Source organism: Diadema setosum, chromosome 17 (genome assembly GCF_964275005.1).
Source record: "Diadema setosum chromosome 17, eeDiaSeto1, whole genome shotgun sequence".
Lineage (NCBI taxonomy): Eukaryota > Metazoa > Echinodermata > Echinoidea > Diadematoida > Diadematidae > Diadema > Diadema setosum.
In genome coordinates, this window is record NC_092701.1 from 1,920,506 (window position 1) to 2,064,684 (window position 144,179).

Below are 144,179 nucleotides of genomic sequence, written 5' to 3' on the forward strand. Positions count from 1 at the left end.
ATGTGACTAAAAGTCTTCGTAATTATCTTTCCTTTAATGCAATATTGTTGATACTTGTCACGTAATAAAGTGCAAGTTTGCATCGCTTTCATCCTTTATTTTTGTGCGTTTCTTTCTCTATTTCAAGTCTCACACGATTAAGAAGAAAAAATGAGCAAAGGAAGAAGTTTTGAAAAAGAAAAGAAAAAGAAGAAAATATTGATGCAAGTATAACAAAACGGCATCGCGGTATCAAAGCTGCGTTAGCTTAACTTTGCGGTGCTGAAAATGTGACTTCCAGTGTCCGAAATTATGTTTTCTTTCATCATACAATGACATAATTGTTGTTATTCATCATGTAACAAAAGTGAAGGTTTGCATCTTTTCACTGTTTCCTTTCGTCTCATTTTTTTTCTTCTGTTCTTAAAAAATCACGCTATTTAGAAGAATGTGGAAAGAAAACGAAGATGATGAAGAAGAAAAAAATAGTGCAACTGTCGTAACGAAGCAGCATCCATGCTCTATCAGCTCTGCATTTAGTTTAACTAAACGTCTCTGTGAAGTGACTTAAGTGTCCGAAATTCTTTTCTTTCATGACATGATTGTTGATATTTATCACGTGACTAAGAAAAGATTAAAAGAAGAAAGTATTAGTGGAACAAACTGAGCGCAGAGTCAGCGTCCTCGCACTAAATGTGACTTCAAAAAATCTCCGAAATTATCTATTCTTTTATGACAATATTGTGGATACTTATCACTTAATGAAGTGAGAGTTTGCATTGCTTTCATACTTTCTTTTGCGCTATATTAAGTTCTTTTTTTTATTTCAAGGATTACACTGATTTGAAGAAAAATGGAATAAGAAGAAAATATCGGTGCAACAAGATAACAGAAGCCCGGCATCCCGCCATCTGAAAGCTGCGTTTTATAAAAGCTTTCTTGCGTCGCTGAGAATGTGACTTATCTAGAGTTCATTTTATTTTATCATTCAAGAATCGCGAAATTTAAGAGAAAAGAAAAAAAGAGAAAATAACTTAAAAGAAGAAAGGATGAGTGGAACAAACTGATCGCAGTCCGTGACATCACACTATATCAACGCTTTATGTCACTAAAATGTGGCATTTATAGATTCCGAACGAAATCATATATGATTTCGTTTATAATTGTTAGTACTTATCAAGTAATAAAGTGAAGGTTTGCATCACATTTTATTCTTTCGTCTATTTTTCCATCATATTATAATATACTTCAAAGATCACGCAATTTAGGAGAACATGCATACGTCTTCGTCTTATTTCATGTCTCCCTCTTTTGCTGTATTTCCCCTCCAATGAATGATGAAAATAAAAATTATGTACATGTCTCCCTCACAACAAAAAAAAAAACATGTGCTAGCAACCTTCGTAAAGTTGAATCTAACTGCTGATTGCTAGCAAAGAATAGCCACCGTGGGGAAATACGACAACAAATAGAAGCGAAAGATAAGCATGCATTCTCTTCGGATCGAAGACGCTTGACATCCTCCCACCCCCACCCCCCCCCCCCCCTTTTGCAGAAATTTCCACAGAACCAGGTGCCAGACGCAGGTGCCAGACGAAAGAATGCGCGCACTAGAATTCTGTTAATAAACAGAGTGTAAATAGCCTGGAAAGAATTAAAGGAATCATTACAAGGATCATGATTCTATTAATTTAGTCTTTCTTTTGGCCTACAGTAGAAGCATCGAACAGTCGATCATAATCCGGGATAATAGTGTATACTTGATTATTTTAGATGTTCCTGAACTATAGAAAGGGATTGATTAATCACTCGATTTATTGAATCACAGAAAGACAGTAATTATGAAAGGACACGTCTCGATTGCAGACAGAAATTCACTACGAGTATGTGATATGCAGCCACTACCCGATTAGACAGTAAAATCACAATTTCAGGCTCATTAAGACTGCGTATTACTTTTCAAAGCTTGAAAGAATTTCACCTGTGAACTGTGACGGTCCACTATATACGGAGATGATTTGGCTATCAACATTCGTTTGTTTCTCGTTTTGTTATGTCTTGTCTGTTTGTTTGCTTGCTCGCTTTTGTTTGGTTTTGTTTTTGCTCGTACAAGACATGACGATTTCTTCGTATCGAATGTAAACTGTTACTGCAATCAAGCCATAAAGCGCAGCTGCGGCGCATTCGATTCATTGAACTTGAAGTAGCCCCAAACAAGGCAAGAGCACATGGCACGTGTTTCGCACATCGGAACATCGACACACAGCGAGACATTTAGCAATCATCGTTATGGCAGACAATCTGATTTCAATCATGGGAAAAGAAACTGGAATACTTGGGAAAATGATGATGTTTAAAATCAAATCAAATTAAAAAAAAAGCCTATATATAAAAACGCATGGCTTATTCTGAGTTCTAAGATTCAACATAGGTTTATAGATTGTTATAAAAGTTGATGCCTATTTAGGTGGTCAAAACTTACGTTTGAAATGAGAAAGTGGGAGCATTATTTTGTAGACATTAAAATGTAAACATCCGACATTTGTTTTAGCATTGTAAATAGCCGAAAGTTACCGTTATTCATTTCTGATTGTAAAAGCAATCATCCAACATTTACAAGTATTTTAGCACCTTACAGAGCCGAATTTATACCGTTAATCATTTTCAAATGTAAAAGCAAACAACCGACATTCATTTTAGCATCTTACAGAGCAGAATGTTATCCCTATTCAGTTCCAAACGTGAAAGAAAACATCCGTTATTTATTTTAGCGTCTAACTTAGCCGATTGATACCGTTAATCATTTCCAAATGTAAAAGCAACAATCTGTTATTTATCTAAGCATGTACGGAGCAGAATATTTCCGATATATTCATTTCCAAATTTAAAAGCAAACATCCGACATTATTTTATTTCATCATCGTATGGAGCCGAATGTTACTGTTGCCCGCATCCGAAAGTGAAATGAATCATCTGACAATTATTTCAGCATCCTACAGAGCCAAATGTTACTGCTATTCACTTCCAAACGTAAAAGCAGTCATCTGACATTTATTTGGGCATCTTCCGGATCCGAATGTTATTGCTATTTACTTTCGAAAGTAAAAGCAAACATCCGACATTTATTCAATCATCATACGGAGTTAAATATTATTGCTATTCATTTCCGAACGTCAAAGGGATCATTCGACATTTATTTTAGCATCTTCCGGAGCTGAATGTTATTTCTATTTACTTTCGAACATGAGAGCAAACATCATACATGTGTTTTATTATCGTACGGAGTTGAATATTATTGTTATTCATTTCTGAACGACAAAGAGGTCATCCGACATTGATTTTAGCATCTTACGGAGCCGATTGTTTGATAGCGCTGTTCATTTCCAAAAGTAAAGGCAAATAACCGAAAAAAAAAAGGAGGTTGAAACGTATGAAATAAAAAAAAAAATACGAATTTTAGAGCTGCTGAGTACAATACTAGTTTGTGCTTCCAAACATTGGCAGCTTTGCTTGCTGGATCACTCGCACATGGCTCGATCTGCGATCTGCAGCTCCGGGGATTGCGCGCGTACACGTGTAGTAACAGTGGCATGCAACTCACAGTGATCGGAGAGAAGCGCCCGTAAATTTTCTGCACCGGAATCTCGGTGAACGTGGTGCGCTCACTTGTGCACCTGCGTATGCTGGCAAGCAAAGTGGAATCGGTAATAGGTCGACCGCGTGCGATGCGAGTACATCGCACACGATCGACGATCTTGCCGCTAAAAGCGAGCGCCGAGCAAGTAACTGTCGAGCATGCGTTCGAAGGAAACTGCAAAAGATTTATTTTTTTAAAAAATGGGAAACATGAAAAAACGGGGAAGGAAGATAACAAAAACTCTGAAGATTACGCGTGGTAGTCCAGATTTACGCGTGGCGCAAAATTGGTCGCCACAATTCACGCGTGGCGCAAAATTGGCTGCCACAATTCACGCGTGGCGCGCCCGCCACGCGTAAAACGCCTGGCGAGGACGTTGCCCTGAACATCCTAATAAACCAACATTCAAAACCCTAATAATCCTTGCCTGAACCGACAAACCTCTTGTTCACGGTAGCAATGTTCCCATATACCTTACTCTAACTCATATTACCCTAACCCTAATAATCCCAAACCTAATACCCTAATAACCCTTACCTGAATACCCTAATAATCCAACAGAAAACATTTATAATCCTTGCCGTTAAAACACCAATAACCCCAACAAAGTCAAAACCATACAAATTTGACCCTGAAAAATCATAAAACCCAGCACTGAAAAGCTTAATAACCCTTTCTCTGAAAACCATGATAACCCCCAAAAATTCGAAATCCTAATAACCCTTCCCTTACAAACAAAACAAAAAAAAAAGTTGCACGGTATGCCATTGACATACCATTCATTTACCCCTCAGTATCTACCATTTGAAATATTCTGGTTTTGAATGCTATATCATTCAGTCTATTATTCATTTACATTTCAGTAGTTAACCCTTCACCCTTCATTTAACATTCACCCTTCGGTCATTCACCATTCAAGGGCTTTTACACTTGCAAATTTTTGCTTAGTCCCGTACCAACGATGGGGCTAAGGGGCCTTAGCCCCACCGTTGGTACCGGACTTTCCTTAGCCCACTTTCTGTTTACACTTGTTTTGCCAAAGTGGGATATCCCCGCCAATAATCCCGTACTATCTGGCCCTGCAATTGCGGTGCCAAGCAAGCAGGTGTAAACAGAACGAAAAAATAATCCGGGGCTAAGCGACGGAGATGAAGTCCGACCCCCACTGACCAATCAGAAACGAGGTAATCAAGTGCTGCTGTGCGTGCGTGTACTTGTACAGTGCACAGCGTAATCATGAATATTCATGTGGTTCGGAAAGTAAAGGACTAAGAAATACGAGTGTAAAAAGGTCTGTTTTCTCCTTAGCCCAGAACAAGAGCTTAGTACGGGATTTATTGGCAAGTGTAAAAAGTTGAAAAATTGGTACGGGACTAACGATAGTCCTGGGTCAGAGAAAGTACGGGGTTAAGAAACACAAGTGTAAAAAGTATTTCAGATTACCATTGAAACTAATTTAGATAATTGGAACATTTAATGTGCATACCATTCATTTACCGCTCATTTGACATTCAGAACTACCATTGAAACTAATTTAAATAATTGGAACATCTAATATGCATACCATTCATTTACCCTTCATTCACCCTTCACAACTACCACTGAAACTAATTTAAATGATTCAAACATCTAATTTGCATAAAATTGACCATTTACAAAATACCACTCAGTGTACCATTTCATTTACCCGTCAACTACCTTTCAGAAATACCATTCAAACTGATTTTCCCTATCATTCATTTACCATTCAGCATTCAGAACTACCATTCAAGGTCTACCATGCCATTGAACTTAACATTCAGCAGACCTTTGATTTACCCTTCAGCATTCACCATTGGTCCACCCCTTAATTTATCCCTTGAGCTTACCATTCAACATTTTCACCTTTCACTCATACATCATTTTCCTACCATTGTCTTACTATTCAGATACCATTGACTTACCATTCAGCGTCTTTGAAGGGTATCCCAATGGTATACCACTGGATTACCACTCACCCTCTATCATGCATCGCACTCTTATATACAAGAGAATAGTAATATTAGTTTTGTACATGGTTACTAACGATATTCATTACACTCTTATTACTAAATACATGTATCCACAAGTGCTGCTTAATCAGTTTATGTAGACACAATTCCTAACAATTAATGTTAAAGTTCAGTTCCAGCATAAATATGAAAAATCACGTTTTCATCAATTTTTTAGTTTTCAAAATTTGGATTTTTAACTCATTTGAATATTCATGATTGTTACCATTCATTTACCTTTCATCTGCCATCGGTCTCGTGTTCACTTATACAGGGGCATATCATATAACTGATAAATGTACACATGATACAGTCAAACCTCCCTTATCGGCCACCTGTCTATTAATAGTGGCCACCTGCCTCTCGCGGCCACTGACAAATCCCCCCGAGAGGAAAGTCCTGTTAAAGACCCTGTGTATATATAGCGGCCACCTGTCTAACGTGGCCATGCAGCGGCCACGAAATGTTTTCCACTGTGGATTTTAACCTGTCTATAACGGCCACAGACCCGATGGAGCCGATAATTGAGCGTGTTTTGCTGCTTTGTAGCCTGGCTAGTCACCCTAACAAAAAAAATCCTGTGGTACTCCCTGTGGTACTTGTCGGTACCACACAATGTACCACACACAATGTTACCACAGGAACTGTGTGGTACTGTACCACAGGCTTGCAGGATACTCCCTGTAGTACTTGTCGGTACCACACAATGTGCCACACAAATGTTACCACGGGTACTGTGTGGTACTGTATAACAGGCTCGTGTGGTACTCCCTGTGGTACTTGTCAGTATCAAACAATGTACCACACAAATATATGTTACCACAGGAAGTGTGTGGTACAAACCTGTGGTATTTTGGGACGTACCTAACAATACCACAGGAGAGTACCTAACGTACCACAGGACAGTACCACAGTTCCAGTACCACAAGACAGTACCAAGGGAATTGTCCTGTGGTGTTTTGGACATCACCACAGGACAACGTACCACATAACAGGTAGGGCAGTACCACCCAGCATTACCACAGGACACTACCACACACCATTACCACAGGGCAGTACCATACAGCATTACCACAGGACAGTACCACAGGACAGTACAACAGGAATTGTCCTGTGGTATTTTGGGACGTACCACAATACCACAGCAGAGTACCACAGGACATTACCACAGGAACTATCCTGTGGTATTTTGGGACATTACCACAGGAAAGTACCACACAGCAGTATCATTGGTATAGGAACGTCTGTCATCACGGTAAAAACAGCCAAGATTTCCTCAAGTCAGATTTCACACTTCAAACTAGAGGATGATGAAACCTTATAGGCCTAGAGTGCTGTATTTACATCGATCCCCTCATCGGAAGCAGTAGATGTAGTAAATGTCTTGGAAGCGACCAGATGGTTGAAGTTGTGGATACCCTGACTGGGCATTCTCAAGAGCTGGCACTCCGAAGCAATCTATCAATAACACACATAGAACTCACAGTGTATAGGGATGGAAAGTCACCATCACTATCCCATATGAGTATTATTTATCAGACAAGATCAAAAGATTATTCCAGAAACAGGGCATCACCACTACCTTCAAGCCCCAGAACACCTTATAAAGGCAGAAATTAGTACATGTCAAGGACCAGGTCGCAAAAGAAAAGCAGAGGAACGTTGTCTATGGCATTCGATGTTCCCAGGACTGCAGTGAATTCTGGGGTGACTCAACAATCACCGAGAGCTTGCATGAACCAAAACCAAAGGCCCAGCAGCTCAGAGAGCATCCCAGATTCTGCAGTATACACACACATTATCTCAAGCAAATGCTCTTTCATCACCACGGTGATCTTCCTGGATAGAGAATAAAAATGGTTTGAAAGGGGTGTTAATGAAGCCATATGGGAACAAGTGGACCTAACCCTAACCCTAACCCTAACTCGCACGCAACAAGAGAGTTCTCCACTTCAATTTATCACACACATGGACTGGGCCATTCACAAGATTCCAAGCCATCTTTCTTTAGGGGTCATTCCATCATCTGGAGCATTATTCGCCCGGAGAAGCCAATTGATAATTGGCGAAACGTCGTAACAGTAGGTTTGTTTTCCATTTTTTTTTTTTAATTCAACTTATTATTGATCTTGTACTTCAACTGGATGAATGAAAAGAATTTACATCAATCTATTATGGGGGTAGGAGTGAAATTTTGAGAATTTGACCTTGACCTTTGACCTTGAGCATGTGCAACAAAAAGTTGATAAGGCACGACTTTGTCTCCTCATACATAAGTATATGCCAAGTTCCAACGCTGTCTACAAAATTGACGGAAGGACAGACGACCCAGCGACATCTGAGAAAACTGAGGGACATAGATTAAACATGCTACTATGGCAACACATTGACAATGAAGGAAGATGAAGTTTGCATACCTGCATACAGCATATTACAGTGGTCACATGTACCAAATTTTAAGTCAAAAGCTCAGGAAACCAAGGGAATTAGATCCACATATTTTTGTATGATTTGTGTAAAAACTCCTGCTGCATGGCAACAGATTTAATAACATTCACGAAAAAAAAAAGAAAAAAAAAGATGTCTTGCACAACTACCAGGGTAGGTCCTACACATTGATTGATGGCAACGGTTGAAGTCCAACTGCATTGCTTTTTTTAAACCTAGTATTTTGATTTAAATTTTGTGTGATTCTTGTGTAAATTTGCCGTTGCCATGGCAATGTTAAACTCGATACAGCGATACTGAAGAAAAAGGTGCCTCGCATGTCCAATAATAACAGTAGTCACTCATGCCAAATTTTGGGTCAATGGCTCAAAAAATGAGGGAGAGGTTTTATCCACACGATTTTGCAACAGACCACCGACTGACTGCCCTATCACCCAGCCACCCAAGCACAGAGTGATTCCTACACATACTTAGTATGCACTCCATACACCATAGAGCCTATGTGTGGGGGTATGATAACACATCACTATCGCACTTTCATGACCAGGATGATCATTTTGAAAGTTTCACGGCACATTTCGTGTTTCCCACAAATGTTGTAAACAATGCAGCAAACACTTTTTGCACATTCCAAGCAGTATGATTTTATTCCAAAAATATGACACCTAATAGTAACTAACATGCAAGACAAATCCAAGCAAGATAAAAGCTTATACATCAACAGAAACCCATACATTCAGCTTCCCAAAATAAACTGGCAGAGTTATCTGTTAAAATGATCAAAGAGTCACTTGTTGAAACATAAGTCAAAAGCTTAATTGTTTTAAAAATACAATAATCAAACATCACAGAGTGGCAATTCCTCTTGTATTACAGTATTACAGGCAGCTGATTTACATATGATGACAAAGTGACAGAGGAGAGCTCTGCGATTTGTATTTTGCAATTTGCACAATGTAGTTTGAATATTTTGCTGATTAGAGACTACACAGCTTGCCACTTCAATACAAAAAAAAAAAAAATGATGTAGTACATGTACTGTACCAAAAAGACCACAGAAACACAGCTGCATTGGGTAGCAAGTGATGAATAGTACAGTTTTCTAATTACCTTTATTTCACAAATTCATGTTATGTTATACTCATGGTGTAATTTCTTCAATTCACAAGTATATACAACAGCCATATCACATTCCAGATGAAACTCAAAGAAGCACATACTACAAAATCAAACACACACCCATACATACACACACACACACACACACACAGAGACACACATACCTACTAATACAGTAAATCTTCATCTGAATAACATTGAGAATACTTCTTCTTCACAGTGACTGCTCAATGAAACTAAATTTTACAGCCTGACAGAAAATACTAACATTTTTGAGAAATGCAATGTATACTGAAGAATTAAAATCACACATTATTCTCAACCAACAGCCTCAATGAGTCTGTCAAAATCCTGCCATTGGTTAAATTCAAATTCAAAACTTTTGTTGACAGTTTTACTAACAGCCTCATATTACATTTAATAGAGAAAGTGCAGAAACACTTAATTCTAGCATTACATATGCGAGAATTTAAAAAAAAAGTAAAAACAAAACAAAAACAAAAACAAAAAGAGAACTAGGTTTAATTCCACCCTAATCATGATAAGCATCCATCACCATATGTTAGACCTGAAGAGATAACATGGCACAAGATTAACCCACTGGTCTATTATGTCAACTGTAAAAGTGAAAAAAAAATACAAACTGACATACATACAAGCACAAGCATAAGGAAAAGCCTATGGCTTGTAGAACCAAACAGGGAGAGTTTGTGCATGATGTATTGTCTACCTGCTTCAGTGAACACATTGATTTTCTGGCATTAGACATTCCTGATATTGGGGTAAATCTGAAAGATACGTACATAATGTAATCAGTAATTGCCTTTTTGCAATAGGGCCAGCTAAATTGTACATTGATGGAAATTATTCTACACAGAGGATTTGTTAAAAAGTGTTGGCCGAGGAGTTCTGCAAATAGTCAGTCTGAAAGACAGATGGTATTCACTTGAAAAGTAATGTCATTGAACACACATCGCAGTGAACAGTTACAGCATCTGCTTATTTTCTGATCCCAAGACTGGTGCATGATCCCTGGAGTTCATCTTCTTGTTACATGGTAGCAAACTTCATCAGTGTGCCAAACCTCAGGAAAACCAGTGAAAAACATCTTTTAATACAACGTGTGCCAAACCTCAGGAAAACCAGTGAAAAACATCTTTTAATACAACAAAAATTGGGCTGAGACTCTCACTGGAGCACTCCCCGACATTCAGCGGCAAACTTTACATCCTAAACATTGGGGGGGGGGGGGGGGGTGCCACTTTTGATGGCTTACCTCATGCCAAAATATCAAATCAAAAGGCTGTCAAACTGGTGCAGCTGTGAAGTATTACTTTTTCCTTCTTTACTGCAATTTCAGGGAGAGAACCAATACGGGCATTGTTACTCTCCAGGTAGGCGTTTCATTTAGACACAATTCCATCAACAAGACATCCAAATTCCTGTGGACTGTGGATCGAAGAAGAAAGTGTGATTTCATGCATACTAAATTTAACTAAATGGTAATACTGGAATGGCTGCCAAATTCAATTCTTATCAAATGCACAAGTACTGCAGAGTGGATTAAAATTCACCTACAATGAGAAAGAATTGGTTCATCTCATTACTACATGCACAATGTCTATGCATACTTATTTACACTTCTGCTTCAACTCTGCATGACACAAATGCTTCAGTTGCAATATCTATACAAAGTTAATTATGAATCCCTTAACAACTGTGCATAGCAAGACTGGGCAGATGGGAAGAACACATGTTTAAAGCATACATCTGTATTTCATATTGTCCTACATACATTGACTTGATGACACTGACTACTACTAATAAGATTACAGAAAGTTATCAAGGTCAAATTTGATATTGTGAATCCTTATACATGATGCTGGATGAAAAGACTAGCAGAAATGAGAAATAACTATCGTGTCAGATAAAACTAGACAGTGTATGTCACAATTCTGACAAGCAAACATCACCCTCCTTCAAATTGCAGCACTATTATTTCCATCAGTAAAATCTTGAACAATTAGCTGAAGGGTGATAATTTCTAAGGTTTTAAGAAACTTCCTTAACTATTGTGACTCTTGTTGTTAAAGGGCAGGCAGTCCTTATAAGAAAAAGCAAGTAAATATCGATGGGGCTAAATACTTTCACCATGCAGTATTGCACTGTGAAAGTTACCAGGACAATGAAACACAAAAAGTACCTACACTATGAGGTATCTCTCTCATATTGGTGCCATATTGTATCATCCTGTTATCATCATGATGCAATTTCTGCAACTCACAAGAATGGATCTGTACATCAGGCCATAAGAACACCTTCAGCTGTACATGTATCTCTAACTGCTGTAATGATGTGAACAGTATAACAATCTACAAATTAATCATTTAACCTTGGAGACAAAAAGGGAAAACTGCTAACATGCACACACTTGAGAAAACTTACATATACATGATTTTGAGGAATTAAGCTCCCATGTCCAAAACCTTGACTACATATGAATTGTCCGCAACCTTGTTACATAAAGTCATGAAAAATAGACTCAACTGTACTATCCCTTTAACCTAAATGAGAACACAAGATGAACTCGGGACATCTGCAAGAAAAGAGTAAAATCCACATCACATCTTTTTGTAATTTTCAAGTAGACGGCATGAACGACATTTCCATTCACTTACTAAGCATACAAGTACAGTGTATAAAACTTTGCATCTCTGAAGTTGATGAAAATTTTAAATGTCATCCAGTTAAGCCCCTGTCACACTTTTCCAGATAGGCCCACCGTACCAAAAAAAAAAAAAAAATGAGCGATATTTTGCTCATCCGCTGTTCAAATCGTCAATCCGGTGGACAAAGTGCAAAATTTCCGTTTCAGAGGAGCATACGTGCACGGTATAGGGGCCGAACCAAACGAAGAAACAATGAACATGGGGCGACTGTGTACAGGACAGTAAAACGTGCGCAAACGAATGAGAAACGAATATGAACTGCTTGCCCACAGGACAAAATGCACGAGGAACAAATAGGCGACGCATGAGACGTACATCGCACATCAGAGATTTATTGACGGGACGGCTATCGGGCTATACATGTATTACATCATCTTGGAGCGTCCACCACTCGGCCAGTTCTGCTTCCACTACCTGTACACTTCACTTCACATCTCATATCAGCTCCCGTCAATATGCCCAGGGATTGAAGGCCAAGACTTAGCCTCCTTCTCAATATGTTGGCTACTTGTTGCTGGACCTTTGACACCTTTGACTCTTCATTTTGGTCCTAAATATCACTTAATACAAGTTACATGCAGATTTACCAAAAAGTTTCTGACTTTACACAAAATCACTTTCATTCATGCCCGATATTAATTACAAATTTAACCTTCTCAATTTTTGTTTGATTATTTTTTTCATATGTTCTTAGCCGGATGACGTTGATTTTCTCAAGGAAAGGCATATAATTATTCTTCATTGAACTCATCCAGTGTATTTGAAGATCCTGAAGTCATAAAACACTATTTTGACTGCATTCAGAATATCAATGTCAGCAATACATTTTTTCAAATTTGGACATTGACTAAAGGTTTGAAGCAGTCTCTATTTTCTCTCAAACAGTTTCTGTAATACATCAAATCAAATGCATCACAGTCACATGAAAAAATATGGCTCATTTAGATTCCCTAATGCTATTCGAACCTAAACATCATGGGTTTTGATTTTGATGTCTTCTACTCATTGTCTCATTTTCAGCTCATAACTTTTAACCTGTGAATATCCAACAGTTCATCTCAGTCGATGCCCAGTCATATCGAATATACTTCATTGCCCCATGATAGCGAATCTGATTAAGGCTGCCATTTTTGCTGGTAAAACCTACAACTAGTGTATTAATTGTGCATGCTTCCATAGATTTTGTTCAGATCTCTGCAGTTCCTCAGTATTTACAACAATCTTACAACAGCCATGATAGTAAACTGATTGAAAATCTTGCTTTTCCAAAAGACTTGTTGTCCTGTCACAGAGGGGTGAGAAGTCCCCCCCCCCCCCCCAGAAGATGATGGTCTTTCCGACATTGCATATGATGCATTTTGCTTTCTTTTTGATGTGCCTCTCACCTTTGAACCTGAAACACAACATTTGCACAGCAAATCAGGGAAACTTAGCAAAGTAGTTCGAATCTGTTTCGCCTTTGCATCTATGACAATTGGTCATTGTTCACGGGCAAACCAAATTGCCCGTGTCTCTCACGACCAATTTGCCACTTCTTGGATCGCATCTGTCGCTTGCTTTCCCTCCTCCAGGCGGAATATACTTTTGGAGGGCCATGTTGGCATTTTGCAGCAACGGACTTTACAGGAGGCCTTGCGGATCGAAACGCGAGGAAAACGACAAAGTACATTAAAGATACAGGAGAAAACGTCCAACTCGGATCACGCTATCCGTTTTTTGGCCGCTCTGACGAACATCACCAGAAGACAAATGTCCATCCAAAGGATAAAGAGGACATGAAACACATTTTAACGGATATCCACGGATGCCAAAAATCAATCTTCTGTTCCCATGCGTTTGCCTTATCCAGCAAAGTGTGAGAGGGGCATTAGCTGTGTGTACTATGTGTCTGTGTTATCAACTGGGTATACTACAGATGTGAGTCTATTAGTTTTGATGACTGTTTTCATGATTCAGCACTGTGTAATATGTTATACACACGTTTTTCAGTTTAAGAATCATAATTAATCAATGCTAGGCTCTTTTAAAGGGTTCTTCACATTTGCATCATTTAAGGGGGTTTCACACCGGGCTTTGCGTAGGGTTACGTAGTGTTACGTAGTGTTGCGTAGTGACTACGCAATACTACGCCACTATACGCTGTAAGAACACAACTCTACGTAAGAGTACGCCGAGGGACGTAACATAAGTACGCGGGATGTACGGAAAAAATTAAACATGTTTAATTTTTTTGCGTACCCTCCGCGTAGAGCTCTGATACGCAGGTTTTACGCAAGTCTACGCAACACTACGCAACTGCGCGCCATCTATACGCAACAGTACGCCACCGGGCCCCTTTCACACCAGAGCAATTTTGGCGCTCGCGTATGACATGGCGTAGTGTTGCGTACTGTTACGTAGACATTTGCGTAGACTTGCGTTGGTCTGGCGTACATTTTCGTAGACTTGCGTAGACATGGCATACACTTGCGTAGCGTTGCTTACAGTTGCGTAGCCTTTTATTATAGGTGCAGATTTGGCATTCAAATGCCTGACCCATGCTGGAAAACTGCTTGATATCATTCATGGGATCCCATTGAACTCTGAATTGGTGAATGTATAGCCTACTTACCTGTGCTCTTCGAGAGTTGTACTCAACTATTTTTCTGTAGGCCTAATAATTGTAAAATGCCGAAAAGGAAGAACAAAAGGTGTGGTAGGAACAAGAATTCTCTTGCTTGTTATACTAGTACATGCCTCTAGTGATCAAGATGCAGACAATTCGCCAGCACTAGTAGACCTAAACGCATTTTCTTCAACCCGTCTGGCTCGTGAAAGTCTATACTTATAGACTCGCTGCTGGTGGGTCATGTCACAAAGTGACAGAGGCTTCATTAGCCTAGTCCTCAGCGCAAGAGCGTCACATACGACCTCCCACAAGGAAGTAGTCAAGTGGCTGCATGGTCATCATGGGGCAGAGGGTCTGCTGCAGGGAAGTTCAGCTTGATGGCTTAATGGCTGTCTTGAAAGGGCTCTGGTTGAACACGGGACGATCGTTAACGGCCCGTTAACGATCGTCCCGTCACTGTACAGGCATGCTAACCTGGAAATATTAAACTGCACGTTACTTGAATATGAGACCATTCTGAAGCAAATACTTTTCACACAACAATAGATATATAATGTACTCTTGAATGAATCCCACAAGGATTATATTTTGAACAATCATCCCCCAGCATTCCCACTGATTCCCACTGATCAGTTACTAGCCATCCCTTTTAATCGAGAAGAAACCTTTGAAGTTATAAAACAAATTTCAAGTCTTTGCAGGTTTTTTGATGACAACATGTTTATAAGCAAATCGAGATACATATTGTAGGGTCTTGTAGTTATTGTCAGTGGCCAGAAACCTTAAAGTTACGGCAGGTTTCAGGTTCCAAAGATTCCAGAAGTTGGCATTTTGTTTTGTAATTCTCAGTGCAATTAGTGTCAGGAGTTAATTGAATACTTGTGGCGCCATCCGCATAAAATTGATCATTTTAATGAAGAAAAATCTTCGGCATGCAGTTCTTTCATCAGTTGTTCATATTGCCGATGTAATTGTCAACGCCGGATCCAAGGTTTGACCCACACTCTCCTTCTCATTGTTGCAACATCTCGTTTCTTCTCTTTTTCCGTTCTTGAAAACGTTCGCATTCTGCGATGCCAATCTGTAGGGCGTCCAAAATGCTGAGGAATTAAAAATAGTAGCAAAGGATTTAACCTCCCCCTTAATATTTTGCTACGTGTTCGAACAGCAGGCAAGAGTGAACTAAAAAGCAGAAGGCTAAATGTGCTGAAGTAGCTCAGTAGTTTCATTAATTTGTTAATAAATCGGCGGTACGCAACTTTACGCAACTGCAAGCAACTCTACGCGGTCTGTACGCCCGATCTACGTATATGTACGCAACTGTACGCCCGCTATATGCAAAATACGCTACGCGGATACGTGCTTCCTACGCAAACATACGTAACTCTACGCCTGGACTACGCCGAGACTACGCCACTCCTACGCGTAGCATCATTATTATTTTTCATGGGTACACAGGTAATTTCGGCGTAGATGCTACGCAACTATACGCAACTGTACACTAAGCCCGGTGTGAAACCCCCTTTAGAGGAAATTCTACATAATTTTTCATAATTCTTCTTATAACCAAAGAGAACAGAAAAAACACTTTGTTACAACGACTACTAATCTGAGCTCTATTAAGGAGTAGGTTTGTCACCATCTGTTATGAGTATGATCAGTTTGCTTTACCTCTCAATCATAGAGAGGCATATGGCAATAAAATACATGTAATGGAAAATTTGTTGTTGATAACAAAAATAAGTCATCTTTGCTTGTGTTCCTCAGGTGTACAGGAAGTATCTCAATGCCTTGATGGTGGCCAAATGTTGGCAATTGGCAATAACAATCCCAATGCCAATTCATCCCTGTTATGATTTACATGTCCACAGTAATTACAATGATAATGATTTTTTATAATTCTTTTCAAAGCATTTTTTTTTTATTTTGCACAATAATTCAGAAAGAAATCAAAATAATCCACAAACTCAGCCCATGATGACTGATTTTTATTTGTGGACTGGTAATGCAGCAATGCAGTAGTACTGGTCCCAAGCTACACTTGTACAAATGCATGCACAACCTAGATACACTAGTACCACCACCACAGCAGCTGCAAGGCATCAGCGTTACCTTGTTTGTTTGTTTTTTTTTAAAGAAAAAATAAATATCTATAAACAAATTAAATGAAAAGTTTTTTCCTCTCTCTGCATCAGAAGTCATCTTCTTTATTCGTATTTGTATCAGTAATATAATTTTATTTTTTTTCATAAAGCGGTAAGAATTATTTTCACCCATTTTGGGAAATAGAGGTTGCGGCACTACAAAATAAGAACAACGATGATAATAATAATGATAGTGAGGATTCACCAAAATGGTTATTTTTTAGTTGGTTCCCAAGAGTACCAAATACTCTATCAAATACCCTTTTGAATCGGTTACTAAAAAAAAAAGTCAAAGAAATTGTACAGATTTGGTAAACTCCCACTGAAGTACATTAATTCACACAATCAGAATAAATACCTGCATGGATAAATAGTTACTGTTTCATACTTACATAGACAGAGAGACATATATACAAACACTGAAATGACATGATAAGAAATGAAGTTAACTGGCTATTTACAAACACTTCACACAATTCCTCATAGTGATAACACACAAGATAGAACATCAACAGTACCACTCATGTATTCAGTTAATATCAAAGCACTTCGTCTCAATTGTGCATCTTTCAGTAAATATTGTTGGACTTAGAATGCGTAGTACAAATGAGTGTAAAGTTTCTGTGATACATACAACATATTTCCTTGCGTTGAGCAGCTCTTGTGCGAGTGAGCCTTTAGCGTAACAGTCCATTAGCTTTTCAGTAGTCACATTTGGATATCACATCTTTCATTCAAATCTGTTTTAAGTACTAACACCAGGAGAGTGGTGAAGCCTTGATGTCAAATGCAACCTTTGCTCACATCAATGTGGTATTGCTGGAAACTGTTTACCACAACCACACACCATCCCATTCACACCTCAGATGTCACCAGTCTTTCTATGTCACAGTTACTACAATTATGTATGCAGTACGAGGTGTTTCATGCTCCTACAGTGTAGTTTCTCATTCATTTCTGAATGCTGAAACAAAGTGATACTCATTACAATGTCATTAATCATCCTAAGATATTTGCCATCAACGTCATCATAAAATTAGTCAAGGCTGACAATGTTAAAGAGTGTCCTTTCCATTAATGTCATCCTAAGAAGATTAGTAAAGGTTGACAGTGTGAGGGCGCCCTCTCCCTCTATCAATGTCATCCTAAGAACATTGGGAAAGGCCAACAGTGTGAGGCGTCCTCTCCATCATTGTCATCCTCAGAGAACTTGTCAAGGTTGACAGTGTGAGGGCGTCCCTTCCATCAATGTCATCCTAAAAAGATTGGTCTAGGCTGACAGTGTGAGGGCCTCCTCTACACCAATGTCTGTGACTTTCTCTCGTCCTTTGAAATCACTTATAACACTTGTTGTGGCCAACACTGCTCATCTCTTCTTGGCCAAATCTACACAAGTAAGAGCCATGGGGCTGATAAAAATGTGGAGGAAAAAATCTCAAGACGGCAATGATGAAGTTAGTCTTACAAATAATGATAAAACACAAATGCTAACGATGGATTTGTATAATTAAAGCCAATAAATCAATCAAAAATTGATTGCAGAATGGCTTTGGAAGGACATAAATCCGTCCTACTTTGCGGCACGAAGACAAATATAACCAGTCCTGTGCACAGTTTGCGCTTGTGATGAAAGGACTTGAAAAGAACTTCTTCTCAGACAGATTCTCCAATGGGTGCATTCATCAGTCCTCTTGCTGGTATTTGGTTAGGATTCATGCCATTTGCAAGATGCATGTGTAAACCATTGGCTGCAGGGTCAGGTGGTCTGCGAGGCATCATAGCCACTCCATTGGGCAGGTGACCATTGGGAATATGTCCATTGACCATAGGGGAACTGGGAGTGCTCAGTGTGCGTGGGGAGCCTGGAATCTCACTTTTTGGTCCTGAGTTCAATGGGAAATGTTAGAAAAAAATTATTATACAGTGCTAACATAGAAGACATACAGTACTGTTATTTTATACTGTTCCAACATTTAGATCACCAAAGTCTTTATGAATTGCCAACTCTGAAATATACTAAAACTAGAAATGTCGCTATGGCGACTGATGCCTCCGCCATAATGCATGATTCTCCCAATAGTTGTATAGTACAATGTCTTCACAATGTGTGATGACAGTTTCACATAACTAGCAAAATAATGAAATGACAGGTTTGTCAGAAATATCTTGAATTTTCACTTTCCTTGAACTGGGTTTGCTATAATTGTCTAAGAGTGCAGGTACACATATATTGGGGAATTGAGGATTTTTACTTGACTTCTGACCAACCCTTTTATAAGTTTATGCATTGAGTAATTTTCAAGGTATGAAGATAGAGTGTAATTACAGTACAAAATATATATATATTTTTTTTTATTTAAACTGGCCTTTGACCCCTAACCTTTGACCTTCTGGCAGGAAATTTCCCAGAGAATCTCCAATAGGTAATACATGTATATATTAAGTTTTAAAACTAATAATGCAAGCATTGCATATACTAGTATATGAGGGAAATAGTAAAATTTTGAGGAGTTGACCTTGACCTTTGACCCCTGACTATTGACCCATGACCCCTAAATGCCCTAGATAATCCCTGCCAGTCAGTACATGCATATGTACCAAGTTCCATGAACATTGAACCATTATCGAGAAAAGTGAAAATGTAACATTTTCACCTAACCTTTGACCTTTGACCTTTTGACATGAAACTCTCTCTGGAGAATCTTTACGCAGGAGTACATGTTTACTCTAAGTTTCAAGAAAATAAATTTGGGCATTGCATAGATATATCCAACTCGTCCAACTCGTCAACTTATCCAACTCGTCAATGTTACGCATATCACCTTCCACATACCCGAACAATTTTCGCGAAAAAAACCATTATGTTCACTGGGCCCAAGTATTGGAATGAACTCCCTACGGAACTTATAAGTTGTACCACTGTAACCTCATTCAAACAAAAATTGAAGCAATATCTTCTTAGCAGCTACACTGTATGGCATGCATAGTGTATAGTCCCAGTTGCTCTGTATTTTACCCCTTGTCTATCCCTTATTAGTAGTCCGGCAGGATCCTAACCATGAACACTATTTTTGATCAGTCTGCCTGTTGCGCTCTTCATGCACCTATTGTTCCACTCAATTATCGAAATTCTCGCGTGTGGCAGCTGTCGGTTACCATGGTCACACGGCCTGCTTGGTTTTAGGACCCATGCTGGAATGTTACTCCCGAGCTTTATTGCCCTAGTACACGGTATCATTTACATTAACGATAAATCTCATCATTATTCCACCTTCTACTTATCTATGCCATATTGTTACGCCATTTTCCATACTTCACACCCCTTGAATCTCTGCAATCCCAGTTGTTGTTCTACCAATGTCCTTACTTGTAGTAGGTTATATTGCTACAACGTGTGACCTTTCTGTATTTTATTTAGTGACACTTATTCAATTGGATTTTTTGTTTGTTTTGTCTTAATCGGTTCCCCCAGTTATAGTTGGTCTTAAAAAACATCTGCATTTTAAACTTCCCCTAATATGATTTATCACGGGACCTGCGGCTGTACAAGCTAATGCGTAAAAACGCAGGCCCCATCATATTTTTCGCATCACGACCACAGTTCAATCTGCATGTATACAGACCTTGTGTTTGTACCAAATCAAACTTTTGTACATTCCGATGAAGTCTCATCTAAATTATGTTTTGTATAATTTTCATATGTATATACTTTATTGTGATATATGTGAGAAATATGAAAATAAATTGAAATTGAAATTGAATATAGGGGAAATAACATTTTTAGCATTTGACCTTGACCTTTTGACCTTTGACCTCATACCAATGTCACTAAAATCTACTCAACTAATTGCCCCATCATACATCATCCTTGGACCAAGTTTGGTGAAAGCTGCTTCATCCAGTTTTGAGTGATCACATAAACAGATAAATTTAAGGATTTGACATTGATCTTTGACCTTTGACCTCTGTCCGATTTCACTAAAAAACTAATCAAGTAATTGTCCCATCATACATCATCCTCGGACAAAGTTTGGTGAAATTTGCTCGATCCAGTCGCAATTTGGTATAGCCTGGTTTTCAGACCCTTTGCCAACTGGATTCCGTGGCGACGAAGTCGCCATTCGGGCAAAGGCCTTTGCCGAAGGAAAAATCCTTGGCAGGACAATGCCACCTTAAACTATACTAGTTTTCGACGGTGAGGGGGTTAATATCGTAAATAGCGAAATAGTACGGGCAGAGGGTCTGGAAGGAGGGCTCAGCCACGGCTCGGCCAAGGCCGAGCCTCGCACTGTAAACAGGGTCATAGTTAATTTTACACAAAAAAAAAATACCAGACATTCTAATTAAAAGGCTAATAAACTATGCAAATATGCTACTTCCTATGGATTTTTTATTCTTTTGTTTAATTTGTGCCAGTACGGTTGTCTAGTGATCCCTTAATTGTGAAATATGTGAAAGGAAGTTGTTTGATATTCATTTGTAAGAAAACTGATTGTATAAGACCATATTTAGTTATACATATAAAACTCGGGTATCCCTGTATTTGTTAATTATTGTCTTTATTTCTTATGTTTTCTACTGTTTTATGTTTTTTTTATTCCGAACAATCAATTTCAACTTCAGATCAGATTTTAACCCTAACAAGGCCGGGCTTTTTGGGCTGTTTTGTGGCCGGGAGAGGGTTGAATCAACCCCCGAGATCTCCGCTGTCGATCGCGCAAACACCATGAAAATTGGCACATACGTTACCTGTAGCGTAACCTACCATACTACATGTATAAAACAAGAAATTGAAATTTTCATTGTATTAATCAATTATGCTTATGCATAAAATCATACATCTTGCTCTAAATCACAAAATAAAGTTCCCAGAATCCTCATTTTTGTTGTTAACATTCTTTGTAGCATTCTGAACAATGTATTTGAAAAAAAAAAAATCTGGTTTTCAGAATGTCATACTTAAAAATACATTATCATCTGAATTTCTTTACTATATCCATATACTTTTGGGGGGAGGGGAATGGAATTCTCCTGGACCCACAGTAATAATCTCTGAGCTTTTAACCCTAACTAGGCCGGGGGGGGGCCTCTGAGGCCCCCCCCTCGACGTTTCGCGCGATGTATCGCTATCGCGAGAAGCTATCGCCGCGACGTTTCATGACTTTTTTCTTTCGAGTCTCCCGCATCTTTTGACACCAAATTTGCGATGCCCGGGTGTGCGGTTCCGAAGTTGCGCATAAATATGCACGTGCATGTCAGACCAAAAATTGCTCAAAAAAGTGAATTTGTGTACAATTTCAATGCAAACTGTGTTTACAGGCAAATTTCATAAAAGCATGATTATTTTGGGGTTTTATGGATTAAAATCTATTAATAACGCATTTTCTTGTTCGGAACAATGTCACGGACAAATTTCATCGAAAAAACAATGAAAAACATAAAGTCGAAAAAACAAAGAAATACATAAGAAATTCAAAAAACAATAAAATACTTAGGAAATTTTTTCTGATTGCGCAATTTTCTTCTCTTACATTTGCTAAGGACACTAAAAAGAATATTTACACAAAAAATGTGCCTGTTTTGAGCTTTATTTAGTGATTTATACCAAATTGTCTGATTTCATGCATCATTATGCATAAATTAGCATAATTTAGTGTAAATGATAATTTTTGAAAAAATTAACTTCATGGTACTTTAGATTACATCATAGGCAATGCGTGTGCCAATTTTCGTCGCGATCGCGCGGTCGACGGCCGAGATCTGGAGGGGGGGCCTGGGAGGCCCCCCCCCGGCTCTATCATCTACCTGAATAGCCCGGCCTAGTTAGGGTTAATGGCCGATTCGAATTAAAGCCCGAGAGAGCCATGAAAATTTTAATTCATACTGATGTTTACAAAGCATTCCATGTGTACCTTATGTCTACCTACCTGTATGAGTGTGAATGAACCAGAGACAAGCTGTCAGGAGGACTCCCATAGTGAAAGCTGCAAAGGCAATGGCAGCAGCAGATCCTGCTCCAAGACCTGAGACTGGTGGGGGAAGCAATACTTGTAAATGTAATATCAAGTAAATCAAAAATACTAAAAATAAATTTCAAAAACTTGAGTCAAGAAACATTTTGGATAACTAGAAATTTCCATTGCCGCGAAATGGGATTGTATCCCCCGGCACTAGAGAGGGCACACAAACCATCTACCAACAGTGTGACCTCTGACACTTGGGGCAGCATATCCAAAATCTATAGGCTTGTAGATTACATCATGATAAATCTCCACACCAAATTTGAACAAAATCCGTTCATCATTGTGACATCTAGAGCACACACAAACTATTCACAAAAATATGGCATTTTACCCTTTAAAAGATGGAACACTGGGGGCAGCATCACCCAAAGTTATAGGTGTGGAGATATCACTAATATGAACCTCCATACAAAATTTCAAATAAATCCGTCAAGGTTTGTAGCTGCTAGAGTGCACACAAGAATGTGACGTGGCGGCGGTGTATCCAAAGTATCCTCCGGCATACATGCCGGGGATACAAGAAGATGGAAGTATAAAGAACATTTGAGAAGAAACCTGACTGCTAAGTAATATTTTCATGACTCCTACAGTCAAGGAAAATACCAAAGCTTCAAGGTCAATTTCCTCTGATTTTTAGATATAATAGTAAAGCAGAGATAAGCCTTTTTTTTCCAAAATATGGTTGCATTTCAGAGTGTACAAGGCCAACATTGGGATGTCAAAGTTTGCTTTCTTTTTTTTTCTCTTGATAACACTCACCTGTCCGAGCATAGTCCCCTCTGTCACAGTCAGGGTCTTCTATCGCTACTGAAAATAAGCACAATCACAATCTTACTTCATAAATGGACTGCTTTTTTGCTACCAGTACAATGTAACCTATCAGGTCAATATTATGGAGATGTGCATATGTCTTTTTATGTGCATTCAAGTTTGCTGTTACCATTTATACTATCTGCTCCAATCTATGAATAAAGGCATTTCCATTGTTAAATAAATCCCCCTAAAAAAAAAAAAAAAGAAAAGAAACACCAACTTTTTGCTTTTTGGACACTGTACCGCTGGGTGTTTTTTTTTTTTTTTTTTTGTACTTCTTTGGCCTGGTACCCTATACTACATTGAAGCTGGCTGGTTAAGGAGCGTATGAGAAAGATGAGTGCAGAGGTCAACAACTAAACATTTTTTCTTGCCGATTTTGCCTCCTACAGGTTGAGAAGCAATTGATCAGACTACTGACTTTAATGGGTGAACCAAACACAAATATATTCTACCTTGCTTCAACTTCCCAATTTTTTTTTAAAAGTCAGGTTTTAAATGGTCTGCTCTCTTATGCCAGACGTTGTGACAATTGATTTTGCTGGATCACATGGCTCACCACATCACAATGCTTATAGGGCAAGCTGCCCCCCCCCCCCCCCAACGGAAGAAAGCAGTAACTGCATAGCTGCTGAGCTGAGATAAATGCGATTTTGTGTTTTTTGCATATTCTTTAAAAACACAGAAACATTCAAAAATAATTTTGTGGTATGATTATGCACCATACCTAGTTGTCTAACAATACCTAGGAAAAAATTATGTTTCCGTTATTTTTTAAATGTTATTTAGGAAAATGTAGTTACTGCGGTGACTCACCCTTGATTCTGGGTAGTTTCCCCACGGAAAAAAGCAGTAACTGCAGACGGCCAGGAGTCTGCTGTTTTCCCCATGGAAAAAAGCAGTAACTGCACATTTCACATGACCATAGGAGGAGAATTGTTACCACCACCAGCTTATAAAGTTCTTCTACTTTCTGGTTAGTCTAGATCAGATCTAGGACCTAACGTTAGACCTAGACTAGGTCTTGTTGATTGAATGGCATTCTGTGTAACAATAAGGTAACTGAAGTTGAACTTTGAAGTTCCCGGCCTGGCCCATAACACATGACCCTGGACTAACGTTAGACAATAAAGTATCAAGTCTCTTCGTCTTAGATCCTAGTCGAACTCTGACGTTACACTTAAGCTAGACTACAGATCTATGCCCAATGTTAGTGCTAGACCTAGATCTAACGTTAGATTAGGCCTAGAAAATACTGACATTTTGTCTATAAATACAGTTAACACTAGCCTACTCTGTAACGTTAGATCTGGTAGTGTACGCGGTAGACCTAACTTTAGGGCCTACATCTAACGCTAGACTACCGTTAGTGCTCATCTCCCTTCAATATATTTTCAGCTCACCTAGATTTTCTGGTTCTGGCCAAAGCCATGGCTACCATGACTTTTCCTCTGCAATTCATGATAGATTTGCAGGCATGCCCGGATCGCAGAAACTGTTTGACTGCATGGTTAGCACTGGCATGATCACTAGCTCAGACTGTACCAGACCTGCAAACATGTACTGTGCAAGTGATGACTGTGATGTGATGCAGTGTACGTGTTAGCTAGACTAGTAGCTAGTACTGTATGCTGCAGAATTTATGCGCATGCAGCTAGCTGCACGCGTATTCTGCACTCTGGGCGCGCTGAGTCTGCCAGGTTTGCTAGTCTCCGGAAAGAAACTTTTTCTACAACTTGTCATATGATTCCCTGCGGGCAGAGTCAAGTTACTGGTGAAACAATCTTTTTATATCTACTCCCCTAAATTATGGAAGAAACTGCTGTTTATATTGTTTTTAAAAAAATTGTAGAAAAAAATAAACGGTATTAGGGAAAAAATATACAGGAAGGAATATACAGAGTCTGAATGATTAGACTAAATTGTTAGTTACTGCATTCTTCCGTGGGTTTTGTTAGTTACTGCTTTCTTCCGTGGGGAAACTTGCAAAGTTGAATCAACTGGATGCAGTTACTGCTTTTTGCAAAACTGAAAAATTGAATTTTTGGTCACTTTCATTTTTTTTTTTCTGCAAAACTGACCTATTAACATTGAAGACCATTTGATAAACTATTCATTTTTGCAAAAAAGTAAACATTCATAAAAATGTCAGTTACTGCTTTTTTCCATGGGGGGGGGGGGGGGGGGCAGCAAGACTGGGATGTGTTACTTTGATACATAAGTTGCAAACTGGATAATTTGATACATAGATAATTTGGCAAAACAGCATAAGTCCACATAGATCATTGCCAAATCATTTCGATGAAAATGGAGCTATTGCTAAACATTACATTATGCATTTTTCTTTCCATTAGTCAGTTTGCAAGTTGAAATTTTGACAGATGAAAAAGAATGCCATAATATATCCAAAAAGCTAATGAGGTAATCACCAAGGGATGTCTCACTTGCATATTGCAATTTGTGATTAGTGTTTTTCAATTAAAGTTCTTTGACCTTTTGGCATTTGATCTTGTATTAAAGACTTCACCAATATTCGAACTTAACCAGCATCTTTAGGTGATGTACCTGTAGTGTGAGTTGTTTGGTCATAACTCAAAAGCCATGGAGAGCTATTGAGAGCACACCACAATGGATAGAGCTGATCAGGGAAAGTTAATTGACATTTTGACCTTTGACCTTGTCGGACTTCATCAAATGTTCAAACTTAACCAACATCTTTAGGAGATGTACCAGAAATGTGAATGTGGTCATAGCTCAAACCTTTGAAAAGTTATTGAGGGTACACCATAACATTGTGAGTATAGTGCTTATCAGGGAAAGTTCATTGACCTTTTGACCTTTGACTTTGCTGGACTTCACCTACATTCACACTTAACCAGCATCTTAAGGTTTAATTTGGGTGTGAGTTTGGTGGCCATAGCTGCAAAGCTGTGGAAAGTTATAGAGGGTACATCAAATTGTCGACACCAGTGATGACAGAAAAGAGACGCCCATGAGTGTTTCCACTACACAGACTAGACAAAGACCATAATATGAAGGTTGGGTCAGAGAATGACATGATGTATTGTTTTGCAAAATTAAAGCTCGCTGACTTCTACCTGAAATCATGTCATTCCATCACAAGTGATTCAGACACAGAAGTGTTGAAAAGAATGGCTAACATAAGTATGGCAACATGACATTATGTGGTATAATAACGTTTACCTATTGTAAATCTGATATCCACCCATACTGTTGACTGCCATCTTGCTAAATTGCTAATGGTACAATCTTCAACTCTGTCACTTCCCCTTTACATAGTTTTCACTGGTCTCCATGTAATACTTTACCTGCATTGTCAATATCTTGGTTAGCTGCAGGGACTGAGACTGTACTGTCCTGTAGAGGGCCCACTTCTACTGTCTTACTTGGTCCTGTTGTAGGAGGCTGGCCCACTCTGACTCCAGGGTTCCCTGAACAAGCTTGCTGCTGATCTTCCAAGTATGAACACTATTTAGAAAGAATAAAACAATGCTGTGTATTGAGGGAGAAAGATTTGGGGTGACACCATGTGTATGTAGTCCTTAACCAGACCGTTGTTTGGCAGAAGAAGAGAATAGAAAGAGAAGAATTGAAGAGGGAAGCGACATATGGGGGCTGTAAGGAGGGCAAAAAGTGAAGAGTGGGGAACAGCACTAGTGGAGACGGTAGAGAAAGGAACAGAGAGAGTGGTAAGGAAGAATAGAGTGAGAATCAAATAATATGTTTGGACATCGTTAGGAGGAGAAAGGTGAAATGGAAGGGAAGAGGAAGAGGGAAAAGTTGAAGGTTGGAAAATCATGGAGATAGGAGAGACAAGTGAAGATTTATGAAACCAAGAGAAGAACGAAGTCGGCGAACAATGTGGACTATGGAATGCGGAATCAATGGAGAGAGGATGAATAATCTCACGAGGAAAGGTAAGTCGAAGAGAGATGAGACTATGTTGAGAGAAGGGGGGGGGGGAGAGAAAACAAAGAGAAGAAGAAGAAAAAAAATAGAAATGTCACTACGGCGACTGGTATGCCTCCGCCATAATGCATGGTTCTCCTAATAGGTCTATAGTACAATGTCTTGACAGTGTGTGATGACAGTTTCACACAATTGGCAAAATATTAAAATGACAGGTTTGCCACAAATGTGCTCCATGTTCACTTTCCTAGAACTACGTTTAATTGGATGAATGACTAAAACATCAGAGTGCAGGTATTTGGGGAACTGATGATTTTTACTTGACTTTTGACCCTTTTATAAGTTTATGCATTGAGTAATTTTCAAGGTATTGAGAAAAAGTATGATTTCAGTATCAAATGGTAAAATAGTATTATCTAAACCTGGCCTTTGACCTTTGACCTCACATTTCCAAAGAGAATCACCGTTAGGTAGAACATGCATAAATATGTAAGTTTCGTGATGATACCTTGAGTTACTTTCGAGATATGGAGGAAAAAGTGCAATTTAGCACTTTCACTTGACCTTTGACCTTTTGGCAAGAAACTTCCCACAGAATATATATTGGTAATACATGCATACATCAAGTTAAAAAAAAAAAAATCCTTCAGGCATTGCATAAATATAAGGAAAGTAGTGATATTTTGAGGAGTTGACCTTGACCTTTGATCCCCTGACCTTTGATCCATGACCCCCAACTTCCCTAGATAATCACTGCCCTTCAGTACATGCATATATACTAAGTTCCATGAAGATACCTTGAACAATTTGCGAGATATGGAGAAAAACAAGAAATTTCAACCTTTTTTTTCACAAAATAACCTGTGACCTTTGACCTTTGACCCTGTGACCCTAAAATCCAAAAAAGTATTATCCCCCCAGGATATACCCTCATACCAAGTTTGATGTAAAACCACCACACGGTTCTTGAGATATCGACAAAAACAAAAAGGGACGGACGTACGTACGGACGGACGGACGAACGACCCAAAAACATAATGCCTCCGGCCACTTCATTGGCGGAGGCATAAAAAAAAATGTAATTCAAGAAAGTAAAGGAGAGGGTGCTTGGGTGGAACCTACAAATGTTGAAATAAATGCTGCAGAGGAGAGAAAAAAAAAATGTGGAGAGGAAAATTAATGACAGTTAAATCCTGAAAGGGTTCCTGTGGGAGAAATGCAAAATGAGAGATAAAAATATGGTTAAAGTGTAGTCCTGAGGGGAGAAGGCAAGAGAAATAACCTGTGAAGAAAACTGTAAATTAATAGTGGTCCTGAAAAGGACCGTTGGGTTGTATGGAAGCAAGAAATAAAATAAAAGAAGAAGAAGAAAGGAGAGAAGAGAACAGAAAAGAAAAGATAAATAGCGTAGAAAACAGATAATAGGGAGTTTTCGCTACACGATGGGAAGACCGAGAATACGCGGAAGCAATCAGCTGTGACAGTCCCCGTACTCAGACTCCCGTCCCCATATCTATGCAGTTTCGCTTTCCTGTACAAAACGGAGGCGTGGGGACAAATCGCTGATTGGCTGGCTGGCTGGCTGGCTCACTCGCTGCCCAGCATCGGGACCGAACGCTACTTTGGCTGAATACCGTACTCAATTTCCCCAGGTCAGGACGTTTCTCGGATTTGATCATGCGCAGAAGCAAATTTTGCACACGACACGCTAAAATCCCAGCCGCGTCATGCTTGCAAAAACTCCCTAATAGTGTTGGAGAGAGAGGAAAGAGAATGTAAAAACTGAGTAAAAAGGTGCTAGTGAAGGAGAGTAAGAGATATCTAGTTATAAGAATAACTAGGAGAACCAAGGAACTTGATGTTTCGGGCAGGTTGTCTGTCCTTCGTCAGAAGTGAAGCGTGACCTGAGAAGAGGCGGGCTATATAATATATGGAGAATGCAGACCTACATTGTAGATGGAAGTAGTCGGTTGAGGTAAGCTGTGCATCGGCTATTGGCGTGCGAGGTGGAGTGTTGCAGTTGTTGATGCGTTCTATTGTTCTCGGAGTGTGTTGATGGTAAAGTACATCTGTGAGGGCTAACTTGGCTGTAAGTACGTAGTAATCTCTTTATTTTGCATTTCTCCTACAGGAACCTTTTCAGGATTTAACTGTCATTAGTTTTCCTCTTCACATTTTTTTTTCTCTCTCCTCTGCAGCATTTATTGTTAGGTTCCACTCAAGCCCCCTCTCCTTTACTTTCTTGAATTTCATTCTTTTTCTCCTTTTTTTTTTTTACATTCCCATTGGATTTCCCTAGTTGGAGTTATAGCTACAAATTACAATTTTACCTAGGGTAGAGTGACATCACATTTCACTCCACCATTTCATGTCAATGATAATGCCTATACTTTACCATCACTGCATCACATTTCTTGTCGAAGCTAAATGTATACCTGGATGGGTTTTTACCTACAGTTTGGGCTAAGGCTCCAGCAAAGAGCAATCTCCAACTAACACCATTTCACATTTTAAGAACAACATTCCAATACAGCACTCATGCAATGATTTGGAACCACTTTGCAGGTACAATGCTTAACCCGTTGAGGACGAGTCCCGAGTACACTTGGGCAAGCATCTATGGGAAATGCGTGTTGTAGCAAAATCAAAACGTCCTCAACAGGTTAATATGCAACAGAATCAAATGTAATGTTACTTTCGCCCCTTAATCTGAACCACAAACCACTTTATAAGGACATATTTTGCCTACAATCCGCCGTCTTAATTTGCAATGTCCATGCGTGCCATTACTAAGCCACGCCCATTTTCATACCAACATGTCACCCTAAAACAGACACAATTACGTGATTTTGTGTACATTTCCCGCGGAAAAAAAGTGCTCTGTCATGAACTCATAAAAACCTGACTATTTTTACTATTCATCATTCACTTTGATTCATCAATTTGTAAGCTCATTATGGTAGAAAAGTAGTCCATGACAATTACCACTGGAAAAAAAACCACATAAAAAACAAGGAAATACATAGCAAATTCCAAAAACAATAAAATACAAAATGACTTTTGGAAGTTTTTATGATGTAGAGGTTCTACAATATTATTGTCGAATATGTTAAAACAGATATACACACCAAAAAATAGACTCTCAATGTTTTTAATTAGTTTTTGACAGACTAAAATAAGATGTTGAGTTTAATTTGCATAATCAATTAATCAAAACAAGAAATTGATAATTTAAAAAAAAAAAAAAAAACTTTTAGGATTTTAATAGGGTTAAGAGGAAGCACAACTCCTACTTAAGAAATGGTCATCTCCTGACACTTACTATAGAGGGACCACAGTATCTACCCTGCACACTCATGAATCACATGGTCCATTTACAATTTTGTAGAACCAAAACAGTCATGACAAATAAAACTGATGTAATCAGAGCATGGTATAATGGGTCACATAAATTGCAGTATACTGCAGAAGATGGTTATGAGAGAAAAAGAAACTTACAACTGGGATGCCTTTTTCATCATCGGTAGCACTGTACTCATTTGCACACAAACTCAGCTTACAGCTGACCATAGTAGGCATGCTGAAAGTTTCCTGTGTCCAAAAAACCTCAAAGCTGAAACGCTTTACATTCCCCTCTGCATGAGGGTCCAAGCTGACATAGTTTGGGTTGATTTCATGGAAGATCAGAGTTTTGTCAATTGGACAACTGATGGATGGAAGAGACAGACAAGATAAAACAAAGAAAAACAAAGTACAGTTGTAAGACTCACATTTCAATAATTGATTGCTTTCAAAACTGTTATTATGGACATATATTGACATCAATGAAAGTTTGGACTTAATGTTTGGACTTAATATTTGGACTTATTTGGACTCATTTGGACCCATTTAGTCTCTACTGACAGCTGAAGAAACCATTAACAGTGCATTAGCGCAATATACCGTATTAAAAACAAGAAATATTCACAACTAAAATTTTCTAAAATTGGAGCTGACTGCATTTTTCACAACATGAAACATTCATGATTTGCCACTGGCATTCAATGCATAGTGTACACAAGAACTTTCGCCTGCATTTTAATTTCACAAATCTTGGCTCCTCATGAAAATAACTAATATAAATTAACTGTGACTGAAACAAGGTGATGACAACTGGTATCATGGTCACTAATTAAAGAAGTAATCATGCAACATCTAAAGGCAATCTAGGTATTTGATTGGTCTATTTCTCATCACATGACATGCAGTTAAGAGTACCATTGCATGCTATTGAGAGCCATGCAATTTTGCTTTTACAGCAAAAATAGGTACCACAAGGCAGAGAAAACCAATTTACATTGACTTTGTTATCAACTTGCAGTTTTTTTTTTTCAATTGCACGCCTCTGATGTCACAATTTCACAACAAATTTATGTAGCATGTACTAAACAGTTACAGGTGCGCATGCAGTCACTGCACTCACTTTACTATCAACAACTACAAGTGATTGCTTTCACATACTAAGTATGAACAAAACAAAAATGGTTGCCATTTTTGTTCTTCACTTTTACATTTTTGTGTTTCCTTTTTATTTTGGGCCACTACATTTCTTTGGGGAACCAAAATTTCAGATTTAAAAATGAACTTGTTCGGATCAGGCCAACACAGTGAGTTTCAAGCCCTGCTTTATCGTACACCTATAACAAAATCTGAACACTCGCAACATCAATCAATGGATTGTGAGAAATACCTCATTGAGATGTACATATGTGCATTGTTACATCACAATCATTAACTTGCAGATCGTGCGCTCTTTCTTCTTTGTTGCGCATGTGGAGCAGTTTAAACACTAACTTCAAGAACTTTGGTTGCAAGCGGAGACAAACTTTGCAAAGACTTTTTGAAGATGAATTTTAAGATCTTATGCAAGTGTAACTGCAGCTACTGATTCATATCCATCCGTCTTTGTATCTATACATATAATGCGGACATCAATCTGATCAGTAGATGTTAGATCTCAATATAAATGACACTTCCTCATCAATGCATACCTGAAGTCAATGAGATGTCGTAGAATGACCCCTGCCACCTGAATCCAACACTGATTGATAACCACATCATATCGCTGCTGACCCCCACTCACCCCAACCTGAAAGTACAGTCTTGAGTGGTCTTCTAGTGGGGCAGGAAAATCTACAACCTTTTTCTGGTAGACTGGTGTCTCAAACATATCAAGATGTAGAGTAACATGTGTGTCTGTTGGGTCCAGTTGGTTTCTTGATCCGTGATTATATGGTAGAGTACATTCAACAGCCCAGGCTGCAAAGGGGTCTGAAGTATCTGCTTCATCGTCTGATGGTATCATCCCTGAGCCGTTTTCTGGTTCCATCCCACTTTCACTTTCCCTAACACCTGGAGAGCCACTGAAAAAAAGGACCTGTGTTGAAAGAAATTCAGTGAACAGATGAGGATGTCTGACAAACTGAACCAAAATTCTTCATAATAATAATCATACAAAAGATTCATAGTCACCAATATGAAAGTTTATCAAACACAATTTGTTGGTTTACAGTAAGTTTTGAAGGACTTCGTATTAGAAGCATTGTAGGTATGGATAGATAATCTATTCTGCAGTTTTGTGTTGAATTGAATGTGAACACACTCGGGGAATTTACCTCCTACTTCCTCTCTCTCTTTCTCTTGTCCTCTTCCTACTTTGATAATACACTCCCTATTTCTTTCTTCTTATTTGTCTCTACATTTATGTATTAACATGCAAACATATTGTATCTATGGTATGATGAGATGTATTATATCTCAAAGTTTTTGGGAACTTAAATAACCACAGGTCTCACTTCACCATTACATCAAATGAATATGTGTGTCCATACTGGATGATCCAATGAATTTTTTTTTTTTTTTTTTTTTTTTTTTCAAAACTTGTTCTCACCCTATTGTGATAAATCATCTTATTTTGTCTCTGCTCTGCAGTAGTTCCACACTCATCTAACTGTGTGTGCAACATAAATCCAAGATCCTGGTAGTCTACAGACGTGCAGGCACGGTCCTCTAAAGTTATATCCTCTGGACTTAGATTGTAGTGTTCTGCAACATTGGTAGGAACCAGTGCCCGAATCCCTTGATCAAGGCATTCCACAAGGACATGTGGTCCATCAATAGGAGCATAGACAGGCTGGTCCTCGTCCTGTAATGGTTGCTGCCTTGAGATGTCTGGGATGAGAAAATTATCAAAGAGAAGAGGGTCATTTCAACACAAAACCTGAATCAGCATAAAAAACTCTCACAGAAAATCAGCTTGCATTGAACATTCCCGATACAGGCTAAAACCTTGAAATGGGTTAATGCAAAATTAAAACAGGAAGAAACAAAATACCAATCAAAAGCCACAAAAGATAAGACATGCATAAATTAGTATGCCATACCTTTAAGTTTAGATGTTGCACATTTTAGTGGACTTTTGCCTTCTGTCCCATAAAATTTGCCGTTCTTTCTTTTTACTTCCCCCTTGCTGTGACATTTCAAAAACAAACATTAATTTCTTTCCCCCTGAAATGTCATAATTGCTTAGAATGATTGATAATATCATTACAGATATCTCAAAATAATCAGGAAGTGTCAGGCAAAGTATTTCTTCCCATTTTAGATAAAGAGTTCTCTAGACACATCCAAAAGTTGTTTGAGAAAGATGACAGTCGAAATTGTCACAGGTAAATACAACTTTTGGATGTGTCTAGAGAACACTTCAGCTATATTTATCAACCATCCTTTTGAACTTATTTTGCTATTTCCTCCCTTATTCAGCAGTGTACCTATAATTTACTTGATGACATTTTTCAGTCATGTCTTAGGCGTGACAGATTTAATTTCACGAGCGTTCGGCCGCATGGGGAACGCTCGCGTTCCTCCTTTTGTTAGGGGACGCCCCTATTCCTCCTGCGTGCAGAATGGGGGGCTTAATCCCTCTGTTCATCAGCCTAATGAGGGCGTTCCTTGGACGCAACAGAACTGACTTGCTCACAAGTCGCATTCATGGCGTTCCTTTCCGCTTTATAGTAGAGCGGCTAAGACCCAAAATACACCCAAATCGTTCACTTTTTGAAGAAAGCGTGAAACTTTGCGTATCGTATCTATGATACTTAAGGATCATTAAAAAAAAATGGATCCAAAAAAATAGCGCCCTCTGGCGGCCGCCATTTTGAATTCCAATATGGCCGCCAAAATTTTAACACCTGTGTACAAAATAGCTTATAACTTTCTTGTAAAACATGTTTTTAACATGTATGAGGTATGAATTTAAAGAAAATTAAATTCTTAGCATAATGGAACCAATTTAGATTTTTTTTAAACTTACATTTCTATTGATAATGGGAGGAAAACCTATTCGTTTTACATTTTTTCTCAAAATTGCAGATTTACCATGAGATGCAACATTCTGTAAAATGATCATTATTCAACTAAATGTCATCAAATAAATCAAAAAAATATCTTGAAGTATGCTGAATAGATTGTGAAAAGTTGGTGATTATTACATTTTTTATCAAAAAGTTATAACCCTTGAAAGAGAGTAATAACAATTTCTTCAGAATCACAAAAGTGAATAAGACATGCGCCCTCTGTTGTGGAGACATGGGCAGCTGCTTCATTCTGGTTGGTGAAAAGTTTTGTTCATCTATTGACATCTCTTGGCAGTCTACTCAGGTAAGTCTCTGCTAAGTTTAGCATTAATTCATGTAGAAAATGATATTTTGATGCTGTAGTTGATATGAAACAATGTTTTTTTATCAGGATAAATGCTTGTATTTGCAATAGTTTCCATGTTGAATAGGTGTACTGTTCACCAGTCCCATCCAGTCAAAATTGTGTCGGGTGACAGTAGTGGTGTTTGCACGTAGATTTATATACAAATATAGATCTATGATCATTCAGAAGAGTGTTTAACAGTCAAATGAAGTTGTATGCATGCAGTCTCCACTGGTAATTTCGAAGAGAATTAAAATGTTGAGACATCATAGATTTTTGTGATCATTCAATTAGATCTAGGCCCTAGCCTAGGTAGTCTAGCCTAGCCTCGAGTTCGTGATCTAACATAAGGCCGAAGCCAGGATAGGGTCCGGGAATAAAATTATATCATAGATTTCACTGAAATTGTGAATTCAATAAAGGATTCACTAGAATACAACTATTATTGTCTCCTTTATAGAACAAATGTGGTGTAATCAAAAGCATGTAGATCTATACTTAGTCTAGACCTACATCAGGACCATAATGTAGACCTGGACTGAAAAAGCAATGGAGTTAATACATAAAAGAATTTAAGATCAATGCACAGTGTATTTGAATGTCATTCTTTTGGTTTATAAATATAAAAAAAGTAGAAAATGAACATACTCTAATCCATTTAGGACAGGAATGGTGTTGCAGCAAAAGCAATTGCTATTCCTCCTCAAGTTGGCAACACTAGAAATTTCAATTCTCTTTCTAGAATACAGGGTAGACTATACCTAGTTCTTGAGTGTCTGGACAGGTTGGGTATCCGAACAGACAGTTTTAGTATTTTAATTTCAACAAGATGGCATTGATTGTTTTATGAATTTGTTGAGAATTATTGCTAGTATTATTCAAAATCAGATATATTCATGATATTTTCTATTATCGGATGCATCATTTTGGCAAAAATTGAAAATAAAAATTAGACAATTTATTTTCGTTAAGCCTCTGGACACCCAACCCCCATACTATTAATGCAATGATACCCAATTTGGTCTCCATTTCAGAAAAGCTTAAAAAGTTTGTGAACATTTTTTTTTCTCTCTTTCTGTTCATCAGATAGTGAAGAAGACATACACCCTCTCTTCCGAAGACATGCACCCTCTCTTCCGAAGACATGCACTCTCTCTTCCGAAGACATGGACTTCTGGTTGGACAAAATTAGGTAAGTTTAGCATTCATTCATCATAATGGTATCTTAAAGAAGATGCATAAGAGAAACTGAGAACAGTTGGGTATGATATATTTTCTTGAAATTGGGGGGGGGGGGGGGAAGGGGGTTGATGAATCTAATATTGCATTGCATAAAGATATTTTTGTATTCTTTGTAGTAATTGTGACAGGGCTTGTGTGAAATACAGCCTGTCATGATACACCCCAAGATGGCCACCGTGTTTCACAATACGATTTTATTGCATTTGGCTAAAACCTTTATTGAGAAGTTTTAACACTTTTTTTTTCTATATTCTTACAACTCTTTCCCCATGATTATTGCTTATCACTTTATCACATTTCTTGAGCGTCCGGACAGGTTGGGTATCCGAGCAGACGATTTTAGAATTTCAATTTCAACAAGATGGCATTGATTATTTTATGAATCTCTTGAGAATTATTGCTTATGTTATTCCAAAATTATATTCATGATATTTTCTATCATCTAATGCAGAATTTTAGCAAAATTGAAAATAAAAAAATAGACAGTTTACTTTTGTTAAGCCTTTGAACACCCAACCCCATCATATTTTAATTTAAAATTCAATACAATAATATCTAATTTTGGTCTCCATTGTATGTAGAAAAGCATGAAAAAAAGTTGAAAACAATTTTTTTTTTCTCTTTCTGTTCATCAGATAGTGAAGAAGACAAGCACCCTCTCTTCTGAAGACATGCACCCTCTCTTCCGAAGACATGGACTTCTGGTTGGACAAAATTAGGTAAGTTTAGCATTCATTCATTATAATTGTATCTTAACGAAGATGCGTAAGAGAAACTGAAAACAGTGGGGTATGATATGTTTGCTGGACATTTAAAAGATTTTTTTTTTAAGGGGGGGAGGGGACTGATGAATCTAATATTGCATTCCATAAAGATATTTTCGTATTCTTTTTTCTATATTTTGAAATACAGCCTGTCATGATACACCCCAAGATGGCCACCGTGTTTTACACTATGATTATATCGCATTTGCAGGGCTGTCAACATTGCGGGAGACATTTGAAGATTCAGGCAATATTTTAGCTGCTAAGGTAGTACTAAAGCAAATAAATACAGAATAGAATAAATAGAATAAAGCCCAGAACTTTCCAAACAGCTGCATTAGCTGATACAAATGCCTTTATTCTTTAGAAATAAGCCATCCAAAAAGCTGCAGCAGCTGAAATAAATGCCTTTGTTATTTAAAAATAAGTTATTTCAAAATAAAACATAAAGATCCCTGTCAATACACCCAGTATTAAAGAGAATTATTTTGACACTCAAACGAATACTTTTAAAGCAATAGATATCATTGTCCAACGAACAAGATATTTGATTCAGCTGTTGGAAGTATGCTTCATCTTTTTCATTCAAATCATTGTGTAAAATTTTGTTTTAGCTGCCTGTTTCACCCTGCCAAGTAAAATTTGAAATGTCTCACGCAGTGTTGGCAGCACTGCATTTGGCTAAAACTTTCATCGAGAAGTTTTCAACACTTTTCGCTATATTCTTACAAGACTTTAGTCTTTCACCATGATTATTGCTTATCGATTTATCATATGCCATTTCTTCTTTTTTCCAGGATCAAGAGGAAGATAAGGGTTGAGAATAGCAACAATTAGCAAGTGTGCCGATGTGCAGATGCTACCCACAGTCCAGCAGCACTTGTGTGATACATGATGTCGAAGCTGTTCAGACTAGTAAAGCCTGGCGAACTGGCTGAAGTAAAGCGGCCTCCATTGGACTGGACCCTCTGCATTCTCTGTCAAGAGAAATCGTCAGAATATCTTACCCAGCCTTGGAAGGGTAGAGGGCGAGGGAATCGTGAAGCTAAAGAGACAAGTTATCAGTCATTCGCGACAAATCTGTTAAAATTTAAAGAACTAGGCAAAGTTCCTTTGAATGTTGTTCCTGAACAATTAGATGATGGGTCTGGCATTGAAGAGACATTACAAACGAACAAAGCAATGTGGCATAAGACTTGCCGGAATATGTTCAGCGACTTGAGATTGGATCGGCAAATAGAAATGCGTGAACTAGAACCAGACAGCGGCAACAGCTGCAGCAGCAGAGTTAAAGTGAGACGGACTAGTGTTCAAGGCGACCATTGCACTGGACAGGATCAAGCTCTTTGTTTTTTCTGTGATAAAGAAGCTGGAACTGCAGGATTGCATGATGTTACGACAACTGGGATGGACCAGACAGTTCGAAAGTATGCCACAGAGCTTCAAGATACAAGACTCCTGGCTAAATTGGCCCCAGGTGATATGATAGCACTGGATGCAAAGTATCACAAGACTTGCCTGTCGGATCTATACAACAGGTGCGTTGATTTATGAGAAATTGGTGTGAGGGGCGACCTGTGCTGATGTTTCATTGCCCAATGAAATATAGGTAAAGGATTATGGAGAGTTTTAAATGTTGATCACTGCCTAGATTGACAAAAAGTAGACACTGCCCATAAATCATGCGCCATGTTTTTATATCTCTATGGTTGTAGTATTTTGGTGGGATGAATCATGATTTCAAATTAACTTTCAAACAGTTAAATATAATAATACAAAGTTTACGATCATAGGAAAAGTGCATATCAGTTTGTTTTTGTTTTGTTTTGTTTTTGTTTTTGTTTTTTGTTTTTAGCACAGACCAAAATGTTCAAATCTACATAACAAAATGAGACTGCACTCACCATATTTGCAAATAACTAATGGTCAAATAGCAACTTTCTAGAAAATTAGTAAAAAGTTTTCCTCAAATCTTTTGTTTCATACCAGGCTTTATATCGTTTGATGCTGATACATGAGTTATCGTATCAAAGATCTGTGTGGTGGTGATATAAAATATGATATCAATTTTTTTTTTCAAAGGAACATATAAAAGTTTGTACCCTCCCAGCACAAAATTGCAAAATTCCTTTGGTTGCTTAGGCATCGATAAATAAAAACATGTAAAATTGTGTGTTCGCTTTTGTATGTTTGTTTTATATATTTATGAATTAATTCAAAAGAATATTTGAATTCTGAACAGATATTTTAAGAATGTTTTAGACTTCAAACTTTACATTAATTTGTGTTTCACATTCTCTCTATAGGTATAAACGGGTGAAAAATACAAGACTTCAAAGCTCTTCTGACAGTCACGACTCGTCCCATAAAAGTATCGCACTTGCGGAGCTGATCTCTTACATTGATGAAAGGAGGATGGTTGGGCCTAGTGTTCCTGTCTTCCGTCTTGCCGACCTTGTCTCTGTGTACACAGAGCGCCTGGTGGAACTGAGTCCGGACAATACAGAGATAACGGTCAATTCAACCCGCCTGAAAGAGCGTCTCCTATTGCATTGTCCATATCTGAAAGCTGTGAGGCAAGGAAGAGATGTTCTCCTGACATACGACACTGCGATCGGAGATGCCATCCAAATGACATGCTTTGATGATGATGATTCTGAAGCACTACAACTGGCAAAGGCAGCTTTAATTATCAGGAAACAACTTTTCTCCCATGGCAGAAAATTCAATGGATCCTTGATAAATGATTCAGCTGAAAAGACAGTCCCTACCAGACTGCTGGCACTGGTCAATATGATCCTTGATGGTCCGAGTATCAAGTCGCAGACCCGAAAAGATGGTTCGTCGACACGAGCAGCTCGAACCATTAGTGAACTCATAATATTCAATAGCATACAGGGCAATCGTGTGACGAAAGATGCAGTTCGACATAACGCTGACAGAGAGGTCCCTGTACCGACTTACATAGGCCTGAAAGTTCATGCGCAGACACGAAATCGTGAGTTGATTGACAGCCTCCACAAGCATGGATTGTCAATATCATATGATCGGGTTCTCAAAATATCATCATCTATCGCTAATGGCATCATCAATCGCTTTGAGGAGGATGGAGTAGTCTGCCCGCCTCAGTTGAAAGATCTTTTCACGACAGGACAGGTTGACAACATTGATCATAATCCCAGCACAACGACAGCAGTTGGCTCTTTTCATGGAACTGCCCATTCCTTATGTCAGCACCCCACTGAGAACAATCAAGGAACAGATGCTGACCCGATAGGTCTCGTTGACATGGAAACAGACAAGCGAATCCATCCTCTTCCTCTCGCATACACAAACATCTTGCCTGCACCATCCATGCCGAAGGAATACAAAGCACCAGTGACGTACGGACCAATGCGACCAGATAGAGACAAGTTTGATGAAGACCGCAGAAATGAGAACAAATGGCTTGAAAAGCAGTTATCTTTGATGGAAGAAGGAGACCTTTCGGTTGGTGATTTTGTGTCTTGGGCTGCATACCATGCAAATATGCAGATGCAACATACCTGTAAGCTGCCGACTACAATTGCACTGATGCCATTATTTCGTGAAGTATCACACTCATTTGCAACAATAATGCATTGCATGTATACCAACCAACAAGCAACACACTTGTTAAACCCAGGACAAACACCAGTATTGACGATGGACCAACCTTTGTATGCCCTTGGGAAACAGATCCAGTGGCGATTCCCAGAGCGCTATGGTGAAGACAAGTATGTGATGATGTTAGGCCCTCTTCATATCGAAATGGCTGTCTTGAAAATGCTTGGTGATTTGCTTGATGGGACTGGTTGGAGTAATGCTATCGCCCAAGCAGGAGTTGCTACACAAGGGACAGCGGATAGTTTCATTCATGCATCACATGTAGCAAGGACAAGGAGAGCCCATCAAATTACTGCTTCTTCACTGTACATTCTCCAAAGGCAAGCTTTCAGGAAGGAAAAAGAATCAGCCATCCATGAGGATCCTGTCTCCGAGGAGAGCTTCACAGAATGGTGTGAGCAGCGATGCAAGTTCCACCCTATGTTTCGATTTTGGAGCACAGTGCTTGATCTGGAACTGACTTTGTTGGCATTTGTGCGATCGATTCGGACATCAAATTTTGAGCTGTACGTGCAGACATTGTCTCAACTAGCTCCATGGTTCTTTGCGCTAGACCATATCCACTATGCCCGTTGGATCCCTGTACACATAAAGGACATGACAAGACTTGCCGAGCAGTGCCCAGATGTACATGAACTCTTCATGCGTGGTGCATTCACATCAAACAAAACTGGGAATCCATACTCTGCAATTGGTTTGGATCACGCGCATGAGCAGGTGAATGCTCAAGTGAAGGGTAACGGAGGAGCCATCGGTCTGACAGAAGATCCAGGTGCCCTACGACGATGGATGGTGGCAGGGCCGCATCTAGCCATGGCCATTGAAGAGTATGAGAGCAGTGCTGACAAGTCACCTGCGGATACTAATCCAAAGCATCATGAACAGAGTCCATCTGTGCAAAAATCCTTTGCTGATGATGTGCGCTCCCTCGTTGCTGTGATGGATGAGTTGGGGAATCTGTTCATGGATCGTACAAAGGAATTGGTAACAATAGATTCACAAGAAGTCATGCCGCAGAAAGTTGTGGAGGGTATGGAGCAAGTTCACACCCTGGGAGAGAGAAAGTATCAAACCTTCATCGAAGAACGCCTCTTGAAAAACGAAACACCCATCAGTGCACCCATCAAACGAAATTCACTTCCGCTTTTCCGCAATCGAAAGCAAGTGGGTCCATCCAAGGAAAAGCAGACAATAATGGATCTGAAGAGCGACTGCGCATTGTTCTCACGACTATACATTGCCAGTCAGACAAGAGAGGGTGACATCAAAGAGTTCTTCAAGCATGAAAACCAAAAATATCCCCCATCACTTTCTTCGTCTGGAACACTTAGACAAGGAACCAAATCAGATCTGGTTAGATTGCTTGAGACTCTCATCAATACTCCATCAGCTGTCACAAACACTCCATCTACAGATGTGACAATCCTTGATGGTGCGGCGCTTGTGCATCTGATTCCAGTAAAGGAATCAAAAACCTTCGCTGAATATGCACAGGAAGCATTCATCCCGCACATCTTGTTCGAGCTTGGAAAGGTCAAGCGCGTTGATCTCGTTTGGGACGTGTATCTCAAGAACAGTTTAAAGCTTTCAACAAGAGCAAACAGAGGTACAGGGACAAGGAAGAGGGTGTCTGGTAATGTGAAGCTTCCAGGGAACTGGAAAAACTTCTTGCGGAATGATGACAACAAGGATGAACTCTTCCAATTCTTAGGACAGCAATGTGTTTCCAAGGACACAGGTGACAAGGTCATCATTTCCACCCTACTGGACTCTGTTGTCACTTCTAGAGAGGATTACACCACAGATGGACTTCAACCCTGCTCGCATGAAGAAGCAGATACGCGGATCCTTCTTCATGTCAAAGATGTTATGAACTGCGGGTTCAAGAGAGCAATGATACGAACTGTTGATACTGATGTTGTTGTGCTCGCTCTTGCCCATTTCCAGGACTTGCCAGACATCGAGCAACTCTGGATAGCTTTTGGAACTGGCAAGGATTTCAGGTACATTCCAATCCATGAAATTGCCCGTGCAATATCCCCAGAGATGGCCAAAGGATTGCTTTTCTTTCACGCATTCACTGGATGTGATGTAACATCCTACTTCGCCAACCACGGGAAGAAATCTGCATGGAAGACTTGGCTTGCATGGCCAAATATCACCAACACGTTTGTTGCACTGTCACGGTCGTGTACAGCACAACTACCAGATGAAGTTGTTTTAGAACTTGAACGATTCGTTGTCCTGATGTACTGCCGGACCAGTGATGAGACTCGTGTCAATGAAGCGAAAATGGAACTTTTCGCAAAAATGAAAAGAAACATCGAGAACATCCCTCCCACGAGAGCTGTCTTAGAACAACACATCAAGCGATCATCTTACCAGTCAGGCCATGTGTGGGGACAATCACTTGAAATACAACCTCAAATTCCTGATGTCACTGAATGGGGGTGGGAGTCGGCCGAATCTGATGGTTTTGTTCCGAAGTGGTCCACCTTGCCCATCGCCGAAGCAGCTTGTCTTGAATTAATTTCATGTAACTGCATCAAATCTTGCAAGGGGAACTGCACGTGCTTCAAGACAAAGCTGGAATGTACTGCACTTTGCAAATGTGGAGGGGTATGTTATAAGTAGGAGATCAGAACAGATAAAATGTGGACAGGGCATCCTCATCTCCTATTTTTCATCTATACCACAAAAATCTAAACAAACATCTCATCAACAGTGCAGTTGTTCGCTGATTATTGGATCCTCTGCCAGAAACTCCAAGAGGATAGCCAACATCCTTACCTGGGAGTCAAACTGTCCAACACTCTTATTTTGGGAAAGTCAAGGCATAGTGGTTGCACTAGCGCCGACTACATGGTGGCCATCTGAGAATCCTCTGATTTTGACACAACCAACATTTTTCAAATCACCAAAATGGATATATATGTGTGAACTGTGTGCTTGTCTTCGTGCAAATATCAAGTATTCACAGGTTTGCAAAAACGACTATATTGTTGCTATATGGTGAAATGAGCTCATTTGAAATATGTTCAAAAGTATCAAGAACATAGGCATATCGTATATTGTCACCTATTGTGTAATAGCATGGCGGCCATCTTGAAATCTAATACCCCAGATGCAAGTTCTGACACTGGCAATGTGTTTGTAGACATCGAAAACACTTGAACTCCTAGGTGCAATAGAAGTGGAAATATGGACAGAGGGTGTTTTGATTTTGGCAGCCATATTGGAATTCAAAATGGCGGCCCCAGAGGGTGTTATTTCTTAATTTCAATTTTGCAGACTTCTGATGTAGATTTTGATAATAAGCAATAATTTTCTAGACAAAAAAAAAACAAAACAGGTATAGTCGTTTAGATTTAACTCCAAGGTGAAATAGCAAAAAAAAAAAAAGGGGACAAAACGAGCGCAAAAGTAATTTTATTTTGTCGGCCATCTTGGAATTCAATATGGCGGACCTCTGACATAGATTTTAATACTGCCATCATGTTCCTAGACACTGAAAACATGGGAAAAGACGTTTGAATCTCAGTCCTAGGTGCAATAGAACAGGAGATATGGCCAAAAGTATTATGATTTTGGTGGCCATATTGGAATTCAAAATGGCGGCCCCCAGAGGGCGCTATTTTTTGGATCCATTTTTTTCTACAATCCTCATGTATCATAGATACCATGTGCAAAATTTCATGCTTTCTTCAAAAAGTGAACGATTCTGGTGCTTAGCCGCTCTACTATTAGGAACGCAAGGATTATCCCAACCACGTGCCTTCCGCGCACGGCTTCACCTATGAAAAGAACAATTTGCGCCGGCGAGTGCACAATTTACGGTGGACGCCAGAATTCCACATCGTTCTTGCCAGTTAAAAATAAATCGCGTGGCAAAAAACAGGGTGAGAGAAATCGCGCACTTCAGACAGTTTACAAACGATTGCGACTCCACATGCATTTTTAATCGTCAAGTACAGTCGCCTACGCTACGGAGTAACATTGCACCAGTTCGCAAAATTCTCTCGACTCGCAGTTTCCAAGCGTCATGAACAGGGCTGGTATTCCAAAAGTTTTGCCAAAGTTTTGCGATTATTCACAAGCAATAATTCACAAGCGAGAAGTTGCATTCTGGTTTACTTTTCGATGACATTAGTCAAGGCTCGACACTTACGGTGGCCCGGTGGCTCGGGGCCACCAAAAACGCACGTCGGGCCACTAAAAAAGTCGGATGTTTGCCTTTACTTTCGAAAATGAACAGCGGTAACAATCGGCTCCGTAAGATGCTAGAATAAATGTCATATGTTTGCTCTTAATTTTGGAAATGAATAACGGTAATATTCGACTCCGTATGATACTAAAATAAATGTCGGGTCGGATGTTTGCTTATACTTTTGGAAATGAATAACGGTAAGAGTCAGCTCCGTACGGTGCTTAGATTAATGTCAGATAATATTGATTTTGCATTCGGAAATGAATTAAGGATAACATTCGGCTCCGGAAGATGCTGAAATAAATGTCGAATGTTTGCTTTGACGTTCGGAAATGAATAATAATAATATTCAACTCCGTATGATGATAAAATAAATGTCTGATGTTTGCTTTTATGTTCGAAAATAAATAGCAATAACATTCAGCTCCGGAAGATGCTAAAATAAATGTCGAATGTTTCCTCTGACGTTCGGAAATGAATCAGAGTAATATTCAATTCCATACGGTGATTAAATAAATGTCGGATATTTGCTTTACTTTCGAAAGTAAATAGCAATAACATTCAGAAGATGCCAGAATAAATGTCAGATGATTGCTTTTACTTTTGGAAGTGAATAGCAGTAACATTCTGCTCCATACCATGCTAAAATAAATGTCGGATATTTGTTATTCCACACTGCTCGATTAAAAAAAAAAACAACAAAAAAAACAAAAAAAAAACAAAAAAAAAAAACCTGTTACGATTCGCTATTTTAATATGTTGAAGGTTCGCTTTTCTTATAAGTTTCGAAATTTAGGACGTTATATAGCTGATTCGAAAACGAAGTTTCTTACCACGAATATGATAATTCCTTTACAGATAAATGACCCACCTTTTTTTCATTTTCGGATGAATGAACCATCTGAATATATTTTTTTTTTTTTCCGGAATGATGAATATCGTGCAAAGAATTAAACGATGTCACGTTCAGAAATAAACCCATATTCCCGTCACAGGAAAAGATTCGGCGTTTTTAATTTTCTTTTAGCCAAAATGATATAAGTTTCGTACCATGCACGTAATTCATTCTCACATTTACGAACCTTCGGAATAATGCCACAAATGGTATTAACGAGCCCTAATACAATTTTGGATTAACAAATTTATCAGTTAAGGCATATCAAATTTGCGTGTTTTGCGGGTTCTGCAAAAAGAACCATCGGATTTACGAACCTTATTCTTCTTTCGGAATAATGAACATAAGGCAAAGGAAATAACGATGCCATAATAAGAATTCAACGTATTTTCTTGCCTCAAAGATTTTGAATACGTATTTTCCGAACTACTAACCCCCAATGTCAGACTAAAAATCCGAAAATTAAATAAGCTTTGCTTTCTGATGTTTTGTTAATCCCAGAAATTAAAAGGAACAAGTTGTGTTATTCGTTTTCAGAGTAACGTAATTAATTTCATATCCCGATTAATGCACCTTTAGAATCACAAAATTCGTGCGGTTTCGGATTAATGAATCGTATTTATTTGTCACATCAACGAATATCAATCACGGCAATCACGGCCTGTCACATTTGCCTATCTCGTCTCACAGCGTTGTTTCACGTCCGTCCCGTTTTGTCCTTGATGGCCTGAAATGTGACTGCCGTGGTTGCCGGGAACATGGTGTAAACGCGGCTTTTAGCTTTACACAACCCAATTCCACATCTCCAAGAGCCTGAAATGCTCAAAAGCGAGATTCTCTTTGCAGGTCGACTTGAGAATGGACAGGTTGGTATTCCTCCTGTGCGGAAGCAGTCAAGCTGTAGGCCTATACATGTATCCCCTTTCCATGGTCAACTAGTCATGTGCCATCAAACAATGAAAGTATCGATCGGGCACCAGCTACACATAGTCATGAATAGACATTGCGCTAATGGGCTCACAAACTCTTTTGTTGTATACATGAATATTGTCACTGGAGGCAGGCATCTACTGAGCTGAGCCTCTATCGCTGTGTACATCTTCATTCGAGTTTTATTGCTTTCGTTTCGTTTCGTTTCGTTTCGTTTATTCATTTCCATTTCAAATAAAATACAACAAATACAATGCATAAAATACACTTACTGTAATCAAATCTTTCTTACAATACGAAATTATGCCATCGATTAAAGTGGAAGTGAAATGTGAAATAAACAGAGAACTTGAAAGAAGGCTCAGAGGCCTTGTGGGGGAAAAGTCCTCTATACAACATAATGTAGGCAAAATCAACAAATTACATTAACACATGCACAATACAGAACACACATGATATCACAAACAACTGGAGGAAATGGTGGAGACATTAAATAATCAGTATTTAAGCAGGAGTTTTTTTTTAAGAGACTTTTTGAATAATCTTAAATTTGAGCATGAACGTATCTCACTTGGTATGGAATTCCAAACAATGGGAAAGCTAAAGCGAAGAGATCTTTTTGTGTAAGCCGAATCAACTTTGAACAAATGAAAATCATTACATATACGGGTGTTATAATTATGAATACTACTGTTCATACTAAACATTTCTGATATATTAACAGGTAATACATTTTGGAAGTACGAAAACCCAAGTTTTGCAGTATGAATGATATATAAGTCATGAATCTTCAAAATACACAGTTTTTTAAATAATGGTGCAGAGTGAGCAAGATAATGACTACCTGTACATATACGTACTCCTTTCTTTTGTAATTTTAGTAACGAATTCATCTTTGACTGATTACAGTTGCCCCAAACTGGGATACAATACGTAAGATATGGTAATACCAAAGAATTATACAAAATAAGAAGGGTAGATAAAGGTAAATAATATTTAAGTCTGTATAAAATACCTATACTCTTTGAAACTTTATTATCTATATATTCTACATGTGCATTCCACTGTAAATGCCTATCAATATACATACCCAAAAAATTAACACTATCAGATTTACATATACTGTGCGAATCAGTAATAAGAGTAATATTTTCTACTATATTACTCACTTCATTTGATCTATTATAAAAAGGAACATAATATGTTTTCTCAAAATTAACAATCAGTTTATTCAGTTTAAACCATGTCACAACTTTATTCAGTTCACATTCTAAATTTTCTTTTAAACTTATAGTGTCTGACTGAGTGTAAAATAAAGTTGTATCATCCGCATATAATACAAATTCCAAATTTTGAGTACATCTAGTTAAATCATTGATATATAACAAAAACAAAAGGGGTCCCAAAATCGATCCTTGCGGTACACCACGCTTGATTTGACTGTAATATGAGTGGCAATTAGCAAAAAATGTATATTGAGAGCGATTATCTAGATAACTAACAAACCACTCTAAAGCAATTCCTCGAATACCATAATGACTCAATTTATGCAACAAAATCTGATGATCAACAATATCAAATGCTTTTGACAAATCCATAAATATTCCTAATCCAAAATTGTTCTTATTAATAGATGAGATTATTTTGTCCTGTAAATCCATAATTGCATGAGCAGTGGAGTGATGTTTTCTGAAACCATATTGACTATTACAAATAATATCATTATTACACAAAAAAGTATACACTCGATTAAATAAACATTTTTCGATCAGCTTTGAGAAACATGGGAGAATAGAAATTGGACGATAATTCTTGAGGAGATGACAATCCCCTTTCTTCAAAACAGGAATTAATTTTGCAACTTTAAATTTGGTTGGAACATTACCAGTTTCTAATGATTTATTAAAAATAAAAACCAATGGTTTAACTATAAAATGTATAACTTGCTTCATAATATTCACATTTATATAATTAAAATCAAATGAATAACTGTTCTTTAATGATTTACAAACTTCTAATATTTCAAATTCTGTTATGGGCTTTAAAAAAATTGACTTTTGACAACTATCGGAAAGATAAGTTTGAATGGTTACATTATGATTGTTGTTGACAGGAGTCATTGATTCTAATAAAGTTGAACAACAATTCTCAAAATAAGAATTAAATTCATCAGCAATAGTTTGTGGATCACCCTCTTCTTTTTCATCACAAACAAAATATTCTGGAATACTTTTCTTTGATTTTTTAAGAATGTCATTTATAACTGACCATGTACCTTTAATATTACTTCTATTTTGATTTATTTTATTTAAATAATATGTTTTCTTAGCATGACGCAAATAATTATTCACTTTATTCCGATACCTTTTATATTTCATTTCACTCAAAAAAGTTTTTTCATTAAGAAACATTTTATACAATTTATTCTTACGCTTAATATATTTCAAAAGTTTTGGAGTAATCCATGGCTTCCTTATCTTTTGCTTACAGAAGTCAATTTTCTTAATTGGTATATACTTATCTAACAAACTTATAAACAAAGTTAAAAAATTGTTATAAGCCTCATTTGCATCATTGGATGTATAAACAAAAGACCAATCTACATTATACAATTCATAATTAAGGATATTAACACTTTCAGTTGATATCTCACGTGTAATTTTTGTCATGTTTTGCTTATTTTTTGATAATGGCATGCTAGTAAGTAAGAATATAGGTAAATGGTCGGTGATATCAACCTCAAAAGAACCACAATCAACTTTAGCATCTATAACATTTGTAAAAATATTGTCAATGAGTGATGCACTATCAGTAGTGATACGACTTGGAGAATCAATGACAGGGAATAAAGCAGATGATGAATTAAGATTAAGGAAATTACGTCCAATATTATCTAAAGACTCTTTTAGTAAATTAATATTAAAATCCCCTAAGATGTACACATTTTTACGCTCATGTAAAACTGCATCGAGTACTTTATCATAAAAATTGAGAAAAATATCATTATTGCAACCAGGCTTTTTATACATAACCCCGACAGTATGTTTTACATCATTTACACAAAAATCAACAAATAAATATTCACAACAATATTTTTCTTCTTCTGTCTGAACAACATAATTATTTATCTTAAATCTGATGCCATCTGATATGAATAAACCTACCCCACCCCCTCGCCCAGAATGCCTATTAGAAATGACAAAAGTGTATCCTTCTAAATCAAAAGGAATACATGGAGTGCCAGAAATCCAAGTTTCTGTTATGGCAATTATGGAGAAGGAATGCTTTAGTAAACACAAAAAGTTTGTAATTTCCTCAAAATTTCTTTGGAGACTTCGAGCATTGAAATGTATCAAACTAAAAGCAGCAGTATGTTTAAAATGAGCATTGAACTTACTTGGGGTGTAACAATTATAAGAATAGCAAGAATTCAAAATGTTCTCATCAGGATCTATATCTTGTATAGTTTCACTCATTAGAAATATACGAAAAGTAGGATTCAATTGATGGAATTCCTAAATCTGTGCAATTATTACAATATAGAAATTTTGTCACATGGTACCAACATGCCTGAGATAGTAAAACATATGTTGATCTCCTTCCAGATACACAAAACATTACATTCGTATTAATGATACACAAACACAACATAGTAAAAACTTTGGCTACACAAAGATCAATACAAACTGTGGAAAAACAGATAAACAATGGTTTTCACAGAGTAAAGAACATAAGCAGGCTTTTTGATAAACCAAAAAAGAAAGTACATAAAATCAAAATGAGAAAAAGAAATGAGAGAACAGGTTACAAGTGAGTCAAGTGAATCAACCTGCTTTCCTACACTTGGGTGGGGGACAAAATCCACCAGGAATTTCACATTAATTTTGAGATATTAGCGACATCATAAATTACAACTTTTTGAGGTCATCATTGTTACGGATCACTTTTGTTTGACTGTCTTTTCCTTTCAGCAGTGCATACACACGTCCGTCCTTGCTCCACGCCTTGTCCACTTTTGCGTTTGACCGAGTGTCATTCAACAACTTTTGATTTCGGGCGGTGAGGTCCTCGACAATTGCCATTTTCTGACCTTTCAGTTTACGTCGCTTTGAGATGAACTCTTGTCGCTTTCTGTATGACTTGAATTTGATGATAATGCCTCTTGGACTGTCCTTGTTGGGATGTTCCTTTCTGATACCAACCCTGTGAGAGCGCTCGATGTCGTCCAACTTCAGATCAACTTGAAGATGCTCGCTAGCCACTTTCAGCACAGTGATGTCGGTGTTTTCCCCTGGTTTTTCCGGGCAACCAAAGAGCCTGAGACAATTTCTCCGCGAGTATTGTTCCTGGGCATCTATTTTCAAGTTGATGGCATGAAGCCTGTCATTGTGCTTGCTGAGGTCCCTTTGGAGGTCGCTGATCTGCCTGGATTTCTCATTATTGCTGACTTCCAGCTCCATGATCAGTGCCTGCTGTTTTTCTATAGTCTCCTCCATGGCTTTGACCCGCTTGGCGATTGTTCCCTCCACCAAAGAGAGGAAACTCTTGCTTTGAAGTATGTCTTTTATGACTTCTTGCACAAGGGCGGAGTCATTCCGGTCTATTGACTGAGACCTGGTCTTTACAGAGGAGGCACCAGATGACATGGTGGGAAGACACAAAGACTGTCCTGAATGGAAATGGTCGTCTATTGTCTGGGGATTAGCAGGTAATCAAGCTCAATGAGATGCCACCAGAGGTTGCTTGTATTGACACCTCAAAAGCCAAAGCGTGGAGCAAGTGTTGGTACAGAATCCCAAGCCATCAAAGAACACTCCAACACACAGCGTAAATAGTGAACATGTGGGACTGAGGCACTGTTTCTGATATTTGTGGTCCAGAATGGCACAAGAAGTTACTGCCCAACTAGGGCCAGTCACAGCAAAAGAATATCATGATGTGTCTCCTGGTGGATGGCAATAGTCCCAACAATGTTTACATGATGAACCACTCACAAAAAATTGCAGAACACAGAAAAAAATTTGGTAGCTTTCAGGAGCAGTAGTTTCCCCTGTCAGCAGCATCCAAAAGAAACAAGCACACGCGGATTAGTAACGGCATTGCACAAAACCCAAATCTCTTGAGAGATTTTGAAAGAGCGGGATCCGAAACATGGACCCGTTTCTAGACACTGTACGTTTTAAATTTGATTTGAAAAAAACAAACGCATATTCCCCAAAGTGCATGCAACTTTGCGATTTAAATGCAAGTGCGTTGCTGTGAAGATATGCGTGTGATTTCGTATGATTCTGTCGAGATAATTTTTCAGTGCCGACTGAGTTGAAATAGGATGTGTGATTTTCCTTCCCTAAGTCGCCATGTGATTTTGTTTTGTTTAAATTTCTATTGCCATACTCTGAAAATGAATTGTTCTCGCGCTCCAATTCGCAACATTACCGCTCTGTACGGCGCGGCCCAGTCTGAAATAAAAAGAAGAAGAAAAATTTGTTAATTCGGAAACGACATCTTTCGGATTACTAACCTTCGTAAAGATGAATATCTTTCCATCGTCGGACTTATTTAACTTTGGACTGAGATTTAAACCTTCGGAATAGCGAACTGCAGTTAACAATAATTTGCTACTATTTTTTCACTGACATTTCGTGAAGCACGATGCGTTTCGGTAGTTTGAAACGTGTAAATGTTGCGATGTCTTTCCCCTGCTAGTGCAGACTAAGTTCGGTCACGGCGAAAGTTCCGTTACGAAATAAAAAAATATGATTCTTAAAGTCTTTTCAACAATAGCACGCTTCGGTATAGATTTTTATGCGTTTAAACGCAGTTTCTAGTTTCGTACAGAAACCGCAAGTCTTTTCTGCAACGCTCTTGCGTTTTAAATACAGCGTTGCTTGTGATTTGATGGACTTGCATTTGACTTTTAGAATTGCGTTTAAACGCAATTGAGTTTAAGTTTCTATACAATTTTCTAGTGTCGGATGATTATCAAACGCAAGTCTTTTCAGCGTTCCGTGTGATTTGATGGACTTGCATTTGATTTTTGGGGTTGCGTTTAATTTTTAATTTTGCGTACGAAGTAAAAAATAATACAGGTCTTTTCAACAATAACTCACTTCCGTAGATGTTTAGAGATGCGTTTAAACGCAGTTTCTTATAATTTCGTACAAAAACTGCATGTCTTCTCGGCAATGCTCTTGCGTTTAAATACAGCGTCGCGTGTGATTTGATGGACTTGCATTTGATTTATAGAATCGCGTTGAAACGCAACTGAGTTTTAAAGAAGTTCCCTACAATTTTCAAGTTTCGTACGATTATCAAACGCAAGTCTATTCAACGTTCCGCGTGATCACAAGGACTTGCAATTGCATTTGATTTTCAGAGCTGCGTTTAATTTTTGATTTTGCGTACGAAAAAAAACAAACAAAATAATGCAAGACTTTTCAACAATAACGCACCTCCGTAGATGTTAAGAGATGCTTTTAACCACAGTTTCTAGTTTCTTACGAAAACCACAAGTTTTCCCTGCAACGCTCTTGCGTTTGAATACAGCATTGCGCGTGATTTGATGGACTTCATTGACTTTAAGAGTTGCGTTTCAACGCAATTGAGTTTCAGGTTTGTACAACTATTTTCTAGTTTCATATGTTTATCAAACGCAAGCCTTTTCAGCAACGCACTTGCGTTTATGTGCAAAGTTGCTCGTGATTTGATACACCTGCATTTAATTTTCAGTTGCATTTAATTACATGTAGTTGCAGGGCTGCCAACACTGGAAACTAGTTGAGAGTGAGACTCCCATAGGCCAATGCTATAATTTAGGAGTCAAAATGAGTGAGATCAATAGAAATGCATGCAAATGAAATAAAGTTTTAGCGTGAGAAAGGACCAAAATGCGTGAGTCTCACGCTCAATGCGTGAGAGTTGGCAGCCCTGTAGTTGCATTTGATTACTTTTCTAAAAACGGGCCCAGGTTTCTATTAACGCTTCGGAATAATTAACGTTAGAATATTCGGTTAAACAGAAACACCTACACGGGTATCATGTTCTGATAATGATTTTCTACTAGGACCTTTATGTGTACACAGTTTGTGCGTTTTGAGAATAACGAGCAGGAGAAAAGGGGGAAAGTGAACTGCTTTGGGTAGGCAACTACATGTAATTCTCCAAAGAATGTAAATGAATGTATGCCCTTTCATTTCTGGCGTACAAGACAATGGACGCATGGCGCGAACGCTACCACGCCGTACACTAGCGAATTACCGACTCGCGGGAAAACAATTCTTTTTCAGAGAATGGCGATAAGATTTTGAGCGAAAAAAAATATGTCGACTTAGACGAGGGAATAAACACGTATTTCAGCTCAGTTGGCACTAAAAAATCAGGTCGACTTACGCGAGTTGTCGACTTCTAAATGTCGACTAAGACGAATAAATTTTCAAGGAATAACAAAGGCAAAAATCGGGACTTTTTTATCGTGTCGACTTTACTGCACTATAGCTCCACAGTTTCAGCAGAGCCAGATGTGTATGCACCTCCCTGGTTTCAGGCAGGCAGCTCTCATCAGCTAGCTCTCGCCAACTCCAGCACGTGTCTCCATCAGCATGCTCGTATTATACAGCACAGGGTTACTATACATAGCCCCTGTTCCCAGGCCCCATGCAATTGACACGATGTTTACGACCCATTCAGCGCGTACGCAAATTCCTTTACCCTGCGGTTTTGCCTGGCGGCAAACCTGCTTTGAAGTTCCTGGAAATTTCCACCAGCCTGTTGCCTGGCTGGCAGGCACGGCCATGGGTGTCAAGTTTCCGTCAATCTACCTAGCTATTGTGAATGTTTTTCTTAATACACTTGTCACTTCATTACACACATTTTGCTTCACCTGAGAAGCTGCTTACAAGAGTGGTCTCACGCTCATGTAAGGCAGGGCTGCCAACCTTGAGTGAGAGTTTGGCGTGAGACACTGCACGAGGGAGCGGAGCGACCTCCTGGCTAGCGCATGGCGGCCTGCTGTGCGGCCGTACGAACGTACGTACTACTAGTATGTACACAGTACGTCAAGCGATGTAAAGCACACGTCATTGCTATACATACTGTAATTTGCCATAAGTACAAGCTACGCTCACATGGTATGGTAGAAACCAATCGTAATCCAATAGCTCGTCTTTGCGCGCGAACCGAAAACGATTATTATTGGTTAAGCTTTACACCCGCGCGGGAAAATCTCGAAACTTTGGGCTTGGGCATATCGATATTCGGAATATCAGAGAATTTAGAGATATATTTATTTTTTTTTTACATTCCATTTTGGGGGTTTAGCGTGAGATTTCGTTTATCAGAGTGAGACAGTCAAAATTGGTTGAATTGCGTGAGTCTCACGCTGATTGCGTGAGAGTTGGCAGCCCTGAGTAAGGGGAATTAATTACTCTTTCGGATATACTTTTTGATTACGCCTCTCGTCGACGCAAATTAAGGTAATCACAGCGTTACTAACGCGTAATAGTGCGATGCCTTTGGTGGTTTCATTTGTTTGCTAATTTGTCTGTTTTTTAAGCTTCCATGAAAAGACAAAGGGAAGACTTAATCCGGGCGTTCCCGAACGCTGGCTACATGGAGCGATGGCTTCGTGGTCGATTGGGTGCAGTGAAGTTGACGCTATTGTGTTCGAAACAAAGTCACTAAACAAAAGACTTTTAAGCTGGCGTTCCCGAACGCGGACGGCATGGGCGCATGCCAAGCTCGAGCCAAGCTGGCTACTTAACAGATAAGAAGGCATGCCGGACGCTAGCCCGACCAGACGCTGTTACGCACGCGACGTACCATGTACAGCGACTGGGCTGTGTATAGTTAGCCGGACGCGGGCGAACGCTCGTGATGATAAATCTGTTACGCCTTAATAGATATCTTAGATACCACACTAATAACACAACTATCTGTATCACATCCACCGCACAAAGTTAATATACAGCCACTGCTTGTCAGTCTGACACATTAATACACAGGAATACCAATTTCCCACGCACAAGAGTTAGTGTCTGCTGCATTTTTCAAACAATTTGCATATCACTCTAACACTGAGTAAACCAAGCCTTCATCAAACCACATGCCTGCACTACAAAGCATGTGTAACGTGGGAACATTTTTTTAAATCATTGGTCCCAATGGTAACAATACCATTTAAGTCTATATCATCACTGGGGTGACAAGACCTTGTATCTGAAATTTCGGTGAAAATGGCTTTTCTTGGATTAATGGTCAAATAATGGGTTAAGTGATGTCCTGTCCAAATCCCTACTGTCTTACTCCAAAAATGAAGCCACCACGGCATGTCAAAGGAAAGGCTGTGCCATTCACTACAGTGCTTTGACCGCCAAAATTTGCTCGCCAAAATTTATCAAAATTTATTACATTTAAATCACACTCAAAAGACCCCTTTTAAGTGCTTGAAAAAGCATATCATGTGGACTTTCTTTTAAAGTCCCTACAGGAATGGGGTTGGGGTTGAACACTTTTTCAGAAAATTGCTTGTACTAATTTAGAGTATTTTTTCAAGTCTTCAGTTTGTTGGTATAAATTATCTATAAGGATGTCACTATATCTTGATTAGAATTGTAAGATTTAATCTTTTTTAAAATGACAAGAATTCCATGTTTTGTAAGCTGAAATACAAAAATTTTCAGCTCGCGCGCTGCACTCGCTGGCCAAAATTTATCAAAATTTATAACATTTAAATCACCCTCAAAAGACCCCTTTTAAGTGCTTGAAAAAGCATATCATGTGGACTTTTTTTAAAGTCCCTACTGGGATGGGGCTGGGGTTGAACACTTTTTCAGAAATTAGGGGAGCAATTTTCGTGCTTGCCCCGGGCGCCGTTTTCCCTAGATATGACACTGGATACAAGGTCTTGTCGCCCCAGTGACGATATATGACCATGCATCACAAAACGAACAAAAACTCGGATACAAGGTCTTGTCGCCCCAGTGACGATATATGACCATGCATCACAAAACGAACAAAAAGTCGCATGCACTGATTTTGTGTGGGGACTTAATATAGGTGAAACGAGTCAACCTGATCAATCTTGAGTTTTTGATATTTTCTGAAAGGGCAATTTTTCTTCTTCATTATTCTAAAGACTGGGATCATACGTACAGCAAAGGGGAAGTTGTGTTTTTAACAGTTTTTCTACAAAAATTTTTGTGTAGAATAGTGTGCTAAGAGTCCCCTTTTATTTCTTTAAAACCCTTACACACTCTTCACTTTCAACTCTAATACTTTTTGAAAAGATTATGCTGCAACCTTGAAAGCTGGCACTAGTAATGGATAGAATGTGCTAACAGACCTTGATAAATTTCAGCTTAATCTGATAATCCCTTTTAATGTTGCTATGAAGTTTTACATCTTGTTTTTGTTTTTTTGTCCCAATTACTTGCACAGAGCACAGCTCCATCAGATTAAGAGCTCACATAGGGCCTGGCCCTCTGCTTTAAACCCTCTTTTCTCAAAACACACTTTTCTAGAGTGTGTGCTTTATTGCCAGTATTTAGATAGGTTGGGATAGTCTCTTTGAATAGAGTTATACATTGTTTTGAATATTAAAGCGGCCACAGACCCACATGAAGTGGTAGCAAAGTAGATAATTCAGCGTGTTTTCCTGCTTTGTAGCTGTGCCAGTCAATGCACTAGTGTAAAGCTTTCTTCACGACTGTACACATGCTACTGAGCAACGACTTGATAAACACTGTTCAATGCATGAAACATATGTGTGCATACGTATGTGGGTAATTCCATGAAGTTGGGGCAGTGTCCATGTAGCATCGTGATATTTGAAAAATACATTTCAGCATAACTCAATATTAATTATGCTATACATTTATTGTTTATAGGCTTTACATTTGCATTGAGGCCACACATTTTCCTGGAAATTTTGTGCCATTCAGACTCAATTTTGATGAAGTTATTAAACAATATGTAACGGAGTCCTGTAGCATCGTGACGTGTCCATGTAGCATCGTGAAATTTTAACATTTGGTCCTAACAGACAAATTACGGCAATTAGCTTGACCAAAATTTGATGCAATATGCATATTTACTAGATTAGTCAAATAGCTAGATATCCCAAATTTCCTGTACACAGTTTTAATTTTAAAAGAAAATTACAAAATGTATCACGATGCTACGCGGTGTCCTTTTTTGTTACATTTGGTGGACACCGTGTAGCATAGTGACAAATTGTGTAATTTGCTTGTCAAAGCAAAACTGTGGAAAGGAGAGTTAAGATATTTAGCTATCTGACTAATCTAGTAATTATGCATATTATATCAAATTTTGGTCAAGCTTATTGCATTAATTTGTCTTTTAGGACCAGATTTTAACTATCACGATGCTACATGGACACGTCACGATGCTACAGGACACCGTTACCTTTTTTTTAAAATAACTTCATCAAAATTGAGTCTGAATGAAACAAAATTTCTAGGAAAATGTATGGTCTCAATACAAATGTAAAGCCTATAAAGAATATATGTATAGCATAATTAGTATTGAGTTATGCTAAAATGTAACACTTTGTGCCCCAACTTCATGGAATTACCCATGTACACGTAAATGTAAGTACTCTATATAGATGTATACAATGATGATACGTGTACATATAGGTAATGCACACAAAAGACGGATAACCTGTCTAGAGTGGCCACCTATTTATAATGGCAACTCTTTTTGTTTCCCTTGGGTGGCCACTACAGACAGGTTTGACTGTAGTTATCATCAATTTGACTTCCAAAACTGACTCTCACAAGCAAATGACCAAGAAAAGTCACAAAAACTTTGTCTTGAAGAGTGAAATAGACAACTACAGTGTATTCACAATTTGTATAATGCTGTATGTACAATGTTATGAAAATCAAAGTGACAGGTAAATTGATGTAAAAGATTTTTAATCACATGAATTTCTAAACTTACTTGCTTTTCCAATGGTGATGTCAAACCTGTTCACAAGGATGGCCTCCGTGAATGAGACGACTGCACCATACTTCTCTTGAGCCCATCTAAGAAGAGAGTCACCTGTTGCTGGGATGTTTTCTCTCACAATTGAATATCTGGGAAAAGTTACCCCATCTGTGTTGACATCATGAGGACTCTACAGGGAAAACAATGACACAAATCTCAGCATGAAAGAAAACATTTTGTAACAAGTGCTTTATTGAAAGTACATTAAAAAAAATAAAAGTTTCTTGGGATAATGCACAAAGAAAGTGTGACACTCTACAAGGAGCAAACACATTAGGCAAACTGAAAGTAGTCTGAAACTAAGGTGCTCTTTACAGGCAGCCCACAGGTATCACTCTACATCTCCCCCCCCCCCCCCCCCCCCCACCACCACCACCTTAACCCTAACTAGGCCGGGCTATTCAGGTAGATGATAGAGCCGGGGGGGGCCTCCCAGGCCCCCCCTCCGGATCTCGGCCGTCGACCGCGCGATCGCGACGAAAATTGGCACACGCATTGCCTATGATGTAATCTAAAGTACCATGAAGTTAATTTTTTCAAAAATTATCATTTACACTAAATTATGCTAATTTATGCATAATGATGCATGAAATCAGACAATTTGGTATAAATCACTAAATAAAGCTCAAAACAGGCACATTTTTTGTGTAAATATTCTAATAGTGTCCTTAGCAAATGTAACAGAAAAAAATTGCGCAATCAGAAAAAATTTCCTTAAGTATTTTATTGTTTTTTGAATTTCTTATGTATTTCTTTGTTTTTTTGACTTAATGTTTTTCATAGTTTTTTCGATGAAATTTGTCCGTGACATTCTTCCGAACAAGAAAATGCATTACTAATTGAATTTAATCAATAAAACCCCAAAATAATACTGCTTTTATGAAATTTGCCTGGAAACACAGTTTGCATTGAAATTATACACAAATTCACGTTTTTGAGCAATTTTTGGTCTGACATGCACGTGCATATTTATGCGCAACTTCGGAACCACACACCCGGGCATCGCAAATTTGGTGTCAAAAGATGCGGGAGACTCGAAAGAAAAAAGTCATGAAACGTCGTGGCGATAGCTTCTCGCGATAGCGATACATCGCGCGAAACGTCGAGGGGGGCCTCGGAGGCGCCCCCCCCCCGGCCTAGTTAGGGTTAAATTTGCCCTTACATGATACCAGCAAATGTGTATTACCCTTATTTCTTTGTTTGCTTTTTTGAGTGTATGCATATTTCTTGTACCCGCCTGACAATCAACTGTGGCATAACTTTGGTGATCCCTCATCAATGCTAGTACAGATCCTTTCACAGAAGTTCAATAACCCTTTCACTTTTGACCCTTGCCAGATTTGACTGATCATGAAACTTGACTTACACTTTAAACATGGAAACCTAATAAAACAAGCTGCTTGTGACAACTGAAATGTCCTCATTATATAAAAAGAAGAGAATTTAAAAGAAATTTATACTGAGGATCCATGGTACATGTATGAGTTATGAATTGGTTGTTCTTACTAATATCGATTGCAAGAATAATAAGTTTAGTACTTTTCATTAACCCTTAGACAGGTCACCTTGGTATAAATAAACCCACATTTGAACCTGACCTATGCCATCAGGAGGTGCACATCTAGTAAGTTTCACCAAAGGAAGAATTTATTGCAAAGTACTGTCAAAGTGTGATTTTTGTTGCTGCTGTTGTTGTTGTTTTTATTTTGTTGTTGTTGTTGTTGTTTTTGCTCAAATGCCTTTGGATCTTTGCCCCTTTATCTCAACTATCTCATATTTAGGGTTAGGCCTGACCTGCACCCTGCCTTTTATGATTAAACTTGGCAAGGAAAACTGACAAAAACTCGGAACAAAGTACTGTAAATGTACCTTAATATAACATCATCACTGTCATTGCCATCTTATCACAGTTCATGAAACGTTTCAGGCTTTACATTACTATATGCACCATACATTGGGCGAGTCTAAATTTTCGCTAATCGGACTTCCCGATGATTTCCCGAGTGGTTAAATTTGTGATCGTGGTGTACTGTACTGAACGGAGTAATGTATACATGTGCATCACATTCATATCGGGATCAGAGTTATTATTTTCATGTGTCTTTAATTTCATGAATAGCACCTGACTCGCGAAATTCACAAAAATAAAAATCTTGCAGAATATTGGGTGTAAAATGTAATACACTGTGTTAAGAGCGAGACATGTTTAACAGAATGAAAAAAAAAATTGTTTTCATCCCCATCTATTTATATATTTGAAATGACAAAGATTACCATGATTGTGAGATGTCCGATATCAGCTTCACTGACAACATTCCATGGGACCGCTGCAGCTGCTTGCAGTATGATGACAACCTCCCGCCTTGCTGCTGAACGTCTCGACGACGCTTTGAGATTTACTTCCACGTTGGATCTCTGCTTGGATGTCTTTGCTCTTGCTGAGAGAAGCCAAACAACATGAACTTCATACCTTGCTTGGCTGGAGTCAAAGGTGCAAAAGCCAATCTGTTGTGCCTCCACCTGACTTGCACTCACATGGGGCTGCCTGAAGTTTGGCGCCAAGATGCATTCTTCAGGTGCACTGGGGTCTTGGGGCAGGTGTGTGGAATGAATAGACAAGACAAAAATGCTTGCATTGTTATCTCAAAGACATACCAAGAACATGACAAGTCTCATTCACTGCCAAGGTTAAAAGGGTTACCTCACCGAGTATACCAAAACCCTGGAAATAAATAGGTACTGTCAGGTGCTGGCCATCTGCTGGGACCTCGGGGGAATAAAAAATTGTTCCCCACATGCCACAAGCACCGCTTACCCGGAAAGGTGTGACAGGGCCTTGAGCATAATCAAAGCCTAGACCCCGTTTACAGTGCGAGGCTCGGCCGCGGCTCGGCCGCGGCCGAGTCCAGCCCCGCTTCAGTGTAAACGCGCAAAAGGCCAAATGCGAGGCCAAAATTGGCCTCGCATTTGGCCTCGCTCTGGAGGCCGAGCCCGGCCTTTTCTTGGTGTAAACGCAAACTGGGCCAAATGCGCGGCCAATTGCGCGGCCAGTTTTAGTCTGGCTTCCAAACCCTCTGCCTGTATCTTTCGCTGTTCAGGATATTAACCCCCTCAACGTCGAAAACTAGTATAGTTTAAGGTGGTTTTGTCCTGCAAAGGATTTTTTCCTTCGGCAAAGGCCTTTGCCCGAACGGCGACTTTGTCGCCACGGAATTCAGTTGGCAAAAGGTCAGAAAACCAGACAATACCAAATTGCCTTAGTTTACAAGCAGAGCGCCACTACGACCAAATAATGAAAGGTTTGAATCGAAAGCGCGGCCGAGCCCAGCAGTGTAAACGGACAAAATTGCGAGGCTCGGCCGCGCAATTGAGGCCGGGCTCGGCCTCGGCCGAGCCGCGGCCGAGCCCGGCCCCGCACTGTAAACGGGGTCCTATTCCGGAAGAGTCTCTGGGGATTGTCCGCAGAGGTCCATGCAGAACACCAGTAGGAGGTCCGTAGCGGCCGCACCACATAAGCAACACACAACTAACACACAGATGTGTGTCGCCCGTATCACAAATCAGTTTTGAAGCTCTCGCGCACCACCCATGCGCATGGCACGTAAGTCACATGGAATACACGCAAGTAGTACATACATGTAAGTAGCACACTTTCAGTTTGTACACGCGCACTTGGGAACTTGCCAAAATCCTTGTCCACCGCAGAAAATTACCCTGCATGCTAGAAAGACTCTACATGCAACAAACCCATGTAGCTTGCCCCGAAAGGTGTGACAGGGCCTTAAAGAGCATATTATTTTCCGAGTGAAACTGGAGCAAATTTCCCTGTTTGAAAGAATTGACAGAGAAATGTAAAAGTAGGTCTACACCTTCATGGGTTGAGTCTTCATAAGATGCAATTCTCGCTATCGCCAATGACGTAAAAAGTACCCGGATGTGGCTTTTTCGTCAAGATTTAGTGCATTTCCTGGGCTAGGGCCCGGATGTGGCTTTTTCGTCAAGATTTAGTGCACTTCCTGGGCTAGGGCACTTCCGGCGCGGGGCATATTTTGCACAGCGCTAGCGTGCGCGTACGTGTATGTGTACCTCATCATAGTGCCGCGCCGACCACGGATACTAGTACAGTAGGCGGCTGTACCCGAGCCAGCCAGTGGCCAGGCCTGTCATACTCGTACACTTATGTAGCTATAGCCCCCGCATTGCCCTATAGGCCGGCCTTGCATTAGCATGCACCACCGCACACGCATACAAGTTAACCTAACACACAGCAGTACATTGTACGGCTTGATCATGCAATCGATGTGCACATCACTGATCAGTCATCTCTTCATACGCTGAAAATATGCTGGAAAATATTCACCCACCTGGATATCGTCATGGAATGCACATCTTTTTTTATTTGTTCTCTGCCGAAGTGTCGCGAACACAATCGGGAACGAACCGTGATCTCGAACTTATCCTGTCTCCGAAGCAATTTCTTCCAAGCAAGTACTACTACTAGTAAGTCACGCGCGCACATACTGCGCTGTGGAGTCACCCGCAAACTTCACCCACGCGGCCACGTCACGTCTCGCATGCCAGTAAGGGACCTATTTCTGTAGAATTTGTTCATTTATTGTCGTGCGAACAACACATGGCAGCTTCGCAGTAACAACCCATAGTCGTATTAACAGCAATTTCTTAAGAATGGAGAAATTTCAAATCATATTAAAGCTGAAATTCAAGTCGAGAAAACAGTAAGTACACGTAGAATACAGTCAGTTGCGTGTGTAAATAGCATTAGTCACGTATCACGCACGTACGAACGGAAGTGACTTTGCTACCGGACTATCCCATAATGCACCGTAAATGATGCTTAAATCAACAGCCGGGTACTTTTTACGTCATTGGCGATAGCAAGAATTATTATGTGTTTGTCACATTCTAAAGGCAAAGCATAATACATAGGTACATCTCCATTCCCCATCCTCATTACAAAATGATTTTTATTTAATCAAAAATGTCTTTACATTACACTGTGGCATATGAGGGAAATAATGACTCCAAAAGATTTAGTTCTTACAGTCTACTATACAGTCACTGCACTGAGATGATAGAAATAGACCTTTACCATCACCAACTTGAAGACGGATGACATTAGCAGACTCAATGCTAGTGAATGTCCAGACCTTGGAATGCTGAGATTCTACCCATTCTAGGAGCAGCTGGTCCTCTACTGGCATATCTTCCTCTGTGACTTGCTGAACTACCATGCTGGCTGGCTGGATCACAGAAGAGTTGGCTGGGATCTACATGTATGAAGGATGGGGGACAAATATGAATTTGAAAAAACACACATCAGTACTCTATTGCATTTCCATGTGAATTCAGAACGGCTTTTCAACATAATGGACGCAAGAAGGCACTATTTGATTCTTTTTAAAGCATGGCAAAATACCACCATTTATTAGGATGGGTTTTTTTTTTTTTTTTTTTTTTTTTTTGTTGATATCTTAGTCATTTAAGAACCAATTTTCATCAAACAAATTTTAATTCCTCTTAATAGATTTGTATGATCTTCATATCTTGTAAGAGGTTCCTCATTATCTCACAAAGAAGTTACAATCTGAATCTCATCTCAACCAAAAACTACATATACCATCCCTTTATAGTCTACATTCTTTTGGCAAACTGATGTATCTCCAGAGGAGGAAACTTGTGTGACACAAGCTAAGATACACCACTAGAATTACTCTTCCAGAGAGTGCTCTGATTTGTTATAAAGTTTGTATTCACTTTAAAAGAACTTGGTATTTACTCTAGAATGACATTCATTTTGACTGCAATTTTGTGAAAAAATTTCCTATGACTAAGCTGCTTTTCCAATGTCACAATAAAAGGATGGAAAAAAAAGAAATGTCGCTATGGCAACTGGTATGCCTCCATCATAATGCATGGTTCTCCTAATAGGCCTATGGTACAATGTCTTGACAATGTGTGAAGACAGTTTCACATAATTGACAAAATATTAAAATGACAGCCATGGTAGACCAGAGATACGTAGAAGAATGTAGATATGTACACGTACCGAGATGCTGGCTTTAAAAAAAAAATTGCTTGGCTTCAAGTTTATGAAACTAAATAAAGATGAAAAAATTTGCTTTACCTCGTACATACATGTATGTACAGCATGCTTGTGTCGATACTGATACAGGAAAGATTAGTATTCAAATATGAAGAGAAAATATAGATTTTAAAACATAAGTATGCGATGCAATATTTGGTACCCTGGGGTACCAAATGAAAATTCGCCATTTTGTTGAATTAATTATTTTTTTTTTCAGCTCTGTACCCTGGCTTACCAAAAAATGTGTCAAAATATTTTTTAGTATTATTATGCACAAAAATGTTTTCTTATTTGTGATTATACAACAATTAATGCATGCAACTGATAATTATTTTCTGGTGTGTTATAATCTTAACTGTTTGATACTATTGTATAGTTTACTATACTATTGCGAGATTTCAGTAGGTCCTTGTATCCGCTGCTAGCACGGCCATCACTGCATGCAGACGCCATGACTATGGCCGTTGCGCTGGCGTAATGCTAGCATTCGTGCTTATAATTACGTAGCGCAGTGTACGTGTAATAATCAATTGCAGACGAAGTTGCCAGTCTACTACCCCGTAAATTAATGAATACAAAATGAAATAAGAAAATCATTTAAATGAAATATTTTTAATGATAACATTAGAAATCCACGTAAAGATTTTATTAATCTACGAAATAAATTCCAATTATCTAAATTGAACCTTTTTCTTTCGCATTTCATCTCTTATTATCGACCATTCGCGCACGCATAGAAGATAATAAAGATGGCAGCCCCCATGATCAAATTTTGAAGAAATACAGTTGATTTTGGGGTGAATTTTCTGGGCTTTCGGTGATTATTTTTTTTTCTGAAAATAAAAGTTACGGTAGATGATGTTTACAAAACGGTGTGGTGCTAGGAATTACCTCGAAAAACACCTATGGTGCTAGTTCACATTGCGACGACTTTGCCGTATCCGAATTCGGAATCGGCGTATCTGAGTTCGGATACGCATTATAAATAATGGGCATGAGATGGCGCTATACAACGCGGTACTCCGGGTTACAACGGTACCCCGGTGTACGGCGTGCCGAATCATGTACAGCATGCTTGTGTCGATACTGATACAGGAAAGATTATCATTTGTACATTCAAATATTAAGAGAAAATGTAATTCTAGATTTTAAACACTGAAGTATTTTACTGATCTGAAACTTACAATTTTGATAAATTCTAGTAACCTATTTTGACCATTCGTACAGTACCAGATTGCAATGCATGTTGATTATGTGTAGCTGTGGGGTACAAAGTAAGTAGGCCTACAATGTATGAGTTATGGCCTGACTTAATACATGAAGGTGTCTTTAGAGCATATCTGTCTCTTCAAACACAAAATAGAAAAGAAAAATGAATTCACCATTTGTTTGAGTATTTGTGTTTTTAGCACTCCAACCACAGAACCAGTATTGATATTGTGGTTCATGGCAAAAGTGAACTAGTCTTCATTTTACAGGATTTTCAGAAATCATGTCCATGACCTTGATAAGTCATGACATACATATTGTACATTCTGGGGTAGTGTAGTTGAAATATCACATTAAACATCATATATGAAAATAAAGTACCAGTATTCTAGTAGGATTTTTCCTTTGCTATCAACTCTAGTAATGACAAATATACCTGCTGTCACCTCAAGTGAATTTTCAGTATTCAAGACCTGTAATGTTGTAATTGATGAGTGCCACAAGCACAATTGTTTTGATTTCCCTTTTGAGGCTGTAATACATGATGAACAGTGTACTGCACCTAAAGTGACACTCAGAGAATCCCATTCTCTTCGACAAAGTCATTTTGCACAGAGGTAAAGATGAAAATGGTAACTGAATTAAGAAAATGTCCAATATCAAAATGTTAAAAGGAGGAATGTTACTTGAAGACCAGCTGCACAGCCTGTCATGAAAATAAGAAAATACAAGTAGAAATAAATAGATTCTTTATTTTCCTTTCTTAAAGGTCCAGTTTACCTTTGGGAGCAGTGATTTCAAAATGTTCAAGATATCACATTTGATGCATATGTGTAGGTCTGTTGTATCATAAAACATCGTACTATATGAAATATTTGCAATAAAACCTAAAATATAAGGAGATATCAGGGTTTTTCTCAATAAACCGTAACTGTACACGGTTTAGTCTAGAAACATTTTTGTTATAACTATTGTTCACATTTTGTGTATTTAACAACACTTTAACATCAATTATATGGATTCAAATTTTGACAGAGGTTGTTTCTATCCGTAACTCACATTTTACAACTATTTTAAAGCACCAATGCTGGGTTTTTGTTTCATCTGCAAATGGTAAATTATGCCTTTAATCATAGAATGACTCAATAATGTTGTTCTTACACTCTCCCTGAGGTCAACTGAATAGGAGAGACAGATACATGTAGATTGCATATCAGACATCCTTCAGAGTACATTGTAGGTGCAAAGATAGCCATTAACCAAATAAATGTAAAGTACATATGGCCATTTTTACAATCAGTGGTGTAAAACACGGTTTTGGCACTTATTGGTGTATAACTTTCTTATACACTGACATATATGCATTATTTTTTCTCATAAACTTACCACCCATAGTGTCTACCTTGGGTACCTTAATGAACTTTCCTCTCTTTTTCTTTCAGATGTGGCATGCACTTACATGCTTGAAATCCAACACTTTTGGTGTATGCACTCTGACATGGTTTTTTTGTCAGACCTAGCATATCAAATTGTTTATTCCTTTTCAGTATTTTTGTTGTTGTGGTGATAGACAGGTATCCAACATTAAGAACTATTATGTTTACCAGATTCTGCTTTGTCTTCTTTAAAGACTGAAATTGTCCAAACTTTATGTTTCGGAGGTGACATTTTCCGTTAACAATTAACCCCTCTTTTGAGTTAGCTCTTGCTCACGATTATAAAATTCAACTTTGCTAATTTCCATCAAAACAGAATAGTAATCAATCTGACTTAACTTCGATCCAAAGATTATTTGATTCAAATAGCTTATTATTTTTTGGTGAGTGTTTATAAATTTACGCAACTTTTCCGTTAACTTTTCTGTCACCTCCGAGACAACAGATTTATGTATTTGATTTTTTTATTCTTGACATCAGTTATACATTACATTTACAAAAATGTAACATATCCCCTCACATTATCTCTGAAGAAAGGTAGTAGAAATATAGCCTGTTGTTTTCATTTCGGAGCAATTTACAATTTTCCGTTAACACTTGTCACCTCCGAAACAATCGTCACCTCCGAAACAACAAGTGTATTATATTTGATAATTTCTCGAAGACAAAGCAATTTTGTTTGATTCTGTCCAATTGACAGGAATCTCTTTTGGATGAAAATAGTAATATGGCAACAGGAAGTGAGAATTTTCTAGAGATTAATAAAAGATCTAATAAAAACTAAGAATTACTGTTTCGGAGGTGACAAAACACTGTTAACAAGAGTTTTTGCTCATTTCTATTGAAAAGAAACCACATCATGTACACCAATGGTTTCATTTATTTCAGTAACATAAGTCTCAAAGTGGAGAAATCAACTAACACACTCTCACTCTTATTTTTATTACTATACTGTACGTTTTAGGGCAAATTTACATTTTTTCACTTTTTTAACAAAGAGAATGCACAAAATACACCCATCTGTTGTATATATAATATTGTAATCAAGATCAATTCTCCTGCTTTAGTTAAGTAAACATATAGATGCTTTCATCTTAGAAGCTTGATTTCCAATTTAAGCAATTTAGTTGTGAAGATTTACCAATCACAGCTTTCCATGTAGGTTGCTTTTTCTTGTGTTTCGGAGGTGACATTGTTTGTTAACACCATATTGTTATGTGATAGTGAAAGGCAAGACTTCAGTTCCTTTTCACTATCTATTAACATTTTCAAATACATTTAATATCTACAAAATCACCACAATAGAAGTGACTTTTGTAGATATACCTAGCTCACCAGAATTCCCTTGATACCAAAGTGATACATGTGGCAGTTCATGCATGCCCTAGTCCACAATCTTAAAAAATCATAAAATAATCAAACTCCACAAAAAGGCCACATGCCTATAGCTGGTGCACAACTTGAAATCTTAGTTGTTGTTTTTCCATGTACAACGTGGTAATCACAAACAAAATTATGTGATTTTTTTTTTTAATATGACAATAATTATTACATTTTCCAATTTGAACCAACTGTTTATGACATTGTATTTTTTAAGATTATTGAAGTTATCTGACAACTACAGTGAACAGAGGAACAAGTCCCCAGGACTGGAAAGGGAAAGATCAAAAAAAAAAAAGATTTGTAGTTCTATCTCAATATAATTTTGATGACGTGTTTACCTTGTTTTGTTATTATGTTTTATCTTAGAATTTGGCTTTAAGTACTGGAATTTCAAGGAAAAGAAAATGGTTTCTTAAAGGGCAAGTCCACCTTCATATACATGTGGATTGAGTGAATGCAACAACATTAGTAGAACACATCATTGAAAGTTTGGGAAATTGGACAATCCATTCAAAAGTTATGTTGTTTTTTTTTAAGTATCTATGCAATCACTGCTGGATGAGACGACTACGACAGTGTATGATGTCACATGCATACAACGATATAAAGAAAATATAAGTGAATTTCTTAAAACTTTACTTTTTGAAAAAAGTGCACATTTCTTCAACTTGCTGCTGATGTATGTTAGGGCAATATTATTCACCCTGCCTTCCAAAAGAGAGAAGTCAAGTGTTCTTTTGTTATGCAAGAAAAGTGAAAATATGTTGAATTTTCTTGATACTTTCTCTATATCCTTGTACACGTGTGACATCACAAGCTATAGAAGTCTTCTCATTCAGCTTTGACTGAGCAGAAACTTCAAAAATTCATAACTCTGGAACAGATTGCCTTATTTTCCTCAAACTCTCACTGATGTGTTTTACTAAATATTGCTGTATTTACTCAACCCTCGTGTCTATTGAGGTGAACTTGTCCTTTTTTGGTCCCTTATAGGGTTATTTGAGACCAGTTTGTGTCCAGGACCTTCTGAGAAGTTGATGGGTAAAATTACTTAAAGGGAACGCAAACCCAAAGAGTAATGTGGATTGAGTGAAAGCAGCAACATTAGTAGAACACATCAGTGAAAGTTTGAAGAAAATCGGACAATCGATGCAAAAGTTATGAATTTTTAAAGTTTCGGTGTTGGAACCGCTGGATGAGGAGACTACTAGAGGTTATGACGTATGAGTGGACAACAATACAAAGAAACTATAAAGAAAATTCAACAGAAATTCACTTTTCTAGCATTATGAAAGAGCACTTGACTAGCCGCTTTCACAAAGCAGGGGGAATAATTGCTACCCTTAACATATGTCAGTATCAAGTTGATGGAATTTGTCATTTTCATGAAAAATGATTTTTTGTGGAATTTTCTTTATATTTTCTTTATATTGTTGTCCACTCATACGTCATAAGCTCTAGTAGTCTCTTCATCCAGCGGTTCCAACACCAAAACTTTAAAAATTCATAACTTTTGCATCGATTGTCCGATTTTCTTCAAACTTTCACTGATGTGTTCTACTAATGTTGCTGCTTTCACTCAATCCACATTGCTCTTAGGGTTTGCGTTCCCTTTAACAAAAAAAAAAAAATTTCCCCATAAGTTCACACAAAAGCATAAATGCTGCTCTCTTCAGCTGGGAAACACAAACTGTTGTCTTAACCAAACTGTAAAAACTTGCTAAAGATTAGTATGAATTACAATCTAAAACAAAATATGAGCTGGTATCCACTATCATGAAAGAGAATAACTAAACAAAATAACAAATAAGAACTGAAAGAAAGAGCTTATATTTGAAAATCAAAGCCATGAGGAAAGACATGAATGTTCACAATATATTAGTTAACACCTGAGAAGTTGGGTTGTCTCTGTGTTGTGTTATTATTATTATTATTATTATTTATTCGACCAGGTAAAGACTATAGGATACATATCATTAACATCACAAACATGAAACAAAAATCAGAATGAACATTACAAAGGATACACTGTACTGTACACGTTACACAATGTGAAAATGAAATGAATGGAGACTACATGAGGGTCAGGGCACACAAAAGTAAATACATTTACTATTGCCCGTAGGCATGTGAACCCACACATGTTGCCCCTAAGAAACATTTAACAATCATTTAAAAAGTATCACTCAACCCCTGATCCCCATCCCTTAACTCCATAATCCTTATCAAATTTCAAAACATAAAAAACACTATACAATTCCAATATAATCATCCAACCCATGACTTCATTCATAAATATATTCATACATTAATTTAATTTCAAAAACTGAAAAAAAAAATATATACGTCAACATAAATATAGAAGATTCCTGGATTTCCACCCGACCCCCATCCCTAAGCCTCTACCCTCTTAGGACATAATCATCATTGTCGTCAGCATAACAATAAAAATGAAGCACATGTGTACAAATCAAAACTAAAACTATCACTCAATGTGTCAAACACCGAGAATATAAACTCAGCTAACAATTAATTTGTATATTGTTACCACAACGACTCAATGTTCAACGTGAACAAATGATAAATTGTGCACACCTACATATCATAACAGTCACATATGCCGAATTTCAAATCAATTGCCCAAAAATCTGAAAAAAATTAACTGAAATCGCATTATCATATGATTATCATTCAAAATATGGAGTTACCATGAAACACATTTCCCAACAATTAAAAAAAAAAATCAAATCTTTCACATCAAGGTAATATATTAATGATCACACATATCAAATCCGAAACCAAATACTCAAAAAACCGAAACCAAATACTCAAAAAACCTCCAAAACAAAATGATTTTTTCGTATCTTATACTTTTTACTCTCAAAAGTGACTAATATATATATGATTTGCTGGTAATTGTCAAGCAATTCAGAAAGATACATAAAATACATTTTAATAATTCCAATGTCAATAGTTTAAATGCATCTGGTATTATAGAAAATTTATCCCAGATGAACCAAACACCTTTCACCAGTACTATAACATTTGTATGGTGGCTATCAAGAATGATGAAGAATTCATGAACATCCTTGAATTAATCTATTTATAATACTATGTGCAAACAAAAACATAATACAAGTCAAATAAAAATTTTTGCTGTTGGCATTCATAACCTATGTCCCCGCCAAAAAATTACAATGGTGCCCTCCGCAACGATAACTTTAAAGATAGTGAATGAATCTAAAATACAATTTGAGGGATTGAAAATATCACTCATTGCCCACACCTTACAGAAAACCCTATTCAATTTGCTTCAGAGGTCAAAGAGAAATGAGAATTTTTGTAGAGCATGTCAGGAATCCCTTCCCTCCAAGTTCTGTATATTGTGTTTACACATTGATATGCAGTTCCAAGAGCATCCAAGTGCTAAACTTGGAAGAATCAGACTCCTGATATCCTTTATAACAATCCACATTTCTTTGAGACCACTTAACCAAATTGATGGGGGCTTTCTGCAAAATAGAGCTAAGATGTTATAATTTAAGACCCCAAAGTAGATTTTAGCTGATTTAATCATGTTGGGTGCTATCAATGCCAAAGTCTAATTGTAAATTGGGGGGGGGGGGGGGACATACACTATATGAATACTTGAACACAATGTTAACATTGAATGTCACCTCCGAAACAAAGTTATTCTTCCCTGGTGTTGTGGAATAAAATGTTCTGAGAGCAAAGAAACATTACTAAAATGATCTTACACCCTCATTTCAATTTAAGGTAGAAAATGGAATGCCATGTTTCTTCAGATTACAATATCTAGCTTATGTCCGTCATATTCTTACTGTAAATGAATATTTCAACACAATGTTAACATTGAATGTCACTTCCGAAACGAAGTGATTCTTCCCTGGTGTTGTGGAATAAAACGTTCTGAGAGCAAAGAAACATTACTAAAATGATCTCACACCCTCACCTCAATTTAAGGTAGAAAATGGAATGCCATGTTTCTTCAGATTACAATATTTAGCTTAAAACCTTCGTCCAAATGGAAGGCAAACTACCGCTACCCATGCTAATTAATGAAGTGTAAAAAACACTTGTTCTGTGTGGTTTATCTGCTTGAAACAGGAGTTAATTTCTTGTTCTTGAGTTATAATTATTAAAAACATTGATAAAAAGAAGAAGTTTTGTGTTATTGTCACTTATTCTCAAAAAAACTGAGTGTTAATATTAATGTCACCTCCGAAACATTCTATTATGTTAACTGTCACCTCCGAAACATCCATGTGTGAAAAATCCAAGATTTAAAGAAATGATTGGAATTTCATTTAACCTACATGGGAAGGTAGCCCTTCTTAAAGACTTGTTATAGTATAGAGTTTGACCTGGCTTGCCCTCCAATAAATAGTTAAAATCTTAAAAATTGCATGTCAATTGGTATTTTTACCAAAAATTTATAAATCTCACGTATTTTTTTAAAAATCACTTTAAATTCAACCCCCAAATAGTTTTGATTCACAAACTATATATTGTTGTTAACCATATAAACTTTGCATGGTGAAGTTTGACTACAGAGTTTTATCATTATGGTGCAATTCATGAAAACAAAATTTTGCTTAAATTTACTTCAGGTGCCAGGGTTTTCCTTAAATTACACCAATAACTCTTCAGCTTTAAGGTCTGAAATGTTATTTTTTCAAAAATTTGAATACTTTCCAACAGGAATCAAACAGAATAATGAAAAAATATTTTGTTTGAAATTTTGACCCTCTGAGTACAAAAGTTACACCACTGATCGTAAAAAAGGCCATATAGCATCCATGTCAAAAGGAGGTTTTCCCATTCACTTTGCATGTAATGTCCCATACGTAAGGCATTTGTCCCATACGTAAGCAAAATCCAATTAGACTTTATAAGATGAAGGACTGATTAAATTTCAACATTTAGTTTTGCTAATCTGGAGTTAAAAAAAGTGTGATTGGTCAATGTTAGAAATCTTCAAAAAAAAACTTAAAAAAACATACTCAAATCCTTACGTATGGGACACTTCGCTATAGGAAAATGCATAATTTGCATAATTAATCTGCTGACCTTGTCTTGCCAAATGGAAATTATACTACATTTGTAGCTCATACAGGGGTCATGTCCATAAAGGAACTATGTCGAGAACATATTCGGCTGATTTTAGATGAATATTTTTCATTTGTCCCATACGTAAGGTTTGTTTTTTATTTATGCAAATTAAGGCAGTATTTCTTGTATAAATTTGCATAATTAAATATTTTCTTTGCTGGAAATATACAATTTAACTCTTTGGCTACAACATGATATCAATATCTTTTTATTAAATCATGCTGAATTATGAGCATCTGAGGGGACATTATCTTGGACTTGCCCTACATCTGACCCATTTATTTTAGAGGTCATAGATGATTACAAACTAGAATTTGCGGCCACGTTGCCACCATCCAGAAACAAACCCCCAAGAAGCTACAGGCTTTCTGAAACTGAAAGAAGAGCTCTATCTATTGAGATTAATAAACTGTCTGAAAAGGGGGTCATTGAAAAATGCTCCAGAGAAAAAGGGGACTTTGTCTCTAATATTTTCTCAAGACCTAAGACAAGGCAAGTGCCAAATTGTGTCTCGCCCATTCGCGTACAAGGAATTAATATTTTTTATAACTCCCAGAAGTTAATTGACCTGCTTATGACCTTTGACCTTGTGGTGACCTTCGAGCACCCCAAGGTACATTTACCATCCAGGTTTGGTCACAAACGGACAAAGGGATCAAAAGTAGTGAGCCATAATCGAAACGTGCCATAAAAACATAACATTGGGCCCTAAAAATTTGTTGACCCCTTTCTGTGACCTTTGACCTTGTGATGACCTTTGGACATCTACCATCCAAGTTTGGTCACAAACGCACATAGGGATCAAAAGTTATGAGCCACAATCAAAATGTGCCCTAAAAACATAACATTGGGCCCTAAAAGTTTGTTGACCCCTGTCTGTGACCTTTGACCTTGTGACGACCTTCACCTCCCCAAGGGACATCTTCCATCCAAGTTTGGTCACAAACGGACAAAGGGATCAAAAGTTATGAGCCATAAACGAAATGCGCCCTAAAAACTTAACATTGGGCCCTAAAAGTTCGTTGACCCGTCTGTGACCTTTGACCTTGTGGTTACCTTCAACTTCCCAAGAGACATCTACCATCACCCAAGTTTAATTGCCATTGTAGCAACATGTGCTGAGTTACGTGTGATAAGAGAGTCTTACAAGTAAACTTTAACGTATGACCTCAAATGACATTTGACCTTATCATGTGACCTCTTACGGCACCATAACATGAAGGTACCCCCAGAGCATCCATCACCCAAGTTTGATTGCCATTGTAGCAACATGTGTCGAGTTACATGTGATAAGAGAGTCTTGCAAGTAAACTTTAACGTATGACCTCAAATTACCTTTAACCTTATCCTGTGACCTCCAACGGCACCATAACATGAAGATACCCCCAGTGCATCTATGACCCAAGTTAGGTTGTAATCCAAGCAACTTATGTGAAGTTATTTGTCAAAAGAGAGTCTTGCAGGTAAACTTTAACATAGTGTGTGTAGAAAAGAGAGTCTTGCACCGTATACTCTTTATGACCTCAAATGACCTTTGACATCATCACATGACCTCCGACAACACCATAACATGAAGATACCCCTAGTGATTTCTATCACCCAAGTTTGGCTGCCATTGCTGTAACAGTTGCCAAGTTATGCATCATAAGAGAGTCTTGCAGATAAACTTTGACATTTGTGACGGACGACGGACGGACGACGGACGGACGACGGACGGACGGACGACATTTGGATCCCTTAGTCTCGCCTTCACCTCCGGTGGGCGAGACAAAAAACTGAGGTACACGCCTCATACTAGATTTACCAGATCTGAATAAGTACTTACCTTACCAACATTTCAAAATGGAAAATATCCATATTGCCTCAGAGCTCTTGTCAAGAAATGCCTACATGGCATCAATCGACCTCCAGGACGCATATTATGTACGCAGTCCCCATCCACCCATCTCACAGAAAATTCTTCAAATTTGTTTGGGAGGGCCAATATTGGCAATATAAGGCCCTACCTAATGGCTGAGCACTGCTCCTCGACTATTCACGAAATTGTTGAAACCTCTCTTGGCAAAGTTAAGGCAACAAGGCCACACTGTGGTTTGCTATCTAGATGATACACTCATTATTGGGGACACTGTAGAAGAGACAAAGAACTCTGTTAAAGCAGTCACTCAGGGCTTAGAAAGCCTAGGATTTCTGGTACACCCAGACAAGTCTATACTACAGCCACAAAAAGTGATCCAATTTTGGGGCTTTATCTTGAACTCGGAAGACATGACTCTTCGATTGCCAGAGGCAAAAATGCATGAAATTAAGACGCTCTGCTCAGAGCTCAGATTATACCCAAGCACTACAATTAGGCAAGTTGCCAAAGTGATCGGAAAGCTGGTGGCAGCCTCGCCAGCAGTCCAGTATGGGGCCTTTGTTTTATAGGGCCACAGAGAAAGAGAAAGTTGTTGCCTTAAAATCGCACAGAGGTCACTTTGACAGGAGAATGTCGTACAGACGCAAGTGGTACTGTACATTGTAGTGGTTGGGGTGCCACTGACCTACACAATTCCACAAGGGGTAGGTGGAATGAAGAGGAGTTAAAGGACAAGTTCACCTTCATAAACATAAGGATTGAGAGAATGTAGCAACATTAGTAGAACACATCATTGTAAGTTTGAGGAAAATCGGACAATCCGCTCAAAAGTTATGAATTTTTGAAGTTTTTGTGCAGTAACCGCTGGATGAGAAGACTGCTGCAGTGTGTGAATAACTTAGATGTCACATGCATACAACAATGTAAGGAAAATATAAAGAGAATTTCACAAAATTTCATCTTTTGAAAAAAGTACACATTCCCCCGACTCGTTACCGACAAATGTTATGGGTAATATTATTCCCCCTGCCTTTAGAAAGAGGCAAGTCAAGTGCTCTTTTATTATGCGAAAAAAGTGAAAATATGTTGAATTTTCTTTACATTTTCTTTATACTGTTGTACACATATGACTCACAAGCTGTAGTAGTCTCCTCATCCAGCGGTTCCAACAAAAAAATTGCAAAAATTCATAACTTTTGCATCGATTGTCCAATTTTCCTCAAACTTTCACTGATGTGTTCTACTAATATTGTTGCATTCTCTCAATCCTTATGTTTATGAAGGTGAACTTGTCCTTTAAGATATGTCAAAGACAGTAAGATAAATTATCTGGAACTCCTAGCCGTAAAATTTGGGCTGCAATCACTATGTAGTGGAGCTAACAATGAGCACATTCTCATCCAAACGAATAACACCACTACAGCTTCCTATATAAATAACATGGGAGGAATGAAATCGGTGGAATGTAACAACATTACAAGAGACATTTGGATGTGGTGTATTAATCACAATGTGTGGGTAACGGCATCACATTTGCCAGGCAAACTAAACGAGGAAGCAGATTGCTTGTCTAGAAAGTTTGATGACAGGACAGAATGGATGCTTGACAGGGACATTTTTCAATCCATCACTGCTAGGTTTGAAGAACCTGAAATTGATTTACATTGTATAATTTGCATCAAGGCTGAATAAGCAAGTACATGTACAGAGTTATATGTTTCATGGTTACCTGACCCAGAAGCAGTGTCGGTCGATGCATTCACTCTCAAATGGAATGGATTGAAATTCTATGCATTTCCCCCATTCTGTCTGATTACAAAATGCCTGCAAAAAATAAGGGAGGATAATGCAGATGGAATAATCATTGTACCCACCTGGCCCAGTCAAGCATGGTTTCCCCTCTTGGGAGAAATGATCACTGGGAAACCTATGTTGCTTCATAGGAGCAAGACACTCCTAACACTCCCAAATTCGAACACCACATCCCTTACATTCAACTCTTGATCTTCTTTGTTGCAGGCTATGTGTACACCACTAGAGCACCGAGGAATTACGAGGGACATCATTAACATCATGGCTGCTTCTTGGAGGGATTCCACCATGGTGCAATACACTATCTACATTAAAAACTGGTACCAGTTTTGTCATGAGAACAATATCAACTGCTACTATGCAGATGTTACGGATGTCCTCAAATTCCTCAGTAAACTCTATCATGTGGAACATGCAGCTTACAGCACCATAAACCAAGCTCGCAGTGCTTTATCATCTTTCTTGACACTAAACTGAATAAGCTTCGTGTACAGTTGGTACACATCCTTTAGTCTGTCAGTTCCTGAAAGGAGTTTTTCACCTACGGACTCCCTTGCCCAGATACAAGGAAATCTGGGATGTAGGTCCTGTTTTTAGATTGTTACGTATTATGTCACCAGCAAAGTCGCTGTCTCTGAAGAAATTAACATTGAAACTGTGCATGGTCATTGCTTTGACTTCAGCGCAAATGATTCAGTCTCTGAAATTCATGGATCTTGATCATTAACAAATGAGAAACAGTTCAATTATATTTCGCTTTGAAAAACTGATCAAGCAGAACCGACCAGGGAATGTTGGGTTTTCAGTTAATACTGTGGAGTCTTATCCGCCAGACAGACGCCTGTGCGTAGTAAGGTACCTTAGAGAGTATATTGAGAGAACAAGTATTCTCAGGGGGGATGAACGACAGCTATTCATCAGCTTCAAGAAACCTCACAAAAGTGTACCATCACAAACTATTGCTCGTTGGCTGAAGGAAGTGCTTACATCAGCAGGTATCAATACTGATACCGTAAGTACAAAGCGCATAGCACTCGAGCAGCATCAACTTCAGCCGCAACCAGAGGTGATGTACCAGTGACTGCAATACTTGAACAGGCTGGATGGTCAAACGAAAGAATGTTTCGACGTTTCTACAATTTATAAACCAAAAGACGCCAAAATGAGCTTTTTGCAGGCTGTCACTCGTGTAGCAGAAAACTAATGACCTCTTGGTAGGTGCTTCAGTTATTCTCATAAATAGAATGTCTATGTTATGTTTATGAGAAAAATCTATCGTCACAGGCTTTATAGTCTCCTGACGTAATATCTAACGAGTATTACCCAATAGAATAGAAAGATTAAACGAGAACTTACCTGTTCGAAGCTTTAATCTCAATTCTATTAACCCGTTGAGGACGAGTCCCGAGTATACTCGGGCAGGTGTCTATGGGAAATGCATGTTGTAGCAAAATCAAACCGTCCTCAACGGGTTAATAGGAGGGTGATATTACGTCCCCTCCACACCCACCCTGCTGTTCTAACAGAAGTGTAAGTTAGCATTATTTCGAACAGGATTGCAAGTTCCCGTTATCTTTCATCAAGTGACAATCCATTTTTCACTCTTCGAAAATTGGTTCTACTGCGCATGCACTCATGGCGGGCTCTCTCCTGACGTAATATCACCCTCCTATTACTTAATAGAATTGAGATTACAGCTTCGAACAGGTAAGTCCTCGTTTAATCTTTCTAGTATACATGTACAAGTCTTGATAAGACTGTATAGTTTTATATTAAAAAATTTCAAGGCTAATACTACATGTACATGTACTACAGGCCGGAATTCACAAAGGTGGTACAATTGAAACCATGGTTTAAACCATGGACAAAGCCCATAGTTTTGTACAGGGCGCCAAGTGTCGCATGGTCTGTATACGTATTTCATTATGAAATCGGTCATTTCGTTAAAAAATGTTAACATCACATTATACATCAACGAAATGATCATTTCATTAACAAAATGGTCACTTCATCGATGACGAAATGACTGATTTTGTTACAAAATAGGCCATGCGACAATTGGCGCCCCATAAAAAACTATGATCTTTGTCCATGGTTTAAACCATGGTTTCAATTGTACCACCTTCGTGAATTTGGGCCCAATACAAATATGTAGTTTGATAGCCGTGGGAACAGCATGCAGTTCAGGCAGTTTGTCTACGAGTATCAAACTTCAAAGACATGCTGCATTTACAATATTTAATATCACCTTGTTTTTTGCTATTGAGCATTAACCTCGAAGTAGACAAAGATATAACATACTATTCCAGTACAAGTGTATATAAATTCTGGATATAATATTCAAACTGTCTTGGCTATGAGAAATGTCAGATGCTCTTTTGTGACATGCCTTGACCTCCCTAAACCTGTGTGCTATAATTGACAGGAACAGATTGATGGGTGTCAAAGATCATGTCAGCTGAAAATGGATAATCAACAGTCTTTCCCTCAATATTTCCTTAAAGGTAGGGAATCCCATTTGCATGCCTTAAATGAAGAGTTGTATAGATACAGTGGTATGTTGAAGAGAGTATCATTTTAGAAACTCCCATAAAGTATTGAAAGTGGAAGGTAACATTTAGTACATTTTTATTGACCGTTAGATTTTGAATTGAATTTTTTTCGGGGCTCACCGTACATTCCAGTACATTACTAGGCTACCTTTGCAGACCCATGCACTGCATGTGTGTCCATCATGTATATTTTGTGAAGAAAGTTCATCAAAACTTACAAACATTTCTAAATACATTCTTGCCACACACTTGTTATTACATCAGCTCTTATACTTTTAGATTTGTGTTTATAGATAAAAAAATACAGAAGACTGCAACAAAAAGGCTTAAGTGTGGCTGACACAGAACTACTGAGTAGTTGAGTTCTGTGCATTATTCAAATTGTAGATAATTGTTGACTTCCAAATTTCTCAGCAGTGGCCAAAACAAGTCTCCTGGGGTTCATATTTAATGTTTTGCTGCATTTTGGGAGGTCTGTAAAAGGTATCCCCTACCTTTAATACAGGCACATCATGATGAATCTGTGTCAGAAGGTGCCTTGAGTTTAGTACTTTGACTGTGAATGCATTCAGTTGCCACGGGAATGCCTCTGTTTCTCACATATCTACAGTGTGCACATACATTGTACAGCTGTATCAGTCATACATTATTTAAGTGCATGGCCCTATGTGCTCGTAGATATTAAGGCTCATTCATATTGACCCTGACCAATGACTGTTATGCATATCAAAATTATTTTCCAATTCATTTCTATCAAGTACAACAAAGGGAATAATTATTTTACATTCTGTAAACACAGTAGAATTTATGGTCAGAAAATGACAATCATTGATTTTGACTATACATGTACATTCTTAGGTGATGCATCAGTCAGGACATCATGTTATACTCACCAGGAACTGGAAAGGCAAGGGCCCTAAACGGTCAGTCACAACATGCCACTCCACTGGATGGAGAGAGTTAAGGACCACCATTGTCATTCTCATCCTGGCTCCATACCCTGCCCTGGGACCAATGTGTAATGTGATGTCATGACCAGTGTGGAGGAGGTCTTGGTAGGAGGAGTGTAGGTTAATGACATGAATCTCATGAGATGAACTTTCTACTCTTCTTGTGCACCCAGTCATCATAGAGTCATGAGAATAAAAGGCCTCCACAAAGGGTGAAATGTATGATGTCTCCTTGTCACATGTCTGCTGTTTGGTAGCTGCAGATACTGTATTCAAAGAAAGAGGATGTTTGTAGGAGGAGAAGCACAGAGATTACTTGGAGAAAATGACATAAAAAATGACATCATATCCTACGTACAGAATGAAAAACAAGTTCACTTTAATAAACTAAAATTTTTTACAAACTACGTACGCACGTATACAAAAAAGAGTAACATTGACTTTATTAGTTTTGAGTATGAAAAGGTTGTTGATTCATACTGTGCTTCAAAATGAATGTTTTCAGCAAGGTGAATTCTGTGTTAATTGCAAACTCTGAAGCTTGACATAATGTAACAAATGTGACCCATGGCAACAGTTTCAGACAAAAGTCGCGAGAGCAAATTCCTCGTAGGCGGGTTACACAGATTTTGACCATTATTTCTATCAATTTTGTTTTGTTCTTTTTTGCAGAAATAGAATCTTTGATACAATGTATGTTTTCTACATCTAGTGCACACTAAATTTCACGGCATTGTGTGGACAACAATATATTGTACACTTGTACAGGTAAAGAAAGTATGAAGGGAATTCCACAAAAATTCAGTTTTCATGAAAATTACACATTCCATCAACTTGATGCTGACATACGAGCAACTATTTCGGATCCCCTGCTTTCTGAAAGCGTTTAGTTACCAAGTGCTCTTTCATTATTCTAGAAAAATGAATTTTCATGGAATTCACTTTATATTTTCTTTATATTGTTGTCCACACATACATCATATCCTCTAGTAGTCTCCTCATCCAGGAGTTCCAACACCAAAAATTCATAACTTTTGCATCGACTGTCTGATTTTCCTCAAACTTTCACTGATGTGTTCTACTATTGTTGCTTCTTTTACTCAATCAACATTTCTCTTCAGGTCTGGATTTCATTTAATTCTGGGTTTGTGTCTCCCCCCCCCCCCCCCCCCCCACCTCACAATTTGAGATCCTCTCCCCAAGGGTTGCTACCTGCTACAATAGGTTTGGTGAAAATTTCAAGGGGGTTTCAAGGAGAAAACGTAAAAGGCTCATACTGTACATGACACATGCTGGACACAGGACATGAACACCGGATGCTGAATGACTGCAATACATGTATTAAACTCACCTGAGCCTGGTGAGCTAAAAATGAGTCAAATTTAAACTGTCAACAATAATGAATCACATTTTGCTATCCAAATGAACTTTTGTTCACACATACCATGACTGACAAAGATGATTACTGAAATGATGATTGCATTCATCTTCAGATCAAGTCGATACTGCAAGCACTGATGACGAGGCCGACCTGTTGAACGTGATCCTTTGGAGTCTCCTCAAGGATACCTTCACTCCCCCTATGTGATCCTTTGGAGTCTCCTCAAGGCTCCCTTCACTCCCCCTCTAATGTGTCATGCCAGAGAGTGGACTTAGGACAGTCCGCTGCACTACATGTACATGGTCAGAATGTTGGCTTGAATGACCTTCCGTGGCTGTGTCTTTGTCAATGTTCACTGGATGCCTGTGATGTTGGAGGAGCATAAAACTAATGAAGACAAAATCTGAACACACGTACTGGGTTCAGTTTCTGCAGATCACCATCATAAAGAGAGAGAGAAATGCAACATGATGAGAACTGTTCATGAAGTTGCTAAACTCTCCTCATTTCCAGCTAAAATGCTTGGCTTTCACAGTAATTTTCTGCTCTTCTGCATCCAGCTACAAATATTTTTTCACCTTGAGCTCTGACATACCAAACAGCAGGTCTCATACAAGTGTTGTACTGTACAGTGTAATTAACAACATAGTTTATCACTACACCTACAATGTACAGTGTACACCATGCTGAATTTACATTTTGAAATTGCATGACATCACTACCATGCATTTCAAGTTTAAATTCTAACAACTTTATTTGCTTACTGGAAAACTTTTAAACATCCTTTCTTCTCAGTCTATTTACACTGTACATTATCTTACACACTGACTGTAAAGTATGTACATTGATTGTACAGTACATGAGGTTTGATATTTTGTACACATCTGTGATATGTCCCCGCAGCAACAAAAGGACCCGAAAGTTGCCGACGGCTGAACCAAGAAAATCAAGCTTGGAGTCAGGTCATCAAAATCGGTCAAAACCATCAAATTTCTGTCATTGGCATAGTTTCATTTATCATCTGCCGAAATTTTAAAGCTAAATCATCAAAGGAAAGGCAAAAAATTAGCATTTTTCTGGGCTATGATTTTCCGACTTTCAATGGAACAGCAACATGTCCGAAGATATAGATTTAGCGCCGCAGATAGACTCCGCCCCTAGCAACGAGGGAGTGATCAGTGGTCAGTGCGTGGCATCCTGGTTACTGATTGGTCAAGCGTAGACCGCTGGCGCTACACTTGAATGAACATCATAGAGGTTGCTATGAGCCGACCTTCTATTGTTAAGAGGTGAAAAACTAGAATACAGCTGTACCTCCCCTTGATCACGATTGCATCATAACTTCAAGGGCAATTTTCTTGAAACACTGATTTCCTAGACCACTCAACATGGTTTCATAAAATCATCAATATCTCCGCAACCAAGTACTTTTATGAGTCGTGTTTACATATACAGTATATGAAATTAAAGTGGGAGAGTAAGGGAATAACATCATGTCATTTTTAGAAAATCATAACAATGTACGAATCCTTCTGTTGTAGCGGGTCAGATTTAGAGTGAGGGTGAAAACTATAAATTCAAGAAAAAAATAATAATTTGACCCTCATATTCCCTAACAAAGCTAGCATCATCACGACACAAATTATGTACATTGTACTAAATTTTTTACATCCCTCCTGTCCCTTCAAGCTAATCCAATATTAATTTTTATACCGTGTACAACTAGTGTACATCAACACAACGAAAATGGACCAACTAATAATCTATTACATATTAAGTTTCTTTTTCTTTTCTTTTGTCAATTAGCGTTTCCGGCATTTGAGATACCATGTACACCTTGTACAATTGTATCTACACAGGAGATGTGTACAGAAGTACACTGTACAATGTAGGCCTAAACGTATCACACACATGCACAAACAGAAACACAAAAAATGCATCCATGCAAAATCCACATACACAGTACATGTACACCTGTATGGCATACAACTATGTACACTAAATGTTTAAAGGGTGTGTACAGTTCTGGTCGAGGTGAGGATTTAGTTTTTAACGTTTTGCGAGATATTCAGAAACCACTCTATGAGATGTCAAAGAGCATGCAGTTCTAAGGGGTATCAAAAGTTTATTCGATGAAAATCGGTTTTGAAATGGCCGAGATATCCAAAAACAAGGTGAAACAAAGAGATCCTAATAAAGTTGTGGCATGTCGCCTTTTATTATTATCACTTTTTTTTTGGATATCTCAGCCATTTGAAAACCAATTTTCATCAAATAAACGTTGAATCCTTCTTAAAATTACATGCTCAATACCATATGTATTTCATAAGAGGCTTTTCATTATCTCACATAGGAATGTTCAAAACATGAATCCCCACCTCAACCAGTACTATACAGTCCCTTTAAAGTGGTACACTGTATGGTTCTGTTAAATCTTGAAGGGACTTACACTGTAGAAGAAGATAGAAAGAAAGAAAGAATACAAATGTACAATGCACAACCCACTAGTCTAGGAGGGCAGAAGGTCAGACTTAGGTTCCTCACAGAAGAGCATCTACAAAAAGAAACACTCATCTTGCTCATTAGAACTCTATTTCCACACACGTAGAACTCTAGACCAGAGTCAGCACAGCGTATGCAAATTAGGATTAAAAGGAATCTAATGGTTAGGGGGTTTTACATTAAATGTACAACTGTAATCATGCAAATTTGAGTACCTATCAGGCACCGCGGGTCATGTTGGATGTGTGTGCATGTGTCGATATATGTGTGTGTGTAATGAAAGCACTTTACAGTACACCACACCATTGCTCTGATGCCCTTCCCCCAGTGTGCAGCATGATTGAGCAGAGACAGGGGTGCTGTGCTGTGTGCATGCACATGCAATGTCAGCAGAAAACGCAACTCAACAGTTAAAACTTTCATCTTTCATTCATGATTTTAAATGGATGGATACGGCATTATATCTCAAGCAGGGGATCACTACATTGTGATTACTAGTAACCTACTGTATTGCAGAGGGCATATAGACGTCTATACTGTACATGTATGTCCACTGTCTTTGGCGAAATTATTCTGTGAAATAATGAACGGAAAACAACAAAACTACAGTCCACAAAAATCTTTTAACGATCCGCCAGTCTGTTACTGTCTGTATACAGTGTACATGTACATATTGTACATTGTATACAAAGAGGTTCTATTGATGTAATAGAGCGCGCTCGCATAAGCGGGGCCAATTGAACGACCCGCCGCCATTAGCAAAGAGGTCGACTCCCAGAAGACTGAACCCGGAAGTGCCTATAGTAATACACGTAAAGTACGGCTTCGAAGGTGGGGTTGGGTTGGAAAAATCATTCTAATTTTAAGGAAAATCAATATTTGTCCACATGCCTCCGGATTTTATAAGAGAGATACATTCTCAACACAGTATACGTGTTTTGATGAAAAAAGGACTTGCTCTAACGTGTCAAATATGTGCCTTAACATGAAGCCAAAATTGCCAAACAGGCATTCATGCATTCATACAGTAACTACGTATAAAGATTGCAGAAAGGTAAAGTGTATACTTTTTGGTGTGGGAGTACTGATTACACATAATATTATATGTCACTTAGAAACATCAGACACACATACAACACACACTCCCACACACACCCACAACAAACACACATACTCACAACAAACACACACATATGCATTGTGTGCGTGTGTGTGTGTGCGCGCGTGTTGAAATTGAAAAACAAAAAAGTGTTTGTGTATGTGTGTTTTGTGTGTGTGTGTTGGAATTTGAAAAAAATGTTGCTTGGTGTGCACGTGTGTGTGCGCGGGTGTGTGTTTGTTTTGAGTGTGTGTGTTTGTTGTGGGTGTGTGGGAGTGTGTGTTATGCGCGCACACACACACACACACACAATGCGTATGTGTGTGTTTGTTGTGAGTATGTGTGTCTGATGTTTCTAAGTGACATATATTATGTGTAATCAGTACTCCCATACCAAAGAGTATACACTTTACCTTTCTGCAATCTTTATACGTAGTATGAATGCATGAATGCCTGTTTGGCAATTTTGGCTTCATGTTAAGGCACATATTTGACACATTAGAGCAAGTCCTTTTTTCATCAAAACACATGTACTGTGTTGAGAATGTATCTCTCTTATAAAATCCGGAGGCATGTGGACAAATATTGATTTTCCTTAAAGGGAAGATAAACCCCAAGAGCAATGTGGATTGAGTGAAAGCAGCAACATTATTAGAACACATCAGTGAAAGTTTGAAGAAAATCGGACAATCGATGCAAAAGTTATGAATTTTTAAAGTTTTGGTGTTGGAACCGCTGGACGAGGAGACTACTAGAGGTTATGACGTATGAGTGGACAACAATACCAAGAAAATATAAAGAAAATTCTACAAAAATCCACTTTTCATGAAAATTACAAATTCCATCAACTTGATATTGACATATGTTAGGGGTAGCAATTATTCCCCCTGCTTTCTGAAAGAGGTTGGTCCATTGCTCTTTCATAATTCTAGAAAAGTGAATTTTTGTTGAATTTCCTTTATATTTTCTTTGTATTGTTGTCCACTCATACGTCATATCCTCTAGTAGTCTCCTCATCCAGCGGTTTCAACACCAAAACTTTAAAAATTCATAACTTTTGCATCGATTGTCCGATTTTCCTCAAACTTTCACTGATGTGTTCTACTAATGTTGCTGCTTTTACTCAATCCACATTGCTTTTTGGGTTTACCTTCCCTTTAAAACTAGAATGATTTTTCCAACCCAACCCCATTTTCGAAGCTGTACTTTACGTGTATTACTATAGGCACTTCCGGGTTCAGGCTTCTGGTAGTCGACCTCTTTCGTGCGCGCGCGCCACTGTTCAATTGGCCCCGTTTTCATTTGTACGCACTGAATAGTGAGCGCTTAATACTCTATTACATAGAACCTCTTTGATTGTATACCAGTTTACCATGATACCGGGCACAGCAGCCACTACACGCATACGCACACACACACACACACACACAAGTCTCTCCTGCCTGGACGGATGGTTTGCGCGAATTGCGGTGGCAGCGAATGGATGAAGGTGACCATATTTGCATATATATCTACAAATGTAATTGATGTGGCTAGCTAGGATGTTCAAAAAGGGAAGCTAGTATCGCACACTTCTTTACACTTTCCGCCATGAACATTAAATGGCAATTTTCTGTGATGCAACATAAATGTAAAGCTTGATCATGATACACGTAATCCTGCAGGTGAGAGCAAAGACTCCCGACATCGTTTGAAGTGTCAAAATCACAGGATGCAGAGGGCTTTAGGGCTTTAGTGACACTATTACTTGTAAAATGGCACTCCATACACCAAGAGCAGCTCACCGGCTGCTCATAAACATTAACTATGGCGAGGTGCGGGTCACCGGTTACCCAAGTATACTTGGGTAACCCGCACCTCATCATAGTTAATGTTTGTGCATATTTGAATCACATTTCGTCACTGAAATTCTAATGAAATCCCACTCACATACAGGAAAAATGCTGAAGATTCCAATGGAATCACAAGTTCACTGATCGATATCGAAAATTTGCAGCTATCGTCGCCAAACACGAACGATTCGGAATAGTTGTGCACTAAGGATGGGGCCCGCAACTCGTCACCGGCGCTCCCATAGACAAAGCATGTAAAAAACGTGTGCGGGTGACCGTGATGCTCCCACAGACAAACATTGTACACTTAAAAGATGCGTGCGGGTGACCGTGATGATACTTACATATTGTATAACACGTATTCCTCATAAAATTTCAGTTTTTTGCAAAAAAAAAAACTGTTCGGTTTTCACAATTTGCTTGGTTGTGGTAGCCCTGTCAAGTTTCAAGCGTCCTGAACATAGTCCCGGGCTTAAATTTTTGTTTAGCGCGCTTGTAACAATTTTAAGCAGGGTGACGGTATTCGGGCTCCCTGATGAGGTGTGGGCACCTTGCGGTTACTAGTAATACTAACAAGTTACAGCTGCATATAGTGCATGATACACTCTTCAACAAGGGACTGCTATTGGTGCTAAACGGTGGACCCTAGTAGAATTCTACTGGTATGTACATTGTACTTTTGTAGTAGTCTATAATTATTATCGTAATTATGGTGTGATTTGTATCTGTATAACGTTAGGCCTATCCCTAACTGCGACAGCCGCCACACGCAGTGTGGCGGCTGCGCCTGCTCCCATTCAGATCTTCATGTTGAACAAACGGGTGCCTTTGCGGCGCTATATTTCCTTAATTTTTCGACAGAAACTACTAGATCTAGGAATATTTACATGGGTCGATGAAACCTAAATGACTATCATCATCATCGGCGACTGTTTGATGCATTTCATTGCTTGTGATGCACAAAATGATGTCTTATAAGCAGCTCACCGATGCGATGTTCACAGAATTCACAATCACTTGCACAAGCGCAATAGGGGAGCTATTCGTTACTCACATAAGCGAAACTGCGGGGAAGCCGTCAGGACCGCGCCGCCAGGCGCGGTCTCCGGGGCTAGCATATCCCCAAGTTGGGGATAGGCCTAACGTTATACAGATACAAATCACACCATAAAAGGCATAATCACGATAATAACTAGACTTGGAATTTGTCAACACTGACAAATTAGGTGATCCGATTTTTTTTTAATCGATGATTCGAGTCCTGATCGCAATAGGCATGACCATACAGGTTTCATCTGTGTTTAATGACATTGACCGTGTGATGTTTTAATTCTCATTTAGAAAAGAGAGTCAGGTCTGCCATCTTTGGTACCAAATTCAGTATACTCTATAACGAAGATACAGAATGAAACATTTATGACCTTTGACCCTAATTTACCTACCCAAGATGGTGTTCGATCAAGTAGTTGTTATCTTATAATAATGTACGTGACATGAACTAAACATGTGCAAATTATGGGGGTAATAGGTAATGTCTTTCTTGAGTTATTGCAAAGAAAGTTGCAGAAAGAAAGTAACATGAAAATACATCGAAGCTAAGCTTTAATTTTTGCGAAGTTTTTTGCGAAGTGATTTCGATGTCGCATGAAAAAGAGTGGGCAAAGAAACGATAGCGCAAAGTCTCAGCTACAACATATTAAAATCTGGGAGAAATTCACAGAAGAGTAAGTGAGCTAGTGTTCGATAAAGACCGTCATGTCAATTTTCATTTCCAGAAAAATTCCCTCCCATAGAGATAACACGTAAACTGGTTAAATTTGACAAGGTTACATTATATCTATTTTCACGAGGTGAAGACATCATCCGATTAAAACTTTGATCGAAGAAAACTTAAAGAGTATTACATTGGCTACAACATACTAAAATCTGGAAGAAATTCACCGAAGGGTAATTGAGCTAGTCGTCGATAAAGACAATCATGTCAATTTTCACATCTAGAAAAATTCCCTCCCATAGAGATAACACGTCATAATGAAGATAAAGAAAGAAGTACATATGACCTTTGACCCTACTTTGCACAGACAAGATGGCGTCTGAGCAAAAAGTGGTTATTTTGTGAAATGATTCTTGTAACATGGTCTTTACGTATGCAAAATATGGGAAAGATAAGACATGTATTCACCAAGATACAGGATGAAACATTTTTGACCTTTGACCCTAATTTACATACCCAAGAAGGTGCCCGATCAAGTAGTTGTTATATTATGAAATAATGTACGTGACATAAACTAAACATGTGCAAAATAATGGGCTGATAGAGCTTGTTTTTCTTGAGTTATTGCAAAGAAAGTTGCAGAAAGAAAGGAATATGAAAATACATGGAAGATAAGCTTTAATTTCAACCAAGTTTTTGGGCATGATGCCGACTCCGTATGAAAAAACGAAGGGCACACTTACGATAGCTCAAAGTCTCAGCTACAACATACTAAAATATGGGAGAAATTCACCGAAGCATAAGTGAGCTAGTGCTCGATAAAGATAGTCATGTCAGTTTTCATTTCCAGAAAAACTGGACTCCCATAGAGATAACACGTAAACTGGTCAAATTTGACAATGTTACTTTTAATCCCTTTTTACGAGGTGATGCCGTCATCCAATCAAATTGTTGTTATTATATATCTGAAAGACCATTTAATAAGCTACAACATATTGAAATTTGGACGAAAATCAACTAAAGAATAAGTGAGATATGCTTGAATGAACTTGAAATTTGATGACGTCATTTTGAAAATTTTCTTTTTTAACTTTATTAAGAAATTTGATATCTTTTAATCATTTTTTCAGCATCGCCAACCCATGAAATGACATGTACAACTCATCAGCTTTCAGAATATGTAAAGAAAATGGGGGATCACCGTCCATCCTGACGAGTAAAATCGGATTCAAAATTGGCGGTTTTTTTGCATTGTTGCACTGTATATCGCCATTGACGCGCGCGCGGAATTTCAACTTTGACGGGCCCGTATGACGTCATATTGAGTCGGATCGACTTGAAACTTGGTAGAAATATTCCTTGACATTTTACGCATCCGATAAGTGTGAAAAAACGGGGAATTTCTATTGCGCATGAGCTGTACGTGCGTATATGTGCGCGCGCGTACGCGTCCGTCCAATTTTTTCAATTTTTCAAAAAATGCTCCAAATGGTCTGAAACGTATGCAAAAAAAATTTGAGCTCGATTTGAGCATACAAATATTTTAACGCGCGCGTACGCGCACGTTTTAAGAGAAAATATGAATTTTGAGAATATGAGTAAAATGCACATAACTTGAAATGTATGTGACGTAAATTTCATTGAAAAATTCCATTCCATTAATGAGATATGAATGAAAATGTGTTTTCATATAATGACGTCATAGTGACGTCACGGTCGACTGATCACAGTGATACATAAAATTTGTCGTCTTTGGGACATGATACATATATGGTATGAGTTTGAAATTGATACTCTGAGAACTTTTTGAGTAAGTAGATACACAACTTTTGTCCAGAAATAAGAACCAACAAAGAATCCGTACAAATACAGAAGGTGATCCGAGAGGATACTCGGATCACCTAATTATAGGCCTACTACAAAAGTACAATGCAATGTACATACCAGTACTAGTAGCTAGAATTCTACTAAGGTCCACCGTTTAGCACCAATAGCAGTCCCTTGAAGAGTGTATCATGCACTAGGCCTATATGCAGTGTACATTTATATCACATGCGTTATCTCAGACCAACATTACAACAATGTACAGTACACACAACAATGTTTTACACACTGCTGTGCGCTGGCTGGGTTGACGTTGTAGCATAGGTTATAGGGTGTACACACAGCCGGCAGCCAGGGCCAGGGAAACGGTGTAACATTGTTACGCATACAGATTCTATGCAGGTATACCGAGTATACAAACCTTAGTCAGTAAATTAGGACGGATCCTAATTTTCGCTTCAAGGGTGCGACCAGAAAATCAACATCATGGTAGAGTAATAGTAGGAGGCACGACTCCAATGACATCTATATCTGACGTAGAGATTTGGTGAACAAGGTGTTCTAAACTCATCTCAAACGTTTTGTGGAGTACAGTGCTTCCTGTCGTCCACGCACGTACGTACAATAATGTGTGCATTTATATGTCCGCGAATTCGCTGCGCGCGCTGCTGCTGCAAGCTGGTATAAAAACGGTAGCTGCTGGTGTGCGGCTCTCTGCGCTGCGTGCGACGTGCACACAAACTCTGGCGCTGTGCGAGCTGTGCGCTCGCTAAAGGCCGCTCAGCGCCTGCACTCATTACCACAGTCACAGAACACTGTTGATACCAGGGGTGGTATTCTGTAAGGATCCTAGGACAGCTCTCGCTCCTAAATACGCGATTGGTATTCTGTAACACCGCGCGTAGGAGGAGAAATAGGATAGTGACGTCAGGGATCCTTATTTCTCTCCCAGCTTAGGATAGGGGCGTAACTTGACATGTTAATTAGATATAATTAGATGTTAATGAGAATGTTAAAGTGGTATTCTGTAAGCACAAGTAGGATCAAGTTTAGGAGCAAAAATAAGGATAGCCTCTAAGCAATCTTTCTCTGGCGCTTTATGCCGGGCTATTGCGTATATAGGCCATACTGACGACCTACTGTCTCTTATTTTGTATGTTCATGAACAAGAAAATAAATACATGAATCGTATAACAGAGTTATCTGTTCCTCTCATACTGAGGATTCTAAAACTGCAATCTATAATGTTCGAAACAATTGTATTCTTTATCTAGCTGGTATGTGTTTATTTGTTTGTTGTTCGCCATTTTCAATTCAATTCACACTTCATTTTATTCGGCACAAATAAATCAAAAGTATATTATGTACACAATAACAACAAAAGCTATTATAATTATTAATATTGTGACAATGATAATCATTATTAATATTATTATTATCATTTTCATTATTATTATTACTACTATTATTATTATTATTTTTATTATCATTATTGTCATTATTGTTGTTATCATTATTATAATGCTCAGCGTCGGCCCGAACGTCATGCGGACGCAGTGCAAGTAGCCTACCTTCGCCGCCCACATTACGTGACCCTCGAAGTCGTTGCTATGAAGATCTAGTAACCAAAGAAAAAGAAACGTACGCAGTGCGCTTCTAGGTCGCGTGCAGAATATGAAAAGTACTAGTAACGCAACGATCCATACGCACACATTATTGTTAAGACGTACGTATAGTGTGTGTGACGCAACCCGGAGACTTAACAGTCTATGTGCCCAGGTCGAAAAACCAGTTGGCTAACTGGTACTGGTACCAGTTGATTCCAGTTAGGGCAACTGGTTTCAATATGGAAAATGGGACCTGGAATCAACTGGTATCAACTGGTATTCGTCCAAATGGAATCAACTGGTACCAGTTGGAATCAACTGGTATCAACTGGAATCAACTAGGATCCAGTTGACAAAATTAATTTAGTGTAGAATTAGGTATATATGATGTATGGGTTCATACCAGAACATGTGTATGTCAAGACATTGTTAATATTTACCCTATCATAATCCTACAGCTAGACTTAAAGCCTATACCTACAAGTACATCTAGGCTTAGCCTATGTCCTAGACCTAGTTAGTGCAAGGGATATTTCATTCATATATATAGGGCCATCTAGTTGCAATACTTTAAGACATGGTTACCAAGTAGATTACATTTTTATTATAAAAAATATGAAAATACCTCATCAAAGGCACAAGTGGAAATTGTGAATATCACGGCAATAATATTAGATAAATTTCTAATTACATTTCAGACATTTAGGAGTTTATTGAAATCATAAAAACAATAAATCTAACAATATTTTATCTTTTTCACATAGAGGATTTGAATAGCTTATGAATATTCATGCGCAATAGAACCAGTAGAAACCAATAGAAACCAACTGGTATCAAGTGGTATCAACATTTCAATGTTTTAGTCACTGGTTTTAATCTAGAATGAAGTGGTAAGCAAGTCCATGCAGTCAGGTACATGGGTTTCAAATTGTGTCAACTAACCATTTGCACACTTTAAACCGACACAAACACACACAAACTGGTCGAAATACAGTCTTTCAGTTTAAGTGTCAACTGATCTACATTGGTTCCAGTTGAATTAAGTTGACATCATTAAGAGTCCAAGTTCAATCATGTCAAATGTTTTGCATCATTTTGTTTTGTTTACTTTTTAATTTGATGTTTTAAAACAAGTTTAATTTACTTTTTAATTCAGTTTGATGAACTGATCGAATTCAAAAAGTAGACTCCACGTAAGACTCAAACTGGCATCAGACGCAGTTACCATTACCTTAAGATATCAACTGGTACACAATGAGACTTCAACTGGTATCCACTTGTACCAGTAGATTACAATTGGTATCAAGTGGCACCGTGGTACACATTGAGACTTGAACTGGTATCAACTCATAGACCAATAGAGTAGACTTTCAATTGATATCATCTGGTATACACAATGAGACTTGAACTGGTATCAACTGGTATCAGTAAAATTTCAACTGGCAGGAACTGTTACCAACTGGTACAAAATGATATTTGAACTGGTATCAACTGGTAAACAGTAGACTTAATGGCTCCAACTGGACTGGTAAGTAGTGCAACTTCAAATGGGATAAACTGGTACCAGTAAGACTTCAACTGGTATCAACTGGTACAAAATGACACTTGAACTGGTATCAACTGGTACCATAAGACTTCAACCGACAGAAACTATTGCCAACTGGTACAGTGATACTTGAATTGGTATTACAACTGGCCATCAGTAGACTTTTACTGGTTTCAACTGGTAAGCAGTGCAACTTCAACTGGTATAAACTCGTACCAGTAGGATTAAACTGGTATCAACTGGTACCAGTATGTCTTCAACTGGTTTCAATTAGAATTGCTCATTTTGTTACTGGAAAGTTGGAGTTACCTTGCTGGTTTCAACTGGTGCCAGTTGAAACCATTTAAGACCAGTTAAGACCAGTTAAAACCAGTAACGACCAGTTAAAAATGCTTACTGGTTTCTACTGGTTTCTACTGGTTTTTTGACCTGGGTGGGTTAACTTTTTTTTTTCTCAAAATGTAGTGAACTTATACGTGTTTATACAAGGATATCATGGAGCTATAGTAGCTCCATGTTTATATCTTTGTTTAATCTATCAGTAATCTCCTTTATTTAAAATTACGGTGATTTGATGAATTTCCTCGAATAACTTTCTGACATGTAGAATGGGGCACACATGTTAAATCGGACCCAAAGACTTTTGATGCTAGCCACATAACGGGTTGCTACGCTACATTCCTGTAAGTGTCGTATTTGTGTTGTCTTTGGGTTTGTTTTTTCCCTGGGAGAAATTGAACATTGGTTTGGTTTAAGTGGGACTAACAGTTACTATAAGCAAGACATTATTATTACAAGCATATCGATCATAGAATAATGTGAGCGCGCGTGTGTGTGTGTGTGCATCTATTATTATTATCATTTTTTATATTTAAAAAAATCTTATATATTTTATAATAACTTTGAATTAAGGGCGAAGTTTGGCATGCAGTGATTATATCCCAGTTTACCCCAACATCCTCCAAAAGTTCAAAATTTGAGCTAATTTCTGCAAAAACTTTAAATGCAAATTAATGGAACTCGTAAGGTATACATTTATTATGGTGGGCTAAGTGCGTGCTAAAGCTTTGATAATCGAAATTGTATTCTTAACTGTAAAATTAGACTGACAATACATTTTTAACTCCTTGCACAGTAGAGCTGCGTGAAGCGCACTCTTGAGCAATGTAGATCTTGGGCGCGCATTGCGTAAAATTAGCCAGATGATTGGCTTATAGATACTGCGTCGGGCGTGTCCTGTCTTTCCTCATTAATATTCATTATTCATAAATGACTGTCCTAGGATAGGCTTAGGACAGGCTTACAGAATACCGATTTTGCCTGTCCTAAGGGTATCCTATTTTCTGTCCTACGCGCGCTCCTAGGATCGAAATAAGGATCGCGCTTACAGAATACCACCCCAGGGGTGGTATTCTGTAAGGATCCTAGGACAGCTCTCGCTCCTAAATACGCGATTGGTATTCTGTAACACCGCGCGTAGGAGGAGAAATAGGATAGTGACGTCAGAGATCCTTATTTCTCTCCCAGCTTAGGATAGGGGCGTAACTTGATATGTTAATTTAATGTAATTAGATGTTAATGAGATCTTAAGATAAGTGGTATTCTGTAAGCACAAGTAGGATCAAGTTTAGGAGCAAAAATAAGGATAGCCTCTAGGCAATCTTTCTCTGGCGCTTTATGCCGGGCTATTGCGTATATATAGGCCTACTGACGATCTGCTGTCTCTTATTTTGTATGTTCATGAACAAGAAAATAACTACATGGATCGTATAACAGAGTTATCTGTTCCTAGTCCTCATACTGATGATTCTAAAACTGCAGTCTATAATGTTCGAAACAATTGTATTCTTTATCTAGCCGGTATCTGTTTATTTGTTTGTTGTTCGCCATTTTCATTTCAATTCACAATTCATTTTATTCGGCACAAAATAAATCAAAAGTACATTATGTACACAATAACAACAAAGGGTATTATCATAATTATTATTAATATTGTAATAATGACAATAATAATTATTATCATTATTAATGTTATCATTATTACTATCATTATTATTGTTATTATTATTGTTGTTATTATTATTATTGTTATTATTATTATTATTATTATTATTATTATTATTATTATTATTGTCATTATTGTTGTTATCATTATTATTATGCTCAACGTCGGCCCGAACGTCATGCGGACGCAGTGCAAGTAGCCTACCTTTGCCGCCCACATTACGTGACCCTCGAAGTCGTTGCTATGAAGATCTAGTAACCAAAGAAAAAGGAACGTACGCAGTGCGCTTCTAGGTCGCGTGAAGAATAAAGCAGGGCCGGCATAACGTTTTTAAAAGCGTGAGGGTTTCATGAGCTAACAAGAAAAAAAAAAAGAAAAAGGTCCTCAGCTTCTCTCTCCCTTTCCATTTCTGGGTTTCTTCAGCTGACAAGCGAATGAAAAAAAAAAAAAGATCTACATTGGAAAAACATAACCTTACCGCGCTCACACTTCAAGATCTCTATCTATTTCTATTTAGTGCCACTTACGTACTTCCGGGTTAAAAAAAAAATTGTGGGGGCCCAAAGTGATGACACCTTATGTATTTCTTTGTATGGTGCACAAAAAGTGTGGGGGGCTGAGCCCCCACGGCCCCCACGGTTCCGCCGGCCATGTAAAGTACTAGTAACGCAACGATCAATACGCTCACATTATTGTTAAGACGTAGGTAGTGTGTGACGCAACCCGGTGACCTAACAGTCCAGTTAACATGGAGCTATAGTAGCTCCATGTTTATATCTTTGTTTAATCTGTCAGTAATCTCCTTTATTCATTCGTTACCATTGCCATGCATGTACTAAGTAAGTCTATACTACCATAAAGATGGGGGAGAGCTAGCGGGGTGAATTAAGTGGGACAAAAATTGTGCTTTGATGAAGTTTCTCGAATAACTTTCTGATATTTAGAATGGGGCACACATGTATCGGACCCAAAGACTTTTGATGCTAGTGTAAGATGGAGAAATAGGGAGTTTATACCTTAAAACAGAATAAACCTCATGTAATTTATAAGTGTCTTTTGATTGACCAAGTTAAGAATTTATCCCCATCTCCTGCCCCAATTATACTGTCTAAATATACGACCAGTCCAATCCAAAACCCTATGTACCCTTCCCAGCTTTATAGGCTCATGTCTTTTATTAACAAGACCATCAAACCTCCAATGAAACTTCCATTCAGAACCCAACCATCTTTGTTATTACTTTGGTTAATCTCTACTCCATAGTTAATCCTTCCCTTTGTCCTCAATCAAGTTTAAGTAAATTCAGACTAACTGTGTTTACAATTCCCACCACCAGTCCCTTACACAGTACTGTTCAATGAACCTATAATCCCCACATCATAGACCCTCTCCTACTAATCTCTTAACTTCTATCCATGTCCCTACATATATCTTATGCTTCTAGAGTTGAGGAATCAATCTTACTCCGGCCCCGACTCTGTTCGGTCATGTGCCAAGAAGGAGTGGAACAGTATTCTTTATATATTCTACCAACAATATTCCCTCGTCAGTATTATGCACCATTCTGGAATTCCTGATCATTATATCTAATAAACTAAATTGTATGTCTTGGAACCACCACCTTGTCTCCTGCATTAACTACTGTTCGACTGTGGCTTGACATCGTATACTATATAGTTAAGAGTGCACACCACGCTACCAACACCATAAAACCAGCACTCTTACACTAGCCATATAACGGGTTGCTACGCTATATTCCTGTAAGTGTCGTATTTGTGTTATCATTGTTTTTTGTTTGTTTTTGTTTTTTTCCTGGGAGAAGTGGAACATTGGTTCGGTTTAAGTGGGACAAACAGTAACAATAAGCAAGACATTACTATTACAATTACAATTTGTTCCTTGCTGCCTTGGCTTGGAGCATCACTACATGATGACTCGATGTCGCCTTGTCCTGAGATGTCTTCATCTTCCTGACCTGTGCTTTGTTTAGCCAATGTGTATGCTGTTTGTACATGAAGACTCTACATGATGTGTTCATGCTGTCCTTCGACTGGATACAAGTTTCTACATTGCTTTGTGGATGCCTGCACGCTTCCTTTACCAGTTTCTCTGACATTCTTCATACCTACACCACCTCTGCCCTCTTCTTTTTCTTGGAACGTCCATCGCTGGTGGCCTGCCCAGTCATATTTGCTTTGTCATCGTCTCCTGTGCTGATGTGTGATGCTTCATCCTATCTGATGTCATTATACCCTATCATCTTCTTCTGCCTCGCTCACGGCCTGTCTTCAGCTCATTGGCGGACCTACCTGATCAGGATCTCCACTACCTCCATATCTTTTATCGGACGGCATCCATGTTGGTTCCTCCTACACGTGTCCTCCAGATTCTCCACATCCCTGTATAATAATTCCAGTTCTTAATGGTTGCAGCTAAGTTCACTGATTGAGTTAATTTTTTTTTTTTAATTTGGGACTCTGAACACTATCATTCCCACCCCCTCGTTTGCATTCAAATTGCATTGGAATTTTCTTGAATCATATTATGTTGATCCCTTAAATCAATTTATTTACATAACACACTGTGTTGTAGATACACTTAATAATTGTAACATTTTTTTTTTGAATTCCGTAAGGTAACGTGGCCTGATTGACATTTTTGTGTTACCATTGTGTAAATAACGTTTAGATATTTTTTGCCATCTTATTTGTCGTTGGTGTTCTTATCTTTAGTTGACTGTTTTTCCCCTCATTGTTACTCTAGACATTTGGTTATATCAATTCTGTACATTGATATTCCTTCTTTTCCACATACTTTTTTTCAGCACAATGTATTCTTCCCGGGATCATAATTACTCTCGAGATCGATCTCACAGTTTTCGACCTCATTCACCCTCCTATCATTCCTATCGCTCCCCCTATCACTCCCGTTCTCCCTCCCCGGAGCGCCATTCATCCTACTCCCATTCTCGTTCACACTATCGCCCTCGTTCTCCTTCTCATGACTATAGTTCTTCCTATTCCCGACATCAACGCTATCACTCACGTTCTCCTTCACCTGATCATTACTCTAACTACTCTAACCACTCCACCTCTTCAACCAGTCGGTATGGTTACGATCATTGTTATGATGATTCAAGTCATTATCGATATGGCCCCCATACATTCTCTCCAACCTCCACCAGACTTCATTCTTCACCTCCACCTCCACATGATACCCCCGGTGTGAGAAAGCTTTCTTCTCCACCCCCGCCTCCTTCTCCTGGTGGTCATTACAAAGGTGGCCATGACGATTTACCTGTATCTTCATCTTTTCCTTCAACAATAGACAGAGGTCATAATCCATCCCCTCCCTTATCTCCATCACCAGCTGTACCGATTGAAGTAGCTTCACTTCCTTCATCGGCATCAGCATGTGCCGATTCATCGTCAATTTCATCTCCTCCCTCTCCTCCCGCTCCTCCTACTAACGTTTCCTCCTTTTGTAGTGTTCTGTTAAAACATGGTGTACGCCTTCATCAGGCTCAGCACCAGAATCTAATCATCCGGCAGGTCACTGCCTGGATCCGTTCTGGATATGTACCCCCAAAATCGGCCATCCCTCATTACGAGGAATGCTTGTTCAAGTTCCGGCATCAGTTTGAGCGTTTCGTAATTCGTGATGGATTGTTGTGTCGGCGGAAGAGACATCCCTCTGGGATAATGATAGAACAAATTGTCATACCCTATTCTGTGATCCCTACTGTCCTGACTGTCATACATACTTCCATGTCAGCTTTTCACTTTGGTACAGCCAAGACAATTGAGCTTATCGAAGGGCTCTGCTACTGGCATGGGATGCGCAAAGACATTGCAGACCTCTGCTCTCACTGTGAGGCCTGTAATTCATATCGCACCTCAGTTTTTCCACCTCCCTCACTACCACAAACATGTGCAGTGATTTCCCACCCCTCACCCCCATCTCCCCCAACTCCAATCCGATCTCTGAAGTGCACTCTTCCCATCTCTAGCCCACTTTCCCCTCTTTCTATTGACTGCGACATTCTTCCCCTTGCCTCTGACTCCGACGCCCCTACATCATCTTCCACTGGGACTGATTCGGACAGTTCCACTCCTTTCTCCACCTTTTCTCCTCCTGATTTGCCCGACTACCAACCCCCTCTTCAAGCTCACTGTACTGTTTCCTCGCAAACCCACACATTTCAGCCCTTTCCCCCATCTCTGCTCCATTCTCACTATCCTCAGCCGTCGCCAAGCCACTTCACGAACTGGGACTGTGTGGTCCCCTCTCACATGTCCATTGCCTCATCACACCTCTTTTACGATCCACACACTGTGATCCATGCCGATAGTGTTCGGACACACGGCAGTCAGCTTCCTAATCCCCCAAATGATTATGATCCATCATAATTTATGATCTAATTTTTTGCGACAGGATGTAATGAAATCTTTTTTTTCCCTTTACTTCCAAATTTCAAATTTCAGAATTCTCATTAATTATTTACACATAATCGAGCATTTATGGCAAGTCTCCTTATCCCTTCCCCTTCCTGGGCACTTAAATTCCTATTTTTTAGTAGTGAAACTTTGTTTTTAATGTCATCTCTATCTTATACCTTCTTTCTGTACTTTCAATGATATTTTGCTCACTCATCCCCGTCCCACATGGCTGTTCATTCATTTTTCTGCATTGTCCATACTTTCCCTTTTTTCCTTCTCACTCTCTGTCACGTTCAATTGCCCCTTTCTTGACCGTTTTATATCCCGATTTCTGCTTCTTGCTCAACAATAATTTCGGGTTAAACTTCTGATGTAAATTTGTAGCATTATTTGGTATTTAGGTTTTTCATTGTATTGTGTTTTATTTCTGAAAGAATTCTTTTTAACATGATTAATAAGTGTTTTTACTTTTTGGCATAAATTTCTTAGTCAAGTATGGTTGTAACTTTTGATTTTTTTTTGTGAGAAATGTTGTTTTTCTGATCAATTGCTTTTGTATGGAAAAAAAAAGAAAAAATTGTACCATTAGTAAACTTGTTGCAGTCTAGATATATATGCCCATTTTCACCACATATAAATTTCCTGTTGTTTGCCCAACTTTTTCTTATACATAATATTATTATCTACACAATTTGAATTACTCTTGATGCCAGATATCTTTTTACATGTTGTTCATCAACATCATTATTTACAAGTTTCTTTCATGGTGCATTTCAAAGACACCAACTCTGTATAATTTAGGTCATTTAATCTAATTGCTTCATTCTCCTTTCTCCTCTGTCTGTTCCTCTTCTTAAGTGTTTTTTTTTTTATTATACTGTTCATTTTTCAACATATTTGCTGTGCACAAGACTAGATGTATGCGATCAGTGTATTCTTCTAGTTTGTAGTTTTGTCATTTATGTTACAAAATTGTGTTTTTTTAACATATGGTAATATAATTTTTGTCAATTCTTGGATCTCTGATTGTTCTTTGAGTTTCAAATACAGTTTGTGGATTACTATGATGATCTCTTATTTTCCTATCCCTTCTATTTCCATTCTAAATTTAATGTATATTGTTACCTCGGTATGTATTGGTCACTATGCTATGTGTAGACCATGCTGTTTTTCCTACACCTCTCAAGACAATGATATGTCCCCTGGAAAATAGGTTTCTTTGGTAATTTTTTTTAATACCTCATCTGCAAGATTTATGTACACATCAATCTTCTTTTTAATTATTTCACTAATTTCTTAATTATTAATATGCTACTCAATTTGATTATGTTTTGTGTAGCAATAATTTCTATTATGTTTACATGTCAACAGTGTTTTTTTTATAGTTTTTTTTTTCTCTCCGTAAATGTATTAGAATTTCTTCATTTGTCAATCGTTTGAACTCTTTAAATATTGCAGTATATAATTATGAAACGAGGACGTTTCTTTTTGAAAGATTGGACGAATGTAAGATGGAGAAATAGGGAGTTTATACCTTAAAACAGAATAAACCTCATGTAATTTATAAGTGTCTTTTGATTGACCAAGTTAAGAATTTATCCCCATCTCCTGCCCCAATTATACTGTCTAAATATACGACCAGTCCAATCCAAAACCCTATGTACCCTTCCCAGCTTTATAGGCTCATGTCTTTTATTAACAAGACCATCAAACCTCCAATGAAACTTCCATTCAGAACCCAACCATCTTTGTTATTACTTTGGTTAATCTCTACTCCATAGTTAATCCTTCCCTTTGTCCTCAATCAAGTTTAAGTAAATTCAGACTAACTGTGTTTACAATTCCCACCACCAGTCCCTTACACAGTACTGTTCAATGAACCTATAATCCCCACATCATAGACCCTCTCCTACTAATCTCTTAACTTCTATCCATGTCCCTACATATATCTTACTTATGCTTCTAGAGTTGAGGAATCAATCTTACTCCGGCCCCGACTCTGTTCGGTCATGTGCCAAGAAGGAGTGGAACAGTATTCTTTATATATACTACCAACAATATTCCCTCGTCAGTATTATGCACCATTCTGGAATTCCTGATCATTATATCTAATAAACTAAATTGTATGTCTTGGAACCACCACCTTGTCTCCTGCATTAACTACTGTTCGACTGTGGCTTGACATCGTATACTATATAGTTAAAGGTAGGGAATCCCATTTGCATGCATTAAATGAAGAGTTGTATAAATACAGTGGTATGTTGAAGAGAGTATCATTTTAGAAACTCCCATAAAGTATTGAAAGTGGAAGGTAACATTTAGTACACTTTTATTGACCGTTAGATTTTGAATTGAATTTTTTTCGGGGCTCACCGTAAATTCCAGTACATTACTAGGCTACCTTTGCAGACCCATGCACTGCATGTGTGTCCATCATGTATATTTTGTGAAGAAAGTTCATCAAAACTTACAAACATTTCGATATACATTCTTGCCACACACTCTATATGTTATTACATCAGCTCTTATACTTTTAGATTTGTGTTTATAGATAAAAAATACAGAAGACTGCAACAAAAATGCTTAAGTGTGGCTGACACACAGAACTACTGAGGAGTTGAGTTTTGTGCATTATTCAAATTGTAGATAACTGTTGACTTCCAAATTTCTCAGCAGTGGCCTAAACAAGTCCCCTGAGATTCATATTTAATGTTTTGCTGCATTTTGGGAGGTCTGTAAAAGGTATCCCCTACCTTTAAGAGTGCACACCACGCTACCAACACCATAAAACCAGCACTCTTACACTAGCCATATAACGGGTTGCTACGCTATATTCCTGTAAGTGTCGTATTTGTGTTATCATTGTTTTTTGTTTGTTTTTGTTTTTTTCCTGGGAGAAGTGGAACATTGGTTCGGTTTAAGTGGGACAAACAGTAACAATAAGCAAGACATTACTATTACAAGCATATCGATCATAGAATATTGTGAGCGCATGTGTGTGTGTGTGTGTGTGTGCATCTATACTTATCATTATTTTTATATTTATTTAAGAAAATCTTATATATTTTATAATAATTTTGAATTAAGGGCGAAGTTTGGCATGGAGTGCAATGATGATATCCCAGTTTACCCCAACATCCTCCAAAAGTTCAAAATGTGAGCTAATTTCTGCAAAAACTTTAAAAGCAAATTAATGGAACTCGTAAGGTCAAATTTATTATGGTGGGCTAAGTGCGGGGTTACGCCATTTCCTGACCCACTTCATCTGACACACTCTTTCTGACACACTTTTTTTGCCATTCATTTTGTACACGGGGCAGTTTTCATGAGACGGCCTCTGTTATTGGCAACTGTGCTAATGAATATTCATCAGCCTTGCGATAATATTTTTTCATAATAAGTCACCCGGTCTGATTCTGTGTCTGTGATTGGCTTTTAGCTATTGACTTACGCGTGATATCGATCTCCTCAAGGGGGTCCATCGACGATATCTGATTACCAGTGTACGTGTGTGTGTTGAATTGCGTTTTAGTGCCAGTGAGTGTGGCATAACTTCTGCAGGTTTCCTGTCCATTTCTCTCTCTTTTTCTCTCTTTTGCTTTCGTATCATCTTATCTCTGTTATTCTTAGAGTACAATCGTACTACCACAAGTGTTTTCCCCCATTTTTTGAAGTGATTATCTCGTTTGCAACAATTTAGAGGTGAGTTTTTGTTCGAGTGTTTGTTGAGTTTTTTGATTGAACACGATGTAGATTATCTACGTGTGTGCGAGAACATTCATGGTACCCACTCGTTTGTTTCCGTGTGCATTTTTACCGTACAGTGTCTTCATCGTTCGTCTTCCAAGCAGCGAGTTTTCACCCTAGTTTTCCTCAACGTAGTTTTTTACCTCAATTTTTTTTTTTTTTTTTGTTTGCGGTGCAAGATGTTCAGTGTATTTTTTCTACGGTAAAATGCCATCGTTGATGATCTCCGTGTATTCATTACTAGTTTTCCACCTCCGTTTCATTTTGTGTACAACTAACATTGATCTAAAGTCTAACGTAGTTAGCTACAAAGTCTGCGATGTCTGTATGCTGATGTGTTTTTGTGAGCTGGGAGTGACTATGGTGGGAATGATATTCAGGGTTTTGCTGTGGTTGAGATGATAGTGATGATGATCATAATGATTCTGGTGATGATATACGAACCCTTTTGATGATGCAATTTATTTCGTGTGACCATGACGTTGATCATTGATGATGGCGAGAACGACACGAGTAGCCTAGCCTAGGCCAAGGACGAGAGTGACACTGTCCACGGGGGCTGTTGCTCGCTCATGCACAGGAGTGGTCTAGACCTAGAGACCTGCATTTAATCAGTTTTTTTTTTAACCTTTTGGTTGTTCACTTGGGTTAGTGCTCCAAAAATTCGTTTCTCTAGAGAAACTCAACCAAAAGCTTGACAATAAGGTTGCCGCAGGGCTATTCTTTAGTAAATATTAGATCTAAATGGCGATGCTGATTTAGTTTTCATTTTAAGAACTCGATTATATCCCATTTTCTTTGCTCATTTTTCAAATGATAAATTATTTAGAACTGTAAATTTACTTAAATTCTGATGTACTGCATTCACCATTGTAAAAATCAATAAAAAAGAGCCCGCTGAGCAGGTGTTTCATTCGATCCTTTTCATTTCCTTCCTATCGTGTTGGTTTCCTTCCTGTCACTTCCTTCTTTGACCCTGGACGGAAGAAAAAAAAAATCCCATCTTGCCATGTAAAGACAGAACACATACCATCATGAAATATTATGACGTTAGAATAGTTTTAAAAGATTATGTAAGTCATCAAAATTCTTGTGTGTGAAAATAGATAATAAATAAAAGGTGATTTCTTACAAAGCAGTTTTTTCAAATGTCCAACAGCCTCAGAACAGCTTCGATAATGAAGCTAGTGAAATCTCAAAACTATCGTGGCAACAACAAGTGATATTGATAGGAAATTCTGACAAAAACTGTCACAACATTTGATGTTTAAATTTGTCTAGTTTTATTGGATTAGGTCATGATTGAAACTATAAATGCCACCGATAAAATCACAATCGCTCTCAATTTGAACAGAGGCAGTAGGGTAGGAATGACTCAGCAAACAGCTGATTATTTATGCGTCGTATCCATGGGCAACTGCGGGGTAACTGGAAGAAGACGCACGAAGTTTAGACTTGAGTCAAGAACTATTATTTATTATCAATTTTTTATTCAAAACATTTTTTTTCTTTGGATTTCAAAAAAAAGGTCAAAATATTTCATATTACGCTTCTTAAATGTATTATGAATATAAATATGAAGAATTTTTATCGTGATTTCATGAAGAATTAGAATTATTATGAATATATAAATACTAGACGGGCTGAACAATGAAGTCTAATTTTGCCCCAAGAATTTGCAGCCCACCGTACGTGCTGGTGGTGCATTCCTAGCGTTCTTGCCGCACTCTCCCAGCCACGTGCAAGCATGCATGCAACAGTCACCAACAGTCACATTAGCCGGGTTCACACGTACATAGTACATCAATTAGCGGGATACAAATCTCGAGATTTGCATCGCGATCGTCATCCCGAGTTTTTTGCACGTGTGGACAGAAAAAAACCTGAAAATTAGCGGGATAAGCATCGCGATGCTAATCCCAAGAAATCTTGCGCTGGTTCGTCAATTAGCGGGATAATTGGCCCCGCGCTGGTACGTGTGAACGGTCGGGATTAGAATCTCGAGTTTTTACATCCCATCATGCAATGCGCACATCACAACAGCCAGGCCTCTGCGAGGAGGTCCTTCACCTCTTTGGAGAACAATAACAACATCGCGCGAACCACACCACTGACGCGTAAAAGACAATGGACAAAGGAAAGTGCGCACAGGTGGTGATAGAGAAGGGCACTGTGTGACCCAGTTTGCAGGCTTTGCTGTTATCTCTATCGGCAATTAGCGGGATAATTCGGTACGTGTGGACGCTCGCCAAATTATAGTCCGGGAGCCAGCGGGGGTCAGCCTAGCTGAAAAGGTTACCAATTTTCATGTATATAGCAATTTAGTACATATGCCCCTAAGTATGGAAATGCACGTCTGGCTGGTCATCGGTGGTGGGTGTGGCCAGGAGGGCCAAAAAAAGGACCCCTCAAAATTAGGCTAGCCTAGCTGGAAAAGTAACCCCATGAAAACCACTGGAACTTGTTCGTTACACTTACAGGATAAATGAATGACCATTGCCAGACGTTTTAAGTGGTGGGGGGTAGCCGCCAGACGCTCTTAAAGGCCCAACTCCAGCTAGGCTAGCCTAGCTGAAAAAGTAACCTCATGAAAACCACTGGAACTTGTTCGTTACACTTACAGGATAAATGAATGGCCATTGCCAGACGTTTTAAGTGGTGGGGGGTAGCCGCCAGACGCCCTTAAAGACCCAAATTTTTCCAGCTAGGCTAGCCTAGCTGAAAAAGTAACCTAATGAAACCCACTGGAACTTGTTCGTTACACTTACAGGATAAATGCATGACCATTGCCAGACGTTTTAAGTGGTGGGGGGTAGCCGCCAGACGCCCTTAAAGACCAAACTTTTTCCAGCTATATAGGCTAGCCTATAGCTGAAAATATAACCTAATGAAACCCACTGGAACGTGTTATTTACACTTACAGGATATATGCATGGCCGTTGCAAGACGTTTTAAGAAGTGGGGGGGGGGGGAGTGTAGCCGCCATGATGCCCTCAAAGACCCAATTTTACCAGCTAGACTATAACCCTGGCTGGAAAAGTAACCTCCTTGACCTGAAACCCACTGGAACTTGTTCTATGTTTGTATCTCACCTGATAAACACTGTCGACATAGTATTCTGGTGTTCTTTCAATAACTTTCCACACTTTTGAGCTATATGATCACCAAATTCACTCCTCAGATCATCTAATGATTGCTGTCAAGTGTTAATATTGGTGAAGTCCGACTACGTCAACAGTCAAAAAGTCAATGAACTAGGCCTATGCCATTTGAAAATCTCTGTAATCACAAAGTCGATATGTGGACGAGACATCACTTCGCTTTTGCCTTGTTAAATGGTGAATATTAAATTGATTTGCAAGCTTCCGTTTCTAATTCATACAGCACCAGCATATATGTCATGTCTGAGAATAGCGGTAAAGAAGATTAGAGTCTTTGGCAACAAGTGCAAAATTAAATTCTGTGCCTTATTTGCTAAACAAACATGGTAGGAGGACAACGACCTGTTAGGCAATATGGCGGACCAATAGCTCTATACATTAGTGTTATAGAATAAATGACAATGATGTAGTTCTGAAGCATACTTTTCATTAGATGCTTTTGCAATGACTCAATGTATACTTTTAATCGAACTAAGTATATATCCATGACTTGCTCATGAATTACGGCAGAACGATTCCGTGAGGAAAGTTTTCTGTCAACACATTACGGAAGAAGTGAACGTGTCAATATTTTGATATTTGTTCCATAATTATTTCTGAAGTGGTTAAAGGGACTGTACAGTACTGGTTGAGGTAGGGATTCATGTTTTGAACATTCCTAAGTGAGATAATGAAAAGCCTTCTGTGAAATATGAAAGAGCATGTAATTTTAAGAAGGATTCAACGTTTATTTGATGAAAATTGGTTTTCAAATAGCTGAGATATCAAAAAAAGTGCTAATAATAAAAGGCGACATGCCCCAACTTTATTAGTATCTCTTTGTTTCACCTTATTTTTGGATATCTCAGCCATTTCAAAACCGATTTTCATCGAATAAACTTTTGATACCCCTTAGAACTGCATGCTCTTTGACATCTCATAGAGTGATTTCTGAATATCTCACAAAATGTTAAAAGCTAAATCTTCACCTCGACCAGAACTGTACACACCCTTTAAATGTATTTTCCTAAAACATTTTTTTTTTCTTTTATATAATACCTACGTTGCATCCAAATGCCTATTCGTTGAAAAAATGCGGGCCATGTATTCAAAGGTCAAAGATCATAGGTTAATGGAAATAGGGCATACATTGTACAACATTTCACTAAGTTGTCGTTTTGGTTTTTTTTTTTTTGGGGGGGGGGGTGATTCAAAGTGTCCTAAAACCTTGTATTTTAATACATGTATTTAGTTTTGTAGTCACGACTCTTGCTATGTATGATGCCAAACTCTTCCCTCTCATACAAATGCAGCCGTTTCAGGGAAATAATTATGATAATGATTGGTAATGCTGAAGTGGTTCATAACATTCCATTGATACTATGTATAGAACAGAAAGTGAATTTGACAATGGTATATGATATCCGCAATTTACTCTTTGACAGGTTCTATCATCCGATTAATAATGTATAAATTGAATATACAGTAGTTCCCTATTCAGTAACTACAAGTTAGTTAGATAAGCTGCATTCATTTTGCACGCGACCATGGCGTTATAGCCAAAGATGATTGAATTCTGTAAATCTCTGTGTGCCTGCACAGGATTGGAAAACGAAACAACTTTCTGTGTATATAGAACAACGAAACAGAAACTGGTGCATGCATTATCTCAGTCACTTTGTTATGCATCATGATGGTTTGCTCATTGCAGTTCCGGAATCTCAGCTCGAGGGACTCGAATTGATCCTAAATCAGTCGGCATGCGTGTATCACCCAAAACAATATCTGAACACAATTATAACTGCAGTCCTCCATAGTCTGTATTGGTTGTCGATAAGGGCTGGTATCAAGTTGATTTTCATATTATTTACAGTACCGAAGTTGTATTTAATTGTTTTCATCGAAATGCCCGTATATGGTATGCGTATCTCAGTTAACTCTTTAAACCATAGTTGTAATCTACGTGCCAAGAATCTCATGTTTTCAATAAGCGTGAACTCCAAGACATGTCGTGATAAGGACTTTAAGACAATTGGCATCGTCATTATAAAACGAATTCCCCTTTTACAAGACACGTTTTAGATTTTAGATAGAAATATGGATTCGTTTGAATGCATACAAACAGCTTCTTAAATCCTCTTACATTTTGTTTTTAAGATATGGTGTATACTTTAGAAGTGTAAGAAGCATGCTCTTGTTTGAGAGGCTTTGAGTACTGGTAAGAAGCATATGCTATTCTTATAGATTATGTGAATAAGTACGCATTCAAGAACGTTTTGAATAAAACGTATCCAGACAACTGCATATCATATTTTCACCTCTTCCTTGAACATGCAGATGTATACTCTTGCCGAGAAGGTTAACTGTTTGATAGATATAGTGCTCACCTTATTGAAAAGGTAATTGGGTAAATTTTTGGTTTCAGTATATTATTCAAACACCACTAAGTTAACTTTTACATTAACATTTTCACAACTCACAAATTCTGCACGCACACACATTTCATTCATGATTCACAAGATCCAAGTTACACTAACCTATTTACTTTGCAGAGTGCAACAACAACATAAATGTAAGTTATATGCTGAGCAAATACGCTTACATCAGTTCGCACTATTCAAGGTTTAGAGTAGTTAAGGAACTGAATCGTACCCGATTTTGTGATGCTAAGTTGCACCTTGAGATGATGGGCAATATTGCCCCTGTAAAGGAGCAGGCAGTGACACTGACTTGCTCCTTTGAAGGAGCAATTTTGCAGCAGTCATGGAGCAAATAAGCACCACATAGGTGCAACATCATACCAATAAGGCACAAGGTTGCACCCTCAAGAGAGGGTACATTCTTGCATCCTTCGGGCATAAAGTTGCACCTAAAGGTACGAGGTTGCGCCTTTTTCAAGGGGGCAAAGTTGCTCCCGAGGGTGTAACTTTCACCCTTTCTTGCGGGTACAAAGTAGCATCCAAAGTTCCAAGATTGCACCCTCAAAACAAGGCACAATCTTGGAACTTTGGGTGTTTCTTTGCACCCTCACGAAAGGATGTAAAGTTGCACCAAGATGTAAAGGCTACACGGGGTGCAAAGGTGCGCCGAAAGGTAAAGGGTGCAAGATAGCACCCTCAAAAAAGGTGCAACTTAGCACCACTTAATGTGGGTGGAAAGATGCATCCTCACGAAGAGGTGCAATCTAGCACCACTTAGTGTGGATGGAAAGATGTACCCAAAGGAACATTTTCGCACCCTCAATAAAGGGTTCAACTTTGCACCCTCTCTGCAGTATTATTTTATACACACGTGAATTTCTTGTTCCTGTGAGCTACGTTTAATATGAGCGTGACCCAGTATTAGACACGTGTCAAGCCTTTGCAGACACAGAATTTTTTTCTTCATATTCTTTAAAGGTCATTTAAAACAAATTTAAATATATATTTATTTCTTTTAAGTTAAGAGGAGCAAATGTGGAGATCATGACCTGTGATACATGTTACGGGTAGTCTATATTTTTACGTCTACTCGTTTTTTTTTTTTTCAACTACAAGGAATTACCTATGAGCTAATTGGATAAAGAAGCTGAGCATTCCTTTTTTTCATCAGTTAATGTCAGTGCTGGTGTATTATTCTTGAAAAGTTGGCATCTAAATGTCCACCAAACCAAGTACTTACTGTATAAAATTATATTTCTGTGAGTTACATTTCTTATGAGCATGACAGATCTGTAGACACGTGTCATAGTGGTTACAAACACTAAGTTTCCTTTGCTTTCATCGTTATCAAGAAGCGATTTTGAACAATTTCAGATGTTCAGTTTTTTTCAATTTCGTTACGAGAAGGCAATAATGATTTCATGTAAAATATGTTAAGGAAAGTTGATAGTTTGGTTATTTTATCATTACTCATCTTCGTCTTCTCAACAAGAAGATGATACACATGAGCTCATTTGCTAAAGAAGTTGAAGGATGTTTAATTGCTGGTAGCCACGTAGGGGCTTTTGTCATAACATTTTGCATCTTAATCCCTCGAAACTAAGTACATGCAGTATTAGTTTATAGAAAACATAATATTTTTGTTGTTGCTGTGACTGAGCTTATTCATATTAATTTTAGACATGTTTTTCATATGTTTCTGTCATATGCTTTACCGAAGAACAGCAAATGTTGAGTTTATTGGCAAGAGAGGTTGATCATTACTTTACATTTAAGCTCATTGAAGTGCCGGAGCATAAACTTGTCTTGAAATATTAGCATCCAAAACCCTCCAAACCAAAAACGTGCAATACTAGACACGACAGGAATTCCTTGTTGTTGTGAGTTATGTTTCTTAAAAACACTGATTTTTTCTGCTTTTGCAGTGCACTATGTTCAAAAACACTCTTGAACAATTATCAGATTTCGTTTCTTTCTTAAGAGAAGAAAACGGTGAGGTAATGTGAAGCATTTTCCTATAAGTTTTATTTCGTTAATAATTTTTCTTTACCCATCTCCTCAACCGTAAGGTGATATGGTACCTAAAAAAGTCATAGGCCAAAGGTGTTGAGCTTTACTTCCCCTTTTTAAAGTAAATTTAAGAGCGGGGGCATTATTTTTTTAAAAGTTGGCATTTTAAGCTATGTACACCGAGGACGAGTCTTACTGAATGGATTTCTTGTTGCAGTAGAATTGTATTTTTTATGAGCTTTGTATAGCTTTGTAGAATTGTATAAAGTGTTTGCAAAAACTGTTCATGTATTCCCTTTTGCTAATGTCCAAAGAGTTCATTTGCCAAGTTTTGATTGTCTTTTGTTTTAATCATCAGGGGTCTGTTTTATCATGGTCATAGAGGAAAGAAACTTAATTATAAAAAAAGCCTTCATATAAGAAGAGATACTGTAGGACACAATTTCATAAAAAGTTGTGATTTTCAACATTTCCAAAATGCAATTGATCAATATTTCTCCCCAGGGCACAGAAAGAAAGTAGTTTTTGGTCTTGTTTTTTTTTTTTTTTTCACGTCAGTTTGTTATAATACCCGCGGGTTTACGCCCATCCCACCAATTTCCATCCGGATACTGTACTCGGCCCTTGTTTTTTTTTTTTTTTTTTAACACTGTAAAGAAAATGAGAACACTGATGTTTGAGAAAAATCCCGACATGTTTGATTGGGCAATTCTTTTTTGATGTCTATTATTCTTTCCAAATAAGTTTTTTGGTTATCACTGAGGACAAATACAGATACCCTATTTCTTCTACCAAAACCACAGCACTGTATATTCTCATATTTCTACAGTATTTTGTCTCAACACTTGCCCTATTAATACTTCAAAGCATGTTTCCATGTGCGCTCAAGAAACTCCCCCATTAAAGGAGACCTCCGGGTGATTCTCAGATGTTTACATTTTGTACAACTATGAATTAGTTATACTGAGGACAGAGTTTCAGAATTTGTGATAATTGGGATGAGGAATAAGAATATTTTAAAAAATAGAGCAAATTGCAATGAACAAGGATGATGACATGGGAGAGTCACCATAAGAATGCATGAGTTGGTGCTCAAGGAAGCAGAGCAAAAGAATAAGGCATGCATAGATTATACACAGGTGAACTCGCAAGCTAGCGGTATTGTTATGGAATTACACTGCTATCATTTCTGAAATATGTGAACCTTATAGCTGGTAAAATTGTGTCTTTGAGAGCGTCTGGGGGCTACGCCCCACCACTTAAAGCATCTGGCAACGGTCATGCATTTATTTTGTAAGTGTAAGAACAAGTTCCAGTGGGTTTCATGGGGTTACTTTCCTAATTTTCAGCTGGGCTAGCCTAGCTGGTCATAAGAGTTTGGTCTTTGGGGCGTCTGGCGGCTATTGTCTGGCAACGATCATTCAAGGTTACTTGTTCAGCAAGGCAAGCCTAGCTGGAAAAAGTTTGGTCTTTAATGGCGTCTGGCGGCTACCCCCCACCACTTAAAACGTCTGGCAGTGGTCATTCATTTATCCTGTAAGTGTAACGAATAAGTTCCAGTGGGTTACATTAGGTTACTTTTTCAGCTAGGCTAGCCTAGCTGGAAAAATTTGGGTCTTTAAGGGCGTCTGGCGGCTACCCCCCACCACTTAAAACGTCTGGCAGTGGTCATTCATTTATCCTGTAAGTGTAACGAACAAGTTCCAGTGGGTTTCATGAGGTTACTTTTTCAGCTAGGCTAGCCTAGCTGGAAAAATTTGGGTCTTTAAGGGCGTCTGGCGGCTACCCCCCACCACTTAAAACGTCTGGCAATGGTCATTCATTTATTCTGTAAGTGTAACGAACAAGTTCCAGTGGGTTTCATGAGGTTACTTTTTCAGCTAGGCTAGCCTAGCTGGAGTTGGGCCTTTAAGAGCGTCTGGCGGCTACCCCCCACCACTTAAAACGTCTGGCAATGGTCATTCATTTATCCTGTAAGTGTAACGAACAAGTTCCAGTGGTTTTCATGGGGTTACTTTTCCAGCTAGGCTAGCCTAATTTTGGGGGGTCCTTTTTGTGGCCCTCCTGGCCACACCCACCACCGATGACCAGCCAGACGTGCGTTTCCATACTCAGGGGCATATGTACTAAATTGCTATACACATAAAAATTGGTAACCTTTTCAGCTAGGCTGACCCCCGCTGGCTCCCGGACTATTAGCGGGATACCGATCGCGATCGCTATCCCGCTAATTTGGTACGTGTGGACGCTCGCAAAAACACTCGGGATGAGCATCGCGATCGTCATCCCGCTAATTTGTACGTGTGAACCCGGCTATTGAGTACATGTTTAGCTACTTCACCGATCTCACTCCTGATCTCTTGCAAAGAAAACCTTTACAAGTGTAGAAAATTCTCTCGAAACTAAGCCAGACATGAATTTGGAACATACATTACAGTGTCAAGACCTTTTCAGTGGACTTTGTTTTCGCTATTTGTCTGTTTAGCTCTCGAATGTACTTCTTACGTCCGATTTGTTTTTTACCTCACCACGTGGTATGGTAGGGGTCCAACCCACCGACCGGGTCCATAACGACCGGCCGCGCATTATAATGGCATTGCGCGTACAGAAAGAAAATGTACGCATGGGACTACGCGCAACGGTGTTCGATTCTTCACTGGGCTACGCTACCGAGTAAAATGTGGCGAAAACAACTAAGTATTCCCTCTAAATTACCGAAATTTAGCAAGATCGAATAAGGTTTATCGTGTAACTACATATAACTAGGCCTACCTTTGCTGACTCGTTGTTAGATGTAGAGGCGTATCCTTCCGTAATAAATTTGACGATTTTGACCGCAAAATTGTCACCGCCGCTTGTACGATCGTGCACAGTACGTTACACATACACATGACATAAACATTTTGTCGCCCGCTTGCGCTGCGACCGTACGAGTTGATGCAGAAACGAGAAATGAATACCGTGAAAAAACAAACCGACTCATCTAATTTATTTCAATTACGATGAAAAGTTTCCTAATGAAAATCAAGTCAAATTCATCAAACAGTCCTTCAAAAGTAATATCGAAGGATTCAAAATATATATTCAAATATTATTGGGGAAAAAATTACGACTAGAAAAAAACAGCAGCTTGTCGAAAAAACGCGTTTAAGTACGCTTTATACATGGTACGTATTGTCAATAGAGGGCGGGGTGGTCGGTCGATATGAGCCGGGCAACTGAGTGCGGAAAAAATGACACCCCACGCGTTCGAAGCCGCCATCTAGAGCGCGTACCTCAGATCGCATTTTCAGTGCGCGCTTGTGAATCCGGAGTATTTTCTCCACACGTGAGTAAAATTTCAGGCAAATTGTGAGATTTTTCACGTTTCTATTGATAGAAAAACGTTAGGTGTCCGATATTATGGACACCCAACCATACTGTTTTTTCAGCCCCATGCTTCCTCCATATGCACACATGTTGTAAACACACACAAGCCACCGGCACCGCGATCGAAGTTTGAGCGATAGCGATAACATGTGTGGAGACATGCGGATTTCAGCACAGATGAGTAGTTGAACGTATCACGATTGTAAAACAAATATTTTTCTATGTCTCTGCCAATTTGAATTAGGTTATCTAATCATAGATGGATTACGATTTTATTCTAAAATAGATTAGCTATGGCAAGAATTTGCTTACATGAGAGTTATTTGATAACATTGCAAAATAAAACCCCCGTCATTGAATGGAATGTTCCAGAGCTATCTCGGGGGGGGGGGGGGGGGGGGGGGTTGGGAGCATGAATACCCTTCGCGTGTAGATCGCGCCGTAGGGAAGATCGCGCCCAAGTTCACTGCCGACTTACTAGGCAGGCACGAAGATTACTAGTACACAGAGGCCCGTACGCGATGCATGCAACAGTCACCAACAGTCACATAGAGTACATGTTTAGCTACTTCACCGATCTCACTCCTGATCTCTTGCAAAGAAAACCTTTACAAGTGTAGAAAATTCTCTCGAAACTAAGCCAGACATGAATTTGGAACATACATTACAGTGTCAAGACCTTTTCAGTGGACTTTGTTTTCGCTATTTGTCTGTTTAGCTCTCGAATGTACGACTTCTTACGTCCGATTTGTTTTTTACCTCACCACGTGGTACTGTTTTTTCAGCCCCATGCTTCCTCCATATGCACACATGTTGTAAACACACACAAGCCACCGGCACCGCGATCGAAGTTTGAGCGATAGCGATAACATGTGTGGAGACATGCGGATTTCAGCACAGATGAGTAGTTGAACGTATCACGATTGTAAAACAAATATTTTTCTATGTCTCTGCCAATTTGAATTAGGTTATCTAATCATAGATGGATTACGATTTTATTCTAAAATAGATTAGCTATGGCAAGAATTTGCTTACATGAGAGTTATTTGATAACATTGCAAAATAAAACCCCCGTCATTGAATGGAATGTTCCAGAGCTATCTCGGGGGGGGGGGGGGGGGGGGTTGGGAGCATGAATACCCTTCGCGTGTAGATCGCGCCGTAGGGAAGATCGCGCCCAAGTTCACTGCCGACTTACTAGGCAGGCACGAAGATTACTAGTACACAGAGGCCCGTACGTGGTTGGGTTAAGCAGCTGAAAAAAAAAAGGTACTGGAAGCCCACGTAGTAGCAAGGCCTACACGTGGATGAGGTTAGAAATTGCCGCGCGCCTCCAGCTCACCAGCTCCTGGCCGCCTCTTATTGGCCGGCCTTGAGCGCGACGTTCGACAAGCCATACCGTAGTCTTGAATATTCATTAGCACAGTAGCCAATAACAGACGCCGTCTCATGAAAACTGCCCCGTGTACAAAGTGAATGGCAAAAAAAAGTGTGTCAGAAAGAGTGTGTCAGATAAAGTAGGTCAGGAAATGGCGTAACCCCTAAGTGCGTGCTAAAGCTTTGATAATCAAAATTGTATTCTTAACTGTAAAATTAGACTGACAATACATTTTTAACTCCTCGCACAGTAGAGCTGCGTGAAGCGCACTCTTGAGCAGTGTAGATCTTGGGCGCGTATTGCGTAAAATTAGCCAGATGATTGGCTTATAGATGCTGCGTCGGGTGTGTCCTGTCTTTCCTCATTAATATTCATTATTCATAAATGACTGTCCTAGGATAGGCTTAGGACAGGCTTACAGAATACCGATTTTGCCTGTCCTAAGGGTATCCTATTTTCTGTCCTACGCGCGCTCCTAGGATCGAAATAAGGATCGCGCTTACAGAATACCACCTCTAGACTCTTTGGTTGATACCCACGGAGGATACTGAAGTAGCTCAAAGCATGCACGCCATACCACCACCACTATTTTGTGTGCATCATTACCTCCGCCAAGGGAGGTTATCAAAGAGGTTCTGTCTTTAGACAGGGCTCGACACTAACGGTGGCCCGGTGGCCCGGGGCCACCAAAAATGAAAGTCGGGCTACCAAATTTCAAAAAAGGGCAAATTTGGTGGCCCGCCTCGGGCCACCAAAATTTTTTGAAAAGTATGTCAATAAATTCGTAACTTTTTTGCGCCGGAAATTAGCACTTAAATTTGTTTAAAGAATAGTATTGTGAACAAGAAAAAAAAAGGGTAATGTCGGTATTCATAAACAAAGTGATTTATATATTTCTGCAAAGCTTAAGTCTCTAGGAATATGAATAGTTAACTTTCAGAAGGTGAAAATGTCTTTAGAACGAATTGAGAGATGGTGTTTTGAGGCCCTTTTTAGACCACCTGAACCCGATCTGATGGCGAAATTTTGGTGACCAAAATTATGACGTCATGACATGGACGAATCAGCCCTGCGCTCGCTGATGTGATACGCTACCGCTAGCTATTTACTTTGCACCTAAGCTACGCTCTGTATCACGCCGCCGCGGGCGATGGCCTGAGTGCACCGAGGTATCTGTACGTGTCTTGTTTTCTCTATCAAGCAAAAGTGAGTTATAATTTCACTTATTGAATCCATCTTCCTTCGAATTACCATGAAGTATACCTTTTTAAATTTCTACTTGCGCTTTCGCGCCTCAGTCTCTACTCTTAAACGGCTTATAGTAACCGTTTAATAGGCCTAGTTAGTATGGTTGGGTGTTCATAATATCGGACACCTAACGTTTTTCTATCAATAGAAACGTGAAAAATCTCACAATTTGCCTAAAATTTTACTCACGTGTGGAGAAAATACTCCGGATTCACAAGCGCGCACTGAAAATGCGATCTGAGGTACGCGCTCTAGATGGCGGCTTCGAACGCGTGGGGTGTCATTTTTCCGCACTCAGTTGCCCGGCTCATATCGACCGACCACCCCGCCCTCTATTGACAATACGTATAAAGCGTACTTAAACGCGTTTTTTCGACAAGCTGCTGTTTTTTTCTAGTAGTAATTTTTTCCCCAATAATATTTGAATATAGTTTGAATCCTTCGATATTACTTTTGAAGGACTGTTTGATGAATTTGACTTGATTTTCATTAGGAAACTTTTCATCGTAATTGAAATAAATTAGATGAGTCGGTTTGTTTTTTCACATTCATTTCTCGTTTCTGCATCAACCCGTACGGTCGTAGCGGGTGACAAAATGTTTATGTCATGTGTATGTGTAACGTGTGTGCACGATCGTATAAGCGGCGGTGACAATTTTGCGGTCAAAATCGTCAAATTTATTACGGAAGGATACTCTACATCTAACAACGAGTCAGCAAAGGTAGGCCTAGTTATATGTAGTTACACGATAAACCTTATTCGATCTTGCTAAATTTCGGTAATTTAGAGGGAATACTTTTCGCCACATTTTACTCGGTAGCGTAGCCCAGTGAAGAATCGAACACCGTTGCGCGTAGTCCCATGCGTACATTTTCTTTCTGTACGCGCAATGCCATTATAATGCGCGGTCGGTCGTTATGGACCCGGTCGGTGGGTTGGACCCCTACCATACAGTAGTAGAGCCTATTCGTTACGGTAGAACAAGAACTCTGACCTAGCTAACGTAAGGATCTACGTTGTGGAGTAGCCTATGTAGGGTTGGACCTACTACTCATCGACCGCCTAATGTTTATTTGCTTGATAAGAATATTTAACACTGAAATTCACGTAAAAAACTTGACCTACGTGATTGAGAAAATCCAGCTCTATCAAATGCCGTTGTTCCCTTTTCGATTCGAAGTTTCAGTGCAAAAATGTCGCCGACGAACTAGCGTGGCCTCGTTTCAGCTCCCCGCGGTAAATCGCGTTATCAGGATCGACCGCTGTTTTTTGCATTGACAATGCACGCAAACCGAGTTGTATTGAACACCGTGTTGTAGAAAACGTCAACGAAGCTTTTTAGGGACTTCCATAGACATTACATTGTGCTGTCATTACGATTCGGTGAAAGTATTCATTCGAAATTTTGTCCTTGATTAAAACCATTAATGAACAGTGAATTATCGCGTCTTCCCACACCATCCTCATCTACATTCAAAGCCGATCCATTTTTATGTGCTTTGCGCGCAGACGAAGTGCGTAGGAACCTACTTGGAAAGTGTTCAGTGCGCGAATTATACGCGGTCGAAAAGAATGTGGTCGATATGTAGTGGGGCTACCATACACACCAAACTAGCTCTCCGGCGGGGACTCGGCGGTTCGCTACTGACGTTGCTTCACACTATATTATTAGTATTATTATGGCTATTATTTATTTATTTATTTATTTATTTATTTATTTATTTATTCATTCATTCATCTCTTCTTCTTTTTTTAGATAATGGTACATTTTACCCTGCTGTTTCTGCCGATAAAGCAGATGCGACTAAAGACAGGCAAGGTACAGTATTGTATTGCATCCGCTCACAAAGAACTACGTGCTTTATGAATGGCGGACTCGATGTAGAGCTAGCCAGCGCTGCACACTCGATCGTAAAGGGTACGTTCGTCCATGTCATGACGTCATATTTTAGGGCCCCGAAAAAGACGGCCGTTCTGGAGCGAAAATCGGTGAAGTAAATCAGTCAGTTTTAACTCGCGATTTTTCAGTGGTACGAATATATTTTAAAAAGTCACATAAAAAAATCTGTTTTAACAGACATTTCCCTCTGCTTTGACACCTTCTTTTGTATGATTTTCTTGATTTTAATGTCTCGTTCACCATTCTTTAAAGGATGGATGAAAAGGACTGAATGAGTGCCCGAGATTGAGTGTTGCAAGTTTGTTGAAGTGTATTTATGAGTAAATATGTCCAACTTCTAATTCTTACTATCATAAAACTTAAATATTTGACTCATTAAAAAAAAAAGGACTTTTAATGTTTTTTATTGTTTCTTTTTTCGGGACACCAAATTTTTCTCTCGGGCCACCAAAAATTTGAAATTTAGGATTTTGGTGGCCCCATCGGGCCACCAAACAAAAAAGTTAGTGTCGAGCCATGCTTTAGAGGTTATGTTTTCGTTACTGTTGGTTTGTTCGTTCGTTCGTTCGTTCGTTCGCTCGCTCGTTCACTTGTTCGTTCGTTCGTTCGTTCGTTTGTCCGTGTGCGAAATAACTCAAAACGTATTGGTATTGGGATGAAACTTGCAGGAAAGGTTGAGAGTGACACGAGTGACAAACGATTAACTTTTGGTAGTGATCCGAGAATTTTGGGGGAATTTATGAAGGATTTTTGATATTTTGGCAGGTAGGGTCAATGACAATGACACTGACAATGACAATGGTTTGACAATGTTTTTTTTTTTTTTTCTTATGTCACCCAACGTCAGGGTATTGAAGAAAATTCGAACTAACATCGTAACGGATAAAATCAGTTAATTAATACATTAATACGTCGTAAATTATATACATATACACATCACATATATATATATATATATATATATATATATATTATATAAAATTGCATGATATTCACAAAATATACAAAATATACAGAATGGTGCAGGATCCAGAAAAGAGGAAGAGGGAGAGAGGGGGGGGGGGGGAAGAGAGAAGCAAGACAAAACAGTTTAAAAAAAAAAAGCTGGGCAACAATAACGCAGATAAAAGCAATTTCAATATTATAAAGCAAAACATTGCAAAAAGCTATATTAACATGAAAAAATACAAATAATAATATTGATAATAACTATTTCTTATGGAGCTTCATTATTTCCTTACAAAATTTAGCTAAATTAATCAACTCACTACGATTTCTGGAATTGAACAAGGAAAAGTAGAAATTACGCGGTGCGTAATATATGTCCCCGCCGGAAGTAGCATTTTGTAACAAAATGTGCAATATAGGTAAAAAAAAATCAAGGTCAAAGGTCAAAGAAGTCAAAGGTCAAAATTCTGTGTTGAAGTTTTGGAGCCCTCACCTAGTGCCATCACATAAAGCAAATGGAATCGAAATTGGGTTAGAAATGGGGAAGGAGTAGCATTTTGTAGCCAATGTACAATATAGGTCAAAATCAAGGTCAAAGACAAAGGTCAAAATTCTGTGTAGAAGTTTTGAAGCCCTCACCTAGTGCTATCACATAAAGCAAACGGAATCGAAATCGGGTTAGAAATGGCGAAGGAGTAGCATTTTGTAGCAAAATGCACAATATAGGTCAAAAATCAAGGTCAAAGGTCAAAGAAGTCAAAGGTCAAAATTCTGTGTAAAAGTTTTGAAGCCCTCAACTAGTGCCATCATATAAAGCAAACGGAATCGAATTCGTACAACATGAGCTGTTACTTATCTTGGACTGCCAATTCTGTACAAATGCGTCTCGTAGTTTTATCGAACACTTAAACCACGAAGAACTTACGTTATTAAAGCTATTCCTAACAAAAGATATTCCTAACTCATTAAGTGTATCATAAACTTTCAACAACCATGATGATGAATGTATGTTATAATTATGCAAAATTGATATGATATTACATTCAATGGATGAAGATTTTCTGTCTTTTCCAGTGATAATCTTTACCAAAAATTAAGCATTCTTTTTTTTGTGTGTGTTTTATTGATTTTAAAAAACAAATCATACATAAAATTAAAACAATCAAAGCAAAAAACAAATCAAAACAAAACAAAACAAAACAAAAATCAAAACAAAACGAAAAAATAAAAAACAGCCATACCAAGTATTTCACAAATAGGAAAGTCGGAATCATTCCCGAAACCTGCATGCTGGCAGTATAAATTGTATGTGACTCGCTGAAATGGATGACAACCTAAAAACAGTACATGTAAACAAATTTTGCATAATACTCATACAAAACCAAATAAGTACATGTATGTACTATTCTACATAACATTCTTTCAAGTTTAACAAATAATAACATATCTCAACATCCATGTACCTATTTCAATCCTAGTTCAGTATAAGGGAAAATTAGGGCAGTCCTTCTGTCTCATGAGAATTTGTACCCCATCCACATCAAGTGTCACTAACATGACACATACAGAATATGTACTAAGAATATGAAAAATTGTGTTACATTAAAAAAAAAAATGTATGATTTATTGAAAATGAGGGTTTTTTCAATTTATAGATAAAGATGCATTCATGGCTACATGTATTTGACAATAACAGTTAAAGATTCCTCTTTAACTAATCAGTCTCATAAAACATCATCCACAGACCTGTATGGGCTATGTAGCCTTAAAAACCAAAAAAGCTTTTGAATCACCCAAATCCACAGAACAGATAAAATATAGTTGTAACAAACTTCTTGAATTATACATAATACAAAATTATGGCTGATTCTGCAGAAACATGTAAAGTACAATACCATCAAAACATGCCAAGGTTAAAACTACTCATACAGACCCATGTGAGATGTCGTCTGGAAAGCTAAAATACTATTTACAGATCAAATCTCCATTTCCTGAAATGAATCGAAAGTTTGTTATTTCTTTTAGCAATATTATACTCGAGCTCCTTGTTGGCTATGACATACGATTTATAACCTTTAAAACTTGGTGGTTTATTTTGAAATTTACAAATATAAACATAATATTTAAGTAAAAGAAAAAGATATGTCAAAAATTTATCAGAATCAATGCAATCAAAACCAAACATTTGTTCAAATAATGAAACATTTAGTGGCTTATTGATTTTCCGAGAGATAGCTTTAAGAGTATCCTCCCAAATGTGTTGAACTAAAGGACATTGAACAAAAATATGAATATAGGTTTCAGGGGCATTCTTACAAAATGAGCAATTGGGAGAATCTTTTCTTTTAATTTTATATAGAAAGTTATTCAAACCTATAGCTCTGTGAAATAGCTTAAAATAAAAAGATCGAATACGTGTATTTATGGTACATAAAAAGTTGTTCACATGAACCTTTTCCCATTGATTTCTTCGGACTCTTGAAGGTCACTCCAAAATACAGTCTGTCTTTCTGGATAACATGTTTCTTGCATTATACTGTAAGCGAACTTTGGATTTTTTTTTTGAGTTTTTAAAAGTTTTGCTTTAATTTCCTGAAATATTTTGTCTGGAGTTAAATCAGAGGAAACAAACCAATCTTTTGGAATATTTTTCAATAAAAAATTGCATTTCCGCCTGTCCTTTTTGCTAATATCATAATCCAAAATCAGTTCTTCAAATAATTTATAACCTGGATGGGGAGGGTTGAGTAGATCACTTATAAAGACAATACCTTTGTCTAACCAATCTTCATACAAGAAGTATTGTTTGGATTTTGAACGAATACTTCTGTTAAACCAAATGCATTGACAAGAACCAATTGCAGAAAAAGCTGTATTGAATTCATCTTTAACAATTTTTTCTCTAAAATGTACCATGTTTGAAGAGATTCGGCTAACTGACTTGAGTCTAATTTGTTCAAAATACATGCAGGGGGATGTGCTTTCCACAATATATCTTTTCTACCACTAAAATCATCTAAAGTACATAATTCAATAAATTTCCACATACTTTGATAGTTATCATCAAGAAGCATTTTGACCCATGTCATTTTTTTGTGCAATAGAAAACATGTATGGATCAATCATTTTTAAACCACCCAAAGAGTAATCATTACACATGAGGTGTCTTTTGACCCTATCACTTCCACCACTCCATATAAATTTATATAGAATTGTATTGATTTGTCTAAAAAACTTCTTTGGTATTTTTATACATAATATCGAAAAATAATACAGAAGTTGAGGAAGCAATAGGGTCTTTATAACACAGATCTTCCCGACCAGAGATAAATTTCTTACACGCCAACCATTCAAAATATTTTCAATGGATTTAAGCTTTGTCTTGTGGTTAAGATCATACAGATTACTTATGTTCAAATAAAAATGAATACCCAGAGTTTTAAAAGTAGACTTATTCCATTTAAGACCTTTCTCCGAAAATTGACATTTTTGAGAACCCTTTAAAGAACCGATCCAAATTGCTTCTGATTTGGAGATGTTAAGCTTACAGCCAGAACTCTCAGAAAATGAACCAATAGTATCAAAAAGTGATTTAAACGAATTTTGTGAACCATCAATGAAACAAGTAGAGTCATCTACTAGCAAAGAAATTTTCAAATCATTTTCGCCCACTGGGATACCTTTAATATTTAGGTTTTGTCTAACAGCAAGAGCCATAGACTCGATAACCAACAAACACAGGTATGGGGATATAGGGCACCCTTGGAAAATACCTCGTTCCATATTTATTGGTGTAGTCAAATGTCCATAATTTGAAACATAGCTTTTCCTACCAGAGTAAAATACCTTTATCCAATCAATAAATTTATCACTAAAATTAAACTTTCTCATTACCCGATACAAGTAATCATGCGAAACACTGTCAAAAGCTTTCTGAATATCAAGGAGAAAAATTGCTCCAGGAATTTGCTTTAAATCTGTATATTCTATTATATCAATAATTAAGCGAATGTTATTTCCAATATTCCTTCCTTTTAAAAAACCAGATTGATCTGGATGGATCAAATCCGAGAGACATTTTTTTAGACGATTTGCTAAAGTTTTGGCTAAAATTTTATAGTCTACTGTTAAAAGAGAAATTGGTCTGAAGTTTTTCGACAAGGAAGGATCTTTATCTTTTTTTGGGAATCAAAGTAATAACTCCATTTCTTTGTGAACTAGACATTAGTCCATTCTGCAGGGAAAAATTAAACGAATCTAAAAGTAAATCAGAAATGTCTTTCCAAAATACGATATAAAATTCTATGGGTAGCCCATCCAAACCTGGTGACCTGTTATGTTTCATTGAGGTAATTGTATCATATAATTCCTTCTTTGAAAGTGGTTTATCAAGAAAATCCTTATCAACTTCATTTAACTGGGGAATTTCAATAGAATTAAAAAAAAAAAACATCTTTTTCATTACCTGAATTGTTATCACATTGTTTTGAGTATAAGAGTTGGTAAAATGAATAAATTTCTTCCAATATAGCGTCTTGCTTAACAATAATCTCATCATCATCATTCTTTAATTTAAAAATACTTTTTTTTTCTCCAGACCTCTTTTCTAAATTACAAAAATATTTTGAGCTTTTTTCCCCTTCTTCAATCCAACGAAGGCGCGAGCGAATAACTAAACCTTTGGTTTCTTCGTCCAAGATATCATTTAAGGCTTGGGTTAAAAAATCCTTCTCATTAAGAAGCTCATCATCATTTAAATCAACACTCATTTTTTTTTCTACCTCCTCTATTTCCCGCAGAAGTTCTCTTTTTACAAAATTCTTTTCTTTCTTTTTACGTGCACAGTATTCTATACAAATACCGGTAATGGTACATTTAAGCGCGTCCCATAAAATATTTCAATTACAATTACTTTTAAAATTAATAAGTTTAAATTCTTCAATGTTGTCCCTTATAATTGTACAAAAATCTGAATCTTTGTGTAAATACTGACAGTTCAATTTCCAAAATCCTGGACCCCTTAGTGGTTGGGCACCTTTAAAATTTAATGTCACGAGGGAATGGTAAGGTTGAATACCTGGACTTATTTTTGATTGCGAACAATTAGTAACAAAGTTATCAGAAACAAGAATATAATCAATCCTGGATAACACTTTGGGATTTTTTTTTTTTTTTTTTGATGTCTGGTGTATTGTTTATATACGGTTTGGATTAAAAGTACGCCAAATATCACAAAGATTAAATTCTTCCATAAGTGTTGTTAACATTTCACTTGATTTGACATTAGAGTGGGTGTCCCTACCCCCTTGATAGTCCAGATGGCCCAAAACAGCATTAAAATCCCCAGCACATATAATAGAAGCGTATTTAAATTGGTTTACTTTGTTAAAGACTTCAAGAAAAAAATTGGGGTCATCATTATTTGGACCATACAAATTAACTAAAACTAAAGGAACTTCATTAATACTAGCAGATATAATCAGGTATCTTCCATTAGGGTCAATATAAGAAGAGTCAAGGACCAATGAAACCCTATTTCGAATTAGAATGGCTACACCTCTACTGTTTGAAGAATGGCTGGAAAACCATGATTTTTCACCCCATTGTTGCATCCAAAATTGTTCATCCGATTTTGAAGAGTGGGTTTCCTGAAGAAAAATTATATCACTCTCAATGGATCTTAAATAATGAACAATTTTGCGTCTTTTTACATGATCTTGAATTCCCCTGCAATTAAATGTTGTAAGTTTTAAATCCATATTTGTAATGTGGGGAAAACAGTCCATTTCTTATTACATTTATACAGGACTTTCAATAAGTTTGAGAGCAAGAGCACCTGAGACAAAATAACTGCCAACAAAATAAAATTATGAGACACAAAAACATACTGTATAATGATAATTGCGGCTGCTGTAAGATTAGAAAAAATTGGTATGATTTTAAAAAAAGAAAAACAATTGGAAACAAACAAACAGACAAAAGGATGGGTGCACAAGATAGGGTGGCACCGGGTCTCAAATTGTGAAACGGCCCGGGCCAAAAGTGCAACTTTGGAGTGGCCTCAATGGCCACCGGCGCATGGGGGCGTAAACACAATCGTGCCCTTCATACATTGTATTACGATTATGAATTGGTAAAAAATAAAAAAGAAATACAAAATATATCATATGAACAGTCAATACTACAACCACTCAGGTCCCCCCTCAGAGAAAAAAAAAATGAATAAATAAAAATATTTTCTTCCTTTTTTTTCTGCTAACAATATAATGGAATCCACATAAGTTATATTGATTAAATGTAATTACTATTCCAAATAAAGTAAAGATAAGTGTACCTTATTCAGTTTTCTACAGTAAAGATATCAACGGAAGAAAAAAGGGGTATTTTACTTTAAAATACACCAATGAAATCTTTTACAACAAACTTGCATTGTGAAGATCTTATTCTTAAAGATCAACAATTTGAAAAAAAATATATCAAAATGATAATAACATAAAAAATAAGAATCTCTTATGAGTGTAATGTATAATCAATTGTATTCACTTCTTCTCTTTAACCAGTACTAAACTAAGATAACAACAAAACACACCCATTATACAAGTTACTGACTACTGTACCACTAATTCTACTTCGTATACAGTGAAACCAACGATATCAATTAGAACTCGATCAGAATGAAATGAAAAGCTTGCAAACAATAATACAGCCAAGTGCAGACAACATTACCAGAAAATGAAATAAGGTCTTGGAGTTTTCATATCGGCTTCCTCTCCTTTTTTTTCTCTCAAGAAGTAACATTGGTTCAAGTTATGAAAAGTAATGAAAGTATATTCTGCAATAGTATATCAGCTATCAGTATATAGTTAATGTTGATATTCTTCTAGTGTACCAGATCTTCCGCATGTCTCTAACTGGACTTCCATCCTGAGATGCCTTTTATAATCATGAAAAACAGTTTAAAAGCATACAACAGCGAAAATGAAAAAAAAAAAATCCGATCTGGTGCTCCTGAAGCATGAAACAAGACATCTTGTTTAACTTCCTCTGGGAACGTCGGTATTTGCCGTTGGTGTTACGATCCTGTCCGAAGAATCTCTCGCCTTCAGAATGGCTGGGTAGATAAAAAAAAAAGCTTGAAACCTTTTTCCTTGAGAGCTTTGAACTTGGTCAGCTGAGCCTTTCTCTGGTCCAACACCCGCTTAGACATATCATCGTTGACAAAAATCTTTCTGCATCTCTGGTCTGGGCGTGAAACAAACTTTATCAGCTCCTTCTTGACTCGTTCTTTTACACGATAACTGTTGAACCCGATATAGGGCGAGGGCGAGAGTTCTTCTGGTTGCTACAGTATAGAAATGTAGGTGTGCGATGGATTCTGGAGGTCTCATCTTCAATGTTTATGTTGATCTTGGCCTCAGCAAGTAGGAGCTTCACTGATTTCAAACTCGCGCTAGCCTCATGTGCGTCATCTCCTTCCGTTTCTGGCAGGTTGAAAATAATAGCGTTAGATCTCCGCGAGCGGTTTTCTAGGTCATCGATTTTTTCTTCTGCCTTAGCTAATGCAATTTCCAGTTTGCTTACTTTGTCAGACACCTCGCCAATCTCATGCTCGAGAAGGCCGTGGCTGTTTCGGCAATCCGCAGCCAGCTGCTCAAATCTAGCGTGCATACGGGCTTCAAACGCCCGGGCCCATGCCGGGGCTTGTTCTTCATCGTCCGGCATCGCTGTAGGTACACTCAAGTTTTCGTTTGAAATCACAGAAACATCAGAAAGTGGGCCTGTTTTTACCTTTTTTCTTCGCCGGGCTGGAGGTTGAGTCCATTCTTGCGTTCACAACTGTCCATACGATGTAAAAAATGTAGCAGTATTAAGACTAAAATTGAAATAAATTCAGGGCACGAAAACCCACACGTGTTCACGCGTTAGTGTGCGCCGCCATCTTTTTGAAAATTAAGCATTCTTTCTTTAACAGTACAGGCTATATTTCAAACCTTCCTAATTCTCCCAGAGCCATGCTATTCATATTATTTTTTGTTAGTCTCAGTAAATGTTTACAGTATTGATAATGTAGACTCTCTATCATAAGTACTAAATTTTCATATCCCCAAACTTCACTACCATAAATAAGAATGGGTACAACAAGCCGGTCAAACAATTCTAATTGGATATCTATTGGAAGCCGCATCTTTCGAGACTTAACCATTAGACTATACATTGCTCGTTTCGCTTTATCAACTTGTTTAGCTTGGGCCTTTTTAAAATCATTTTTATAACTAAATACCACTCCAAGGTAAGTATACTCGTCTACAACCTCCAAAATATTCTCATTAAACATAAAGGGCTTGAATTTTCTAACTTTTCCTCTTGAGAAAACCATTACTTTTGTTTTACTAACATTAACTTGTAGTAACCATAATTTGCAGTAAACACATCATTGAGTGCAGATTGCAATTCGTTCTCACTAGCTGCTAGGATTAAAGTATCATCAGCATACATCAACGAGAAGAGTCTTAGAAATACATCTATTCCTTTATCATGTAATACGGTCAACAAATTATTAGGCAAAAAATCAACACCATTATATGCAGAACTTACATAATTTTGAAAATCATTTATATACAATGCAAATAGCAAAGGAGATAGATTTTCACCTTGCCTCACTCCAATATTACGATTAAAAAAAGTCAGAACGCTCTGAATTGTTGACAACACATGACTTTAGATTTTTATACATATTTCGGATTACGTCAAAAATTATTCCCTGTATATTACATCTAGCAACTTTATTCCATAGCAATGTTCTATCGACAGAATCAAGAGCTTTCTTATAATCTCTAAACGGGCAGTATACTCTTTTTCTCTGTGATAAATACAAGTCAATAACTGAGTGCAACACAAGTATTATGTTCAACAGTTGAATAAGTCTCTCTGAATCTTGCCTGTTCTTCCCCAAAAGCATGATTATCATCGAGAAAATCTGTCAATCTATCATTAATTATTGAAGTAAATAATTTGCCAATGCAACTTAATAAAGATATTCCACGATAATTATCAGGGTCATTAACAGAACCTTTATTTTTGTAGATAGGGCGTATCATACCAATTGTCCAATCCGTTGGAATTATTCCGCTATCCAAAACTAAATCAAATAATTTGGTTATTACATTTACGAAAGACGCATTGCTGTTTTTTTGAAAATTAATTTAATATCAAATCAAAACCAGGTGCCTTACTATTTTTCAATTGCTTTCAATTGCTTCTTCAGATATTCGGTCAGTATAATCATGTTCAATATGCATGGTAAGAGGAATATGTGCTGCATTACAAGTGTTCACAAAACTCGTCGGTGTTGATCTCGGCATACCATCATTAATATCATTTAAACTCTTAAAATGTTTCTGGAAAGTTCCAATGTCAATTGAACACTTCTCTGATTTCGTTTTTCTTGAGGGATTTAGTATACAGTCAAACCTGTCTATAGCGGCCACCCAAGGGATACGGAAAAAGTGGCCGTTATAGACAGGTGGCCGCTATAGACAGGTAATCCAACTTTGTGTGCATTGTCTACATGTACATGTATCATCGTTGTATATACATGTACATTTATGTGTGTAGGTATGCACACGTGTGTATCATGCATAGAACAATGCCGGTGTTTATGAAATTGTTGCACAGTACACTAGATGTAGCATGTGCACAGTCATGAATTAATGCAATATTGTGACTGAATAAGTGATGAATGCAACGATGGCGATCACTGAATGTCGCCCAGAAATGACTGGCACGGCTAAAAAGCAGAAAAATACCCTGAATTATCGGCTCGGCTACGGCTCCATCGGGTTTTTGGCCGCTATAGACAGGTTAAAATCTACCGCGGGAAACAAAATTTGTGGCCGCTGGCCGCGTTAGACAGGTGGCCGCTATACACAGGGTCTTTAACATGGCTTTTCTCTCGGGGGGATTTTTCAGTGGCCGCTATAGACAGGTGGCCGCTATAGAGAGGTGGCCGCTAAGGCAGGTTTGACTGTATTCCAATACTCCTTTGGATTTTTAACATTAATTTCAATATTTCAATAGATTCTAATCCCGACCGTTCACACGTACCAGCGCGGGGCCAATTATCCCGCTAATTGATGAACCAGCGCAAGATTTCTTGGGATTAGCATCGCGATGCTTATCCCGCTAATTTTCGGGTTTTTTCTGTCCACACGTGCAAAAAACTCGGGATGACGATCGCGATGCAAATCTCGAGATTTGTATCCCGCTAATTGGTGTACGTGTGAACCCGGCTAATGAATGGGAGTTCAGGCTGCGCGTATTTGAGGTTTGCGTGCTCTAGTTTCTGCTAGGGCGAGGCGCGCCGTGCGCGAATATTTTTTCCGTACATGGAAACGCTACAGGATATGAATTATTCATAAGTTGAGCTGAAATTTTGAAGTGCGCAAGCGCGTGGACTTCACAATTCTATAGCTCGGCCAATTTGTACACGAATGAACGGACTCGCATACTGTACATACAGTGTATGGTAAGGGGGTACCACCTATCGGCAGGGTACCTTGACATCGGCACCCTGCGTATCATGGCTGTTTGCGTATAGAACGAAATGTACGCGTGGGATTAAGTGCCATTTGCTATGAAAACAATAAAAACGAAGAAACGAAAATCAAACTCACAAACAAACTAACAAACCAGAGTAAACACGTTTCAATTACACATCCGCTCACGGTAACGACGCATGGCTGTGAAATTCACGTGTATTACCGTTACTATGGAGGGAGGGGGTGCCGATCTAAGTACCCCGCTGCGCGAAGAAAATGGTCACGACATTCAAAACTGCAGTACTTATGGCATATTTGAGATAAGATTTAGGCGAATTTGTTTTATACTTTTGGAATAAACAAGGTACAGATCCTTAGGGTGACGATAGGTGGTACCCTCAATCATACATTACATACAGTACATACGATTCGCAGTTCATGAGCGCCCTACGTAACCCCGCTGGTAAATATGCGGGGAGCAGACAGCATCGTGATTGTCAGCGCAGCCAGGGCAGCCGGCGTGGCGAGCATGAGCGAGCATCAGGGTTCGAAGAAAGTGCAGTCGATTTGAAGCAGGTACATACGCAGCTCGCGTGAAATAAACAGCTTTACAAGCTACAACCTAAACTACAGCCATAGGCTTGGAATTGATGCCACATTACCACTATTCGTACATGCATAAATGGCCAAATAAGAGTTCTTCCGAAATCTTTCGCACGCCTTTTTTTGTCGATCAGGTACTCGTATTCGTTCGTAAATAAACCGCTACCACAGAACAGTAGGGCTACTTCGCTATGAAGCGAATATGCATTCATGTGCATGTGCATGTGGCGTTCATTGTCCTAAGTCCATGCGCATGCGCATTTCATTCTTTCAGCTCAACTTATGAATAATTCATGTCCTGTAGCGTTTCCATGTACGGAAAAAATATTCGCGCGCCGCGCAGCTGAGGGTTTATGACGTAACAAAGGCTTCTATATTGGGAAATCGGGCGACTTTCAGCACACAATGCTCACTGAATATAGCCTATCAGTCAGACCGCAACGTCCTGAAAAGCCTTCGCATTTATCGTACGCGTATGCATGGACCTCGCCGACATGAATACGTAATGAGCTGGGAGACCACATTTTTAGAGTCTCTGTAAATCTAAACGACATTATCAATCTCCATGATTTATACATCGATGAAAAGCTGAAGAGTTGTACTTTGATGAAATTCCACCACTTAAAAGGTTATGACATATAAAATATACTGAACAAGGAAATTATAAAACACAAAATTTGCATATTTTTCATTTTTCTTAAGGGGTACACTAGACCAACGAAATTAAGGTGGACCAAAATGGAAGAGGTATAAAATGAAAGAGGAAATATCATTCTATGAAAACATAATGACTTTATGTGGACTGATCCTATGAACGGGTCAGGTTGGCGAATAAGTCATTGCGTTGTACAGTTAATTTTTGACGAGATTTCAGTTTGCCGCGAATACGCGTTTCTGATTGGTTAATTCCCTCTGAGTGGAGAGTTGAACGAACCTCGCGGAATGACAGTAAACGTGTACTCTACATAACAGTAATACACTGTGTGTAGATGACAGTTTAGGACCCTATGGTGTGGTGTGTGTGTGTGCGCGCGCACAATGTATGTATACGCGCTCAGGTTCAGGCAACTGCACTGCTGCGACAAGATCTCCACGTAAACAACAAGAACAACACTCCACTCTGATCGACAGCTCAACTTTGGCTTGAATTTGTTTGCACAACTAGATAGAGTAGCGATACAAATCAATAATAAAAGATCTAGCACTGAGTTTGCGCATATGAGTTCTTTGGGGTTCTCTATTTGGTATTAGGATAATTATTCCTTATTAATCCACTGTATACATCGCTGAGTAATTTATCTAATGATACATTAGGAGCGCATGATCATTCATGTATCTCAAATTGCCACACTATGATTTTTACTCGACGAGACTTTCAATTTTCGTTGGTTTCTAAGCGAGGGACCAATTCAGTTCTTACTGTGCTATTATAACAAGTATATCTAAAACGTTGACCATCATTCATGTGTTGATTCAACCTATGAACGGGTCGGGTTGGCAATAAATAGAGAGCCTTGTTCTAATTTGTCTCAGGGTCGTTTGGAAAATATCGATATAATGCAGAGATATGAATAATGGTATCATAAGCTCATTTTGTATAATGTAAGCATCAAAAGGTGTGATTTATTTGAAATATTCACAAACCATGTCAATTAGTCAAGGATAGTAGATCTTCATGTCGTCAATAAGTGAATCTCGTAGACCATGCACTTTGTCTCTGAATTATCTCGCAAAATCTCGGGTGCTGAGAAGGCACATGCGCAAAAACCTGCGCGTACGATAAATTTTTGATTTGAGCTCATTAACAGCAGCGTTGCGGTCTGACTGCTATGGAAGAACAAAATCAGTGGTGGAAATGAGCTGCATCATAGCTTGGCGGAGGTCTATGGAACGCGGAAAGGACAACTTTGATTTGGTCGCCTACACGTTTTTATCACCGCTACTTTGCATTTGATCACCGGTCTGAATCCGTCATTATATTCAAGCGGCATTGACAAAATAGTGACAGTGCTCACTCTCCACTCCCTTGGGATAATGGCATGTAAATGTAAAGGGCATTAAGATACTTGACATGTGTGAAATACATTATCGTCATTATTATCATTATTATCATTATCATTATCGCCATATACGGTACTATTATAGCCATGTCGTATGATTCATGTAAGATAATGATACAAAAAAAAAAAAACCCGCTGGGACAGTGGGAGTCAGACAGACAGGGCTGCGTTTCACTTCCCCGTTAAGTGTTTATTATTAACATTTTGAGCTGTTAGTGTTTACAATCTAACGTTACTCTTGTGTCTCTTGACTCTATTCTAGTCTCTGTCTAGATGACAATTTTTATATGGATATACTATGCACTTTTCTGTTATCATTTTAGTTTGGTATCCATAAAGCCTAGAAGTAGAACCGTCTACATGGAGGTAACCCCGGCGCAGGGCGCTGTAACCAGTACGGGTTGGGGTCGCTGTTGCGGTTAACATGGAGGCAGATTAAATACCTAGTCTATCTTGTGAATTTTACAGAACCAAACCGCATCAACATGATAAAAAAAGACAAAGGTACAGTGACTGAGTTAACCGTTAGTAGTCGGTACTTAAATAGCAGAATTCTAATAGACTCTCCCCCTTTAGCTGTGTAAATTTACAAGGAGGAGTTCCTCGTGTACTAAAAGTGCTACGGCGTGTCTGCGTGCTCTAAAATCCGTACCAAGGCGGTACTTCCTACGGGGTTACGCCATTTCCTGACCCACTTCATCTGACACACTCTTTCTGACACACTTTTTTTTTTTGCCATTCATTTTGTACACGGGGCAGTTTTCATGAGACGGCCTCTGTTATTGGCTACTGTGCTAATGAATATTCAACAGCCTTACGATTTTTTTTTTTCATAATGAGTCACTCGGTCTGATTCTGTGTCTGTGATTGGCTTTTAGCTATTGAATATAGCTAAAATAGTTATCGTTTAAAATAGTTATATAGTTTAAAATAGTTATAGTTATCGGCCAGCTACCTAGAGTGATAAACACGTTGCTGTTCAGCAAATCACGTACGACTAACATGTTAGCGAGTGTCGAGCAACGCACGGCCAACCGGCCGACGGCCGTGGGCCAGCTCCAAGGGATCAATGATAGAAAGTGTGCACGTTCCCAGTCGATTGAGTATATATCACGCACATACATTTGAACAACTGACGTTGGTCAAAGCTTTATGTCGCAAGTTTCAAGGTCCCTATCTATTGTTAGATTGAAGGAAACATTGATAAACTGATGATATTTATTTGATATATCAGACCCATCCGGACTAAAAACTTGCAAAATTTACTACATACCTTCTCGTGGAGTGCCTCACGTCATAATCGGTCTGTACGGGATCGAAAGTCCTGCAAGCTGCAGTTGCTGTGACGCGTTTTCCCCTGCAGCCGTCGAGTGTTCCCCCTCACTTCTTTACACTCGGATCGCTGTTTTTTCAGTGCTTTGTAACATTATGCTGATCTCTATGTGTAATGTACATGCCCTGTCGAGTATGGTTGGGTGTTCATAATATCGGACACCTAACGTTTTTCTATCAATAGAAACGTGAAAAATCTCACAATTTGCCTGAAATTTTACTCACGTGTGGAGAAAATACTCCGGATTCACAAGCGCGCACTGAAAATGCGATCTGAGGTACGCGCTCTAGATGGCGGCTTCGAACGCGTGGGATGTCATTTTTTCCGCACTCAGTTGCCGGGCTCATATCGACCGACCACCCCGCCCTCTATTGACAATACGTATAAAGCGTACTTAAACGCGTTTTTTCGACAAGCTGCTGTTTTTTTCTAGTCGTAATTTTTTTCCCCAATAATATTTGAATATATTTTGAATCCTTCGATATTACTTTTGAAGGACTGTTTGATGAATTTGACTTGATTTTCATTAGGAAACTTTTCATCGTAATTGAAATAAATTAGATGAGTCGGTTTGCTTTTTCACATTCATTTCTCGTTTCTGCATCAACTCGTACGGTCGTAGCGGGCGACAAAATGTTTATGTCATGTGTATGTGTAACGTGTGTGCACGATCGTACAAGCGGCGGTGACAATTTTGCGGTCAAAATCGTCAAATTTATTACGGAAGGATACTCTACATCTAACAACGAGTCAGCAAAGGTAGGCCTAGTTATATGTAGTTACACGATAAACCTTATTCGATTTTGCTAAATTTCGGTAATTTAGAGGGAATACTTAGTTGTTTTCGCCACATTTTACTCGGTAGCGTAGCCCAGTGAAGAATCGAACACCGTTGCGCGTAGTCCCATGCGTACATTTTCTTTCTGTACGCGCAATGCCATTATAATGCGCGGTCGGTCGTTATGGACCCGGTCGGTGGGTTGGACCCCTACCATACCGGTAGTCTATGGACGTGCGATTTGCAATTGCAGTTCATTACCTGTAAAAAGCTTGTACTTACAAATATATTCTTCTTCTTCGTTTCCAGCTTTTAACATTGCATCATACTATGCTTCGTACTACATTTGACGATTCCTGCGGGTGAATTGTGTGCGACTGCGTATGTCGTCAATTTGTTTGCCATTTCACTCACCGACTGCCGTACTGCCATCATCCAGGGACGTCTTGCACTGCGTGCGTGCGCTTCTATTTTGGTCTCACCTAGTACCTCCCTGCACCCATCACACGTGCAGTGTATAGCGCGCAATTTAAGCAGCTGGAGAACAAAAAAAAAAAAAAAAAGGTACTGGAAGCGCACGTAGTAGCAAGGCCTACACGTGGATGAGGTTAGAAATTGCCGCGCGCCTCCAGCTCACCAGCTCCTGGCCGCCTCTTATTGGCCGGCCTTGAGCGCGACGTTCGACAAGCCATACCGTAGTCTTGAATATTCATTAGCACAGTAGCCAATAACAGAGGCCGTCTCATGAAAACTACCCCGTGTACTTAAGTGAATGGCAAAAAAAGTGTGTCAGAAAGAGTGTGTCAGATAAAGTGGGTCAGGAAATGGCGTAACCCCTTACTACGTACGGATCCCCAAATTTTGCCCACGTTTTTGCAAGTAGACAGCACGCACTTGGCAAGTACGGCGAGTTGTGACCATGGCTTAAAACACTTGTGATTCCAAAGCATCATCCGGTACACGTACGATGAATACAATAAAAAAAAAAAATCATATGATTGCTTGGCATTTTACATTGTTTTGCGGTGTATGCAAAGTCTAGATATGAGTTTCAAAAAAAAGTGCCAATGCTAATGAGACTGATTCTGTAATGACTAAATGACGAAGATATTATCATGTAATTTCTTTTCTCACTGCAAATGTTGAAATACACTCATATATTAAGTGAAATATTAAGTGATATGTGACAATTCACAGACTTGTTAAGAATGGCACCATTACTACCCGACGTCATCTATTATTTGCGACATATTTGTGACTGAATTGCCTGTTTATTCGGGTGATGTTCGTTGTTCCGAAGGTTCATTATCCCAAGACACACAAACGCCCATATCTATAACCTTAAAAAAGACAAAAAAATGAAATTGGAATAGGGTTCGTTAATCTGAACATTTGTGGCATTATTTCAAAGGTTCGTTATTCCGAAGGTTTGTTTATCAGAAAATGTATCTCCGAATTTATGCGAACCTTATTTCGTGTAAAGATAACTCACTGTAGCCGTTTACTGGGGGGAATTCATTTCCAGATTTTTTTTTTTTTTGCAACCTTCACTGATATGTAAGTAAACTTAAAAAGTTGTTCGAAATCAACTTGAAATATACTGATGTTTTTGTTTGTTTGTTTGTTTGTTTCTTGCCAGTGCCCGATAGGCGTTATGAAATTAGAAGATCTGCCTACCGGTTGTTGATGGGGATCAGAGTTTGTAATAAATGTAACGGCGCAATCAAAGGCATTAAAACATGGTCTGTTGGGAACGTGACACATGTAACATATGACCGTGCATCAAAAAACAAAAACAAAAAAATCACCAGTGTTTTACGCCGCCTCCGCCGCCTATCGCTGTGGTGGTAGCGCCCTCACTTGTTCCCTCTTTAGTGATAAGAATGGATGAACTTTCAAGAATTTGCTCTTTCAGAATCTGCCATTCGATAACTAAAAGCCATTGTTTTGGCGACTTGTTGTTTTTATTTATGCAGGTTACGTAAAGTACCAGAAAAAACGCATATGAATGTGAATAGGGTAATAGGAAAGGGTTAAACACTACTTAACTTTAAGTTAACTTAGCTTATGTTAGCTGTATCCGCTGTATCCAGTGTCCTCCTTATTTGATTATTAAGGTTTTCAATCAAGTATGGAATGTGCTCCCCACTGTTTTCCTTTAAATACCCTGCTCATGCCATGTGTATGCAGCAGACACGCAACGGGGTAGAGTTCTTTCGGGGTCATCCCACTAGACCAACACCCACGAGTCATACAGCCCACGAGATCGACATTGAAAACAGGTCCACGAGTTATACAGCTCACGAGTCACACAGCCCATGAGTTCGACACTAGGACCAGTAAAAACAGCCCACGATTTCGACAGATACAACACGGGGCTTAATGTGTCGGTCTCGTCGGCCGTGTTACCACAGTGTCGAACTCATGCCTGGGCTGTATGACTCGTGAACTGTATAACTCGTGGGCTGTATATGACTTGGGACCTGTATGACGCGTGGGCTGTGTGACTCGTGGGTGTCGGTCTCGTGACGTGCACCCGTTCTTTTAAGGGCTGTACTAATTTTCTGTAAACTAATGATTTGAACAACAATCGTCTCTGTTCAAATTCATAAAATTCTTCCCTCAAGTTGTTTTTATTTCAACTTGTTAACAATTGCCCTACATCGACGTAAACAAGCACTGAATTGATAAGTGGTCTAGTAGTATAATGACAAAAGAAATCATGAGCATACATATTTAGGCAGGATTCGAACCTACGATCTCCTGATCTAGTGAATAAGACGCCTGTCCAGATATCAGGAGGTCGTAGGTTCGAATCCTGGCCTAGAATGTGTGCCCATGATTTCTTTGGTCATGTCTCCACAATCAATTCACTGCTTATTTGTGCGCTTAGAAACACCCACAAAAAGCGTCATAATAATGCAATTGTCATTGTTATTATCATTATTGTAATTTACGTCGATGTGGGCAATTTTTTCATCACTTGCCCAATTGTCTCATTCAGCAGTCAGAATCACGTGCTGGAGAATTTTGTTTTCAAATGTGTTACAGTATCCCATTTCGTAAACTGACGATAACGTTAAAATCATGAAATTTAATAATTACTAAAAGCTCATATTTCACCAAACATGGATAATGATTGATATGTGTAAAATGCATCATAGTGCATAAGATAAGTTGGCATTGATCCCCTGTCCGACACTGATATGCCATCATAATGACAGCTGTACAAAACATGTCTGTGTCTAGTAAATGATAGAATTCAAATTGCTTCGGTTCATTTACATTTCTGTAAATGAAAAAGAATAAGTTTGACCAATCACCATGTCACCTTGATAAAAAACAGCAAAGAGTCAAGCTATCGAATGATCAATTCTGAAAAAAAAAAGAGAAAACAATGACAGCGCTTCGTTTCAACGACGCACGTTTGGCTGGATATAAGCTTCAAAACTTCTCTTTTATAACCGTATGTTCTTATCCGGTTACCATTTGATTTCGCTTATAATAAATGCATTACTCATAGTTTCATCTGTACTTGTGTAGTTTAGTCATTAGGTAATTGTGTTAACACTGTACATGTCCTAGCCTCAAGGTAGAAAAGATGTAGGGACTTACATAAGAGTTACTGTAGAGGGCGCTCCTCACTCATTTACTTCAGTACCGTATAGTGGCGGTCATATTTCTTATTTGACTTTTAAACATCATAATTGTGTTTTTTATGATATTTGCCCCTACATCATATGACAAATTACACTTTCAAGGATTATAAAGCTTCTCAAAGGGACACTTTTAGAAAATCATGCCCTTTAGGGTTTTTTTTTTTTTTAATAAATCTTGCAGTTTTGATCAGTTCTTCATAAGATTAATACATAGATCCAGGCAGTTATCCTTGATTGTGGGGGTGTCATCATCACCTTATAGCCTACAAAGTACTTGACAAGACTTTGTGTTGTCAAACAGACTAACTTCATATATTTTGAGCTGTTTCAGTGGTAGCCAAAAACAAAGAAATACATTAAAATAACACAGTCATTCAAAGTTGTGTGATACTGTACTGATGACTGACTGCTATGTACTAAGATCTAGTGACAAGAACATAATATTAAGAAAAGAAATAGTAACAAGGCAGAGTTGGGGGGAAGGAGTAGAGGAGAGAGGTAGAGAGAGGCGGCTAGGGAGGGGAAGGGAGGGAGGAAGAGATCTGACACAATACAAGATACACAATACAAGATTAACACAGTCATTCAAAGTTGTGTGATACTGATGACTGCTATTTACTAAGATCTAGTACCACAAGAACATAATATTAAGAAAAGAAATTGTAGCAAGGTAGAGTTGGGGGGGGGGGGTAGAGGAGAGAGGTAGAGGGAGGGGGAGTAGGGAGGAGAAGGGGGAGGGAGGAAGAGAGATCTGACACAATACAAGATCAACGTAAACCAGCAGAGCTTGTATGGGATGAATACTTCCCATAGACTTGCATGTATTGCGTGCATTCTCTATAGGGCTCACACGGGTAAATAATTCCCCATAGAGACGTGTGTTAAAATTCAAATTTCAAAAAATTCTGTAAAATAGCTGGGAGAAATGAGGTGTTTCATCTTCACTAACCTGAATAAGTGAAATATTACCTTTCATCCATCAGATTGCCAGGGTGGGTTGTTCTGTTCTAATTCTGTCCAGGAGTCCGCAAAGCCAGACTACGAGTTCTTGTCACTCAAAAAATCACCTATTTTCCGTACACGTACCCAGTGAAATATAGTCCCCTCAAATTCCATCAGAAAAGCTTTCATCTTCCAACCAAAATGCAGTTTGTAGAGGAATTCATACTCAATATCTACAGGTATTCAGTTTTTTGCCAAACTACATCATTGATTTTTAATTAAATTTTTTCTTCATTTATTTTGGTATCTTTGGTACGAATTTGTGAACGGGTCTGGGACAGTCCAGTTTATTTACAGGTGTGAGCCCTATACTAAATATACGGCACTGATTTACTTGTCAACGCCGTTGCCTCTCCGCACAGTCTCAACGAAGATTCTCTCCTTCCCCAAGCTGGGGGTGCTGCAGCACCCCTGACTTTTTGAACAGGGGGCATAGCACCCCTGTGAAAAATAAAAGTTGGGGGTGCTTCTGCATCCCCAACTTAGATCTTTTTACAGGGAAAATTGCTTGTTTTTTTTTCTATAGAAAATTGTCAAAATCACCCAAAGTGTGCATCAGATTGCTGAATTTCATTTCTGAAAACGCGAAATCTCCATAGCCGGTGGGAGGGGTATTCCCCTCCCACGCAGAACAAGCTTATAAGTGCAATCAGCACTATTAAAGCATTTTCATTGTCCCTGGATATTTTGCTTTTCCTACTTTTCTATTGATTTTTTTTTTTTAATATGCTACCTGAAGGGTCACTTGATTGCTGAATTTCAAATCTAAAAATGCAGAAGTTCCCTCATTTATGGGTAGGGTACCCCCTTCAGGAGAGCGTCGAAGGAGGGGGCAGCATATTTTGCCCCCCCCCCCCAGTAATTTCCAAGATGTGGATTTTTTTTATTTGACACTGTCCCAATCTTCACACAAAGTGTGCACCAGTCAATTCTGAAATGCGAAATCTCCCTCGTATTGAAGGGAAATACCCCCTCTCACGATATTTTCCTTTCTATTCTAGAGTAATGGAAAAGTTTCCTCGTATGGAGAGGTGCAGGACAGTTGCCATGATATTACCCCCCCCCCCCCCCTCCCAATGATTTTCGGGATGTCGGAGATTTTCTTGCTTTTTGTGATGGAAAAACTGTCAAAATATTTTACCGAAACTGTGCAAGTCATTGTTGCAGTTCAATTCTGAAACTATAATGGATTTATACCCCCTTCCACATCCTCCCCCTTTGGTCCTTTCCCATAAGATTGACATAATATCTCCGAATGATTCTTTCGTCAATAGAGCTGTCATTTCTGTTCAAAAAATGCAAAAGTTTCCTCGTGTAGGAATATAATATCCTTCTTTCTTTAGGCCCTAACCATTTCCCCGCTTAGTTCCCCTCCATACGTTCCATAGACGCAGTAGTAGTACACTTAGTGGATTGATAATTTCCCTAATTCCACCAAAAATGTGTTTGCGAGATAATGTCAATTGGATTCTAAAAGTGCCACAATTTCCTCGTATTAAATAGCATCAATCCTGGAATAGAAATATTGGGTGGGAGCTATGCAAATACATCACTTTGCCCCCACCCTCCCCATCCCCCCCCAAAAAAAACAAACAAACAAACAAACAAACCCACGATGTGGAAAAACTTCTTGCTTTTTTTTTTCATAGAAACTGTCCAGATATTTCACCAAAAGTGCACAAGATCGTTTAATTTCAATTCTGAAAATGGAAAATGCCCCTAGTGTGGGAGGGATACCCCCTCCCACACTCTCCCCCGTTAGGCCAACTTCCATCCACTTAGTAAACTTTTGAGATCGACACTGTCTGAATATTTCATCAAAAAGTGCGCACCAGATCTGTCACTTTAATTTAAACAAATCCAAAAGTGCGAAAATGTGAGAAGGATATACCCCCCACGGAAAAAAGCAGTAAGTGACATTTTTATGAATGTTTACTTTTTTGCAAAAATGAATAGTTTACCCAATGCTCTCAATTGTTAATAGGTCAGTTTTGCAAAGAAAAAAATGAAAGTGACCAAAAATGCAATTTTTCACTTTTGCAAAAAGCAGTAACTGCATCCAGTTGATTCAACTTTGCAAGTTTCCCCACGGAAGAAAGCAGTAACTAACAAAGCCCACGGAAGAAAGCAGTAACTAACAATTTAGTCTAATCATTCAGACTCTGTATAGTCCTTCCTGTATATTTTTTTCCCTAATACCATTTATTTTTTCTACTATTTTTTTTTTTAAACAATGTAAACAGCAGTTTCTTCCATAATTTAGGGGAGTAGATATAAAAAGATTGTTTCACCAGTATCTTGACTCTGCCCGCAGGGAATCATATGACAAGTTGTAGAAAAAGCTTCTTTCTGGAGACTAGCAAACCTGGCAGACTCAGCGCGCTCAGAGTGCAGAATACGCGTGCAGCTAGCTGCATGCGCATAAACTCTGCAGCTAGCATAGCTAAACATTGCATCACATCACAGTCATCACTTGCACAGTATTGCAGGTCTGGTACAAACAGTCTGAGTGATCATGCCAGTGCTAACCATGTTGTCACACAGTTTCTGCGGTCCAGGCATGCCTGTAAATCTATCATGAATTGCAGAGGAAAAGTCATGGTAGCCATGGCTTTGGCCAGAACCAGAAAATCTAACCGTTAGGTGAGCTGAAAATATATTGAAGGGAGATGAGCACTAGTATTAATACACTAACGTTAGTCTAACGTTAGATGTAGGCCCTAAAGTTAGGTCTACCAGATCTAACGTTACAGAGTAGATCTAGA

The 144,179-nt window shown here is 38.4% G+C and overlaps 1 protein-coding gene across 1 annotated transcript; it reads right to left on the minus strand.

Moving 5' to 3' along the window:
* Positions 1–16,781: 16,781 nt before the first annotated feature.
* LOC140240758 (transforming growth factor beta receptor type 3-like) lies at positions 16,782–83,052 on the minus strand. Its single transcript, XM_072320529.1, has 12 exons — positions 82,776–83,052; positions 81,275–81,597; positions 64,003–64,180; positions 61,167–61,480; positions 58,845–59,022; positions 33,390–33,670; positions 32,491–32,876; positions 30,959–31,166; positions 26,860–27,019; positions 23,477–23,524; positions 22,622–22,723; positions 16,782–18,577 (listed from the first exon to the last, which is right to left on the minus strand). The coding sequence occupies exons 1-12, from the start codon at positions 82,816–82,818 to the stop codon at positions 18,348–18,350; spliced, it is 2,451 nt and encodes an 816-aa protein (XP_072176630.1). The 5' UTR covers positions 82,819–83,052; the 3' UTR covers positions 16,782–18,347.
* Positions 83,053–144,179: the final 61,127 nt, after the last annotated feature.

Coding starts and splice junctions, on each gene's coding strand:
- LOC140240758 (XM_072320529.1), bottom strand. CDS start 82,818: ATGAATGCAATCATCATTTCAGTAATCATCTTTGTCAGTCATG. Junction 59,023..61,166: donor TCGGACATCTCACAATCATG/GTAATCTTTGTC, acceptor TTTTCCCTGTAG/AGTCCTCATGATGTCAACAC. Junction 23,525..26,859: donor CCAAGATATTGACAATGCAG/GTAAAGTATTAC, acceptor GCTTATTTTCAG/TAGCGATAGAAGACCCTGAC.